The sequence below is a fragment of the Psittacula echo genome (genome assembly GCF_963264785.1).
Source record: "Psittacula echo genome assembly, chromosome: 1".
NCBI classification, from domain to species: Eukaryota; Metazoa; Chordata; class Aves; order Psittaciformes; family Psittacidae; genus Psittacula; species Psittacula echo.
Genome location: NC_137735.1, coordinates 15209061 through 15325149, shown reverse-complemented (window position 1 = coordinate 15325149; position 116089 = coordinate 15209061). Strand labels below are relative to the sequence as shown.

At 39.0% G+C, this 116089-nt stretch overlaps 1 protein-coding gene across 1 annotated transcript; it reads left to right on the top strand.

Annotated features, from left to right (window-relative positions):
* The first annotated feature begins 20870 nt into the window (after positions 1-20870).
* RAB28 (RAB28, member RAS oncogene family) lies at positions 20871-85384 on the top strand. Its single transcript, XM_080628009.1, has 7 exons — positions 20871-21070; positions 28312-28408; positions 34411-34499; positions 42210-42339; positions 74701-74804; positions 77581-77658; positions 84947-85384. The coding sequence occupies exons 1-7, from the start codon at positions 20993-20995 to the stop codon at positions 85037-85039; spliced, it is 669 nt and encodes a 222-aa protein (XP_080484135.1). The 5' UTR covers positions 20871-20992; the 3' UTR covers positions 85040-85384.
* Positions 85385-116089: the final 30705 nt, after the last annotated feature.

Sequence of the window (116089 nt, the reverse complement as noted above, 5' to 3'; positions counted from 1 at the left end):
CCGCTTGGGGCAGCCTCCCCCTTGAACCGAGCCGCCGCTGCGAGACCGGGCGCTCGGCACGGTGCTAGCGGCGCACCCCGCAGCCGTCCTCCGGCGGTCCCTGCCGGGGCCACCGCGGCCAGACGAGGCGGGCAGTCTGTGCTGTGAGTAGCAGCGCTCAGAGGGACGGGACCCGGTGATAGCTGCGGTAGTTTCTCCACGACGATGGAGCCCTTTCACAGGCGGCCGCGCTGCCCTGGGCCCCTGATCTTCCATCGCCGTCGGCTTCTCTCCCTCCGCAGGGGAAACCTCCCCAGGCTCGGGCTGCCTCTGCTCAGAGGTTGAGATGTCCCCGGCTGCGCTCGGTGGTGGGAAGACGGGTGACGGCGAGTCTAGCCCTCGGGGGTGGAGCGGCCCGGGGCGAGCACTCTGCTCCTAAAGCCTTCAGCCGTCTTGGCACCGTGGGGACGCTTCGGATTTGGTTTTGTTCCGCCGGCGGGTAGGCGAGAGGAGAGCTCCGAACGTAAAGGTCCTCTGCGCTAGAGCCAAGAACTTGGCGGATGCGCAGGACTGACCCTTTTCCTTTTTTTTCTTTTCCCTTTCTTTAACTATTTAATATCATAATTCCCCACCTCTTTCTCTCCTGGAAAAATTGGATGTTTGGATGTCAGGAGCACTTGTGAAGATGAAGAGGAGCCTCTGCTGCCCCGCAGACAGCTCAGTTTGCTCCTTTTTTTGTCCTGGGAGAAGTTTCTCTGCCTGCCACCCCGTGTCCCCCGGTGAGGTTTGTAACCCCACAGCAGACAACCGGCCGCCGAGACAACTTCGACGGGACAACTCATGCTAGGGGAGGTGTAGCCCCCGGTGGGGATGGGGAGGAAAGGCGGTGGGGTGGCTTTCGGCGAAGCTGGTTACGCTTCCTATCGGGCTCCCCGTTCGAGAGAGAGGATTGTTTTGAAGCCTTCTTTTCCCTGTAGGTAGCCGTGTTTTGGTATTTTGCTTCGTGCTCACTTTCGGATGCAGCGCTGTAGGGAACCGCCTGATATGAAAAGAAAGCGTCGGTCATGAGAGTTTCCCCGGGGTTCCCCGGGGAGTAACACAGGAGAACAGGCTCAGAATAAAGCCTCGGACTATTTTCCCTTGAACCCGGTAAAACCATGATGAGTTTTACTCGAGGTAGAAAATGCTGGAAAAGTTGATCCGAGTGAAGCTACTTGGAATTTTAGGATTGTGTTTAATATCGAATGTTTAAGCATCGAGGGTGTCTTCGTTTGCCGTTGGCGAAATCCAATATTTGAGAAACGGCAGTATTTTACATCGGGAAAATTTAATCGGTAATTTAATGGGATTCTATCGGAATTTGGAGGCATTTCTAGTCCTGTTTTTACTGATAATTTTAAGATTTCAAATATAAAGCAAACGCTCTGAGGCTTTTTGTCTTTTCTCAATGACGAAATTCCTCGCAACCCGCGCTGAACTGTACCAGGGCCAAAGGAATTAATCTGGATTTTCGAAGTTTAAATCATCAGCAAAACCTGGGCTCTAAAATCCCTTCTCCACTCATGCTCACTCACCCACCTCCCCGAACACGCATTCAGCTCATCAGCACATACGGATGCAACATGAAAATAATGCCCCTAACAATATGTTCCGATTTCAGTTTCTCCCCCAAGCCCCAGATCCATACAAAAGCCTTGAGAATAATTTTCCATCCGGACACGGGCAAGCTCAAATCTTTAAAAAGGGAAAACGGTTGCAAGAGAGAGAGAGAGAGGGAAACTGCCGCAGCTACGAGCAATTCGGTTGTTGAAATGTAATGTAAATTGTGTATATCTTTGCATATGTCTCCATAGGCGCTTGTGTTTGTGTATTAAACACTAGCACAGGCGCGGAGACGAGCTCTGCAACAGGGAGGCTGCCTATACTTAGATACCTCCCGCTCGCTCGCAGGGTAATAAAACAGGAAAACACTAGAGATGTGTGTGCGTCCCTACACACTTGTCAGGTAGGAATCAGCAACGCTTCCCCGGGGAGAAGAGGAGGAGAAGCGGCTGAAGATGCAGGAGCTCAGGCACCATACACACACACACACACACACCCTTCCCGGCACACAGCACCTGCCCGGCCTCCCAGGGGCTCCGGGGAGTAGGGGGCAAAGGTGGCCCGGAGGTTAAGGGCCTCTCTATGGCAGGCCTGGGGCTTTGGCAGCCAGTTTTCCGCTCCGCTTTTCCTGTCAGTGAGGGGGCGACGCGCCCCGAGGGCGGCCTTCGGGCCGGGGCACGGAGAACCCGGCGGCTCCCCTGGGTCTGCAGCACCCAACCGGAGCGGGATGACCTCGGGTCCAGCGGCTGGGATGGTCCTCCCCGCGCATAGGGGTACACTGGGAATCTGCCGGAGCTGGGCAGCCCCAGAGCTGGGGCCTGAAGGGAAGCCTGAAGGCAGTGGCAGTGGTGGCCCCAGCTAGCAGCCCGGGGCCATCTCTTTTCTCAGGTGATGGGGAAAATAAAGGGCAGGTCCTTCTGCTCCAGCCGCACCGCCGAGGATGCCACAGCTACCAGCCTGTTCGAAAGCCTCCCCAAAGCGGACCCTTCTTTCTGCCGCGGGGAACAACACGATTTCCCGGAGGGCAAGGTAAACCAGGGAGCAAATGAAACATGTCCCAGCCAAACCTCACACCATCAACACGGGCACCCCACGCAGCGCTGCGACGGGGCCGTGCTTCCAGCGCCAGAGGCGAGCGGAGGCGCCGGTAGGTGAAGAGGCCCATCCCTGAGATCCCCGGCCCGGCTCGTCCCCGCACACCGCTCTGCGGTGTTCCCCCGGGGCGAGACCGCTCCGGTGACTGACAGAAGGCCCGGGGAGCGGGCGGACTCTCATCCGCAGGTGGGACTTGTCCTTTTTGTAACTTATGGTTTGTATGTGTATTATTTCATTTCTTTCATTATTATTTTCTTTAAAGGAGGGAGAGAATCCAGGCAATCCCTACGCAAACCCCCTCTCTCTCCGGAGAGCGAGTTCACTCCTGGGACCGCCCGGGAGCCGGATGCCGCAGTGCCCGGGGCAAGCCAGGGCCGACGGGTGCCTCCACAACCCCGGCAGCGAGGCCATCGGCCTGCCCGAAGCCCGACCGGCTCCAGTGGGCCCGAGGGAACAGCCCCGGCCGCGGGCTGAGGGTTTTGACGCGGCTGCCTCGGGGCGGCTGAAGAGCAATCCACACCTCTTTCCTCGGCTGTTTCCTTAGCTCAGTACTGGCTAGTCCCCAGTAATGCTGGGGAGGAGCGCAATCGCTGGGGAGCTCCTTGGAAAACTAACAGCGGCGAGCTGTGGCTGCAGAGCTTTCATGTGCTACCGGGGCTTTTCCCCTAAAATCTGACTCGGTAGAAAAGAGGGTGGCGCTCGGGCTCCCCAAAGACGCTGCTGGCAGCCAGCACGGAGCTCCGCTGGGGCATAACTCCTAGTGAGCAGGGGAAGGCTTCTCCTTCCTCTCGGCTCGGGGAGCGCAGGCGAGGGGCGGCCGCGGGGCTGCTGGACACGGTGGAAGATGACCTGCAGGGACTACCTGCTGTCTGCAAGGGGGTGCCACCACGACTGGTGACTGATGTCCCTCCCAGCAGAGTAGGGACACAGCTGTTAATAAAAACACATACGTAGGTAATAGTGCTCAGAGGTATTTCAAACTTCTTTCTCTTTTTTTTTAATTTCTTTCTTATAAAAAGGGAAAAAAAAAAAAAAAAAAAAAAAGGACTGGAATCCAAAAAGGCCACACGCAGCCTTTTCATGCACGGCCGACTGACAACCGAAACAGTGCTTCCACACCGAGAGAGAATGGCCAGAAACCCATAAACCGGGCGTAAAGGCACAGGAGGGGCTAATTTTCAGCCTCCCGGGGCTGGACGGCACTGGCGAGAGCTCCGGGGAGCCGGCGGCAGGGGCGGAGGGACCGTGGGGGGAGAAACGGGGACATTGCTCGAAGGTCACTGGTTGCTGCTTTGTTTCCTAAATTGCTCTGTGGGGAAAGCAAGTCCTGCCGGCCGGCGGGGATGGATCTGAAAGACGTTGCCTACCCTGCCCGGGGCTCCAGAGCCCGTCACAGCCTTTCTGTGGCCACAGGCTCTGGCGTCTTGAGGACCCCGTTCGGCGCCGGTGACCGTGCTCGGCTCCCCGTCAAAGCCGCCCGAAGGCGAGACCCCCCCCCCCCGGCTTTTCTCCCGGGAAAGGGTAAAGCACTTTGCTCGTGGATCTGCGCTGCGTTGCGCTTAAACCGGCCGGGGAAAGCCTTTGTGTCGCAAAGGACTCGAGTGATAATTAGGGATGAAATGCGCGTGGAGAGGACTAATATTATTTTTGGCTTGTGCGGGAATAATACGGATTTGCAAACCGTACGCATAAAGGAGGGCTGGCTGGGAAGGGAGGAGAGAGGCAGTTCTGCCTGCTGCGGCAGCGCTCGGGCTTCTGCCGGCTCTTCTGCTCGGGATAGGGAAATGACGGACGGGTCGCGTCCGGGCTTTGCCTGTTTGGCACTGGGTGCCATGGCAGTGGGCGGGGGGCACAGCCCCAAACCCATCACCGGGGACCCGCGGGGCAGTTTTCCCCCGTGGGGGTGTCGCGAGGGGATTCACCGAGGTGGCGGAGTGGCCGCTGTGTCCTGCACAAGGGCACAGCACTGCAAAATGAACACAGCTAACAAGTGCTTTTTATTTGGCTAATTAAAAAATATAAAGTAAAATAACGATTCGTGTTTCCTTTATTCAGTTAAAAATAAAGAATAATCGCAAGCGGGAAACTTCTACGAAGGTACAACTTCTTTGCAGAGAGCGCAACAAGAAAAACACATCTGCACTCGCTCGCTGGTTGCAAACACCGCTCTGCAGGGGTGCTGACTGTTATTTTGTCGAGTGACTCTGAAGGTTCCTTTAGTTTTCTGAAATTTTACTAATTTATCGGATTAAAATAAACCAATAAAATCTCTGGAACAATCGGTTTTCCTCGCCTGAAGCGAAAAACTTTTACGTTTTGCTTTAAAACCTGCGGTCTGCGCCGCGGATTCGCGGACCCTGGGAAGTTGTGCTTAGATGTCCGTGTGAGGCTGTGGCCCGGGACATCACAATGGCATAGCTTTACTAAAAATACCTCCGCAAGATAGTGAAATATCCGCTTCGTTTTTGCGAACAATTTAGCTGAAGAAGGATCAGTAACGAAGGTGCAGGGAAAAGAAAAATGAAACCCTACCACAAGCCCTCACCGTTAAGAGGCGAACTTTGTGAGGAAAAACCGACATTTTATCTTAGAAAAAATATACGCAACCTTTCCAGCGTGGGAATTGCTGGAGAGCTGCTCTCGCCCCGGGAAGAGTATCATTTGCAGGGCGATGGCACAGTCCGTTCACCAGGCGGGCGCGGCGGGGCCGGGGCGTTCTGCATCCCCGCGATAGCAAAGGTGAATCAGGTCCCCGAACGGCCCCTTCTGCCAAAGCCTGGGACAATACGGGAAGGTCAGACTTGTTTGTCCCTTACAGGAGAATCACTCCCCACCACTTCTCTCCTCCGCGAGGTGCCTGCTGGCTTCTCGGGACAACCACATCCCGCCCAGCTCCCTGCCTCTCGCCTCCCTCTACCAGCAATACAGGCTGCTACCGCCCAAGCGCCTCTTCCCATCTCCCCACCTTGGGCAGGACACGAGGGCTCGGGGCAGAGCCTTCGCCCCGGGCCACCCCAGCCCAGCCCCGGCAGCGCGGTCGCCCCGGTGCCTCTCCCGGGCCGCTCCCGGCCTCCCGCGGCCCAGCGGGGAGGGTCTCCTCAATGCCAGGCCTGTGTATTTGTAGTTTGATTTCGCACGTCAAGGATAATTTCTTCATACAACTTAATGGACGCGGCTTGACATCCATAATGATCGCTAATCATTCAAATTATTTTTGCTAGTGCCCAGACATGTTCCAGTTGTTGTGATAGATCGCGTTTCACCCATAATGACGGACAATTACCATTTCTAATTCGCCGGCTTTTGACACCTAAATCCACCCACCATATGTGGCTGAAACGCGCCGGGCTCGGCGGCGAGGCCCTGATGACATTTGCAGCAAGCCCCTCTCCGGGGAGCGGGGCACCTGGGATGACACCCAGCCCACCACCCCCCGGGCCCCTGCTCTGCTCGAGGCCGCCGTTTGCCACCGCAAGTTGGCACTTCGTGGCCGCGGGCATACATGGGGCGATCCGGCAGGGACAGAAGCGAGGCCCGCGGTTTCGCTGTGCTCGGCCTTGGGGCGGTCACACTGGAAGAAAGCCCTGCTCCCGGTAAGGAGAGCAGCCTGAGCCGGTGGACAGAGGCGTCCTGCGGGCTGTACCCCTCCCGCTGCCTCATCGCCAGCTCTGCCAGGGAACCCCCGCCTTTACTCGTGCTTTCAGCGCAGGCAAGAAGTCCTGATCATCCTCGAGGTGGGGACACATGGCCTTGAAGTACTCCGTACGGGAGAAATAGAGAAGGGTGGCGGGGAGGTTCAGCTGTTGAAAGTGCCTTTCCATCGCATCCATCGTTTTTCCTGGGGCGTTTATCTCCGCGTTTCCCCTGGAAATTCGGTGCACACGATGGAAGGTCTCTGAATGATGGACGCAGGACCGGTCCTTCCGCACAGCCACCGTCCCAGCACCAACCCCACTTGCTCAGCCAGGCCCGGCCGTCGGGGCTTCCTCCCGCTGCACGGGCAGACGCGCCCCGGTGTCCCCGGCCCCTCCGCACAGGGACACGCTTTGCCAAAGCAACCGGGTGTGGATTTAACCTCAGTGATTCTTTTTAAATTTTGAGTGAATGAAGGAACGAAGCCGTAGCGTTTGGGTTTACCCCCCGCACGACGGAAGCGCCACCGAGACGTCCACGGCACAAAGTTCCTGCCAAGTGCTGCAAGGCGAGAAACCCCCCATTTCCACAGACCGGCAGGCATCGCTTGCTTTTTAGACCCCAAATATTTCTGCTGCAATAATGTTTAAAGAGCTACATGAAACATTTCCTTCGGCAGGAATGACTGACTGTGGCTATCCCAGTCAGAGCTGCGAGGAAGGGCCGACAGGGAGCAAACAAGGTCCTGCCGCCGTGCTGCTCTCGCTGCAGGGCGATGCTCATCTGCGCAGCCGAAAGCGTTGTGACAACGACTGACAAGCACAGGTTCAAGCGAAGACATGCAAGTTTCCGCTGGGAAAGGCAGATTGGGCTGGTGATCACCAGTAAGGGTGAGGGTCACACGTCCGAACGTGTCGCGGCATTACGCTGGGCTTCGCAGCGCGTTCATGCCGTTACTGCACTCCTCGAGAGCCTCTGCAAAACGCATTCATTATTCTCCTCACACAGACCTTCCCCGCTGCCTTGAATATTGTTTCCCTTCATCTCAAATGCTTAAACCCCACGCAAACTCGACAGCTACGGTTTAATTATTTTTTATTTTATTTTATTTTATTTTATTTTATTTTATTTTATTTTATTTTATTTTATTTTATTTTTCCCGTTGCTGTTTCTTCCCTGAGCACCTGCTAAAAAGCCGCCGCCGGCGGCAGAGAGAAAGCATACCGTGTCGCGGCCGAGAAGATGCTGCATGGATGCAGGCGGAGGATCGGCCGGGCCGGACCTAGCTCAAGGCGGCGACAGGGAACTATCATTAGCGGGCCAGTGGTGAATTTGGACCGACCGCCGGCCCGGCCCGGTCTTGCTGCGACCACAGTGAAACGGCCCTGCAAAGAGCAAAAAACACTGAACCCCGCTTTGGACAGTTGTGAGGGAGGACGTGTGTCTCTCCTAGCCTTTCTAACGGAGAAAGCAGAAGGATTTCTCCATCAATGTGATTTAAAATAAGGACTAGAGGGATTGCCTGCCTGAGGTTTCCCGGTTCCCGGCAGGTATTTTGATTAGGATGTTTATTTCTAGTTAAAGTTTCACGGTATGTCTGAGGTTTTGCAGTTTCCCCAAGAACTAAACAACTTACTTTCTCAGCCCTCTATTTCGAGGTAAAGACAATGTAAGAGAACACCAGCCCACCACGCGTTACAAAAGAGGGCACTACGAGTCACCTTATGCAGACTACCAGGGCAAGGGCTGGTCCGAAACGCGACTGTCCTCAGGCGGACCCAAGCACACCGCAGGGGAAGAGGGAAAGCGACGGCGTGGGCAGGGAGTTTGGGAGCCGAGTCTCTCCCCCGTACCCTCGCTCCCTTCCTGCATGCAGGACTCCAGCCCCTTGTCTTTGCCATCCCCCTCCCCGGGTGCTTTATCCCTCCGGCCCTTTCTTTCTACAGGACCACCAACACCGCTGAGCTCTTGGACCTATATACGCACCACCTGGATCCTCAAATTCCTTCTTATCCTCCGCCCTCTCGCCCCAGGGGATCTTCCCGGTCTGAGGTCAAAGGGAGAAGGGCTCGACTTGAGCGTCCAAGAACACCCAGTGAAGTTTTGCTTGGTTGCTCCTAGAAGGTTGGGGGTCCAGAGCTGCATTGTGCAGGGGAAGAAAGCCACGTCCCTCGGAAGGAGCAGGGCTGGGGCTCAGGGGCTCTGAAAGTCATCGAGGACACCCCAGTAAGAACCCCGCAAACTCAGCAGAACAATAATTGTTAATGACCTCCACTGGGTTTGGACATACTGGTGTGATTAAAGGGTCTTTAAAGAGTATTTCCCCACAGAAGCTCTGTCAGGTGTGTGGATAGTTCAATTTCTGCCAGGTTTGGTCTGCGGCTTTTGCAACGTTTTAGATCACGTTCACACCTTCTCCAGTCTGACCTTCACATGCTCACCCTCACGGATTATAGTGAGCTTCCTAAAACAAGCAACAGGACAAAGCCATTCTTAAATAGAACTAATAAATACATTTTCCTGTATGTCATTGATAAAAGTCAGGCTTTCACTATGTGTCACTCTAGCCACTACAGAGATTAGTGATACATGAATTTAGATAAAAACCTCCCAAATCACGATCAAACACAATTCCCCCCCTCCCCATGTTTCCATTCTCTGCTAGGATAACTCCAGGGGAAGAAAAACGATGTTCCAGAAGGTCCGTTTTCCTCTATAACTTTTCAAGACATACATTATTTTTTGTCTTAAAACACTATCTTAAACCTGGAGATGTGTATAGGAGCAATGCCTGCTCCGCAGAGAGTACTGTTTCTGTACTCCTTCTACAGGGCATTTTCTAGGTATTTTTGGAACAGAAAGGTCTCTTAGCTTTCTAGCAAGAGTTCCATGGGAGTATCAAGAAAAGCACGAAGCCCCCAGTGCTGTTAGCTTCTGTCCCCCTGCCAAGAGACCCAGAGGAACCAGCCTGCAGCCCCCCGCTGGCTTGGTACGTGGTGTCTGACACTGCCATCTTGTGTTCCAGAGTTTCAGCTATTATTTATAAACCGGTTTAATTTTCAAAGAAAAAGGTGTAGCTGAGCTTGCAGAGTTTAACACGTGCCTTCAAAGTGCCAGGTGCCCGTTTTATGTAACATGCTAAATTTCAACATTTTAGCTTCTAGCTAAAGAGCAAAGTTTAGGTTTAACTGAGCCTGTTGGATCTTCTTGAAGGATGAGCAGGGGTTTTTTGTGTCTATCAAGGTGCAACTCAGGTTTTGCCGATCTCTGAGTTCTCTCCAGTGGCACTTTTCTCCTAGTCATGGTTACCATTCTCTAGGAAGAAACTAGTAGAGTTCATTTATCCTTTGTAAACACAAACATGCAGGTCTTGTCAACAGTTTCCTGCATATTTTCTGCCTCTGCTGCCATCACTGCAACCTCAGACGAATCTCCGCAGACTCACCATGAAGTTTTGGTGAATGGCAAACTTCATTAGAGATGAAACCTCGTGAAAGACAAAAGCTAAGGAAAATAATTCAAATGAGGCAAGACAAGGAAGTTTTACCCTAGCTTAATGATTCGAACTGACTGGCGTGCACATCTAGACAGTGAGGACAGGTGGAGGTGAACTGAGGGTGCCATACCTCTTTTTTACCCACTAATAAACATAAAAACCTTCTGGGGAGCTGTAAAGGGAAGGGTAAAGTGGGGACAAAAGAAGCATCTCTGGAAATGCAGAAGAGCTGTCAAATCATGTCTTTATGATCTATCTTTTTTTCCTCAGAGAAGGCCTAGTGGCATATTAATGACCCAAAGTTTATTTAATGTTTCCTTTTTTTCCCCCCTGTGTTATGACCTAGATTACTTAAACACGGTTTTCTTTCTTAATTAAAATAAGTATAGATTGCAAATTACTGTATCCTTTTAAAAGTATTAAAGTCATGTAAGAATGGTGTAATTAGAGTAAGTGATGAAAACTTTCTGGTCAGGACTTCAAAACATGTCAAATTAATAACGAACAACTTGACTAAGGTGTTGCAAATAATGTTAATTAAAAATGTCCATGTGCAGTCCCTTTGAGGGCATGTGAATAAATATCTAGCAGTTTCTATTGGGGTCTCAGTTTATACTGGAAATGAGGAAGTCTTTATAATTCATAACTATTACAGAGTCTTTATGAATAGTCTTTCTTATATTTCCCACTGGAAACCATTAGATAATCTGTTTTTATTGTAAGAGCCAAACATTTGGCTTAATATTTTTGTTTCAGAACAGACCACAGAATCATGTGGCTATTAGCCATCTCATAATTTCTAGGGGTGCCTTAAAACCATGTACATTTATTCCTGTCTTGAGAATTTCTTAAAGTTACAATTTTGATCCTTGTTCTCCTAAAAATGTTACCCAAGATACATATAAAACAGGTATTAACGGAGTTTCCTACTCCACATTTCTTCATTAACCATCTCCCTTACCACCCACCAATGCTATGGATTTAAGAGTCTTCATAACTGAGTCTGTAAATTAACAAAAAAATCCAGACAGCTGAAGCAACCAAGCAGATGGTACATTGGCCTTAATGTTCTCATATTAGCACATTAAACAAGCAGAAATAGAGCTTTTAATTATGCCTATTTATTATTTTATTTTTAATGGTAACAAGATACATGTCTTTCCCTGACCTTCCTGCGAAGCAAATATATTTTTGGGGCCAAAGCTGAATTAAGAGAGACAACAAAAGTGTGTGGACTGAAGTATTATTCAAAGTATGTGAAAAAGACTGTAAGCAGGAAGCAGTGAACTTCAGGCACAATCAGGTTCGGTGTTCTAAACTATGAGTTATTCAGTGTTTCAAACTGACAGCTTGTAAATGTAAATTTTGTTAAATGCAGAGCAATAAAATTTTGTAAGTTTCTGTCATTTTGAATTTTAGTGGCTCAGACTGAAGCCTCCAGCCTTTTAAATCACAACTTGTATGAGCACAGCTCTAAAGCATTCACCATTCTTAAACGTGTGCTTTTCAAAGCCTCATTACTGCCTTTGCTCACAAAATGTTCCTGTCAGGATCCAGGTATGCATGTCTCTCGTCAGTGATAGGCTGACAGGCTCATGCCCTCTGTTGTGTTTACATTGTATATTGTATAAAATTGTATATAAAATTGTATATAAAGCTTTCTTCTCTTCATTCTCACTAGGCAGAAAATGAAACAGGGTTAGCAGTGATATCACGCTTCAGACCCGCCATATTTTCTCCTTTGATCTCCCAAAAGTTTCTTATGCCTGTGCATGGCAAGAGTCTGGCTCAAGGGTCCTTGTTTTGCATTTGAGACAGACACTGAATGATTCAGGACAAACAAAAACATCCTAACACCTATCAGTTAGAGCTGAAATCTAGCAGGGAATATTCTGGAAAAGTTTTTGCATGACAAAGTGAGATCAGTGGAGATCTCTGGTAACATTTTAATGGATAACAGAGCCTGAGGAGAAGGTAGTTTTGTGTAGGCAAAGGACGGCAGGAACTTGGCCAAACAGCTCAGACATTTATGAGACTGAATTTTCTTTTCCAGAAGATTACAGCTGTCACTGAAGCACCACAGTGAAGTGACAGAATTGCGTAGCATCCAACAGGTTTAGTTTTGCCAGTGGGGATCTAAAATTCAGGCACTTCACTTGATGTGCTTCAGCAGTCACAGATACACACATCAGTGTGTGTGGCTGCGGGTGTGAGTGTACATTTCTCCATTTAAAAGGAACACTACTCAAATACTGTGTTTTCTTCTAAAAATGTGTACTTTAGTTGCAAGTAACCATAGAAATTCACTCCAAACATTACAAATTGTGTTGCATGGTGAGAAAGATCACAGAGCTAGCACATCTAATTTTAAGTCTGAACCTCGATTCATGTGGTTCTATGTCTGACTCTCTATTCTCATAGTACTCTAGATATGTATTTTTTATATTATTTCATCAGGTCCATGCAATAAGCTGTGTAAGATCTTAATTTATTTAATGTATTGCCAAACTGAACGTGAATTTTAGTCTGTTATTAACCAGCAAAAATTTTGCCTGAGTGAAGCAAAACCAACAGGATCTGATCCACTATTACATGCTAAAAGGGTATGTGGTGGTATATCCTTAGTATTAGGTAATCTCTGATTAGTAATAGTTGAATATTCCTTATTCTCAAAACCTTAACTGCAGGATTTCATCTTGATCTACCTGAGTACAGAACTAGACATGTAAACTGCTACAGCTGTTATTTTTATTTTTGCCTGGTGTGCTTCTCCTAACTATTTCATCCTTACTGTTTTCTTTATTTAGTGGGTTGCTACTATCTCTATAGTTTAGCTAAACATAAACCTGCGATAATCATGCCACAAAACTACTTCAGATCCCTCAAGAACACCTATAGTTTTGGCAGTGGTAAATGAACTGCTCTCAAAGATGTAAAATTTCCTGGGAGGAAATTAGTTTGGGAGCACGTAGGCTAGTGCTGACTGAAAGTATTTTATGTGAGTCATAACTTTTGATACCACATCAAAAGAAAATCAATACAAAGCAGGGTGTTGAAAATCAGTTATCTGTAACTCTGCTGGTTATACTCACTTATGTATTATTGGCAGTTAGTTCTGATTTTAGTTTGTCATGTGCAGTAAGAAAGACAGGAAAAATATATGAAATTTTAGCCCTTTGTCATTCCAGCTGTGAGTGTTACTGTACTAAATAATATCAATAATATCCAAAAGAGTACGTTTTTTAGAGCTGCGACAGGCCAGCTGCTGAATCAGATTGTGATGCCCAACTGACCAGCCAGGACATCTGCTCCCCTGTTTAATGGATGTCACAGCAGCCGAAGTGGCAGCAGGGATTTGTGCCTGGTCTTGCTGCTTGTGTCATGGCTTAAGTCACTGATGAAGGTAAGTTCACATGAAGGCATGAGGCTGTCGTGTGGGCAAGGTGTGGGTGCACATTTGTGGCTGTCAAATCTCTTGTTATGGTGGTAACTGTGGGCAAAGGTGTGGTAGCAAATAACGGAGGGTGTGGGAATGATAACATCATGAACTGCTGCAGCTGTTTGCTCTCAGAACATGAGTCAGAGGCTCTGCCATACTGGGTAGTGACACAAATGCCTGTCGGGCACATTAGACATTTCGAAGCTGATTATGACATATTACATTCAGTTATCCAAATGGGGATCATTTTCTGGCAAATATACTGGGGTGGTTCGTGCTTCAGTCATCTTTGCCTGCATTTGCTGACATGCTGCACTGAAATAGCACTGCTGATGAATGGCTGGATGGTTTGTGGGGGTAACCAGGCTTCATCCTCTCGCCCTGTACCTTATATAGACTTTAACAGCGGTATATAGCTAAGTAGGAGGCTACTAAATGACAACTTTACAGCCATTTCAAATTCATTTTGGACTAGAATAGTTGCCTACTCAAGAAAATCATGCTTTGGTGTCTGCAGTCAGTGCAAACCTATCTCTCCTGTGAAACTTTCACAGGGAAGTGTGCATCCAGCTGAGTAATTCCAGACTGTACTGCCCGTATATCCACAGCATCTAAAAGCTGTAGTCAAGCATGAGGATCTCAGCTCACTAGGTGATGTACACAGGTATAGTCAATATATCATATCAATTCCTTAAAAATGGCAAATTGCAATCTAGGGATAAAGAAAGAAACAAAAACTTGTCGCAGTCACGGGGGAGAACCAAGAAACAATGAGACAATTTCATTCAGTACAACACACAACTGTAATGGACCATTAGTATTTTCCAGTACTGACAAGGAGGTTGAGCAGTGAAGGAGCAGAGGAGTAGTCTCTCGTCTCTTCACATCTGAGTCCTTGTGTAATCAGACTGGTAACATTTTTTCACATACAGTATGGGAGCTTCTTGAAGAGCTATGTAGATGCATAACTGAAATAATTCAAGGTCTAGAGAGATCTCTTTTTGGAAGAACATCCTGCAACAGGGATGCAGCTTTTGCCAAGTGGATCACAACCCAGAATATTTTTTTATGCTATTCAGAGATCACTAAAATAAAGCTTAGAGGTCTGAGGAACTAATTAGGTTTGAACATACTGAAAGCGTGGTTGGAATGTGTTGCAGTGAACACAGAATGACATGTTTAGGTATAGCAGTCATGAATATAACATCTGCAGTTTAGTGTTTAAGATAGATGCATTTTTTGAGAGGTTGAGGTAGGAAACCCTGAGCTCTAATCTTACCTTTGAGGCTGACATCGTAGATGGCAGGTGACATCTATGTCACCTGATGAGCAGGTCAGTTACACTTGGCAGAAAGGGGACTTTAGTGGGTTTCCCATGTCAAGATTCTTTCAACTCGTGTATGTGCTCTTCCTTGTTGGAGATCAGTAGCAAATGATTATTGTTGGAGAGTCTGATCATAAAAATGCTGAAAGGGATATATTCGCTATTATGGAAGTCTTAAAAATCATGTGCAATTACTAATTTATTCAGAAAATTCAGTTTGTCTTCTTGTGAATTGTTCACAAGTAAATCATATCTTCACAGACTGATACATTATATAAAGGTATTTACTGATGTTCTTCCAAGGGGCTTCTCTTGGCATAAAGTTCAGTGTGAAAAAGAATATTAATAAGTATCTCCAGGCAAGTTGAAAATAGGACACATTGCAACACAAGTTTACTTCATGTGTCATTAATGTGACGGTTTTCTTCACTGAAAGAATTTTTAGACAAGGGTGATATGGTAGCATATTGGATTTGTGTGTCATGGTTTTGGTAGTGGGGGATCTACAGGGTGGCTTCCATGAGAAGCTGCTAGAAGCTTCTCCTATGTTGGATGAAGCCAATGTCAGCCGGCTCCAAGAAGGACCTGCCACTGGCCAAGGCTGACCTTGGCAGCACCTCTGGGATAACATATTTTATGGAATCATAGAATAGTTTGAGTTAGAAGGGACCTTAAAGATCATCCAGTTCCATGTGCAGGGACACCTTCCACCAGGTTGCTCAAAGCCTCATCCAACCTGGCTTTGAATACTTCCAGGGATAGGGCATCCACAAGTTCTCTGGACATCCTGTTCTAGTGTCTCACCACCCTCTTAGTGAAGAATTTATCCTAATATGTAATCTGAATCTCTCTTCTTTCAATTTAAGGCTATTCCCCCTTGTCTGATCACTACTTGCTCTTATAAAAAGCCCCTCTCCACATTTCTTGTGAGTCTCGTTTAGGTACTGGAAGCTGCTCTAAGGTCTCCCCAGAGCCTTCTCCAGGTTGAACAACCCCAACTCTCTCAGCCTGTCCCCATAGTCCATATTGGACTGGTAACAGGTCAACACTGTGAGAAAGACAGCTTTCTTCATTCTTCTAGTAAGCGTGGTGGTTTGGAGACAAGGAACAGGAACTCCCAGTGGTCATCTGTGCTCGGGCAGGAAATCTCAAATTTGCTTGATGCTCTCAGTAGAAGTTAGATCTACTCTGTGTGAATTCCAGTTGCCCCTTCTTACAGATTAGTTCTTGTTCTGAAGGTCTCTTTGACCCCTTCTCTTTCTTTAACTGTTGTTATTTACCCTGACTGTTGTTGGGTTTTCTGCTCTGAGCTGGCTAGCACTTTCCTTCCACAGTGAGAAAAAGTGTTTACCACACTGAAGATGTGGTGTGGCTTTACTAGTAAATTCGGCTAGTGGAAAGACCAGAGAACTTGTTTGTGCATACACACAACTGGAGAGCAAGTTTCCAATGTGGGTTTTACATGTTAGCTGTGGCCAAAATTACTGTTCATGCCTTAAATACTAGCCAGGTGTCAACAGGGAAAATTTAGCACCTTACACAAGGGAAAAAGCTACTACTTACTTTACTCTTCTCTCCCCAGCACAGACAGGGTAGAAGGAGATACTTTGCTTGGGACCACCAGCCTTGGTCACTTTTGTGGGAGGGAGTATGCGGTTAGCCTTCTCTTAAACATTTAGCTTGGCCTCCACAGTCCCATGTTTGGTGAACCTCACTGGTCCTGTTTTACTAGGTAGTTTGTGGATAACAGCTGGCTAGCGGTTCTTCCCTGTTTTATTAGGCAATGTAGTTCATAAAAGTTGCGGCCTTTGGCTTAACCATATTCATGTGTGGAAAGTCTTGTTCACTGCAGTGTCTGGGCCAGAGACATTTACATCACTGTAATCAACGAGCATTTAAAGCAGTTATTCCTTAAATGACCTTAGATTAGAAGGAAGCAAGATGGAAGAATGCCCTTCAAAAGGCAAGGATTTCCAACATGAGTAGGAACTGGTTTTTTACATGTATAAAAACAAGTGATTATTTAACATTTCCACTCAGTTGTCAGTCTAGTCCACCGCATTAATCACCAAGTCTCACTCAAGCAGTGCAGAAGAAAAGACTATCTGGTAAAGACATTAGAGATGGTACTGATGAAGAAGAAACAGTCTGGGTTTTATTTGAAAATCTCTAGTGCAATTAAAAGTAACAGCTGCTTTCTACTCTGCTCCAGGGCTGAGTGGCAAAATCAACACAATAATGCAAGTAAATATCTTAAATTTTTTTTTTTAATGCACATTCCACTTTTTTTGGCAATAGTTCTGCTTTTCTTTTCCAAGGGCACTTTCCTTGTTCAAACAGATGTAATGGCAATTTTCACCCTGAAGAACAGGAGCATCTATGGATCCCAGCTACAGAGACTTGAAATAAAAAAACTGTTACGAATGAAACACAAAGAGAAATGCACGTGTTTGCATAAGTACAGGGGGAGAAAGAGCAGAGCAAAAGTTAAAAGAATATTTTTTATTGGTAAGAGAGGACACAGCTCTTGTCAGTCACTCTGAGAAATGTGTTGTTTCCATCAAGCGCTGAAGAGGACAGCAGAGATGCCTCCCTAGCTAACGACCCTGCATTCCTGAAGAGGAAGGCAGAAAGGTTGCAGGCTCTCAAACATACCATTCCTTCTCCTGTCAGCCCAGAATCCCACACCATTCAGCTTGAGTCACATCTTTTCTCAGAGCTTAGGAGAAGCATACAGCTACTTCCTATGTAGGTCATTATTTTTGGCTCTTTTGTGGATACTTGCATGTAGGAAATTCAACTTTATACTATATTCTAGAAAAATCACACACTCACAAAGATCCCACTATCCCTGAGAATATTATCAGCTACCAGTGGATTATTAGTGAAATGTCTTCACAAAAAAATATAATGAAAAACAACAGACCAAATAGTAACTAACTGAATGTCCACTAAATTATATGTTTGTTTCCTGTGCCATTGGGTGACACAGTAATTTTTCAGTGAAAGCTCTATTCAAAGACAGTGCTTGGGCATTTTTTTCTTAGTATTGTAAAAACGCAGAAGAGTTTAAAATTATTTGTGTACTGCCATCAATAGAAAAAAAAAAATTGACTGCAGTGTGTTCTGTTTGTTAATTCTAGTGCTTTTCAACATGCTTAATATATTTTCTTTACCTGTAAAGTATCAAGCAGTTCATTACTAGCTTCCTTTAATCTATAAAATTAATATTTAGTGTATGAACATATTATATTAGTATAACTATATTCATATATTTAGCGAATAACAAACTCATTAAGATTGTGCTGACTAAAACATTACAGTTTGAAAACCTCTCTAAAGGGGATGTGCTGGTACCAACAATCTGTACCACTACACATAAAATAACCACACCACACTGTTAATGTGCTTGCTGAACACTGACAAAGAAGATGTATACAGATTTGCAGTCTGATTGTTTGCTCCGTTGTGCTAGTATAAAGTGAAATAATGGTAGTTTTGATGGTTTTATTGCTAATTAAAGCATTAACTCCACCAGGCAGTTTTAATCTTGTACACTGATTTTTTACAATTAACAACTGCAAGGAGGCTCTTGGAGGGCTGAGCTGTCTGATTATGTTACTATGCTGTCTCCTGGGGTATTTTCCATTCAACCTTTTTGGTAGTCAACAGCAAATATGCATGTTTATCCACAGCAAGTAATCTTTGTATTTCCCAAATTAGGCCTTAATATGTAAGTGCTTATTTAAACAGATCAGATGCACAGCCTCAAGGCAATTTTAAGCCTGCAAGTGCCATATTCAAGATGAAACAGTTCTTTCTATACTGTTCACTCATTTAGATGATGACTTTCTAAACTTTTAATATGCTTGGGTGATTTGTGGAGAAAAAAAATATTATAATCTAAGGAGAAAAATAAGTTTGGGGATGTGTATTATAACTCACAATTTTTTTTGTTGTGTTTCAAATGAGAATACATGTAGCCCGGAGACCAATAGCCCCTCGCTCTCTGATCATCCTGGTTTTGTATGTGCAACCTGAACACTCCTAATTCTTGTTTTGGGGGTTGAATAGAATCCTGCTTCTCCCCAAAAGCATTGGGAAGATTTGAATCAATCTTTTATGTTCTTTCTTAATGTGATTGAAGCAGAATTGGCAGGAATAAACACCGTTCCCTCAACAGTGGTTTATCAATCATCAGTCTGCCTGGTGTGAGATGTGGAGCTTTTAAATGTCTAATGCCAATTGTACAACCCTTCAGTATGTCAGAAATCATAAAGGAAAATTCCATGTTTGCCCTGTTGTACTTCCTTCCAAGAAATCCTGTTCGGCTGAGCCCTGGTGATGATCTTGCTGAAGTTCCTAGTTAAGAGAACTTGCAGTATAATTAGGCTAGATGATCTTAAGTGGAAAACAGTTGATGAGTAACACATTTAGTTTGTTTTGAAGCATGAAGAAAGTCACAAAGATGTGTGTCTGGTTTTCCATTTGAAATTAAGGTATTTTCTGTTTTTTGTTTTTTCACCCCCCTTTTTTTCTGAATGTCATTGGGAAAGCATTTGACCTCAATTCTGCAAACACTTGAATACATGAGTAATAAGGAATCTTGATCCTGCTGAGGATTGAGTGAAACAGTGTACTTGTAATACTGGAAATTTCTGTCACACATTTCAAAAAAGAAAGCCTGAAAGAGACTGAAATAAGAACAATTTTTTTATTTAGGCATTACACAAAGTTGTTCTACACATTCCTAGCTTGATATTGAACCCATTAAAATAAGTCTATACTTTAAAGAGTTCTAGTTGTCTCTTTTGTTCAAATTGTTTAAACTATGCCCAAAGAATTGTTATCACTTATTGGAAAGATATGTCAAACAGGGGATTGCAGAGATCTGGTACTATTGGATATCTTTATGAATTACTTTGGGACAGAGAATATGGTTCTTAAGGTTGCAGATACAACTGAGTTGGAAGGGATAGCATGCATTTTGGAGGACAAGATTATAAATAAAAGTACATTGACAAATTGTGTGAGTAGCTTGAAATATAGTATTAAATTCAGTGCAGGCAAGCATAAAGGACTACAGTTAAGCAGGAATAAAACCTGGGAAAGTGTATGAAATTCTGATAACAGGAGGGGATTCAGAGGTTTTTTAGTAAATCAGAAACAGCATGAGTCAGCAATGTCATACCGTGAAGAAAGCAAACATCATACTGGGATATATAAACAGGAGTCTCATATGTAAGACACATGAAGTAATACTTCCACTCTACTCAGTACTCATAAGGCGTCAACCAAAGTACTGTATCCAGTTCTTGGCACACCACTTCAAGTAAGTGGAGAGATGCCAAAGGAAAGCAACAAGAATAATCAGAAGTCTAGAAAAGACAACCTAGGGAAAGACTGAACGAAGAGGAGTTGTTTAGTCTACAGAAAAGACAGACTGAAGCCATGCTAACAGTACTCAAATACGTGGAAGGCTGCTATGAAAGGGGAGGTTACAAGCTGTTCTCCATGGTCAATGTGCATAATAAAATAATGGTTTAAAATTCAGTTAGGGCTATGTAGACAAGTTTTCTTACTAACTGGATGGACAGAAAGGTTCCAAGTAGATCATGTAAGAAAGCAGGGGCATCCCTATCTGGTGGGGTAGGAGGGTTTAGGAGAAATTTAGGGGAGAATGACTGTACTGCAACATAGGGATATTAGGACTCGGTGCAGTGCTTGCAACCGTTATGAGCTTTCTGTGTTAGCTTACTTCTTTAAAAACACTAATATATTTTGCTGCTGTGCGGAAGCCCAGCGCTGAACCTGACCTGGTCACGGAGGCGGGTGCAGCTAGCACGGAAATGCAGCCCCAAGGTGAAGCACCGCAGACTGCCGGTTCTCTGCTCCCAAAGCACGTCCCTGAAGGACCGCCCCGCTCTCAGTTCCTCGCTCCGAGCCCTCAGCCGCCGGCGGACCGATGCCGACACAGCCAAGGAGTGAGCGCCCCTCAAACAGCCTACCCAGCGCCCTCTGACCTCCACGCTCCCTAGTTACCGCGCGAGGCGTCACTTCGGGGCCAAACCACCTCTGCGCGCAGCGGACAGCCGGGTTGAACCATTCGCCCAGCCGTTGGGGGGGGACAGAAGTGAGGGCTTCGCGGGTGCCCTCTGCTTGCGCCCGTGGAGGCTATTGCACTTGTTGCTGTAGCTCTCTCCTGCGAGCTACGCTCTCCCCCTTCTCTTTGGCCTCTTGTTGGTTTCGCCCAGTGCGGGCTATAGCGACGGTGGTGCGCTGAGGAAAGATGGCGGTTTTGGGCTTTGCACTGCTGCCGGGTCTGTGAGCGTAGCGGTCACTCCCTTCCCCTCCTAGCTGTCGCACCCCGTCCCTTCCGGCTGCCCTCCGCCTCTTCTCCTTCCCCGTCGGGGGCGTAGGGATCATGTCGGAGTCGGAGGAGGAGGAGAGTCCGGACCACCAGCTCAAGCTAGTGGTGCTGGGGGACGGCACCACTGGCAAGGTCAGTGCCAGCCCCGGCCGGCAGCGCCCCGCTCTTCTCCGTAGCCTCGGTGTCCCGAGCCCCTTTCCTGGTATTCCGCCTCAGCGTTCCCCCCGGCTCTCCTGCCGAGGAGGGAGCAGCGCGCGGCAGCTTCCACTCTGTCGGGCCGCGTTGTCGCGCTACCCGGCGCCCTGACGCCGTGCTGACTGCTGCACTTTCACTCCCGGCCCTGTACTCTCCTTCTCCGTGGTCTCCCCCTCGTGTGTGTAGCAGGGAGTAGCGGAGAGCCGGGACGAGTTCCTCGCCGGGGAGCTGCGCCCCGAGACCGCATGTGTTCGCTCCGTACTCGGCAGCAAAACCCTCTATCGGCGTTTCGGTACCCTTGCGACACCCGACGAGACTTGGTCAACAAGTAGATGTATACGGCTTTAATCCCTTTTTCTTGAGCCTTAATGGAAGGAGCGGCTAATAACGTAGAGACTATGGTGCTGCTTGGTCCTGGTTCCCCTCAGTGGTGCCCGTGCGCTGCTGGCCGCGTACTGGTGGCGGGTGGTCGCCTGGCTGAGGTACCTGAAGTTGTTCTCCGTATCTGTCAGTTCCCGAGAGGGAGCTGGGGCCAGGCCCTGGCATGTGAGTTCGAGGTTTCTGCCGAAAGGACGAGCAGGGAAGGTTGCCTAGCTGGATCTATAGGCTCTCTTCGTTTCCGCTTCAGAGCTGGTTACCTCCTGAGGTGGATAGTACAGTGTGCATCTATTTGAGTTCCTGTTCAGAGTTTGGAAAGGCACTTTTGAGTCAATTTAGTTTTTATTTGTGGCTTTTACAGGGTTTTTCTTCTGTCAACATAACAAAGTACTACTTATAAAACTTCATTTATAAACAAGTTGCTTTTTTAAAAGAGAAATTTTGGTAGACCAGAGAAGGCAAAAGAGATACTGCTTTCTTACCCATTAAAATACTTATTGATCTTTACTATGCACAGGTGAACATTAGTGCCATATGTAGCCTGAATCCTTTTGTGAGATACACCTGAAAATAGTAATTTTATTGAGTGTTTGAAGGATACAGTTTTTCATTTATCATTTACTTTTGAAAACACGGGGAGGTAGAGCGTCTGCCTGGCTCCAGTTCATATGAAAAAGTAGAAGTATTCTTAGTGGTGGCTTAAATGAACTGCCTGCTGTTGTAGAAATAAGGTTCTATTGAAAGTATGTGCATGGTTTTGCTCACTTACTTGTGCAGAGCTCTGTGAAGAAACTAAACTATATATTTTTTTTTTTTGTCTCCAGCGGTTATAAACTCAGTATGAAGTGGTACTGTACTCATCGGAGTCAGTAGATAGGCAGTTCCAAGTGACTGTGTAATGAGAGCATAATAAGTGCACAGGATTGACAGCTGAAGTTGTGTTTCACTGGTAGTGTTCCCCAGGAGTTTTCCATTCAAACCGAGGAATCCTTTCACTACTGCTATTCAGCACTTTGTGGCAAGACCTCTTGCCAAACATGGATTTTCAAGTGTTCTTCAGTTTTGATGTATATTCATGCTGGTTCCTACCTCTCATGTGGGAGCTGCCACTCACTGAATCTCCTGCTGGTTCTAGGAATCCTGTGCTTCAAGTGCAGTTTATTTTGCATGAGCAGCAGATATATTGTGGTGGGCTGCTTTTCCTCGTGTCCCCCCTAGATGATGCTGTAATAGAAGCTTCTTCCAGCCATCCTGAGGGCCTAGCAGCAAACACTTGCAATAATAGATTTATTGTAAGGTCTTGTGAAAATAAAGAAGTGATTGGGTCATGGAATGGAAGGATAAAATATACCTAGTGCTATTTCAAGCACCTCAGAAGACTAAATTGTTGAGGTTCCTGTCCTTTGTTGGCTACTCGTTCCGCTTACTTGTTGAAATATGCATGTCTATATGTTTTCAACTCTAAATAGCCTGCCTCTGACATCTGGTTCACAGCTGGTCTTTACACACATGCATACTTAGCCTCTCACTTACTGTGCAAGACGTTTTTTCCTCTTCCTCTGTTGCTGGGATCGTTGGACAGGAGGAGTGTAGGGAATAATGGAATATATCTTAGAAATATTGTGTCTGGTGTTTAGTGTGAGATGTTCACATCTGACTTCTTTCTATTGCTCGTCCTCCTGCCCAAAAAAAAAAAAAAAAAAAAAAAAAAAAAGGGAAATTTTTATTTCTTTCCACTTGGCCATCTGGGGCTCTCTGGTCCTCAGTTCTCCAGGGGGAAAAATTTATGTCTTTGTGAGTCAGCTGGCCAAAGGTCTAAACTTGCTTTCGTTTGCCTCATCCATTGTTTAGAAGCAATGCGATTCCTGTTTTATACAAGGGTTGGTAGCAGTTTTAAAACAAATCGGTGCCAGTTCAAGGTAAGGGTAATGTTTCCACTAGCTGGGAGTTGCTCTATTCATGAGGCAAGGGAGGGTTGTTGTGCTTCTACTAATTTGTTTTGTGGTGGTTGAATGAATAATGGGATACTTAAAATTTTAAGGGGAGAAGAGCAGAAATGGAAGAAGGAATAAATGAGAGGAGTGAGACAATATCTCTGAAAAAGTGAGAGCAATAGAGATGGTAAGGAAAGGGTAAATTGTTAAAAAGAAAAATTGAGGAAGGCAAGATTGGTTAGTAAGAGGATAATAACAAAGAATTATTTTAACGAGCTAGACAAATCAGGAGAACAATCCCAAAAGAAATTGTAGGTGGGAACAATGTGAGATGAAATGAACAGTAATTATTAATAGCAGTTGGCTCTTCGATTTTGGTTACAGGAAGGACCATATATATACAGAGTAGCCATATGCACCTAGGGTTTAAATCAAGCCACTCATCCTGAGCCAGAATGATTTTTCTGTTAAAATAAACCAGTAGTACTAGTATGCATTAAAAAAAAAGTTATTATTCAGATATTTCTACTCTTGCTATGCACAGATTGGCTTAACGTTGAAGTATATGATGATGCTGATTTAAGCTAGAACTACTCTGACTTGGTGAAAAATAGCTGTGCAGGAGGCACAAAGCAGCTGAAGTCCTGTCTTCCTGCCATCTGTTGCAGCTGGGACTGAAGTATGACAGCAGGAACATCCTATCTTTTTCTTCTCCTCTTAACACCTGATTATGAAGATGAAAGAGCTGATGCTTGACCTGATGTAGGAGCTAAAGCATAGGCTGGAATACAGAGTGGCATTGTGCTTGCTTTAGGATTTTTTAGGATGCCAGATTTCTAAGCATTGTGCCAATTCTGGATCTTGTTTTTAAACGTGGGGTCAAAAATTTCATCAGTGTTGACAAAACCACTGTTGTTATTAGTGAGTCTTGCATGTGGAAAATTGCATCAAGTGTCCTGTGCAAATTACTCTAGCTTCATAGATCCATGGCTAATGTTGAAAAAGTCTTGATAATTTTCTCTTTTAGAGTGAACAAAGTTTCATCAGTAATTAGGAGTGTGGTGGAAAGACACCAGCTTCAGGTGGCAGGACTTCTTTCTTTTATGAAATACTTCCCATCCAACTCTAATAAAGCTAGACTCATCTCAGTGAGAAATTCTCTGTGTTGCACAGTTATGTGTTTTTATGCTAGTTAAAGCATTTAATTATTTAGCCTAGTGTTTCTTTTCATTTGTTTGTTTTTAAAATTCTTGCCAGTTGGGGTAGGACGTGACTGAGGGGTGCATGTTGCTGTGCTTGGGGAATGACTTTGATGTTCTAGGAGTGAGGGAAGGAATAGATAAATGTTTTTGAAAAGTGGATTCTCAGTCGGCTGGTGAAATTGGTACATGAATGGAAATTCATGGCTTCAGAACTGTGTGCTTGCATCCCATTGAATTTTGATTTTAGTTTTTTTTTCTAACAAATATGATACTACACTTTGACTTTCTGAAAGCTTTCTTCTGTAGGATTTTACTCAAAGAATAATCATTGGTGGGGTTTTCTCGACAAGTTTCTGTGCTGTCCTGGTGAGTAGTCAGTGTCAGTTAGAGCTGGCTATCATTGCTTGTTCTGTTTGACATTCAGTTTATTTCCATTTATTTAATAAATAAGGTTTACCTTTTTTCTCTTCTGTTTATACAGTAGGTAGGTGTGTAGGAACAGCATGTCAGCAGTTTGTACTGTGGCTTCTTGACATTGACAGAAACAAGAAATTGTCTTGCCTTGCCTGTGAGAATTAATCTCATCTTTGTTTCCAAAATATTCCAAAATATTGCATTTTATTTTGCCCTTAGATTGCTGTAAATTTGTTGTATTATTTTTTTATTGCTGTATTTTAAACTCAGACTTTTTGTTGTCTGAAAGGAGGGAGTTAATCAGACCAACCTTCAATAGTGTATTGCTATTCAGAACAGCATATGAACATTCTAAACATTTGCTTTGAAGTATTTAAGCCAAATGTGTGAACCTGTCAGACTGGGTCTAATGGAAAGTCTGCTGTGAAAGTCGGTGGCCTGGTTGTCTTAGGAAATAGATAAAGGAATAAGGCCTTCTTGATATCATACAGATACCATACTCATTACTGATCCTACTCTGATCTATATATTGGTGGTTGAAATCTTATGGATGTAGCATAATCTTTTTCAAAGCCAGTCACTGATCACTACAGTTCTTCTGAATGCTTATTTAACTTTGGTCATTTTTTTACATAGGTTGCACTCAACATATCCTTACATTGACAGAAAAGATTTTTGTCATGCAGAATCTTTTATGGCAAGCATGGCAGGGAACAATTTTAGGATTGAAGGGAGTATCTGCATTGTAGAGGTACCTGAATATGCATTGACATAACTTTGTTGACTGTTGTGGAGAAATTGGAACTGTTGCTCTTAGTATTTTATGGATAAATGTTTGTTCTGTGAATAGAGGAGTCTAGTCTGGTAATCCAGTGCCTTGAGCTCTAATATTTATTAGAAAAAAAGTATTAGAAAGGAATTAGTGAATGTTTTTCTGCTATAAATTCCTTTGCATTCAAGAGCATGGTAGAGGAAAACTGTCTGAGAATTTTGCCATGCTGTTGGTTAGTTGCTGCTGTTACTGCTTGGCTGTTAATTGAATGCATGTTGTTTATTTTCACTAACACCCCTAGAGGCCCTCAGGGAATATCGAGTGTCACAGAGTGATAAAGCTAATACTGAGCCCTTAAAACAAGAAGGGAGTGGTTGCTTATTTAATGGGGATCTAAATTAGTGTGTTGGAGAATATAGAATACTATGATATAGTTAGATGGTATTTTAATCTGTACTGTGGGTACTGGTTACTTTTATGATAAGGAAAATTTGAAGGAGAAGGCTGTATGGTGTGTTCCTGCGATGTTTTTATTCTTATCTACATATTTAGGATCATGACAGATTAAAAATAATATCTTTGTAGTCTTGACAGACTAACTATTGTGATTAAAAGAATAAGTTCTACTGACTTTCTCAGTACAAGTCTAAATCTGTATTGAATTTCATTTTGTGTATGTTGTTAGTCCTGTCACATAGCTGTAGGCAGAAGAATCTTCTCACGATTCATCCTCTGTGGTCTTCACCCTTTCCACAGTGATATAAATATATAACCTTATTCATGCTATTTCTAGTTTACTTGCCTTTTCCCCCCCCAGTTTATTTATTTATTTTTAATCCTCTTGGGGCTTGAGCAGTGAAGTAAGTGAAAATGTTGCCATAGTTTCTAATTGACTTTTTGGATTACTTCCTGAATGTATCTTCTGATATCAAAATATCACTTATTACATATATAAGACAGTGGTAGGAATATAAATGTGATATAGAAACAAGAAAACAGTAAATCTGGTATTTACTTCACAGGTAATTTAATTGCAGAATAAATGTTTGCCTATTCATACTAGAGCTTTAATGCTGGAGCTCTGGTAACCATGTTTTCATGCAAAAAGAGTAATTTACCTTTTCTTCCTGTGTATGTTTGACATTTTTAGCATACTTTAGATCTTCATTATAACCATTCTATTAACAGAACTTGCCTATTCTCATTGTTTCAGAACTATTGGCATTATTTTGCTACTGCAATAATTCTGTGTGCTCTAACAGCTATTTCTAATAACAATGTGACTCAGTCTCTTTGTGTCTGGATGAACAGAAAGCTGGCAAAAAAAATTATTCTTGCCCATTTGAGTTTTCTCAGGCAGTGAAAGGGTTTTGTGGGGCCTTTAGACTTTTATTCCCCTGTATGTGGAAATGCATATTTAGAATTTTTTCTGCAATTACTCTGTCTTGATATTTTCAGATGTCACATCAAGAAGATATTTAAGTGCACACCACTAATGTGATGTAGGATGTATTTTATCAGTGTGACAGGTTTTTTTAATGTGTTTTATTTTTTCACAATAAAAATGTTTGTATTCTTTAAAATTGCACCTCTCCTTTTTTTTCTTTTTCTTTTTTTAATCTGTGGATTGTGGGACTTTCTTCCTTTTTTTTTTTTTCTTTCTTTCCATTTTTTTTCCTTTTTTTTGTCTCTTGCATGAAGAACTTAAATTACTAGTGAAAGAATATAAATGCCTTGCTTCGTTACTTTAAGTAGACTAGTTGTATATCCTTTTAGCAGTATATAGTAATAGCTGATTAATAGATAAACAGTCTATTGGTCTACTTTCATAAACCCACAAAATATAAATTGAAGAAATAAGTTTCCAAAGTTCTGCTTAAAGGACTAATTCTGTAAATGTGAATTCTTAAGGTGAGTTTAGTATTTTCTGTGCACAAGAAACTAATCTTCCTATTATGTAATGTCTGATCCTGGAACTTAGATATACAGTGGTGGGAATCTGCCACACTTTGAAGCCCCTGTGGGACTCTGCACTGTGCATATCTCTGTTCCTTCCCAGAAAGTTGGTCTTGGATCATGGTGTTCTGCACCACGGAAGGGCCCTTGTCTTGAAAATGAATACTTTTAAAAAATAATCTCTTCAGGTATGGATATTGTCACTTAGATTTGCTTCAGTTTGAGTGTACAAATGATGCCTTATTCAAATCTGTGTAATATTTTCTAATATGACTAAACAGTACCTTTGAAATACAAAGGAAATATGCACCTTGCTTCTTTTTGCATAAATTAGTAGCCTTTTTAAGAGAAGTAACCTTCTTTTATTATGTTGAAGCTGGCTGGGCTGCTTGTCAGTCCAAATCCATGGACACTGCATGCAATGATTTAAAAAGCGCTTAACTGTATTTCATACTTCTGGTTTCACATCAAGTTTTTTTGCTGGTTAAAACGACAACTTAATTTAATATTTTTTTGTTTTAGACGTCCTTAGCTACACGTTTTGCTCAAGAGACATTTGGAAAACAGTACAGACAAACCATAGGATTGGACTTCTTCTTGAAGAGGATAATATTGCCAGGTAAGAAAATAAAAAGTATCACTGAAAGACTGGGCAGGAGTAAGGCTTCCAGAAACAGATTCTTCAAAGTAATGTATACCAAATAAGCTTAGTACAGTGTTTTTTATGGCAAAGTAAATTAGGTTATTCAAGTAAAATTTTGTTAGTATGTTCTTCACAGGTGACAAAGGGTTATGCATTTGCAACTTGCATCTAAAACACTGAATTAATGTAAAAGGAATGCTGTCTATATTAATGATTTTTATTATCTCTACTTGATTGAACTCACTGTCCGTGTGGATAGTGTAAAATACAACAATGAAATGGAACTTTAAATATATTCATTCAAAAAGTATATGTGCTTTGAAAGAAATAATTTTTTTTTAAATGAAATAAACAACTTGTATTTGAGTTGTGTGAGAGAAGCATAATGCAGCTATGGAATCGCAGTGCTCTAATATGTGAATGCTGTTTTATGTAAGGCAGCATGAAATTGCTGGCATTTAATAGACCACTAAAATTTAGGGTCCCTCGGCACTCATAAAAATACAGTTTGAGCATTCAAGATGTTTCAGTTCACGACTGCAAAGAAACTATTTAGATGCCAGTTGCAGCACACTGTATGGAAAATGAAAAGAAATAATTAAAAAAGAATAGTTGCTGGTAGGAGTTTGTCTCTGAACAATTGGGGATTTGAAATAAGGCTTTATTGATTTGTGTTTGCTCAATTTCTAAGTATGCAAGTATTTCATTAAATGCATTTTCTTCTGGCTTCAAAAATCAGAAGAAGATAAAAAAGTATGTGTAATTATTAGAAGTTGTAGTGAGATTTGATAAAGCTGATGCAAGTTCTGTAGTTCCGTCTTTTTACCTTGTAGAGGACGAGGAGGGAAGCAAAGCCAGAAATGAAGCATTTTAGCTGTAACCTGAAGTTATAAGAAAATAGATACAGTTCTTGAACTTATTTTGTTTAAATTATATTGCCAATAACTTCTTGATTATGTTTATGTATTTTGGTAAGTGAAACAGAATAATCTTTTCAGACTATTCCTGCATTCACTATTTTGGTTTGGCAATTTTGCTGTACTTTTTTAGTATCTGATGAGTAATAAAGTACCAAATTTCAGTGCTTATTTCTCTATAAAATCAACGGAATCATTTTTTTATTGTCCTGCTCATGCCTCTAAAAATACCAGTTTGTATAATACTTAACAGCAGTACTTGCAAGTGGAATGTGTACACAAATCATACAGTGTGCATGCTGAGAACTTGTATTTTGCAAGTTTTTTTCCAGCTGTTAAGCATACAGAAGCTATTAATATGTTACTGGGATTCTAAGTATTCTTGTGGAGTAGAAAATTTGGAAAATTATCAACTATTGATTCATTCATGTTTTGCTTTCTTCTAGTTTATTTTGTAATAAAATCACAATGTTTTATAGCACCATATAGCACCAAAACGGCAACAAAGTCTGTACATCTATTTTCCTCATTTATCATTAACAAAATAGTAATGTTTGTGGAACATGTTCATATTCAGAAAGAAGTATTTTTCTGCAGATTGTCATTCTGGTTTCGCCTATGTCCATATATGTGTTTAGGTATCTATGGGTTTCTGTGTTTTATAGCTCAGCTGAACTGGTGGTGGGATGTGAGTGAAAGAAGAGGGAGGGAGGTAAAGTTTCTAAATACTGGAATGGGAAGCATTACCTAAGTAAGCGGATTTTTCTAATTTCTCGATTACTTCTAGGTTTGCAGAACTGCTGTGTTTACTTGAAAGGTTAATTCATACCACTGCACAGGAATTATAATATGTATATCAATAGGAAAACCCCCTCAATTTCTCTTATTTAGTAGGAGAATTGGTGTATAACTGTCGTTCAGTAGTTGTGTTTTTTCTTGTAAATAAGGTTTTCAGAAGTTAAAATTACGGATTTCTAGAATTGCAGAGACATTTACATTAGGCCACATTAGGAATGTATTTTAGCTTGTAAAATAAAGTACTGTTTTTCTGTTTTTGGAGCTTCTTAAACAATAATGTTATTTGTCTCCAGTTTTAGTAAATGATGCAGTTTTGCAATGAAAATAAGTATTTTATATGGTAAAACAATATGGTTTAATACAAATAGGAAAAAAATTGATTAATTTTGAACAAAGCGACTTTCAGTGTTCAACTGTTGACAAATTCTCTTCAAGCAGTTTGTTAAAATTTTTTTTTTTCCAAATGCAAATCACCTTCAGTATATTTATTGTTGCGGTGTCTTGTGTAGTCTGGATGCAACCACGGTGTAGATTTTACTGCTTATATAGTGTATCTTTTAGTCAGAGGGTCTGCTGGTAGAGATTCGTAAGAGCCTCAGTTGAATACGCTTAGGAGGGCTATCGGGTGCAGTCCAGTAAACAGAATTCTTCTGTTAAAAGGATTTTTTTTCTAAGTCATTGCAAAAAGTGAGCAGACTCGTGTTTTTAGTTTCATCTTGACTGTGAATCACTTCAAATAAGGTTAACCAATGCACCAGGTATACTTCTGCAGAATCACTACTGAGTCAGCCCAGTGGCTTCAATTCATACCAGAAACAATCTAGATGCTGGTGTTGCCTCAATTAATTTAACTTCTTACTTGTGTGTATTTTCTACAGAGTAAAGAAGTACTAATGTTTTATTGTTCCATGTCAGCATATTGCATATTATTTTTATGGGATTCTTCAGTTCTTTTTATTGGTATGTTAAACTTGTTTCTTAAGAACTGTCTTGTTATGCATGGTTTCTTTTTGTTGTAATTTTCCAGCTTGTATGTTCCTCCTAAATCTATGGAAAACCAGCAGATTTCAAACTCATTGCAGAAAACTTCATGTACTACTATCATAGTTGTTAATTAAATATTTGCTAGACACATTGTCTGGGGTTTTTCCTTCTGTCAGAATAATCTTAATATTTTTTCACCCACAAAATCAATTTCTAAACACAAAGTAAGTATTATGGCACCTAACTGAAAAAAAAAAAAAAAAGGGAAAGAAAAAGGAAATGCAGGATTTCTCACTGGAGATGATCAGCTTGAATTTTAATAGTTAGTGAGGTCTTAATGAAGAATCAGTTAACCTTAAATGAGCATTCCAATCTTTTTTTCCAGTTTCTTTTTTTTCTGTTGCAGTTGAAGGAAAGTAAATAATTCATAACAGTAGATTTTTAAGTTGAACAGTCACTGTTAGACCATTTAATTTAACTTCCTGCATTAAATTTTTGCAGATAACCATACAGTTACCGAGATACTAAGCCCATATGCTGTGCATGATTACTGCTTTTAGGAAGAAAAATGAAGTTAGAAACTTTTTAAAGCATTTGAACACAAAATTAGGCATTTGAAAATTGAGTTTGAAAGTGATAATATTTATAAAGCTTTTTTTCCTGAATAGCTGACATGAATGACATGGTAAATTTCCAGAAGAATACAACCAACCAAGTTAGGGGTAGAACACTGCAGCATGTTGAGCCTTTGAGCATGTTTAGTTTGTTTACCCACTGAGGATGCATAGTGATTTCTGACTGCAAGTTGGCCAGCTTATCCATGCCAGGTGCTATATGGAAGACTTTCCTGCATTGTTTGCAGTCACTTATGTTCTAAGCTTTAAAAATAATTAATACATAGTATATACACTGTCAAAATAAATAAGCTTTTTATTCTATGAAAGGTTGCCTTTGTTGAACTGGAATGTTATGATGTATTTATTGTACTACAAATCGAATTCTTTATCTTACTGTTAGATAAAACCCAGTGTACCTTAAAAATACTGAGTAGGTTGTCCCACGTTCATCTCTATATATTTGAGAGCAAAGCAGCAATTTAGGAAATCTGCACTTTTAATCAGATTAAAGCAAGATGAAGTTTAATCATGCCAAGTGCAAGGTCCTACACCTGGGTCGGAGCAATCCCAGGCACAGTTACAGGTTGGGCAGAGAAGAGATTCAGAGCAGCCCTGCCGAGAAGGACTTGGGGGTGTTGGTCGATGAGAAAATGAACATGAGCTGGCTTCAGTGTGCGCTCGCAGCCCAGAAAGCCAACCGTATCCTGGGCTGCATCAAAAGGAGCATGACCAGCAGGTCGAAGGAGGTGATCCTGCCCCTCTACTCTGCTCTCGTGAGACCTCACTTGGAGTATTGTGTGCAGTTCTGGTGTCCTCAACATTAAAAGGACATGGAACTGTTGGAACAAGTCCAGAGGAGGGCCATGAGAATGATCAGGGGAGTGGAGCACCTCCCATATGGAGACAGGCTGAGAAAGTTGGGGCTGTTCAGCCTGGAGAAGAGAAGGCTGCGTGGAGACCTCATAGCAGCCTTCCAGTATCTGAAGGGGGCCTACAAGGATGCTGGGGAGGGACCATTCATCAGGGACTGTAGTGAGAGGACAAGGGGTAATGGGTTCAAACTTAAACAGGGGAAGTTTAGATTGGATGTGAGGAAGAAATTCTTTACTGTGAGGGTGGTGAGGCACTGGAATGGGTTGCCCAGGGAGGTTGTGAGTGCTCCATCCCTGGGAGTGTTCAAGGCCAGGTTGGACAGAGCCTTGGGTGACATGGTTTAGTATGAGGTGTCCCTGCCCATGGCAGGGAGATTGAAACTAGATGATCTTAATGTCCTTTTGAACCCTAACTATTCTATGATTCTGTAAGATGCTTCATGAAAATACAATGTGGTATATTTAATACCATGAATAGCATAGATTCGGCTATATGGTTCTAATTTGGTGTTTGTATTCACTGAGTGCTGGGATATATTTCTATGGAGCACATTTCCTTACATAACTAATATGAGTGTGTTAGTTATAAATTGATCATGGAATAGATCATACTGTGTAAAATAAAGTTGTTAACAAGATGATTAAGACTGTACCTTTCTTAGTAGCTAAAAATGATGTGTTCTTTTTTGCTCGAGTCTCAATTGTTGTGATGTAGAATTTGTTGCATTTTTTTAAAATCTAGGGGTAAAATCAATAGGGAGTTATGATTATTTGTGAGTATATAGAATTGTTGTTAACTTGTAAGTCATGTGAGTTGTATGTAGGTTAGAAAAATTCTCATTGGACCTCACTGTATTAAAGTTTGGTGCTTCCAGGTAATAGTACAGTTTTGAAAAGTTTTCACCATGCAACATGAGCCAAATTATACTTTACTATGTTTGTATGCATGTGTGTGTTTAGTCTGTGTTTGAGTTGTTAGCTTGCAGAATATGTGTGACGGTATTGAATATTCCTTATTTTCACTGATCTTTTGTTTCTTTGTGTTTGAAAGCCTGTTAACACTTTCAGTATAGCTTAAAAACTGTTTAGAATAGAAAGGTGTATACTTGGGGTAGATTCTTCAGAGATGAAATTGGACATGTAAATCATGTCCAATTTAGTTCCCTGCTTTGGGGTAGTGGGTGGAGGAAGTAATCGTAGTTTTGCATCCTCAAGTTAGATGTGTGTCAGTATTTCCATTTTTTCAATCTGTCATCTATGTAATTCTTTAACTGTATATTACTAAGAGCATCCCTACTAAATGCAGCTACTGTGAAGATTTTCCCTGCTTTTAGATTTGTAAACTTGGAAGGTGGGGGGGAAGGGCCACAACGTATGAAATAATGTGGTGAAGTTGCCATTAATTATATATTACCTTTCAGTTCCAAGTACCGTGCTTTAGAACTCTCTCTGTAAAGTTGTACAGCTTTCTTCAGCAAAGTATGCTATGTTATTTATAGTCAGGAATATTATACTGTGCAATTCCACTTATTTTTCTGTTAATATTAAATATGTTAATCTCTAGCTGTAGTTCTACTGCGTCTTAACTTAGCTGGACACAAATGAGGTTTTTCAAATGATACATTCATTTTTGTGTTGAAATCTATTTAGTTACTATTTGTTGTGTACTTGTAAAAGCTACTGCTGTTGATATACTAGAGCTGTATTACCTGCTGTGATAATATACCTTTAATTTTATTTGTATTTAAATTTTCCAGGTTACCCGGTATCTGTATAATTTTCTTTTTCAGGAAATTTGAATGTTACTCTTCAAGTGTGGGACGTAGGAGGACAAACGATAGGAGGCAAAATGCTGGACAAATACATTTATGGAGCTCAGGTACAGTATAAATCATGATAATAGTATCTATAGTAATGATATAAAATTCCCTGAAACTTTCTTCTTAAAATTATACATATCTTATAGGTTATTATTTTGTAAATCTCAAAAATGTTGAATCACTGCTTAACCTAAACTTAATTGATATTAAATATGCACATCTAAGTTTGGTATGCAGATAATTTTTTAGAGCTGACTTAAAAAGCAAAGCACGAGTATGCATTTGTCGATCTGAGTAACTCTTAGGAGCAGATGTATGCATGTTTCCATGCTTTCTGTCTTGAGTTAAGAAAAGCAATCATAGTAAATAAAAGGCTATTTGGATATCCACATGGTAGATATAGAGTGGCTGCTTTTAGAACAGATGCCTCCTGCGGGGAAAAGTAGAAGGAGGAAATTAAGGGCAATCCTACACCATTAAACTCATACGTGCAACTGGGGTTATAAGAGGGCAAACAAAAGGAGGCAACCAGGTAGCTAAATATTTTTGCAGAACTCCTATCCAATGAAAATTAATTTTATCTTGAGGTTAACTAAGCAACATAAAGTGAATGGTGGGATTAAGTAAGAGCTAAATATTATAGAAGTATCTAGAGTTACGAGATGATTTTGGAGGATGTAATATATTTCAAAGTTCTTAATATGAGCGATCCCAAAATATGCTCTGATCTTTAATTTGGACTTTGTAATGAGAACAATAGACATAACATGTTTTATTATTTAATGTTAAATTTATCTGAGAAGAAAATGAATGCACATAATTTTTCCCCAGTACTTTAGGCAATAGGAATATGGAATCCTGACATTTTTACTGGACAGAAACTTTGTCCTAACAAGTATAGCACAGTAATGGCTAATTAAGGAGATCAGGATTTATTAGTTAGTGGGATAAAGACAAACTTGTCAATTTAACATTCTTTCACTTTCAAAAAATGTCTGAATTTTTTTGTTGCATCTGTTTTATAGGGGTTTCTTATTTTTAATAAAAAACATTTTGCTGCCCTGTTAAAGATCTACCAAGCCACAGAAGAAAGTGGCTGCCATGACAGAGAATTTGATTGATCACAAATTGTTGCCATATGCCCAAAGTGAACTTGATGAAGGAAATAAAAGGCTATTAACTTCTTCTGTATTGAATTTGGTGATAAACTTAGGAGTTTCTTATCAGCAATAGCAGGTCAAAAAGTTAATACCAGTGCCCTAAAGTAGTGAAAAAGTGGATATCAGTAAGGCTGAAGTTACAAAAGTTTGATTTTTCAGTCATTCTGAGCACATTAACAGAAAACCCCTACATCAAATCTGTTCTTCTTTAATCCTTCCCCAACCCTCATTGTAACCCTATTATTTTTTTTTTTTTTAATGAACTGATAGCTGCTCTCTCTCCCGTTGGTGTCATGTATTGCCATTGTTTGAAAGAAGCTTCTTACCATTGTAATGCACTTTTCCATTAGCTTTGTAACAGCATCATGTTAAAGACACATGAAACTATTTTCATCAATTCATGAAACACCATGAATAATTTGGAAAGGCACTGTGTGCATCGTACTTCTAGGCAGAAGCTTATTTCATGTTGAAATCTATAGCTTTTTAGAAGAAAAAGAAGTAGGAGTATTTAGAAAGAAAAATCATTATAAGGATGTACAAAAATTCCTGTAAATGGACAGCAAAACAACAAGAGAGTAACTGGGAAGAGCTATCATGTACTTAAGAATTTTTAGGTGTTGCTCAACCAACCTGAATGCCTTCTGCGGTTGGATGATTGGCCCTGTGGAGAGGAGAGCAGTCGATGTCCTTTACCTTGACTTCAGCAAGGCCTTTGATATAATCTCCCATAATATTATTACAGACAACATGTAAAGATATAGACTAGATGAATGGACCATAAGGTGACTGAAAAACTGAATGGACAGCTGGACTTAAAGAGGGATGGTCCACTGCTCAGTGTCCTACTGGTGTGTGGTTGTAAGGCGTATTCCTTAGGGCTAGGTACTGAGGTCATGTCTTATTAATTCTTTGAACAGTGGAACAAATTATTGTTTGCAAATGGCACCAAGTTGGGGATGAATGGTCATGTTCTGGAAGGCAGCTGCTGTTGAGAGACTATTTGCTGTCTTGGAGCAGTCTTTTCCCTACCTGTTTTTAATCTGGTGTTGCTGCATCCTGTCTTGGTAGCTGAATTTCCTGATGGGAGCTCTGCAAATTGTGGGGAGAAAAAGAGGTCTCTGATCTTTATGAATAAAAGGTGCTAATAAACAGCTTTCTGCCAGTGCTGATTAAAACTGACACATTTATCTCAGAATTGAGAGAGGCTAAGAGTAATTGTATAGTCAGTTACTACAGCTGAACAGATAGACAGTAGCTCAATTACAGCTACTTAACCATGTGCATTTGAGTGACCATGTCCTCTGTATCAGCAAAGACAACTGTGGTTAAGTATAAGTAGACTGTAAGCTGTTTTCACGTGTAAAATTATCATTTCTGCAGATGTGCAAGATATCATAATGAAGTTACTCTTTGCTAAAATGAATAATCTGTGACTAGAAAAATATTTTAGAAATTTGGTCTGACATATAAATATTAATGAAAATTTTAAAGTTAATTTCATTCCTTCATACTAAAGTCAGTCATAGGATGAGGGCAGCTGAGGATAAACCTGAAGAAGAAAACATATGGTTTTAATTAGTATTTTCTGTAGCTTTCTTTTATTGTGACAGATCTTGACATAAACTTGACACCTTTTAAATGTTGATTGTCTAGTGTGAATATGTTGCCTGATTACAACACTTCCATAATAGCAGTTCTGCTGCATAATAGTACCATTGCTGTTTGCGTGGCAAATATTTCAGAACCGCTTCCACCTCTTACCTGTAATTGCTGCCCCTACCCACATATCTCATTTAAAGTATCTTTAAGAGCTGGCATACTCTACCTCATAAATTGGCGTGTTAATAGAATAAGAGTACTGCAGCCCCTACCTTCTCCAGAGACCAGCAAATCATTTCTGCAATATTCTCACTTTCCAGTGACCTATTTTTGAAAATACTATATAATTTCAAAACAAAAAGCACTCACATATGCACTAATGCAGGCAGAATGTCTCTCTTACTAGAGAGCAATTATGCAAGCAGGGACTATTTACCGTGTTGCTGGAGACTAGAGAATTAACGTGCTGTTCTTGGCATGTTGTCCACCATGTGTTTCAAACCTTTTTCATGGCAGGGAAATGGGCTACTTCTGTGTCAAAAGGCCAGTGTTAATTGTCTACTTTAGTTGCTCACACATAAGAAGGAAACAACAGCTTTTATACTATTTACTTGTTCTATACTCCATATACTGTGGAAAATACCTGGGTTTTTTTTTGTGATGGGGTTTCTATGTTAAATAAAAAAAGGTGAAATAAATTTTAGCTATGAGTTATGACTAAGTCCTTCATTAGTTACATATATCATACTAAGTTACTTGTAGAGTGCTGTTGTGGCAAAAATCAAAGCAAGAAGTATTCCTTATGACCTGGATGCCATGCTGCCTTTTCTTGCATCTCTGAGATGTCATGAGATGTCATGCCTGCCATCTTTGTTTTTTAAGTATAGCAAATATCAACAAGATTAAAAAAGACAGAGATTAAGAAAAGAACATGCTTTAAAGGAAATGTTTTAGATCATGGAGAAGGGAGCCAAAAGGAAGTTAGGTGAGCTCTAATTGCAGACTGTGTTCAATTATTTCTTTCATGGTAAATCCACTGTGAATGCCCTTTCTTCCAAGCATGTAGGTAGGCTGCAGTTGTCTAGAGTATATGTAGCAGAGCACCATTTGGTGAAGAATTAGTTAGAAACAGAGCTGGCCAATCTTAAATGCTCAGATTCTAACTTTGTCTTGTATCTAATTCTGATACAGCTCTTCAGTGGTGAAGATGGTAGATAGAAGATAGATAGCCTGCTCAGTTTTTCTGCAAGCTGCTGAGAGAGCTTGACCGCTGTTGAAAGAAGCATGCCATGTGCACTTTGTTATTTACAACATTCAACCTTATGTTTGGGGTTTTTTTAACTTTTAAAATACCTGTCCTTCAGCTTGAGTTTCTTCTTTTCCACTGAGCATTTAACAACATCAGCATGCCCTTTCTAGAGCAAGTCTTACGTTATGGAAGACAAATGTATATACATGTCCAGGCACTTGGGTAGTTATAAAAACAGTCAGGAAAAGTTAACTGAGATGCAAGATAGTGAGGAATAAATTGTACAGAAGTTGGAAGAGGGAACTGGATGTTTAATGTTGGATTTGATTGATAAAGGAGAAAAGATAGCAAGGAAAAAGGTGTGTGTGAGTTCTTAATTTCTTTGAAGGAACTGGTAAAAGCTGTTCCACAGAAATTAGTGGCGGCCAAATTGTCCTGGTTTAGCAGTAGCAGTCATTTTTTCTACTGGTGCAGTGCTGTGTTTTGACTTTTGGCCTGGGAATAATACTGATAAAGCCAATGTTTTCAGTTGCGGGTCAGAATGTTTACCCTGACCAAGGACTTTGTGAGTCTCATGCTCTGCCAGGGAGGAGGAGGGGCCGGGAGGAAGCAGGGACAGGACGCTTGACCCAAACTAGCCAAAGAAGTATTCCATACCACAGCACGTCATGCCCGGGGATGTAACTGGGAGCTACCCGGAAGGGCACGTCCTCTTTTCGGTCGGGCTCTTTTCCGGCAAGCGGTATCATATTTTCTTCCCTTGTTATTTCTCTTATCATTATTATTATTGGTGGCAGCAGTAGTGATTTGTGTTATACCTGAGTTACTGGACTGTTTTTATCTCAACCCATGGGAGTTACATTCTTTCGATTCTCCTCCCCATCCCTCTGAGGAGTGTGGGGGGGAAGTAGACTGCGTGGTTCTAATTTACAGCCGGGGCTTAAACCACGACACAAATAAATATAACAAACAAGAACTAATTTTTCCAACAGTTGATGGTGTTGAAGGAAAAAACAGATTTGTATTGCTATCATAGGGAAGTAGGAATTGAAAGGGTCTAGGTAGGATCTGTTACTCTCTTCTGAAGCTATACGTGTACAATGTTTATTTCATTTTTATCAACCTTCAAAAATCCTCCAGTGTTGATGACTGTCTCTGAAGGTGGTATATTTCAGAGCTTCACTATTCTTATTGTCTACATGTTTGGGTTTTTTTTCCCCTTATATGTACTCTTGTTATAATCTTCTTGCTGCAGTTAAACTTGTTGCTGCATGCCATATTGATCATAGAGTTGTAAGAAATTTCAAGGTGAAAGGGATCTCCTTCTACCTACATCCAGTCAAACCTCCTGCTCAGTATATGGTCAGCTGCGAGATGGAACTAGGTTGCTCAAGGCTTTAGCCACTTGTTCCTTCTTGAAAACCTCTGAGGATGGAGATGGAGTAACCTTTTTGGGCAACGTATTTGGCTGCTTGAATCTCCTCCTGGTGAAAAAGCTCTTCCTTATATCTATTTTGAATTTCCATTGTTTCAGTTTATGCCTGTTGTTTCATCCTCCTGACATGCACTTCTGTGAAAAGCCTTGTTCCATCTCCTTTATAGCTTCCTCATGTGTATGGAAAGGCTGCTTTTGGGTTCTCCCGAGGCCACCTCTTCATGCTGAAGAATTCCGGTTCCCTCAGCTTTTCCTTATAAGTGTCCAGTCTTACAATTTTGGTGACCCTTCGCTGAATTTACTCCACTTCATTGATGTTATGAGGAGCCTAAGACTGGATGCATTACTTCAAGTAATACACTATTACACTAACAAGTGCTGAGTAGAATGGAATAGATCCCTTGATCTAGTGACTGTGCTCATGCTAATACAGCCTAGGATCATGTTGGCCATCCTTGCTGCCAGGGAACATTGTTGGCTAATACTTGGCTTGCTGTCTATCAAGACCTGCAGGTCATTTTCAGTTGCTTCCTAGCTAGTCAGTTGCCCCAGCTTATATCGTTTATTCATCCCCAGATGCAGGGCTTTGCGTTTGTCCTGCTTGAATGTTGAAAGGTTCCTGTTCGTCCATTCCTTAAGCATGTTCCTTAAGCACTTCTTAAGCCCTGGGCCTATTGGCTGGTCTTCCCAAATTAGTGTCATCTGCAGACTATATATAAGAGCATATAAAAAGATAATGGTTATCTTCTCTTGAAACTTTTACCAGTATCATCATACCTGCTATCAATGTGGCATTAAAATACAAGGTTTTATTCAAACTTCTGATGTCAGTCATGGTTTCTAAACCTCCAGCACTATTACTGATCTCTTCTAGTCTACCATTTTCCTGACATTTAGCATCCAAAGCTGGATGCATGGAATGTTTCATGCCACTGTGATATTTGCCTTTTTGCTATAAAATAAGCTTGACATATTCAACTGTGATCTGCTGTAATTCCTTGATCCTGTTGTATGGAACCTACTACAGTGCCAGATGTTTCCTATTGTGTAGGTGATTATTGCTTCCTTTGAACTTGTCATGGGACGTATTGAATCGCATCCTGTTATTTTTAGCTTGTTTCTCATCACATAATCTAAACTCTCTTCAAATAATCTTGTGCTCTCTACCAGTTTGTTGTCATCTGTGAAATTCATTTAAAAAGTGTGCATCCTATTTTGTGGTCTAAGACACAGTTCATGAAACTGAGAAGTAAAGCTTGTCCCAGACAAATGCCTGAAAACGCTTGACTTGAAAAAAATCTCTGCTGTTGACAGTGACTCATTGAAGCAGCTAATTTTGTATGTGTTATATTGGGGCCTTTTTTTGGAATATTTGTACAAATTTTATGTGAGGGACAGTGTGCAGTTGCAGGATTTTTTTTTTTTTTTTTCCCAGATGTGAACTCCATGAGGACAAGTGCAAAAGAAGCCAATTCTGATTTTATTCCTCATCAAGGTAGATACTTTGTTGAAGTGAGGTGGAGAGCAGAGGCAGAAGCCTCAGTAATTGAGAGGAGAGTGATTTGTGAGAGCTAGTATTACAGTTATGGAGGGGAGGAGGTGGGTGTTTGGGCTGTCAATAGGCATTATAATATTGGACATTAGCTCTGAGGAATCGTCAAAGTAATATCTGCTGTGAATATTTGTTAAGTGTAGCCTGGCACAAAACCTCCGAAATACATGGGATTGACTTCTGACCACATCTTTAGTTTCTTCTTTGAAAGTTTAAAGTTTGCTAGTGTTTCTTGCTTGTCTCCTACAACAGTGAATGAAAGGGTCTGGCCTTCCTCCTCAAAGGAGAGTAGAGAAACAAGTTGGGCAATGTGCAGAAGTGTATAATTGAACTGCCTTTTTTCCTTTTTTCCCTTCAAAAAGAGAACAGTGAAACTACAAATATCATCAGCAAAAATAAAAGTCCTTCTCCAGTGTGGTTTTTACCTTACCAGTAGTGTGAAGTGCTTTTGGGGTTTTCCTAAACCATATGCAGTTTGGAATATTTCTAATATAACTAATTGTGCTCTTTATTGAATTGTCTTTTTTTTTTTTTACTACCCTTGTAGTTCTGTTAACATCTGAGTTTGGAACACATGAAATGCTGGAGAAATACTGTAATAATGTGTTTATTACAGAGATTTATAATTCCTTTAATTATTCCTGAAAAGATACGATGCCATTATTTGTTAATGCTCTGTTTTATGATAATAGTAATTTAGACAGATATAAATTTTACCATGGTAAAATTTTTTTGTGTCGAGTAATATTTTTTATGTATCTTATTATTTAGGCTGTTCTCTTGGTTTATGATATTACCAATGGCCAGAGTTTTGAAAATTTAGAAGACTGGTATAATGCAGTAAAAAAAGTGAATGAAGAATCAGAAACACAGCCACTTGTGGCCTTGATTGGAAATAAAAGTAAGTTATTAATATTTAAATATTAATTTAAATGCTCCCGATGTTGCTTTCTATTGAAGAAATGGGACAGGGCATATATCTTAGTAAAATGAAACTAAATACCGTCTTGTGTGGTGTTGCTGTATACAGGTGACATATTTGGGTGTACCTCAGGATTCTGGTTCTGGGCAGTGTGGTTGAGAGACTTGCTGCATCATGCTTTACCTAGCCTGCAGCCTCTCTCCTTATGTTTTCTTTTTTTGGAGAGCAGCACACAGGAGTAGAGATCTCTCTCACCCATGTTTGAATTCAGTAAGGCTTCAGGATATAGCTGTGGCATGCATCTGGAATGGAGAACTGGGAAGCATTCCTGGGTGTAATATTGGATGGTTCTGTATGTCAAGAGACTGCTAAATTAAGTACTGGTATATATATAATTTAAAATAATTACATATATAGTTACAACTATATATAAGAATATATATAATATATATAAATAATATACTATATATTATCTAAACTACAATGTTATGCACTAGGCATAATATTCGAGTTGCTTATTAGGCTTTTGTTTTTTGTATGCTACCTGTAGTTTTGCACATGAGGTTACTTATTTCCTGTTGTTTTGGGATTTTTTCAACCTGTCCTCTTTTGATCATGTAAGTATAATACAATGGATTTCTTCTGACCACCAAAATGTGCTACTTTAAGTAGCCATCACCTAGGTAATTTCCTAATTAGATGCATTCCAGATTCCCCTGTTTCCAGCTAAGAAATTTTATATTAACATCCTTATTAGCATATCTCTGGACTTGATCCTGTCTCTCTTACCTTTTTTTTTTTTTTTAATTGAAGATGCTAAAAAGGAAGATAAAGCAATTTTAGAAGCAAAGTGGTGGAAGCAGATACAGATTTTAATTTTTTAACAATGTAAATGTATTTATTTGGACAACAAAAACCAGATTTGATTTATTTTTACTTTCCAAATAATTCATGACCATGTCACAATGTCCTTAACATGAACAAACCCCCTTGAAAAGCCCCTCGTCTAGCAAGTTAGTATTGTTTAAAAGCATTTGAAAACAATGTAGAAACAGCACTTGCATTCAGAACGGTTAATTGTAATGTTGCTAGTGTGAAGCTGTAACACGATATTAATTATGAAAGGCTACTTATTTTCTGGGAAGAAAACAGAGAAGCTCTTAGAGTTACAATATATAAATAGCACTTCTGAAAGTATAACATAGACTGTGTTGTACTGTAGCAGACCAGAGTCAATAATACAGATTCTGTTGAAATTCAGATGAAAAATATTTTTCACTGATTTATATTTTGCCCCAAAATTGGACTTCCTAGCTGGAGTTCTGCAAATCTTATGAAATATCTACAGTAAGATACACTGTAATATGGAATAAATAATGTTCTTTTGCTGGAATCACACCACAGGTAGAAAATCAGACACTGGTTTCCATTTGAAGGAGTTTCATTTCAGTTATATATCTAGAGTATATATTCTCATATATGTCTGCAATTCTTTAATATCCAAGTGTTTCCTTAGGAGCATCTGCTGATAGTATCTGGTTTCATAGGTGAGTTTCCAGATAAAGGCTGACACTTCCTACTGTAAGGGCTTTCATTTTGTGACAGTAGCAGCTGAAAGAACAGCATACTTGCTACCTTATTTTTCTTCATAAGCTGTGCCTACTATTGCTTCCATGTGATCCTAATGTTGTTGTTGTACATGTGGAGCATGCAGGGGATGCTGTTTACAGGGGTCACTTTTTAATTTATTTCAGCAGATAAAAATTAAGTTTTTAGAAGTGTATTGCTTTTCTGAATTCTATAATAGCAGAAGAAAAGCTAGAAGGGCTTCCACCCCAATACTTTAATGACCTGTGAGGAGTAACTAGTCAGACTCCTATTGTTTCACAAATAGCAAACAAGGTAAGTGTTTATATAGAAGCGTGGTGTTGACTTTTGCGTATTATGAAAGGATAAAGCTACCAGTACTAAGAAGTTCTTCGGGTGGAATCACTGTGTTCAGAATAGCTCAAGTTCTTTACTCAGTAACTGAGAAGACAGTTGCAAGAGCAGTAATAGGTTTAAAGCGATTTGTTCAACTGATGAATTTATTTAACCCCTTCAGATACTGGAAGGCTGCTATGAGGTCTCCACACAGCCTTCTCTTCTCTAGGCTGAACTTTCTCAGCCTGTCTTCATATGGGAGGTGCTCCAGTCCTCTGATCATCCTCGTGGCCCTCCTCTGGACTTGTTCCAACAGTTCTGTGTCCTTTTTATGTTGAGGACACCAGAACTGCACACAATACTCCAAGTGAGGTCTCATGAGAGCAGAGCAGAGGGGCAGGATCACCTCCTTCGACCTGCTGGTCACGCTCCTCTTGATGCAGCCCAGGATACGGTTGGCTTTCTGGGCTGCGAGCGCACACTGCTGGCTCGTGTTAAGTTTCTCATTGACCAACACCCCCAAGTCCTTCACTGCCCAACCTGTAACTGTGCCTGGGATTGCTCCGACCCAGGTGTAGGACCTTGCACTTGGCATGGTTAAACTTCATAAGGTTGGCATCAGCCCACCTCACAAGCGTGTCGAGGTCCCTCTGGATGGCATCCCTTCCCTCCAGCGTATCAACCGAACCACACAGCTTGGTGTCATCAGCAAACTTGCTGAGGGCGCACTCAATCCCACTGTCCATGTCACCGACAAAGATGTTGAACGAGACTAGTCCCAACACTGATCTCTGAGGGACACCACTTGTTACTGATCTCCAGCTGGACATTGCGCCATTGACCACAACTCTTTGTGTGTGGCCATCCAGTCAGTTCTTTATCCACCAAGTGGTCCACCTATAAAATTGATGTCTGTCCAATTTAGAGATAAGGATGTCATGTGGGACAGTGTCAAATGCTTTGCAGAAGTCCAGGTAGATGATGTCAACTGCTCTGTCCCTGTCCATCAGTTTCGTAGCCCCATCATAGAAGGCCACCAAATTGGTCAGGCAGGATTTCCCTTTAGTGAAGCCATGCTGGCTGTCGCCAAGCACCTTATTGTTTTTGATGTGCCTTAGTATGCCTTCCAGGAGAATCTGCTCCAAGATTTTGCTGAGCACAGAGGTGAGACTGACTGGTCTATAATTCCCTGGGTCATCCATTTTCCTCTTCTTGAAAATGGGGGTTATATTACCCTTTTTCTAGTTGTCAGGAACTTCACCTGACTGATCTTTCAGATATGATGGATAGTGGCTTAGCAACTTAATTTGCCAGCTCCTTCAGGACCCGCAGATGGATTTCATCAGATCCCATGGACTTGTGCACATTCAGGTTCTTAAGATGGTCTCTAACCAGATCCTCTCCTACAGTGGGCCTAAGGTCTTCATTCTCACAGTCCCTGCATCTGCCTTCCAAGACTTGGGTGGTGTGGTCAGAGCATTTGCTAGTGAAGACTGAGACAAAGAAGTCATTAAGAACCTCAGCCTTCTCCAAATCCAGGGTAGCCAGTTCTCCTGATGGCTTCTGGAGAGGGCCCACATTGTCTCTAGTCTGTGTTTTGTTTGCAGTGTACCTATAGAATCCCTTCCTGTTATCTTTCACATCACTAGCAAAGTTTAATTCTAACTGGGCCTTAGCTTTCCTTACCTGGTCCCTAGCTTCCCGGACTACATCCCTATACTCTTCCCAGACCTCCTGTCCTTGCTTCTACCTTTTATAAGCCTCTTTTTACCTTTGAATTTTCCTCAGCAGCTCCTTATCCATCCAGGAAGGTCTCCGGGCCCTCCTGCTGTACTTCCTTCTAGTTGGGATGCAACATTCCTGAGCTTGTAGTAGGTGATCCTTGAATATCAACCAACAGTCTTGGCCCCCTTGCCCTCTAGGGCTATATCCCATATATTGCTTTCTCATTTATCCATTTTCACTTACTAACACTGTCTGACAGAAATGCATATTTCTCCTAATTGCAGTCCTCCTATGTGAAAGTGGTACTTCATTTAAGGTGACTGTTTTCTTCCTGGGTGCTTAGTTTTATTTTTCTTTCTTCTTCCTTCCCATACATTTTTTCTTTTCCATAGCCTGGCCTACTCATTTGGTCAGAAAGATTAGAAAACTGATTTGAGTCAAGATCTTACCGAGACCTGCTTCCTGCACTTATGTCTGATTATCGGTTAACTCTGTCTTTACATAGATTTTTGTCTATGTGTTTTGTAAACAACAAAAGGAATTGTAACATTTAATGTAGATTTTTTTTTTCATATTAAGTCAGAAGATCTTAATAATCCTAAAATATACAGTTGGCATTGAATCTTAAATTTAACTTTCCTTGCAACTAACTTTGCAGTATTTTAATCTTATTTAATATAAAGTATATTTGAAATGTGCTTTTTGTGTATTGTGTGTTGCTAATACCACTTTATTTGCACAAGAAATGGGGGAATAAGTGTTAATGTTAAGATTAACAAATTCATTTGAGTTCCAGTGCAGTAACTTAAAACTTTTATAGATAGGTTGCTGTCAAATACTTTGACTTATATTGAATAATATAAATGAAACAATAGTTACCAAGTGAATTGTGTTTTGTGCACTTAGGTTCTTTGCTTAAATTTGGTATTGACAGAGTTCAGTAATCACAATAGATCTTCTAGTCATTAGTATGAATTAGAGAGGTTTTATTGTGTTTTGTATAGCTGATGTGTATCTTTCCTTTCTACCTTGACTCCTTTATATATTTTCCTCTGCACTAATCTGTAAGCAGTCTCCTCAAGTGTCGTACCAACATTTTCAGTGGATATATTGTAAACAAAAATTAACCCAGGTTGCATGGGAGCTACACTCATTTTGATTTATAGCTACCATGATGGTCTGAGGGCGGTGGTTATCTGTAGCTTATAAAGGAGGTAGGAATCATCAGGTACCAGTGTATTGTGGATGGATGAATGATTTGTATTCTTAGAGATATTAACCAGATCCACTTCTCAATAAAGACTAATAACTCAGATTTTTAAACAGTCTTCATGACAGATGAGGGCACAAAGGAAAATGCATCAACACTAATTAAGAATGTTGACCGTTTGTTCGTCTTAGCCATGATTAATTGATCTTGGAGTGCTATCTCTGAACAGGAAGTGGTATGCTGTTACATTGTGAAGTTTAAAGGTTACATTTTTGTGTACCCTTTAACTTGCCTTTACATACAACTTAAAATGTTTTTACCTATCTTATCTGAGCACAGAAAGAAACATTTTCCAGCCCAGATACCAATGAATGTTTGGTGTACTGTGTACTAATGTGAATCTGGCTGGAAGCAGCACATACCCAGTCTGCTTTAGGATATTGGCTGCCTTACATACTTAGTCTCCTCAGTTCTACTCAGAAAATTTCTTCATTAATACTCACTTTGAGATTTTTGATTTATTAAAATTCAGAAACATGCAATCATTCTCTTGTTCCTTCCAGCTTCCCCCAGTTTTCTCTTCTTGTTTCTTGTGGGCTTGCCCTTGTTAGGTCTTCACGTGTGATTAAGACAAGTGTTGAGAAGCAAATGCAAAGACCCCTGTTCTTTTGAGTCTTATGTCTGATTAAACTAAAGTTCCTGTATGCCTGACAGCAGGTCCAGTCACCTGAGCCTCACACATGCTCCTGGGATTGGAAGGTAAACTACTTACATGTAGAGACTCCTTTAAAAAGAAAACCTTGTCCTACGCTACGGTCAATTTACCAACTCATTTGAATAAATGTAGAATGCTACCCTGTTTTAAAATATGTATAGAATGTTTGTCTTGACAAACTTGTAAGATTAATAGAAAATGGCAGTCTTATGGATTTGTTTGTTTCAATGGTTGGTTAACTTTTTTAAAAGATGTTTTTAAGGAGAAACTTTAATGAAAAGGAAAATCACAGGTGAAAATAATCTTTTATTCACCATAATAATAAATTTCCAATCCGTTGTCTGGATATGCTCTGTATTACTTTAGAGATGGGAGCAACTTAGAAACACACATTTTTGAATCAGGAAATTATGTTGCTTGTCTGAGCGAAAATCTGTCCTGCAAGATTTTGATCCTAAATCATGCTTGGCTTAATAGTAATGGTGCTAGCTACCCTCACTGCTGAAGTGATCTATTTAATTATGTCTGTTAAATTGCTGTGTGGGTAAGTCTACTAAACTATGTTATATGCCGCACAGAAATACATAATCAGAGCCTGAGCTGCAAGTGTCTTTCTTTAGAAAGTGGCTGAGCTCACAGAAAATTATACAGAACAAAAGAAGAAGGTTTATTGCTATTGTGTAGTATTTACTTAGACATATTCCATTGGCTGAGAAGGGAAAGCACCTGACAGCATAGATCACAATGGTTCTGGCCCCAATCTTCATGCATTGTGCTATGATAAATGTATCTCTTGCATCTGGTTGCAAATCAGCCGATATTTTTACTTGGACCCTTCTTTCAGAATCCTTCATAAAATGATCACTTGGATGGGAAGTCACAGTGGACACAGCAGCTGCTAAATCACCTGATTAAAGGAAGATTTTCAAACTTCTTGACTTTTTTCCAGTGCTGTAGCATTTCTGGAGCATGTATACAGGATGGGTTTTGATGGTGGCTGTCAAAAGCCAACTGGTCTGTGCCAGAATACTAACAACAAAAGTAGAGTAAAAAGGGGAAATACTGTTGTGCTTCTCAAAAGATAATTAACAGTCATTATTATAGTTTTCTGCCCTACCTGTCTAAAGTCTGGTTTCTGATGTTCAACACAGATAGGATTAGTTATTAGTAGTGAGTTTGGTTTTTGTTGTGGTCTGCTGCAGTATGAGATTCAGTATAGGGGTGAAACTGAGTAATATATACATCTTGCACATAGAAGATATATAACTGTTATACCACTTGTCTGAGTTTGAGGTTTGTACAGCTGGACAGAGCTCTGATAGAAACAGGTGTAATTCTGTGAAAATCAATGAATTTGTATTCATTTGAACCAGGACAAAGTAGATACTATGCAAACTACTGATACTAATGTTTTCTCATTCGGATCGTATGGTGCTTTAAAAAGAGAGGATAGCCATGAAGAAGTCCAACTGTTAGACAGTTCTTATGTTATGCTTTTACATTTTAGTGACCATGAATTATCTGGTTTCTTCTTCATGCACTTAAGATCTTGAGGCTGCACTTTAGTTTTTTATTTGGGCACATAATTTTTGCCTGCTAAGATCAACCACGAATTAGGACCAAGTTCAAGGACCTGGTTGAATATTGTTAGTGTAGCTGGAACTCAAATGCCAGCGTGACAGAAGTGCCTATAAATAACGTATTCTCATTCACAAACAGTTATGCTTACATTCAGAGAAGAATTTAAAGATGTCATTGAAAAATGGAAATAGAAGTAAACCATTTAAATACAAAGGTTAGAACAATCTATGTATCCTATTTTTATAATAATACACAAATGAAATGTTGAGAGATCTCTTACTGTTTCCATGGATTTTGTCTGTAGTTTATTTAGCAATGTAGACATACATCTAATAAAAAAGATGCTGCATAAACCATAGTCCAGACTGAATGTGCTTCTGTTTTTGGTTTAGGTAGAAATGTTTTTTCTGGCTGCGTCCTTCATACTTAGGTCTTCTTACAACAAATGGAAAGCCCTTAATTGTACCTGAGGGAATAGTTAATCTATGGTGGACATATGGTGGACAAAAGCTGAGTCTAGTAAATGAAAAAAATTATAAACAAAAAATGTGTGAATGTTTGCACAGTCTGAGAGTCATGGGAGATATTGTAGTGTTGGATTGTAGCTTATTTAAAGATAATTTGCTATTCTTTTCTATTAGTATATTAATGGAAGTCAGTGCAGCATAAAATATGTAGTTTTAAAAACCAGTCCATTTCATGTCCATTTTATTGGATTGAAAAACATACCTACTTTTAAGACAGGACAGAATATCTTCTCTTTGCAAGTTGTTCTGCTCCTAACTTTGCCATATGACATAAATGGAATTTGATTTCATTAGTGGAATGGAGCGCTCCTAATTTTTTTAAATTTGTAGCATTTGATTGGAGGCAGTTAATCAGTATTAACCCTGAGCAGCTCTTGGACTTTATGGATTCAAGCATTATATGTGGTTGCACTGCTCCAGCAAAAGGTTAAGTATTAATGGAAAATGTTCACAGCTCTTTTACTCAAAGAAAACATGTTACTTGTAAGTTTTCTTTTGATTTGACTTTTACAGTTGCATTGAATGTCTTCATTCATTTAGCCATCCATAAAGCAAATATTGTTGCACATGCAGTGGATAATAAGTCTTTTTAGGACTACTTGTGTGGTATGTCACAGATCATTAACTGCAAGTAACCACCTGACTTGAGGGAAGTCTGGAAGCATCATTACAGTGAAATAAGCTTTTATTTCTGTATCACTGCAGCACATTGATTTGTAGGAATGTCTCCATTAGCTACTGTGGAAATATATTCTCATATATTATTATTGAAGGAAGTTGATGAGAGAGGATAACCAAATTTCAAGTGCAAATAGAGCATTAGTTTTTAGGACTTTGGACAAAGTGGGAAAAGGACAAGTGCTACTGTAGCATTATTTTCTATTTAAAAGCTAGATAAGTCAGTAAAATAATTTTGTAATGCTCCACAGCTTCAGAGTTAGTCTGATAAATACAGTAACAGTTGTACAGTATTTGTGTACACTGCAACTTCAACGGAAATGCATATAGTAATTGAATGTGTTTAATATTCTGTACAGGCAGAAAGTGTGGAAGAGAAGTTTCTTCCTAATCACCAGGAAGAATGAGCTTTTTCTGTTTATTTAAATGAACCATAAACGTTTAAGATTTTTATTGGAAGTAAACAGTAATTATTTCAACTCAATTTAGAGGATGAAGGACAGCTTGTATCAATATGGGGAATAATAATAATGAATAACCGCCATTAATATGATCAAGTTTGTAGTGTGAAAAATGCAATTCTGAAACATTGTTCTGAAAATATGTTAGAAAATTTGAAGTTCTTACAGAGCTTAAAGTTAGGATTAGTACTGTAGGATTATCTTGCTATGTTTCTGTTTTTCAAAATAATTTGCTGTCAGGTCCTTTAGGAACACAATACAATAGAAGATGAATAAATGAGTAAAGTGTTCATATCAGCCTCTCAGTGGCATAGTATGAACTATGTGCATGCAGATGTAAGAATGTATTATATGTATATTTTAAAACTGTGTATTTATCAGGACATTATCATGTTTATTGGGGATTTGCAAGAGAAGCAGAAATTAATGGTACTATTTCAAGTTTAGTCCACAAGCTCCAAAAAGTTGATATAATGAGACATTCTGAGTTTATGATGCCCACTTCAGTGTAGGAGCATGTATATGCTGCTAAATGTGTGGCTTTCTTGATAGAGCTTTAAGCATATTAATGCCTTCATGACATTAACACCTCTTGTTATGAATTCTTCGTTGTTCCAGTATTTGAGATGTTATGTCCTGATGAGGTTCTGAATGAGCTGCAGTTTTTTCCTGCTGTCTACTTTTTTAGTTTAGTTTATAGGTCAGTTTTTTCTGAGGGGGGGATGAAAAGTTTTGGCTAGAAAGGTTCTGGGTTTTCCTAGAAGTTATTTACTACATTCATTACTTCTAGTCATGCTACAATAACTTCTTGCTACAATAACTTCTTGCTACAGTGACTGTAACTTGCTACAACACTACTGATGTCTATCAGGAACTATTACTGAAAATGTCTAGACTTAATAATGTTTGAACTTACATGTTTGTTTTGGGTGTTTTTCTGTGAATATGAAAGGTTTTTATTTTTGAAGTTGTCTCAAGCTACACAGTAGAAGTAAAAGAAAATGTAATGAAAGAATAAAGAATAATTATTGTAGAGATCTCTGTTGGCAGCTAATACCTCTCCTGTTTAATAATTAACAGTTTTCTTGGGCTGGATTTTTGTAGGATGTATGTTAAGATGACCTCCTCTTACAATGTAAGTTTTGCAGTTTTATTTTGGGAATAGTGTATCTAAAAGGTTTCTAGAGAATAGTTACTGGTGTAGTTGCATGTTTAAGTGGTTGATCACTAGGGCAATAATGCTGGTGTCTGAGCACAGCCAGTACTTTTTCCAGCTGCTTTATAGTGATATCTTGAAGCTTAAAATGTAATCTATATGGGTAGGCCACAAAAGCCACTATATATTAAAGCAGACTCTGACAGTAAATCAAAATTGAACAGCTGGCAACACTACTACAGTCATAAACTTATTTATTAAAAAAACTAAACAGAAGAATTATATTAAAAAGAGAGGAATATGTTCTACAGGCCAGTGGATATAGCTTAAAACCTGGAAAGTGCTGCAGATTAAGGGCCCAATTTATGAACATCTGTTCTGGCAGTTTCTTTGAGATTCTCATGTTCTTTACAATAAAAGTGTGAAACATGTTCCCCCCCCCCCCAGTCATGCTTTTCTGCAGTTCATAAAACTTACATTGAGCCTTATGCAACTGGGCCTGTCTGCTTTACACACTTGCTAGAGTAATTACTATTCATGGAAGAGTAAGTACTATAGCATCGTCACAGTCCCACACTCTACTCTTTTCCTGACTTGTTGCAAGTGGACTCATTGGCTTTCAAAAGCAATGAAAGAGCACTAAAGTTTCCTTCATATGTTTAAACTTAGAACATGCCAATGAACTAATAATAATGGAAATAGGTCACTAGAGAGCAAAATAGGCAGAAAAATGTCTTGTGTGTGGTTTCTTTAAAATTGAAGCATGCTTACCTATCTGATGTTTTGCTCTTTAACAGTCACTAAAACAACTGTTAACTCCCCTAATCTCTTAATTTTGAAATAAAAGATGATAGAACGATTAATTGCGATGTTTACACTTAGTACCTTATGTTTTTATCATATTGGCAGATATGTGAGGATAAGCTTTAGGGTATTCTTGATCTGTTTTGAGAGGGAACTGAAAAATCATAAATTTAAAACAGAGTGTCTAGTTCCACTGTACTGTTTTGCCTTTGATGTCAGTGCAATCAAGATTTGTTTTGGAAATTTTAGCCACAAGCCCTGCTTTATAATCAGGCTTGATATGAACTGGACAGGGTCGTAATATTTTGCTCTCTAACTCTTGCTTCTTGTCTAGTAATTCAGACTGAACTGGAAGAGGCCATTGTGAAAGGCTATGTTTTTCAAGCAGTGCAGACCCTACTAACATCCCAAGCCCTACTTTCCGTTAGGAGACAAAGTCAATGTCTCAACAAAGTCAGAGGTCAGGAAACCAAGATGCAAAGGGAACACAGAAGAAATATGGAGTAAAACCACTTTCCTTATCCTGAGCAGATAATGTTGCTTTATTGATGAAAATGGTTACATTTGGTTTCCATTTGATTAGTTTCACTGTGTTGTGCCTTTATTTATTAGGTTGCAGAACCACATGCTTTTGTAGGAAAAGAAAAAAGGATTCTGGTATCCTTTGGACAGAGAAATATCTTATGGGAACAAGGCATTTTATGTTTCCATGCCATCCATTTTTGAGCATTTTATAGCATGGGTGCATCTCTGTAGTCTTTGTAGTGTGTATCCATTTCTGAGATTGCTTGGCCTTTCCTCCCTTCAGCACCCTCAGCCAGCTTCTGGAAAATTAAGGAACTGTATTTCTGCCAAGTGTGTATTGGTCATTGATAGTTCCTTTTATATTTTCGTTGGGTGATACTTTTCTAATTGATCTATATGTATTTGTATTGCTGAGAGAGGCATTATTAGGCAACTAAACAAAAAGTGACTTATAACCACTTCATAGTTATGGAAGTTGAATTTTCTATCTGCTCTAATACAAAACAGGTTTTATTATTTAGTGTGCTGTGAATTATTTTATCTGTCAGTGACATACAGTATATTAATCTCAGTTGTTAAAGCATGGTTTTGTTTGTAGAAGGTTCAGAAATGTTAATGCTGCATTTGCTTTATCGGTGTGTTTACTTGTGGTAAACTTTTATTTGTTTGATGTATTAAAGTGCACAAATGTATTTTATATGCACCTGCATAAAGTGTTTTACTTGTGACCTGGGTTTTCATTTGTTAAACTGTGCCTTGGATTCAGCAAGAATCAGAAATCAAGGCTTTATTTCATCAAAGACAATATCAAGTTATGTCCCAGAGGAACCCTAGGCAGGGATCCAGGTTGTAGTGTTTTTTATTGGACCTGACTAGAACATTCTGGATTCCTGGTTTTGATTAGCTCAGATTTTCATACTTGTTACGAATGCTTTATTTCTCATCCTTGAGTCTCTCATATATGGGTGGACAAGGGAGGCAAGCAAATGACTGCATCAGTAAAATTTTCCACCTGCCTCCCTCTATAGGCTCTGCTGTCCAGACTGGATTACATGTGTCTCTTCTTGCAGTTTTTATCCTTTACATTCTCTTTACACCTTGTTTCTTGTGCTTGGTGCAGAGGGAATGCTCTTAATGTTGTTGGTTTTCTGTTTTGTTTTGAGAAATGTGGGTTAGTTTGCGTGTTTTTTTGGTCTATTAGACATCTGCTAAAAATTCTAGCAGGTTCTTTGACAGAATAAACTTGATGGATGAACTACTAAGGTCTTTTGGTTTAAATAGTAGACTGTACTAGTGCACTGGAAAAGATTTCTTTTGGAGCTGTTACAGACTACAGGGTATATAATCCATGTGGATTAATGTGGCATTTCCTTCATAATCCTCTGAATTTTCTGCCTTAAAAATACTTTCATGTTTTTCCTAAGAGTTTTAGTAGAAAAGACCCTTTAAATATATGGTGATATCTAGAATTATTACATTGTCATTGTGTGCTTTTATACTTAAGGTGTACAAGTAGAAATAAAATGTGGCATTTTAATTCTCTTCTCTTTCTGTGGGTTTTTTGTTTGTTTGTTTGAATTTAGTATCTAGTGCTATGCATTAAGTCTTTAGGCCAAGAGGACAGAACTTTTGTGAGTATGCCGGTGCTTAAAAACGTAGACTGCTGTCTGGTGGGATTTTCAGATGTGGTTAAAGCATTGCCTGGTTGCCCAGTAGTTGATTTGGTACTTTGAGAAGTCTCCCTAGGAATGCCTGCCTGCCTCTTGAAGTATCTCAGTACTGTTGCAAATCTGATTCCAAATGTTTAATTATTCCAAGAAGACATCTAAATGCAGAGGAAGTTAAATTCTTTTGGGTTCCAAACCAGTAAATATATGACAATACTAGTGAGCTAGTTCTGAGTTGTCTGTCTTGAGTATTATGAGTTCCTAAATATATTTAGGAATAATATTGGAACCTAGGAAGCCACTTCATTCTGGAATTAATTTTAGGATTACCGTGAGGGAAGATCATAATAGCCAAATTCTATTATATTTGCAAAATATGAGTTTTAGAAAACAGTTCTGAAGAAGCATAGAGTTAACATCCCATTAGCTAATAAAATCACTTAAGTGTGGTGTGCACTTAGTTTTGTGAAACTTACTGTGTGTGTTTACTCTGCCTCACTTCTTGTTCTGGAATTCTTTTCCCTAGCATCAGCACAGCTGCATCATCCATTTCCATGGTCCTTTTAACCTCCGCTTTTAATTAAAAAAAAAAAAATTAAATCAGATGCTCTTTAAAGCTTCCCCTTTAGTTTTGGGAAAATAAAAGTTCACATCTAGCTTAGGCGTGTGTGAACAGCTGTTAAAAGCCACAAGCAAAATGATACTTATAAAAGTGGTGGGGGGAATTTTAAGAGCAAGCTGCCAGTTTGACTGTACTTTTCAATAGCTCTTTGCTTTCAGCCAAATGGTTTTAACAATAATTTTCTTTGAAAAAACCCCTGTATTTTATAGAAGCAGCAGCCCTAGCAGTTAGGCCAGTGGTAATAGAAGGCAACTTGCCATGTCTCTTTAACTTTTTATGATTTTTTTCTTTGAATCTGGGGAAATTGCTCATTAGAGAGGTTGGAGGGGCTGATGTCTCTCTCTGCCCACCCACCATGTAGGTACATCTGTCCCCATCTGATTCTAATGAGGGATCTTGTTCATTGAAATTCCCGAATTCCAAGGTTAAATGTAAAAGGATAATACTTCCCTTGCACCCTGTTTTGCAGGCATTATAGTCCTACTCATGACTTAAGCATTTTGAGGTAATCATAGGATTTTATTTTTGAGTCTGAGTTTCCTAATCTGACTAATCAGATGGACAGAAACATGCAGGGAATTTATCAGGTGTAAAGATTCAAAAGAAAGCGGAAATATTTGGACTGTTTCTTATTTATTCTACCTTCTGTAAACAGGCGTGACCTGTCTCATCGTGTTACCTGGTTGCAGGGGACAGTAGGTTCGCTTAGCTTAAAGCTTACTGTGTCAGTCAGTGTACACAGGTATTCAGATCACATATCTGGATGTGGGATTGTCTTCATACAGTTTGGAAGCCTGGCAGATATATGGCTGTATCACAGACCTAGGCTACATGTAGCATATAGATATAACCTTGTGTGTGAGAATATGACAGAATGAGCTTTGAATGCTAACTTGTGTTGATCCACTGAAATGAGATGTCCCCTGAGCCACACTTTCTAATTAAGTCTCTTAACTTTATGTGGGGCAGCAGAATGATAATGATCATAAATGCTTTTGAAGTTCCTTCAAAGCTATATTCTCTCTTTTAAATATATGTTGTTGAGGTATCTGTAATATTTTAATCTTAGCAAATTGCAGCCTGTGTTAACTGGTGCCACCACTAAAAATGATCTGTCTTGGTATTTGTTGCTTTGTTACACTTCTGACTGCTGTGCTGGGGTTTCTGCACTTGTATTGCACTTTCTGTATCACTTTTGCCCCCGGAAATGTAGTCTGCGGTGTGCAGACTAATTTTGGGGAGTCTGAAAGTTTGGTGTGGCTTCCATTTGACACATCTGTCTTTGCAAAATGGCCATGTTTTTTTTTGCATGCGCAGCTAGTGAAGAAGAGTAGGGTGGCAATTCTTTTATTTTGTAATTGTTTTCTGCTTACATGTCTAAATATATTTAACTTCATATTATTAGCAAGCAAGAACCAAAAAGCTTGTTAATCACTTCCAGTTTTGTGTGTGTCTCATTTTTGCATTGATTAGTTAAAATTCCCTAAAAATTTCCTGCTACCATTTCTGACAGGAAAAGAAGAAACAATTGAGACAAACAAAATGCCAAATGAGTTATTTCTTTCTGTCACAGTGAGTGTCCCTGGGCGAAACTATAAAGCTCTCGCAGGACTGTATGTGTTGGGATTAGAATTTTGGGTGTAATTCATAGAATTATCCTCAAGAATTGGGAAAAATTTAGGTGGTCCCAGTCTAGACAGTGTATGCGGGAGACCAGTAATGACCAGAGGAATGAAGAAGCTTTTGTATGAAGAGGGGTGAAATAGATTGAGTTCCTTAGCAGTAGGAGAAAGATATATAAAACCATGAGAAGATACTAGAGAACAGTTATATAGCATCTTTTCAATACAAGCCCAAGGAAATTGCATGCCTTTTTATTAAACAGTATGCTTAAAATAGATGAAATAATTTTTTCATGTTGTGGAAAATGAAATTGTGGAAATTATTTATTGACTGTTGTAGAAGCCAAAAGTGCACATGGGTTCCGAAAGGAACTGCAGCCCCTTATGAAGGGCTGGTCCACCAATGGCTGTAAAATGTGTAAAATGTGTATTCCTAGCAACTTGGAGTGTTAGGCTGAGGAACACAGATTGCTTGAGAGTGAGGTGTATATTGAGTTGGACCGCTGTAGTTGTGCAGTTTATTTTCTTGCCTCGATACCTGCTGTTGGCTGATCCTTGTGGCAGGTTACTGGCATGGGTTATAGAATCATAGAGTCATAGAATAGTTAGAGTTGGAAAGGACCTTAAGATCATATAGTTCCAACCTGTCTGCCATGGGCAGGGACACCTCATACTAAACCATGTCACCCAAGGCTCTGTCCAACCTGGCCTTGAACACCCCCAGGGATGGAGCACTCACAACCTCCCTGGGCAACCCATTCCAGTGCCTCACCACCCTCACAGTAAAGAATTTCTTCCTCACATCCAATCTAAACTTCCCCTGTTTACGTTTGAACCCATTACCCCTTGTCCTCTCACTACAGTCCCTGATGAATGGTCCCTCCCCAGCATCCTTGTAGGCCCCCTTCAGATACTGGAAGGCTGCTATGAGGTCTCCACGCAGCCTTCTCTTCTCCAGGCTGAACAGCCCCAACTTTCTCAGCCTATCTTCATACGGGAGGTGCTCCACTCCCCTGATCATCCTCGTGGCCCTCCTCTGGACTTGTTCCAACAGTTCCATGTCCTTTTAATGTTGAGGACACCAGAACTGTACACAATACTCCAAGTGAGGTCTCACGAGAGCAGAGTAGAGGGGCAGGATCACCTCCTTCGACCTGCTGGTCATGCTCCTTTTGATGCAGCCCAGGATACGGTTGGCTTTCTGAGCTGCGAGCGCACACTGAAGCCGGCTCATGTTCATTTTCTCATCAGCCAACACCTCCAAGTCCTTCTCTGCAGGGCTGCTCTGAATCTCTTCTCTGCCCAACCTGTAGCTGTGCCTGGGATTGCTCCGACCCAGGTATAGGACCTTGCACTTGGCATGGTTAAACTTCATAAGGCTGGCTTCAGCCCACCTCACAAGTGTGTCGAGGTCCCTCTGGATGGCATCCCTTCCCTCCGGCGTATCAACCGAACCACACAGCTTGGTGTCATCAGCAAACTTGCTGAGGACGCACTCAATGCCACTGTCCATATCACCGACAAAGATGTTGAACAGACCAGACCTTCAAATATCAGATTAAAAATACCCCCAAATTCCTGATTTTTGAGCTGCTGCAATTCCTGCTCTCCCATTCCACCCTCCAAAAAAAAACAACCCCTGAACAGTGAACAAAATGCCCCTCTTTACCATTTTTTCCCCTCAGTGCCTTAGGTTGTGTAGCTGTATTTGTGTGTATTACTTTGTAGCTGATTGGTTGGAACATTGCAGGTATAGAAAATGTTACCTGGATTCTGGTGGTTGCTTCACAGTCTCATTTATTTTTCAGTACAGCAGTCTTTGGATAAAGTAATTAAGATGTCTGCAGGATAGAGAAAGGCACTGGGTAGCTAAGTAATCCCTTCTGATTAATTTTAGCCCCTTGATCTTTACAGTATTGACAAATTCAGCTGCATACTCACCATATTTCTTGCCTGGACTGTGTTAAGGAAGTTTGTTTTGCAGAAAAGTTCTAAGAATCTAACATGTTGTTTAGGATATTTTTATAAGCATGTTTTGAATGGAAGCATGAGGGTGACACAGTTTTTCAGAATGAACATGATGGCCTAAACAAATGTTTAACGATTAACTGAAGTCTCTTTGCTATACTAAACCTGAAAACTTCACCTACAGAAATTACGCCTGTGAAATCTCCACTCCTTCTTAACATATATTAGAAGACAAGGAGTGTTCGAAGTCACAAAGAAACTAGGTCATCATCAGGGCCATGCTAGAATTTTGGTATATGATATCTTGTGGCTATTTACGAGGGACTTGTTAACATCTAGGCTCATATTCTCCCCTTCCTTTTCAAACCTAGCAAAGGAAGTGCTGCTTATCCTTGAGGACTCCTAACTATAAAAAGTAGAGTGGGTTTGTTTAACTGTGTGAGCTCATTACTGACCAAATGATTTGGGAAAATACACTTTCAGCATCTAAATTCTGCTGTAAGACAGATGTAGCTGGTTTCTTGAACTTCAGTAAAAATTGAAGGAAGCAGGAACTATTAAAATCATCTTTGGTTTTAGGAAGCTTTAGAAAAACAGTGTTAAAAAGTTTACAAAAAGAAGTCCCAGCTGAATCTTAACTTGCTTAATATTTTCAAACTAAATTGAATCCTGAAATAAATTATTAGAAGTGCATACATGTGTCCAAAATCACCTGTTCTGTGTTGTATTCCCTGCAACACTCAACCCAATCTGAGGAGGTGGTTTTGCTCTTGACGACCCAGTTTCACTTTTGTCAGCCGGTAGCAGTTTAGTCCTGGTAGCAATGCACAGAGAGTTGTTTCAGTTCACTGATCCAGCCTGAAGTGAACAGAACAATGGGAGGAGTTCTGTGAAAGAGCTTGTGGATTCCTTTTATTCTGCAGTGGTGCTATCACATGCGAAGGTTTGGAAGCATAGGGAAAGCCAGGACCATCCATTAGAATTGCAGTTATGGTAGCTTAAGCTGCTAACAAAACTACCATTTTTCTAACTTGAATTTCAGGGCAGCCCCTTCCACTGAACCATCAACTTTCCTGATAAAAGTTTCTTTTTATGTGAGTTTTTTTGTTGTTCTGTTTTGTTTTATTTCTTTTTATTTTTTTCGGTTTTTTGTGGTGTGTGTGTGTGAGAGAGATATGACAGGAGGGAATTGGAGTCCTTTGCACAGCCAGCTGGCCACCTTAGCTTTGAGAGAAGTATGGACCCTGCTTTGTTTGATCTGTAACAAGCAAATCGTGTACAAAGTACTTTTCTTATTCCTTTGGGTCCTTTATGCACTATGTACCTTTTTAAGTCTTGGATAAAATGTTAATGATTTTTATTCAGTCCCTTGTAGCTAGCCTGATGAGTTGGTTCCCCTTCCTCACCTGAGACTGTTTAATACTGTAAAGTTGCAATATTAGTATATTCTGTCTTAGTATGTCCACTATTTGATGTCTTCAACTTGTTTGGAAAAACAGTAGATATAAATATTGTAGGAGAGCTTTTGTAGCTTTTCCTCAGAATCTGAATCAACTACAGCCTTTTATTAAGTAAATGAAGTTTGGACTGAAGTGTTCACATCATGATATAAATTTATGTCAGGAAGAAGCAAACTGTATGCCAATTCTACTTGAAGACAAGAACAGTTCTTCAGTACAATAATGAACCAGTCAGTGATGTATTCGTTAAAATTCAGGGTTTTTTTTTGCTTGTGTGACTACTTAGTGGTAATGAAATATGTGAATTGAGAAATGTGAAAGAGGTTTGTGCAGCCCCACTGCTACTGTCTGGTTTGAAATAATCATATCGTTGAAATATAAATAGTTTGAATTCAGTTCTTTGTGGTCTTTGAAATGCTGTGGCTCAATTAAAGAAATAGCTGACAAATTTGCTATCAGCAATCTGAGTGTGTTTGGGTTTTATTTCTCTTTTTATAGCTAATCAAAGTATATGTCTTTAATAAGCAATCTTGCTTTTTTGTTATAAAAAGTAATTTAATATAAGGTTGAGTTGTGATTTTTTTAACTGCCAGTTGAAAACAGTTTGGCTTGGTAATAATTAGTTACAAAAGCTTCCAAATGGAAGAAAAACTGGGCTGCTGTCAAGCAGGATTTGATACACATGGAACAGTTAAGCAGTAATAAATTGCCTAGTAACTGAGTAATTTCACTCAGATATGTGCCAATCTTGCCTCCACACTGAAAAAAAAAAAAAATTGGAAGAAGAACTGATGTTTAAAATTGCTTAATGCTGGAGGTTTATTGTAATAACAATAATACTGACTTGGCCTGATCTTCGAACATTTAAAGCTTCTTTTTATATCCTAGTGAATGAGTTCATGTTCATTTACAATTTTTGTTGTGGGAGAGCTCCCAGAGGGGTATGTAGGAGAAGCACAAAGTGTCTCCAACTCTTTATTGCATCTGCTGGAAGCAACAGTGGAATCTGGCATGGAAGGGCCCTGCAACTGACCTGGGCTGGCTCTGTCAGAAGTGAGTAATTCAGAGTATTGGATAAAGGCATTGCACTTGAGAAGACACCCAGTTTTTAACATAGCTGTTTGGCGTGAAGTCAACAAAAGTATACCTGTGGAAATGGTCTGTGTAGATAGATGCAGCAGCAGCCATCAAGAATGCTGGAGTGGGTCTTGTGAGGAATTGTTATTTATTAGGTAAATGCTTTTTATAGGAAGAAGTTCTGTATTAATAATTAATAACTTCATGACATATATTACTTTGAGATATGTTTCTGTGCTACACTAAAACAGTATTCTTTTTAGAACACTGTTTTAGGAACTGCTATGTAAAGATAATTCTTTTTGTTTGATGTTATAGTATGTCCGGATTTACTATTTTTGGAAGAAATTACTTGTACAGCTGTACCTAGCTTGCAAGGCACTGTAGAATGTTTGAATTATAGGCAGAACTCAAATGTGTCTAACATTTTGTAGGTGTTTGGTGGGGGCAAGGTAGGTGGGTTTTGCTTCATATTCTGCCTCTAATGACTGACTGCGTCTAATCTATTTATAAGGAGATATCTGCTTTTAATAACATGAAAATTTCACAAGCAATAGTGAGTCAGACTATTAATTTGCCTGCCCTTTTGATTGCTGACAGGGAATTCAGCCCTTCTGAGCTGACGAAGGCTGCGGTTCCATCGTCGGTTGGTTTTGCGTTGAAGCCAGTTTACAGCTTGAAGTTAGCCCTGCTGCCCCATGGGAAATCGGATCTGTGACTTGGGTTAAACAGAACATTGCAAAAAGGAATATCTATTTTTAGCATGGATCAGCTCACTGAGCTTCGTAAGCTTGTATGAGTTGCATGGCCTCCTAAGTAGGTGAGGAGAGAACAGTGTGCTGTGGCATGAGGGCGGGCATGAATAACCGGGAGTGGGACAGGATGGTGAGATTTTCCAAGTTTTGGTGCTGGTATCGGTAGGTCTTGAGACTGTGGCTGAAAGCTCTTGCTGTTGACTGCAGGAAAGAGATGTGAGTGGCTGGAGGTAGGATCTAAGACATGTTGTATGAGTTTACATTAAGATCCCAAGACCTTGAGTTTATGAAATTATAGTGAGCTTTGTATTTTATGGCTGTCAATCCAGTAAATCTTTGTGGATTTTAGAATGATAAATAATTTAGTAGTGTTCTTATTATTTAACTGAAGAAAACTGTACTTAGTTCTGGAATTGTTAAAATCAGTGATGATGTAGCAAATACAGCAAATTAGAGAAAAAATCTGAGAGAGAGCTAAAAAAGCTGGTCTGTCCATGGCTTGCAGATATATTGGACTAGCACCATCTTCTGAATGTTTAGTACATTACAGTTTTATGTCTTCACTAAGGTATTAAAGAACATTTAAAAAAGTACTTGCTCAACTTTGAATTTCAGTAGTCACAGTACTGTAGTATTGTGTATACACTCTATTCAGTTTATGAAATTGTTAAACCAAACCAAAGGACAGCTAGTCAGATTAGAGGGAAATTAAGATTTTTATTTTATACTTTTTTAACCTCTGTCCTAAAAAGTAGATTTAATATTGCAAGGAAGGAAATTACTTTGTGAGAAAGCTATTGAGAGTCCAGCACTTTGTCAGTGGTAGCTCAGCTAAATCAGTTTAAGCATTTTGAAAAAAGTTTCAGTAATCCTGATAAAAATTGTTTCATGTTGAATGAAAGAAGGGTCTGTTGCTGTTTTTCTGTCAGCAAGTCATGTTTCAGAGCACTTGGGCAGTCAGTAAGGTTCAGTGTAGGGAAGCTTGGAAACTCCTATCAAAAATGGTAATCTGTAATTTAAAGGGAAATATATTTTTTGAAATTAGGCTCAGAAGATAATTTGTCCAAAGGAGTTCATACGAATGCTTTAAATGATGTATTATAGTCACAGTGCTGTTAAAAATTTCTTACAAAAATTATGAATCAAGTAGTTCTGTGTTTCTCATGTGTTGCTCTGTAAAGGATAATATTAGTGAGAGAAAATATAGGTTCTAAATGGTGTAACTTTTGTCTTGTTACTGTTGCAAATGATGACATATCACTTGAATCTTGCTTTTTTATCAATGTATATGTTTAATTATTGTTTTTGTGAAGGATGCTGGGTCCAAAAAGTGAAATATTATTACTCGTAGAAACTTTTTTTGTTTGTTTTTGTTTTGCTTTCTCAATGTCATTCGTTGAAAACCTTCACCTGTGTTCACTGTGACAGCACAGTGATTTTTATAATTGAATGAATATAGCAAGAAAAATCCAGCTTGGGGGTTTTCTTATGTCTCAGCCATTTTCTCATTTCTCCTTGTCTCCAGGAGACAGCTATTTATAAAGATGTTTGAGTCCGAATTAACAGCTTTAACTTAATAAGGAAGTAAAACTAATTGCTGTCGAGTTTCTCATTGGCACAAAGGTTAGGAAGCCTGAACACAAGTGTTAAAGAAGATGAAAGAGGATTTAATGCACAAAGTAATAAATAGATGGTTCAGTGAAACTTCATGTGATCTGAGATTAGGCTTAATTTATCTTTTCATTAATGTTTCATTTTTCCCTTTGTAAAAATAATAGTATTTGCCTAATTTACTGGGAAGAGAATCAGTCAGCAAATGATCTGTGAGTAATTGCAAAGTGGTTATAAACTGGCAGTAAGGGCCATGTAAGGATCTGACTGGATAAAAAGCAACAGTGAACAAGCTGTCTTACTTCCAGGGGGAGCTGGTAATCTTACGATACAGCTCTCTGGAAAGTAAGAACTAATTAACCAAAGGTGTGAAATCGGAGAACATTAAAGTCCTGTGAGATGATTATTTTTTTGAGAGAGTGGTGTTTGTTTCCTGAAGCTGGGCTGTTCGTTCTCCATACCCGTATGCACAAAAGTGTTCCATGTTCTTTCATTCACATCACCCCTTAATTTGTTAAGCTTACCCTAAGGGCTTGTTTATTTAGGTCTGTACACTGCAGACAGTAAACAGAGATATGTGGTAAAATCTTCTGCACAGGGATCTGTGTCGCTACGTCTAAACTCCATGTGCCAGATTAATACTTTTCAAGTTAACTTGGTCATCTCTGCTATGCCACTGTCTGTCACCTAGGTGTATCTTCAGTGTACTTAGTCACTTGAGTTGCAGAGTGGGGAGGTGACAGTCAACACGTCTTTCATCCTCCTCTCTTAGTTTCTGTGTCCTTATGATACCCTTCTAAAAAGAAGAAAAAATAACATAAATAGTTGTTCCAATTATGTTTTAATCCTAAAATAACACGATGAAGTGACTCAGTTGTGTGCAATACCATCTTTTTTGAATACTCATTTCCAAACACGTCTGTATTAGTGGCAGGGGTAAGGAGTATATGTACCTAACACAAGGGATCAGACTGTAACAATCAGTGTAATCTTAGTCCGTTCAGTCAAATAGTAACTGGTTGCAAGAATTTCTGCCAAGAATTTAATAAAAAATGAAAATGGGAACTGTCTAACTGAGAAAAAAATATAGTCTTATTTTCACTTCAACTGTCTCTTCATGCTGTGTAAGCCAGTCATCTGTCATCTTAGTTTTGAAAAGAAACTTGTGTGTATTATTTTTTTCTTCATAAGAAACTTCATCCTGGTATGAAAAGATGCCTGCTGTTTGTATTTGCAAAGGTTAACATATCTTCTTAAAAATGACCTGTCATCTGCCAAAACATTATACATGCTTGTTAATAGGTAAGAATCTTGTCACATCATGTCCTCTATAGTTAGCTGCGCTTGGTGTGCTGAGACTGGGATGTTTGCTTCTGGCTGCTCTTTTTGGTTTTTGTTGAAACCTATTTTAAATCTTGGAAATGTTAACCTCATTAACCTAAGATGCACACGAAATACTGGTTTTATAGCTTTAGAAAAAGTGCTGTAAGTCTTCATTCATTAACAGTATTTGAAAGTCTCATTTAATATAGGATGTTTTTATGCAGGAAACTTAATATAAAAACTATAGCTACGTCCATAAATACAAATCAAAGAGAACTTTTCATGCTAAACCACATTCTTTCTTATTGTTTCCTATGTTAGAAAAAATATTATCAACCTGATTTTTATTTTGTGAAGTACCCTTATTCTAAGAAGCTCATCACCGATTTTGTGTCTTCAAATGTTATTCTTTGAGAGGAAAGAGAATTCCACGTAGGCTTTGTACAAATAAGTGGAGACCCATAAGAGTCATGAATAAAACCAGCAAACCTCACTTCACAGGCAAGATGCCTGTTTCTAACTGGAGACCTAGGAAATCGCTCATCTTTCCATATTAGGCATACATTTTCTTGTTTTATGTCTGTAGGAATTTGTATGTTGGTTTAGAAGGAGCTCAGATAATAGATTTGACGTTTACAGAGTTGTACTTTTAATAATTGAGAAACATATTTGCAGTTCTATTTTTTTTTTTAGAGGAGAAAGTGTTACTATATTTTGTGTAAATTATAAGAGTTTTTAAGCTATCATTTTTTTTTATTTTCTGAAACCAGTAATTTTCTATTGTAGCTGGAAATGTTAAGTGTAGCTTTTTAAGTAATAAAGTACAACACCAACTATTATTATTGTGCCTTAGCAGCTTTTCTAATACAATGTTTGATTTGTTGCTATGTCCTCATAGGGAAGCGTCAGCAGTAGAGTGTACATGACAGTGAGAAAGTAAACACATGCTTGCAATCAAATTAATGTATTTCATCTGTCTTCAATTAATAACAATCTGTCATGCTATCTATCTGAGAAGCGGCATAAACAGTTTATTTTGTGTTTGGAATAACTTCCTGGAGGTAGTTAATGTGACATGTAGTTTGTCTGACATGAGTATAACCAGATCAACACTCTAGATGTTTTCTTGATAACCTAAAAAAATTACTGAGAAAGTCTGTACTGGAACTATATTTATATTTTGGTTTGAGCTTCCTTAAATCAGAGTAGTGGCATAGTTTTCAGGACTTCCATGGAAGAGTTTTCTTTTCTTGGCAGTTACACGATTTTAGTGTGAGAAAAAAGATTGAAAGTATTAAGAAAAATTTAACTATAAAAAGCTGCAGTTAGCACTCAGACATTCTGGTTCCAATATTTGAGAAGTATGTGCTGTAGTAATTTAAAAGTACCAAATCAAAGATGATTTTTAAAAAGCAAGATAATACACAAGATCTGATAGTACTGCAGATTTGGTGCAGTTGCTGTCAATTTATTATTACTTCTGCATAATTCTGTTTACTGTTATGTTGTTACATTATATGATTATTAATAGCATCAGATATTTGTTCTATCAGATGACTTTATTTATGCAGAAAGACCTTTTCTGTCTAATTAGAAAAGGGAAGTGCACATGCTTGAAGTTCTAAGCAATCTGGACAAATATTCTATTCAAAATGAAATAGTTTCATCTTTTTAGTGGGAAAGCAGTAGGTTACTGCTAAGCTGAGAAATAAAAAGTGAGGGAGATTTTTTCATTGCCTGGTTTTTTTTTTTTTTCTCCTATTTTTTTTTTGAGTGATGGCAGAATTAGAATTAAGAGTGGTTAATTATGGCAGAAGAGGCCTGAGAGGGCTTCCTTCTGGCCAGAGCTGTGGGACCTGCTAAACTATGCTCTGCTGAGGTGCTATGGGGCAGAGGTCTGATAAACTGGGCAGTAAATTGTTTTGCCCACAATGGTGCTCCCAATGGTCGTCGTGATTTCTGTTTTATTCATTAGAGTAGTGGATATTTAGCACATCTTGGAGAAATCTCTTTTTGATTCCCTTTTTTGTGCGCTTTGCTCATGCATACGAAAAGCAGAACCTTCACACTCTGAAATTAAGATGATTTGTTGAGCAGTGTCTGCTGCATGAGCATAATCCTGTGTAACAACATCGTCGTCTTCAGTCTGTTAGATTTTCAGGTACTCAAGCTAGGTTTGTTCTTAAGAAATCAGTCTGAAATTATACCAAAAAACAGAGTGAAAGAGAGATCGTAATATACAGCCCCCTTTTTTATGACCCTGGAGTATTTTCAGAGGAGAAAATATGTACATAATTTTAAGCACATGTAAATCAAATTAATAAATTATTAAAGCATTTTAGTTGTCATGTCTGTGTGGGCTAATCGTGATAGCTCATTATTTAAACATTATGTAATTGTATACCTTGTGTGAACAGCTGCAAATACTTTGCAGAAAGATTTATATTTCATTTTTCACTGCATACTATAAAAGAATATATTTTTGTGTGGTACTATAGATTAACACAGATGTTTACTTGTAAATTTAAAACTACCCTCAATTATATTAAGATATGAAATAGTTATAATATGCATGATAAAAACAAAACTAGATAGTTGCAAATTTATGTGTTAATAAAATTTTTAATGGAAAGTGCTGGTATTATCAATAAAAAGAAAAAGTTGAGCTTAAACAGCAGAACTGCCCCTTTGTAGCAGAGTCTTTTGCAGTTACTGCAATTGCAAGGCTTGAAAGTGAAAGATGATCAGATTTGGGTGGAGAGGCGTCCCTTTACTGAGATTCTCTGAACTCTGTCATGTTTCTTTTCATACATGCAGTTTAGAAAGTGGTTGGGTTAGTTATCACTGGTATGTGATAATCTAGAATGACTGTATAGTGCCTTACAGTTTGCAAGTGTAATCTCATGATCCAGGAGAAATGCCAACAAACTATTAAACAGTCAGTCTTGCTCAACACACATTATGCATACTACTCAGCTGTTTATGCCATTCTGAACAAGTACTGTCACTATTTTTTCAGCTGCTTGGAAGCACCTGTACAAGTTATATATTTGTGTTTCTTTCAGAATTACCTGAAAGGAAGATTCATGGAAAATGGATGTTCCCAGATTTAAAAAAACCCCTGTACTTTTACATGGAGTTCTTCTCCAGTGATCTTATGAAAGAGACTAGCAGCCCTGTGGGAAAGGGAGATAAATAGCATGAGTAGCAGCTTTTACATTCTACATAAATTATGTTCTGTTGTCTTTTTAGAGTATGTGCAGTTATTTGCTTGTGTGAAAATATTTAAATCAAAATATCCTATTACATTTTTGGCATTTTGAAAGATTATAAACCCAGAACATTAATCATTGTTCTAACTGGTGAAATATATTTTAAAATACTGGCTTTGTTTCCATGAGTTCTGTTACTCTGATAAATTGTTACATGTATTTTCTTATTGCCCTAATTTAAAGACAGTACAGCTGTAGGATTTGATATCACACTTTATTCCTTGAAGCAAACTCTGGTGAGCAAATTGTATTTATTCTAGTTAATTTCAGTGAAACAGGTGAGCTGAAGTAGTATTAAAGAAACTTAACTATTGGTTTTCCACATATATACGGTGTGACGGAACAGAAATGATCGTTTGTCCCTGCACGGTGATGCTATGTGGCTTGTTTCAGGCTTTTTTTTTTTTTTTCTCTTATGGCATGGTACATATATCTAAATGGTGTAAAAGAAACAATTATGGCATTCATTTATTTACCATTAGTGGCTCCAGAGTCTAAAGTCAAAAGTAGCATTATTATTCAATCAAGACTGAGTTGCTGTTGAATGGCTGTGTATGAGTAGATTGTAAGGCACCCATTTGTGTTTCACATAATGCTTTTTTTTGTGTTCCTTGCTACTACCCAATAAAATTCCAGTGACTCAAGTAAAGTTATAAAGAGTTTTGACTTTGAATAACTATACTCTCAATTGTTTGCTCAGAGTTTTTCTATCATTTGATATCTAGCCTTGCAGACAGTCATTTAAAGTAAGGTTTCCTTTTCCGCTTAGAGTTAGTACTGTTGGCTTTTCACTGCAAATAAGTGATGTATAGCAGCAATTCAAAGGGTAATGAAAATGTCATTTGTATAAATCACCTGAAGATGTGACCTAATCAGTTCTCTCTGGTCCTAACTTAAAACTACTGTTTTGTCCTTGCCTTCTTTGGAATGTCTTTTGCTCTCCAGAGGTGACCAAGATGGTTTTTAAATATTTTTTTCAACCTAAATTCTGCAGTGTTCTTCTTACCTGTTTTTCTTCTCATGTCATTAGCAATGCCTTAAAGGGAGTATCCTTGGGATTTGGGATGTGGGAGTTCCATACTTCTCTCCTTGATTCTGTTTGATTTTTTTTACGTTAGTAGATCTCTGTTTAGTCTCACCTACAAATCAAAACTGAACTCTCCAGAGTTCATGAGAAGCAAGTATTTTAGTAATCCTTACTTTTGCTGCAGCAGACACTGATCTTTTCTGGTGCAGCAGACACTGATCTTTTCTGGTTTCATCTCCGGCGGAAGATTTTCACTTGGATCCATTGGGCTTGGTGGAAGTCATGTCTGAATTCCTGAAGTTTCTGATATATATTTGTTGTGCCAGTATTTTTCTGGGGTATGTCTACATACAAATGCATACAGATGTGTTACGGAGCAATAATTTATCTTGCTAGCTTTAATTGAAGTGACTCTACACTGGACAGGCTTAAAGGTGAATGTTTAGTTTTATTTCAGAGAAACAAAAAGTTGGGCTGTTGACTAGCTAGTTAGAGTTGCATGAGAGGAAAAGTAAAGCAATGGAGATATTTTTTTGGAGAGTAACTGGCAACCATGGGTTTTTTTTGTACTCGTACGAACTTTTTTTAGTGTGCATTTTGAGCATAGAAATGAGCAAACTTCAGCAGCCCATATTTTGGATGCCTTTTCTTACAAAGAGACTTCCAAGTGACTGGGGATTGATAAGCCCCTTTTTTTGTCCTCAAGTCAATCAGAAAAACACTATGATTTCTCCTTCTCTCCCCCATTGCTTGTGATGTCCTTCCGCTCTCCTCCATTGCCCCTGATGTCCCCTTGCTTCCCCTGATTACAATTTTCATGTGATTTATTTAAGCATTCCGTTTAATGCAAGTATACTAAGTGGTTCCTGTATAGTCAAGGAATTTGCAATGTACTACTTTGACACTATAACTACTTGCACTGCCATTCCTGCCAATTGGTCCCATTTTTAAGATCTTTAGAATTTTACAAATGATAGATCAAAGAAATGCTGTCATGGCGTTCTGTAGAACTTGCACATCTTGGGGTTGCTTTAGCTTTTTGTGGTCAGAAAACATAATTTATTAATGTAGATAGCAGAGTTTATATCCAAGCACTTAAGCAAAGTACTGGTTTGTAACATTTGTGTGCTTTAGAGATTCACTGTTTGCAAATAAATCTCTTCTCACTTTAAAAGCTAAAATCCTCCTGTCTCCTTTAGACATCCTATTGTGAATTTCTAGCCATCAGTTTATATTCTACTTGGTAAAAATGGAGCTATTAATTTTCCCCTGTCACTCTTGTCTTTCTCATTCACTTCAGATGAGAAGGATGACTGTACCATCTGGCACATAAACTTCACTTTGGGACTTTCTTTAAATGTTTGTGTTTGATGTGTGTCCAAATCTTGCAGATTCTTTCTTCGAGACCTTTGTTAGATATGGCCTATCATAACCATTACTGCAGTTAAAATGTTCTTATTTTGCATCTTCATTTCAGTAATTGCTTTTTCTTGGCCAATGCAATGTTATCTAGCCATTTAGAATATTGTGCAAGATCATTTTCCTGGTTTGTAAAATCAAGCCTTATTTATGTATCTGATTCTATCCAAAACTTATTTGTCTCTGCCTTTCAACTTTTCATGGTTTAAGTGCATTCTAGTATCATCGTTCATCCTAAGATATCTATTCCTGCTGTTAATTGGCTCATCATACGAGCCCACATTGGCCAGCTGTTTGTTTTCTTTCTATGAAGTCCCTGCATTCCTTTTAAGCATCATTTTAGAAAATCGTTTTTCCTCCTCCAAATCCCTCCTTAAAGTCTTTTTGCTGTGATGTCTAAATAAAAGCTGGACAAGACTTATCTCCTGGTGTGCTAAGAATTCTGCCTGTCAAGCTGGCCAATATCAGATGTTCAAAAAAAAAAAAAAAAAAAGAGACTGGAGGGTATCTATTCACTGTATTTTAGCTGATCTTCAGTAACTATGTCTTTGCCCTTAGCCTGGGGAAATGAAAAGTAATATGAGTTAGGATAGTCGTCTTTCATTGACTGCAAACTGCAATTTTGTGTAGGTTAATATTTATTAACACTTGAAACCCGTTTCTTGTACTAACACTGTGCCCTCTTTCATTGAGAGCTAATGTAACATGAATTGCCTTGCATTTACTGTGGGCTTAGAGTATGCATGTGGACAGTTACCTGGCAGTTATCTAGCATAACAGTAACTGTACAGTTCACAGCAGACTGCCCATAATTCAGAAGGGACAAGGTACAATACTTTTAAGTGGGGAGGTGAACTGAGAATTACAGAAAATTTGGAAACATAATTTCACCTTGATTTTCACTTCCAAGTCTGTTAGATTCTAGGATTGTTTGTGCTTTTAGTTTTTCTACTGTAATAAAGTATATGCTCCACTAACCATATAATATTCTTGATGTTTCTTCAAATAAAAACTAGGCATTTGAGGATATGATTTCTGATATGACAATGGCATTTTATTCCTGAAAATTTATCAGTTGTTGTGTTCTTCTGCTCCCTAATTCTTTCCATCTTGGGAAAGAGAGTTTGAGACAGATTGTAAATTGTGAGCTAGTTTTTACATAACATATATATATATTTACTGAGAGGGTGGTGAGGCACTGGAATGGGTTGCCCAGGGAGGTTGTGAATGCTCCATCCCTGGTGGTGTTCAAGGCCAGGTTGGATGAGGCCTTGGGTGGCATGGTTTAGTGTGAGGTGTCCCTGCCCATGGCAGGGGGGTTGGAACTAGATGATCTTAAGGTCCTTTCCAACCCTAACTATTATATGATTCTCTGATTCTATATATTACTTACATAAGCATGACTGGTATTTTAGAGGGATGGACTGTAAATGCTATCTACCTATCTATTTTTATTGTAATCTTGTGTAGGTTTTTGGAGTTGAGGTATAGTCAAAGAAATACAGCGAGTGAAATTTGAAGGTAGGGTTAAGTTTCCTTTAAGAGCTCATCAAATAAAAATAATGAAAATATATTTTTATTTTTCCCAAAAGAGTAATCTCACTGTTGTGTTTTCCAAGCTGCACTTAAAGCTAGTATGCGAAGAGTAAAAATAATAGTTAATAATTATATGGTTTAGGCAGCATACTGTATTTTATCCTTAAAAGCTTTTCAACACAGGTTCTCTTCTGGTAGTTATATTTCAGAGAAAAAAATTGAGTAGCTGTTTCATAGACTGCAAAGTCAATAGCAATTTTTAAACAAAATTAGCATTGACTTTGGGCTTTATCTTAGTAAATGTATTTGTTCTGCCTTTTGAAACTATATCTTCTACCTTTAGTATTATGAAAAACTGTGCTACAAGCATTAGTGTTAATAGCCTAGTATTTTAGTCCTTCACAAATTAATGCTTGTGGTAACTGGATGGTTTTAGGCCTGTTCTTATAAACAAGGCCTTACTGATGTGCTAGAAACAGTAATATGTGGCAAAAACTCCACATTAACCAAGGTAAGCAGTATAAATGGGGTGTAGGAATCCCCTGCTAGACTAAAAATCTCCAAGAGAAAATCTCCAGAGCCTACAAATTAAAGACCTCCAATGTCATTTTAAAATAAAGCCTTTTATGTAGTAGGAGAGCATTTTTTCAGCTGATAATCAAATGACACTATTATGCAGGCTTACTAGATTTGCAAATTTACAAGTTTTTACAAGTCAGTTGGGTCCCTTCCTCAGGAAATCAGTTTAAGTTTTTTTTCCTGTATTGACTCAAAGAGCCTGGTTGTCCTTAAATCCTTCTGAATATATTTGACGGCATTGAGTCAACACCCTTATAGGAACTGCAATGCAATAAAAAAGAGAAACTGTTCAATATAGTTTCCAGTTACCTTAGGATCAGATTTGGAGAAACTGAAACGTGTACAATAAAACCTGTGCAAGGCTTCCATTTTGCTTTGGAAGCAACCAGTGCTTTTTCAACATAAAATAGTATTTGAATGCTTTGCTCTGCTTCCAATGGTTGTAAAATGATTAAAATGAAAATGTGTGTGACTCTTGAAATACGCATTTTACTGGTTTTAATCTTCTGAACTGTACATTTATGGAATTGAAAGCTTCATATATGAGTAATGAAGAATCAGTGCTTTTACTCAGTTCATTTTTTATTATAGTGAATGTTTTTGTTCTACCATATTCTGCAACTAAGTTCTTTATAACTTACTTACATTTTTTGATTAGAAAAAATATGTAGATTCAGATGTGCTTCGTCAACTTTATTTTGTAAAAGTCTTTAGATGACACTGGAACCTCCAATATGCATCATGCTTGCAAGCAGAATGTGCAAAATTTGGTTGTCTCAAGTTTCTGTCTGTGGTTAACAGTAAATTTGTTACAAATTGTATGTATCCAGCAGTAAGTTTCTCCTTTATTTTAGGTAAGAATTAGTCACATTTGACCATGCAGTTTTATTTGTGGTTTCATTTCGGTTTTGCAAATAATATTAATCTGATGTAATTTATTTTTATTATGACAGATGATTATAGGAAGAAAGAAATCTGCATTTGCATACACCTGTAAAGGAAAAGATTACATCTGATGTGTTTCCAATGAATAATTTCTAAGACAGGTAACTGACTGGGCTCCATTTTAGTAATTTGTCCTTTCTTTAACTTTTTAGTTGACTTGGAGCATATGCGCGCAGTGAAAGTTGACAAGCACCAGCGATTTTGTCAGGAAAACAATTTCAGTAGCCATTTCGTGTCGGCCAAGACAGGAGATTCTGTAAGTAAAATAAAACTCTTGTAGATGTCTTTTTTTTTTATTTTATTTTTAAAGATGCAGAAGTTTTATTATGCTTCACATATCAAACCATGGAGAACAATGACTGTCGCAGGTCATTTTAGCCTGCCTAGTTAAATGAAAAATAGATCTTTGTGTATATTCTTTATTAATTACAGTGATTTCTCATCTCATTTGCAGTTTAATGTATAGTTTTTAATATGATAATGGTCTAGTTTATACATCAGCATGAGAACAGCTATATCCGTTTGCTGACAGCCTGTAGTTAAATTTATTCCTTCATTCCAGGTGGAGTCCTATCTATAGGCCATCAGTATAGAAACTTTCATAAGTTTCACAAGATCCTGTTGCAATCAAAGTTTTTAATAGGGGTCCTGAGCCATTGGAGACACTCCTTCTGCAGGTCCATTGAAATTTGAACATTTGGTGTTTTTAATGCTTTGCAGAGTATATTTTTGAACAACCTTTTGATTCTGACCTAACTGGGTTATTTGTTTTAGTTGTAAGTGTATGGAAGAAAAGGTTCTTTCTTAGTTGATTGTGTCAGTCAAACTAAATCACATTGTATTGTTTTGCTTGATTTGTCACATGCCTAATGACTGTGATTCTCATAAAACAGTCCTGATTCTCTCTCCTATGTTACTTACGACAGCATACGTCATTTTTTTATTGAACAGTAAGACCAGGTTCAGTTATATGAAAGTATAACTCTGTAACACAAATGGAGTCAGTTTTTAAGATCTTTGATGAAACATCTGCAATGTACTGACTGATTTTGTAAGATAATAGCTTTTCTTTGAAGTCTAACAATTTTGCTGTTACAGATGCAGTGAGTCCTCATTCTCCTTACAGTTTGTGTTGAATCTTTGGCATAATTTTTAGTTTAAATTAAGGTTTCTTAAGGTAGAAACAGAAGAAAAAAAAAAAGTATAATACTTCACTCAATGAAGTATGCATCTGATAAAATGTATTCCTTTCTCAGGGAAACAGTCTTTTTTTTTTGAGATTTGGTAACAGGAAGAAAAAGCTGTTCTTTTTATAAAGTTGATATATTTAACATAGCAAAATATGAAGGAATCTTTATTATGTCTTTTAATTGATTCATGAATTACAGCAGCATCCTGCTATATGTACTGATTGCTCTTTTTTTCACTTACTGTATAAAGACGAATTTAAACGTACCTAGAAAGCATTATCCAGAAATCTGTTTAAGTATCTACTAAGAAAAGAAAGTATGAGATATGGTTTACAGTAGTTCATTTTTTTTGTTTCAGTATAGATTTGAATTACTTCTTCATGTTTTTTAGTAGTTGTGCAGGAAAGACAGGGTGCTTTCTCTAGACAGTGATTTAAGAAGAGACCGTCAATTGCTGCTTTGGTTATAGGCTTAGTTTTTTTTGTTTACCTCAGATCTTTCCAACTGACTCATTTGCAAAAGACAATTTTGTGTTTATATTTAAGTCTTGTAATTTTAAAAAAGTCCAGAATTCTCCTCAGAGGAGAAATAAATTTCATGAAAGATTTAGTATAGCTGTCTTACTGTCTATCAAATTGTATACATAAAGCACTGAACTTGTGCCTGATGTTTTGTGCACAAAGCATCCTCATGGTAGGTGATCTGGTTCAGTACACCGAGAACCTGGTGTGGGTTAAAGCAGGCATCTGGAGAAGAGACCTTGTTCAGGATTTCCGTTCTTGCTGGGTGGATTCTAATAGAATAGACCAATACTAGACCAAGTAGTTTAGAGAAAGAGAAATTATTTTGGAAGCTACTGTGGTTTTGGTTGTTCCACTAATTTGTTGCTGTTTTCCGTCTTGGGTGTAAGAAGAGATTGTATAAATTGTCTGTTTTTGAATTTTCACTGAAAATTACTAAAATCACTTACACAGGCTTTTTGAGGTGGCAGCTGCCTGATGAAAAGCAATGTTTGTTAGTAGTTTAGATTGTGAGCTCAGTCGAATAACCATGTAGATAAAATATAATAGGGGGTTCAGCAGCAGTGAAAACTTAAGCTGCTCCTCTTTAACATCTGTTGTGTTCTTTAATCTGATTTAAAATGCAGCTGCCTAAACCTGATTAGGTAACCTAGGGTTCACCTGATTGGTGAACTGGATTGAGATGAAGTAAAGCATTGCCACCCAGTGTTGTCTGTCCAGCCATGTCCAAATTCTAACTCTGCAGGCTGCTGCATCATCTTGCTTGTTTTCTAGATACTTGCTTTCATTGTAATATCCATAATGTTTTGTAAGACTTCAGAACTAATAGAGCATTGCATGACTTTCATATTGACAATGTTTTTTAAACGTGCAGTATAGCTTTTGGTGATGTTGATGCACAGTTCTGTTGTTTTCAATTTCAGAAACCTGTAGAAACCTCTATTGCAGAATACACTGGTAATATATTTTTTGTGCTAAACGTTAGTGAATACCCTTATTCATATTTATAGCACTGAGAGTAGTATTTTAGAGGTGAGTTGTGTAAAGGCTTGTTTAAACTTAAGTCTCTGGAGGCAGAGTAGAAGTGTTGCTTAACAATCCAGGATACTGTTCATTCCTTGTACCATTGTTGAGTTATTTTCTCCTGATTTTTTGAAAAATTGAATGTACCAGATAAGGTTGTTTTCAGATCTCTCTTGCACAGATCATAATTTAATATATCTAATTGTTTAACAGTTCAAGAATCATTTGATATATTTGAAAGAACCTCGAGAATGTCTGTTTTTAATCTTTTTAAGTGCAATTTAATTTTTTTCCATAGGTCTTCTTGTGTTTTCAGAGAATTGCTGCTGACATACTTGGCATCAAACTAAACAAAGCAGAATTGGAGCAATCACAGGTGATTTTTCCACATATACATGTTTTTTTATTTCCTAGTATTTTATTTAGTGTTAAAAAAAAATTGGAAATTAGTAAGTGTCCTTTAAAGCACATAAATATAGGCAGAAAGTTCAATTTGAGAGCTATTTGTTTAAAAATAGTGCATAAAATTGGTTTAGAAATTAAATCCTCTCTATATGTATTCATGTGCAGGTAGCATGGAAGATTTTTTTTTATATCCATTAAATACTGTACATTGGTGTCAGATATGGTTTTTATGACAATTGTTCTTTTTTAATTCTTTACATATTAAAAAACAATTTCATTGTAAAACACTACAAATTTAAGTGATAAAAGGCATAAGCTTCTGTGAGTAGAAGTGTTCTAGATCAACCTTCATTGTAGTAATACAGGAAAAAGTAGTATTTTTTCAGTCTGAGAGTTGGGAATTAACCATGTTAAATCCCATATTTGGTTAATCTCAGATTTTCATCATCTTTGTGTGCCTGTATAATACAGGATCTCAGAAGCGACTCTGTGCCTCGGGGAGGGAATATTGGCTTTGCAAGATCACTATTTCCTATTTTATTCTGATTTGCAAATGAGAAATGAATCCTGCTCTGGTTCATTATGCCCATTCTCAATGGCAGGCAGAGCTGTGGAATTGTGTGTTTGGGTAGCTATTACGGTTACCTGGCATCTGCAGTTATTTTTCTCACTGTACCAGTCCCAGATAATCTCCCCCTAAAGGAGCTGCATGGTTTCTTTCCTTGCATTTTGTGTTTTGTTCTTTGAGTTATGAGTATTGGGGATTTTCTGTCATTCCCTCTGCAGTGAGAAAGGGCTGAGAGGGGAGAATGTTTCCCAGCAATAGGTGGGAAAGTCATCAAGAAGGTTGTCCAACATTCTCTTACATTGGTTAGCCGTGAGTTAGGGATGTGAATTTAGTGATTTCACAGTGAACACGTGGCAGAACCCTGCTGCATGTCATGCTCTGAACTGTAGTAGAGCTCTGTTGCAAGTTCATCCTATGCATTAATTGCTATATGCAGAATGGCTCTAATGAGAGTGTTGTTTTAGGACCTTATGAATTTATTGGGAAAAGATATATTTTGCTATTTAAAAAAATTAGAACTGTAACTATATTAATTAAAATGTGAGTGCTTGCTTAACTATCTGCTAGAGTTGGAAGTCAGTTTTTATCAGTGAAAGTTAGATCAAAAATGTGTTAATTGTTCAAATAAGCAACCAAGCAAGAGGTTTTATAGTATAACCCCTTTTCCCTTATCCTTCCCTTTCCCTCCTTCTTCCTAGCTCCTGCTTCTAAAAATAATTTTCCTGCCAGTAAAACTGTGTGCATAGGTTTAAACCAAAAAGATTTTATACAAACCTTGTTTCAGAAACCTCAAAAACAAAGATTATAACACTGAATATAATCTTACATGTACATATACGTATTATAACCTTACTATACAATGATGTTTGAGATTACAATGCACTTATTTTAACTTTACTTATTGACCTAAAAGTAGTTGTTTTGGTGGTGTAATATCCTGGAAATGCTAATTACTGCCAACATTAAGCAAGGACCACAAGGTAAGTCAGCAAGTTTATTAAGAAAAAAAAGAAAAAGGCAAAACATTTTTTACCTACAGCTTGGCCTCCTGCTTTTTGAAATATACAATAAATATGTAATTTCTGAAAGTGTTTTGCCACAGTGGTGTTTACAATCTGCGTTGAAGTGGTTAACTAGAAAACTGTATTGCAAACAGTAAAATGGTAAAATATACTTACAGTGCATACCTAATGAGCAAGGCTAAGAGGTTCTGAAAACCTGTAATTTATGGCTAAAGAAATACTGAGTGTGTTCGTTCAATGGTTTTTACTACTAAGGTATCATCCACCTGTTGTTCTGAGCTCTATGATTATTTGCATGTAAATAATTCAGCACATTAAGAGCTTTTCAGTTTTTCTTTGGTTGTTTAGCTAGAACTGGAACTTTAATCTTAGACCTCTCTGTGCTTAGTGGTTTTGTGTTCCAATAAGTAAGCTTGTAGGTAGTTATGGAAATACCTTAGGTTAAAAAAAGAATGTAATAAATGGAGTTATACAGAAAATTGTAGCTTTCTAGATAAGGTGTCTATTTTTAGGTTGAAGTAAGAACCTTTATATAGCTCTGACTCAAGAGTGCATAACTTTCTGTGTCAAATTGGTATTAGCTTTAAATAGGCTTCCTCCTGCCTTAGTATTGTAATTACAGTTTTTAATTTTGTTGAGCAGATCAATGGAACATGCAGTCGTGGATCAGAATTGATATTATGCAAATTGCATTAGCAATAGCTTGTAGGTAGTTAATAATGCATAAACTAAATACTCACTGTGTCTCACACATTACTGTTCATATGAATCCATGCTATAGTGATTAAAAAAAAAAAAAAAAGATAGAGACCCCTGAAAAAACAAGAACAAGAAAAAACATAAGAAGAAACTGAGAAATAAAACCAGTAAATGGAGTTGGACAGAAACTTCAGTGTTGCCATTCAGGTACAGCACAAGTCACGGTGGTGCTACGCTGTGCATGTAGAGTAAGAGCAACTGCTTGACTTTGCAAAGTTCTACTGATTGAGCATAGTTTCAGTCTACTCTAAAGAATCACACAAAGTGAATCACAAATTCTTTGTTACAAGTAGAACATTTACTTCCTTTGTGTGGGCTGTAGGTACTACTGTTAAGTCAGTGAGAAACCAGTGGGAATTGCATGGGAGTGTATGTTAGCTGTATCTTAAGGTTCATTATTGTGTAAAACTGACTACCCTGGTCACTTCTAAAGATAGAAAAGGAGAATTCTCTACATAAAACTGGAGAAGGAGAACTTTAACCTCAGGGAGATGAATAGAATGACATGTTTGGAGAGAAATTTACAAGTCTGTGGTGGAAAAGCCTAAGTAATGTGTAGATGCTGTTTCCCAAGAGCATGGATCTGGTCTCTTAGCTGGAAGGAGGTGGTGTTACATGGTGTCGCCATCACTAGGTTTCTGGTTTACCACAGACTTTATAGCAGGTACAGGTTCCTAAGTGTGGTGGTGATGTTTGGATTTTGGTTTTGTTTTTTTTTTCCCTCCTTGTTTTGTTTTTTTCTTTTCACCTGTAAAGTGGACACAGGGCTTCTTTAAATTAAGAAACAGCTATATGAATGCGTTCCCTTAAACTTTTAGCCATTTAATACTCTAGCTGTTGAACTATAAAAGTTCATAAAAGAAAAATAGATAGATGTACGCTACATAAATGTTACAAAGAAACAAAAAACTAATAGTAGATGTGACTCATCCTTGAATCAGTAAGTATGCAAGTGTTGAGTTGGATTTAATCTTTAAACAAAGAGTAAAATACATTGTAGTTTTTACAAATGTGCACTACTCAGATAATGAATCATATCTTTGAATTCCCTGTATTTTGTGTAATGTGAGTTTTCCTCATTTTGTAAAACAAAAAGGTTGCTGCTTGAAAGTATTTGTCAGAGAACATCAGATATCTTCATTCAGTCTAGGTGGTAACGAAGGGGAAGATGAAATACTGAGTTTGTGTAAAATGCCCACAGTGATATGATCTGTGTATGTTTTATTATGTATTTCTTCATTATTACTGATTGTCTAATGTAGAGAATGCTCTTTAAAGCATATTTCTAGTTATTTTGATTTTATGCCTGAAGATCATATTTCTTGTGTTTAAGATCAATTATAATTGCCACACTCACTAGGAGGATCTTAGAAGTGGCTCACAGTTGGTTAGAAATAAATAATAGGAATCTCAAACATGTTACTTACATGAATTTGTGGTGCTTGACTCTTGACTTTAGAGCTTTGACTGGCAGAACTGCAGAAGCGTGAAAAGTGAATGAGTGTTCTTGGTCCACTTCAAGTTAACACAACTTTTGTTAATGAACTGCAAGAACAAGCCTTAAAAATTCAGTCATTTACCATGTGTTTTTAGAAAACAGCTGCACCAGTTTAAGATACTAATGCAACCCAAGCTATTTGTTACTGCCCTTTTGCTGGAATTTATCACTCCCACAGCAGAATCAGAAAATGGAAGGTGATCATGTGCCTTGGCCACATCAGGGTGAAGTTGAGCAGTTTAGCTTAAACTACTGCTGAAAGTTGTTTTTAAGTGAAGCTGCCAGACTTTGTGCTTTGTGCTGAAGCGGATGAGGTGCAAGTACATGTTATATTCCACCAGCTCTCCTTTGGCGGCACTGATCTCCAGCAAAGGAATAGGACAGACATTTGGGGGTGGTAAGTTTTTAAACTATCTCAGCTAGAGCTACTAAACCTTGTCTGTTAACATGCTGAGATGACTGTTAATCAAACCTTTATTTGGACAAAACTGTGGTGAAACAAAGAACTAGATTACTTCTTATGTGTGACTGGAAAGTAGAGCATGTTTTTGAAACGGAACAGTTCCAAAGTAAGAAAATTGCAGATTCTAACTTATTTTCAGTCCTCAAAATACTACTCCTTTTAAATCACAAAGGTCTGATGAAATTTGAGGAAATAGCTCCTTTACTAATCAAATGTTTTTCTTTCTGTATTTTTGACTTTCAACTGTAGTATAAAAACTGCATGGGGTACAGCTTTGTTCCTTGGCATTGGCAAGAGCTAGCATTTTTGTAATTGATGTGTAGTTTTCTATTTAACTAAATGCCAGTTCAGCAAATCAGGGTGTGTGTACCAGCTTTGTGCAACAAAATGTTTGGCAGATAAGTTGGATCTAGAATTCAGAGCACCTGCACCAGGAAAGGTTCTCCTTATTGAGGGTGGTTTGAACCATGGCAATGATATGCCTGACATAGAAACTGATACAAAGAAACCTAATTAATTTTAATTACCATGAAGCTAATAGAAGAAATGTTGCAGTGGGTTTTTTCACTCGTATTCAGATGAAATTCCTTTAGAAAATCCAAGTCATTTATGATAGTCAGTTTCTTGCTACATTGTGCCTAAGCATGGGTCACTAACCTGCCTGTGTTTACAGGATGGGATTTAGACCAGTGTTTTGAGGAACAATTAATTGCCTACTGATTACGAGACCTTTTTTTTTTTTTTTTTTGCTTTTTCTTTCGTCCCAGCTGCAGTCAAAAGTTGGTATGAAGAAACTAGGTCCTGTGAGGTCAGATAACACTGTTTAGTGCTAAACCTCCTACTACCACCTTACATGGGATTTGGCAACCTTTCCCTTGATAACATCAGGCCAGGAGCTGAGTAAATCATGAGTGGTGTCCACTAGATAAGATAATATGAATGTGATCAATTAAACTCTAGGCGAGTACATCAGCAGCTAATAAATCCAGACCCTTTACCAGCCAATTCAACTGTTGCTGCTTGTTTGACATTCAGGTTTTATTTACAGAGGTAATCTTTAACATATATACTGTTTATATAGTCACATAATCCAGTTAATAGTTTCCTTTAAAATAATAGTATTTATTCATTTAGCCATACATTTTAACCTTGAAAATCTGTTGTGTAAAGTTGAAGTATTTCAGAAAAAAGTTATTAAACTGTTTTAGGGTATTTTTCATAACTGACCGACTTCCTCTGTTACTTTTTTGTCTATGAATTATTCTCCCCTTTGCATGAACACTGTACTAGTAGTAAGAAAACTTCCAACAATTTTGTTTGACTTTATGAAAAATGAAAAATGAGAGCCTTTTATTTTTGCATTATGTAGAGAAAAGTCAAAGGTTGCAGCACTTGGATGTGAGGTTGTTAATTTATGTCACTTTTAAAGTTATATATTTAGCTATAACGCAATAGTTATGTAATGGAAAAGATGCATGTGTACGTCTAATGCACTTGCTACGGCTGCTGATAGGAAGTTGAATAATGTAATATTTAAGTACCTTAAAGGAATAGGCCATTGCCACCTTTTCTTTCACTGATTCGCTTTCCTTTTTATTCTGTCCCTTCTCTTGCTTTAATACACTTTTGTTGATTGCATGTATAAATGTTTCATTTTGGTGCTTTGATAGGGCATGTCCTTGAAGGAGCTTGAGAAGCAGCCCTAATGCTGATGATGCTTTCAGCTAGACATGTTGCTCCTGCATTGTCATAAAGCCTGTAAAGAAATGCACTTTTGTTTTGCTTCTGCATAGTCTTCTTATTTCATTCATTCATTCTTTTCAACTACTGATCAATCTCTCCATTTCTCTTTCCTTCTCTTTTTACATTCTTCCCCTTGCCCTCTCTCCATTATGCCGATAACGTGCTGATTAACAGCATGTTGTCAGGGCAGAACTAGTGAAATATCCTGAAGAAGATAACCAGCATCACAACACTTCCAACTGCCAGAGCAAAGTCTGCTCAATGCAGTAGTTCAGGTATTGATGGAAAACTTGGTTTGTTTGGTTTTTTTTCCCAAGCTGCATTGCTTTTACATGAAGTAACAACTGTTACAGTAAGTTCTATTGGAAAAGTGTTTTGTATTGTAGGTGCTTGTAATACTTAACGTATTAATTTAGAACTCTGTACAATTGCATGTTGTTTCTAATAACAAGATATTTCATAGAAATTAAGTACTTCATGCTGCTGTGTTAAGGAGATCCTTCAGTGCTGTGTATTCAAAATGTTGCATAGCTGCCTCAGGTAGAAATAGACTTATTTGGAAATTGGCATCTCATTTCCTCTTCCTCATATGGGAGAGACCAACAGTCTGATCAAATGCTTTTAAATAGAATGAGTAATACCTGTTGGATCTGTATTAATAAATAAATACGGTATGCAGAGGTTCTTTTTATCTTAATTTAATCTTTAGTCAGTCTGCCTATCAAAGATTTTGAAATATGATTTTATTTAGAATTTACTTTGAGTTTTGTCTGTGCGTTCCTGTGCAGTACTTGGAGTGAAGACCGAAAGACAAACTTATGTACAATTTCAAATTACAGTTTAGGCAGTTATTCTTAAAGAATGCATACCATAGTCTTTGTAAGCAAGTATTGTTTTATTATTTCCATTCAAAACAATTTTCATGGAAGTAAAACTGTATTAATTGCTTTTGCAAAAAAGTCATGATCCATTTGTAGTGGTGTGAAAATCTACCAAGGCACTTCCTTCTGCTTAGGACGGATAAACTGGTATTTAGAATGAGAATTAGCACCTGGTAAGAATTCCTGTAAGGTAGTGGAAAAAACCCTAAATGGTACCTGTTTTGCCTAGTATTTCATATACTTTTATAGCAAAATATCTGTTGAATTTTTTGCCAGCATGAAGATTACATTTCCTAATTGTTAACTGTGTTTTCTTTTATGACAGAGAGTGGTGAAAGCAGATATTGTCAACTACAGTCAGGAGCCTGTGACAAGAACCGTTAATCCTCCTAGAAGCTCAATGTGTGCAGTGCAATGACTGTGCTATTCTCTGTTTTGATACCTTCTGCGGCTGTCCTACCTTGACACAGGCTCTGGGATTACCAGGAACTTTAACAGTAACTGTCACAGCAGTGCAGTTAGAGGCTTCACAAATGTGTTACACCACTGTACGCTGAGAAGCAGCAGGCAGGTACTGACTGAAATTCAAATATGAGACCACACACTTTGTAAAATTAAGGTCTATATTCTTTTAAATTATATTTAAATAAAACAGTATAACTGTGTTTATATATTTCTTCTGATCTATTTGACTGATACTGGAATAAAAATGGATGAAGAAGTCCAGCATTCACAATACTTTTACAGACATCACCATGGAAGGGTATTTTGCCAAAGCATTTTTTAAATTTTTCCTTTTCTTTCTCCTGTGATCTGAACTAACACTCGGTGAAATGTAACTTGGAAAAGCTATTGCTGGAATAATTTCCAGCACATAATGTATTTTATCTAGGGGTAATTTGGAAGGTATTCCATTAATATATGTACATAGTGCAAAATGTATAAATTGTATCCACTAAGACACAGTGCTTGAAATAAAGCTGTAATTACAAAAGCAGTTACTGAAGTCTCCAGTTGTTTCCATGGATGCTCTGAAAAATGCTAGTGCTTTTGTGTATTTTTATTACCACACCAGCATTAGTTCTTGCAGTAGTAGATGTGCTCATATGTCTTCATGAATATGGATGAACATCAGTCAACAGTTTGGGCTGTAAATGTTGAATGATATATTCAGCATGCATTAGAAACTGTTGATAGATCAATTAGGATCAGTCATTTTTAATAACTAAATGAATTACCTTTGGCCTAATACTCTATTCTTTCTAGTTCAGAGTAAACGACAAATAAAAAGCTGTCTGCTCCGTGATCAGCGCATTTCTCCTCTGTTCCTTTGCTAGCAGTCTCTTTTAGACGTGCAGTTCTCTGCTGGCATATCTGAATAGAAAGCTAAGAAGAAAAAAATATTATGCCAGCTTGATTCCAAACTAGAAATCCTTCTCATGTTTTAACTCGAGAATGTGTTTTCTTATAAAGTACAACAAAGCATTTCAAGGTTTAGAGAATTAATGAGGCTGAGTGAAGGAAGCTTGTATATCACAAGTGAAAATGGTGAGTTTCTTCATGTACTATTAAGCTGTTCAAGGAAGTGCTTAATAGTGGGAACTACTAGACTGTTAGTTTAATAAAATGGTTGACCTATCAAGTTAAAAAAAAAAAGAAGATTGCAGGTGGCAAGAATGTGCTTTGTGTTATTATTTTGGTATGTTTCAAGTTCATTGAAAAGCTAAGTTCATTTTTAAACCATGCAAATGCAGCTTGTCACAGTTTTATAGCTGCGTGAGAATGACTTAATATTTTATCATTCAAATGTGAAATATTACAAGAAACAAGCTGAGATACAGAGAAATTATTCTACACTAAGGTAGGTGTGAATTTGCAGGAAAATATTCATTCTAGGGTTACAGTCTGTGTTCTTGTTCCTGTTCTGTGGAGTCTGTATCCCGTTGCATAGTATTACCTTATGGTTAAACACAACTGAATGGTGAACTGTCTTCCACTACCACCAGATGAGAACTTCTGTTCAAACAGTTTCTCTGAAGTAGCTGGGAAGTTTACAAGGTTATGCCCTCCAAAGCATGTGGTGTAAGGTTCTTTGAACCATCAGATTTCTCAGTGTGTTTGTGTCCTGAACTCTGCCCAATATGCTCAAATATTTATGAGAACTTCCCTTTCCCTGAGGAGCTGAGCACAACCTGGCTCAGCTGCATGGCTAGAGCCATCTTTTGCTCATGCCTGTGAACCAGCTTCATAGTTCTGCTTCCCAAGTAATATGTAGCATGGTCTTAAAAACCGAACAGTGCTTTACCCTTAAAAACTTCTGTAATCTTACATTTCAGAAGAAAATGCTTTTTCATAACTTGTAACACAAAGCCCATTATTACCCTGAATAATAAAAAAGTTTTGCTTTTATACTTGGAGTAATCTTGCAGTATGAAGGCTGTGATATACGTCCCAGTCCAAGGTATTTTACAAATGGATTTTACGTCTCTGTCTCATCATGATCTTTTGTTCTCGTGCCTGTTTCTCTAGCTGTCTGTGACTTGTACATACTTTTGTGGTTTATTCCCATTGATCTTTGCACCATTTTCTATGTTAAAACCATACCTGCTCTGGAGATATTATTGTTTACATTTCCAAGCTGCTCTCATTCTTCCTCCCTAGCATACATGTATATTATTTACGCTAACCAGGAATCTCTTGTCTTCCGTGCCCCCAGCCCCTCCTTTTGCTGCCCCTCTTAACCTCCTCAGCTTTTCTGTATTGTATACTGACTTCCACTCTTCCTGCCTTTCCCTACCCTTCCTGCACCATTTAGATCCATTACCTGTCCATGTTTTAATCCTTACAAATGAGCTTTGCTCTTTTTCCTCAGCCCCAGGAACCCCACCTTGAGCCTTTGGATTCCAGCTGCAGCCTAAATCCGTAGCTGTGGTAGCTGCCTTTGAAGTGCTGCAGCAGCTGTGGCTGAAGGTTCAGGGGTACCTTTGCCATTGCTATGGCCCAAGTTCCACCAAGCAGAGCAGAAAGGTCAGAGATAATTCTGGAGGATTAAGCAACGTGGAGAGAGGGAGTAGATAGACATGTTGTGCAGGGATGGCAAGGGATTTCTGGGGACTGGAGGGATGGAAACAAATCTAGTGAGAGAGATGTGTAGGGGGAGGCAGGCGAGCCACTAACCTGAGTCCAGTTTTCTTGCCACTGCTGATCACATCTGTGCAGTTCACATCTGGTGGAGTTAAAGCATGTGCCATATTAATGCACTTCAAAGTTTTTTGCAAGGTGAGAACTGGTTGAAAGTAATTCAACGAACAATGATGAAGTTAAATAATGCAAGGCTTTCCAAAAGTGAGGTGACATATGCTTAATGTCCATTGACATGGGGAGCAGGCTAGGGCAGGGGGGAAGCATGTTTTTTCCTGAAGCTGAGGCCAGATGAATGGAAGAAACGTTCAGGCCCTGAGCTTACACAGATCCACACTGGTGAAGTGATCTCCCTGCTCAGAGCTGTTGTAACTAATCATTTCAGTAACAGCTCCACAGCTAAAAATTGTTTCTAAGTTCAGCTCTTCGCTAGGGTCAGCCTTGTGTGATGTGATGGATACCAATAGGCACATTGTGTCTGGCTGTGTGTTAGATCACCAGTGCTTTTAAAACATGTATTTGAAGCGTTACTAAACTCATGCAACTTCTTATATTTTGTGGCTCTAAACTTTGGTGGGGTCAAATGGAGTCTCTCTCACGAATAGTGGTGTGAAGATATTTTCCCTTGCGACCAAATGCTTTGAGTGCCAGAGCCGGCCATGAGTTCATGATCTTTCTGAATGCACAGTTCTTTTGACAGTTTGTAAGAAACCTGTTCCATAAAGTACTATTTGGGTTTCACTGGAACTAAAGGGATTTTGAATCAGGTGGCTTCAAATGCAGAGATAATTTGCTAGTCAGAGTAGATGCTGGCAAATGCACCTGGTAATGAACCCAGTAGCCCAAATTTTATAATAATTTTTTAATGAAAAATTATAGCAATACTTAAAATTGTCTATTCTTTTGCCTTTTTTTTTTTTTTTTTGCTGATGATGGCTATTTAAATAAGTCAGAATCTTATTTTTTCTTTTTACATTAATTTTATGTAAGGAATATAATTGTTTCTTCACAAAAGAACGTTTTTAATCTTTGTTTCGTGGTGATCATGACCTTTTCATACAATTTGTAGTAGAGACTACTGTTTAGAAGGTGTCCCTATTCCATGTGTTGTTCTGAAACCAAGGATTTGAGAGTCACTGGGAAGAGCAAGTGGGGCTGAAGCCTTGTTGCTATGTACCTGTGCCGTACTGGGATCACTGCTCTGGGTTGGCCCAACAGCTCTGACTGAAAGCAAAATAAAATCCCCCATAACTTGATGTCTTTAACCTTTTCAAAGTAAAACTTGATATATCTAACTAGGACTGTACTGTCCTGTGTGAATTTTGGCATTGACAGAAGACTAAATTATTGTTCCTTAATTAACAATTTTATAATAATGGGAAATTTTCTGCAGGAGGATTTTTCCTGTTTTGTATACTTGTATTCATTTATGATGTAGCTTAAGGGTTTGTATGAAGGGCCTGATAGATACATTTAAAGCTGCACTGGCTTTTATAGAAGTTATAGTTACAAAGCTGACATGATTAACTACTTTTCCTTCTGGAATTTGAGTATTATTTCCCAAGCAAAGAGGTTATTCCACAATGTTGTGTTCTTTTCTTTCTTAGTTAAGTACTACTGCTTAACATATCATCTGATTTCTTTAGGCTGTCTTCATTTAAAACAAACTCATAACCACTTAAAATGTCAAAATAGCTGAATGCTACTGAAAAGAAAAAGCCCAAATTTATCCATGTTTGCATAGGGTAATGGCATACATATGAGATTAAAACTCCAGTCCAGATAATTATCCATAGGAAGCAAATATATACTCTGATTTCAGATGCTATGAATAGAATGCGATTAGAATTTAATGTGCTACAGTTTTATTTTCAAAATACACAGGTCTTATATAAAACCTCTTTTTATAAGGTTCTCTCCAGAAGCCTTGGGGATCCCTGTTTAACTTGCAAATGCCGAAGTTTGATCTTCCCCAAATAGAAGATAGTGAAGCTCCTGAGTTCCATGAACTGATTTCTATTTTCAGCTTCCCATAGAGACCTGACTGTTCAGCCAATGCAAACTCTTTTTTTTTCTACTCCACTTCATCTTCGTTCATTTTGGCACCATTTTGAACTGGAAAACTTCCAGTTAGCTAATTGGCTATTTGCCTTGTTTTATGTGGGGGTGATGTCAAGTGCTGAAATAACCAATTGACTGAAAACAACCTTTCAAAGGTTGGTCAGAACCAAACCTCAGAAGGTACCAATTTCAGGTTTGTTTTGTATTTAACCGCTACACAGCATTCCTTATCCTAGTGGACGAACCTCAGAGAAGAATATAGATTTGAGGTCAAGAGCTTGTGTTTGCTTATATACCACATTTAGAGCACTGAGTTCTGGAGGAAATAGGAATCCAGGTATTTTGGTTTTAAGTTCACTCTCAAGACTTTCTCTGCTTCTATTCTAATGTCCTGTTGGCAATCAGTGTTTTTAAAATATATTAATGTCCTCATTTATAAAAAAGATGTGGTAATTATACCATAGGAAAGTTTTGCTCTTAAGGATGAATGGAAAAAGCTGCTTATGTTGTATGAGATATCACTGGCATAGGTGAACATGTTCATTTATAATCAACTTTACTTGCTATGATCTGCTAAATATCCTATATTTTGCTTTCTACTTTTCTAGTTTAAAATACACTTCAGAATTGTAATAATTATAAATACAAAATGCAAAATACCAAACTGTTTTTAACTAATTTGTGCCTCAGAAAACTGGTCCTGCAGACTGCTGCAGGCAAACATTTTTTCTTTGCTAGCTAAACTCCATTTCTGTCCTTTCCTGGGCTGATCCATACCAGGTAGCTTGCAGGATCATGACCTACTAATCCTTTTTGATTTCTGGTGAGCTTTTAAAAACAAAGTAGACCAAGAAACATCAAAGGAGGATTTAAAAGACACACACCGTGCTCTGAGAAGTAAATGTTGCTTTGGAAAGCATTCTCTCCTTTGCAAAGTAGTGAATGCTGTGGTTCAATACTATTCACCAAAAGTGCTTAAGCATATGCTCAAAATTAAGTGCGTATTTAAGTTCCCTTGAAGTCTATGCGATTTAAGTGCACACTTGAAGCTAAATACATTCTGGCATACTTTGCTGACACAGAAATTCTGGTTCCATTGAAATAAATGCCTTTGAGGCTAAAGTTCTTTGAGGAATTTCGATGGTGTTTCTTAAATTTCCTACCCATTGTGAAGGGTGTAGACTACAGCCACTCCCAAGTTAAAATGGAAAAAAAGGTGTTTCTCATTTATTTAGTTGCTTTTCTGATACTTTTGCCTAGCAAGAACAATACAGAAGTTGCAAAAAAACCCAAACAACCAAGAAACCATAAGTTAAAATTGGGTTTAATTCTGTGATCAGAGCATTCACTTGACATGAGACAAGTTGCTGGTTTTGGAACAAATGCTCCTCAAATCCGTAATGAAACGCAAAGAGAAAGGAATCTTGGAGGTGTGTGGCAACTCTTATTGCAACCTGGATACTGACCGATGGTGCAGGAAAACATATCAAGCTTCTATTTCTAGTGTCTGAATTGCAGATCTGACATGGTGGCTAAGCAAGAATCGGTACTTCTTGCTCAGATTTGGGAATGTATTTGATCCTGTCTTGGAAAAAATGAAGTGTGATCTCTGGATATGTTCCAGTATATGTCAAAGAATGGTGAGGCAATGTTTAACTGCATAATGGAAACTGGAAAGAAATTTTGACATCCCACTCATCAATCCAAATGCTTTTTTATCTCCCCACTGTCTTGGAAAGAAAGTAAAGTGTAAACCAACATTTGGCACAAATGGGCTGTCTGTGCCATTTAGCAGCAATTTGCATGTAATTGGTAACAATTATACAGACAACTCATTTATAACAGTGAGTGAGCTCACAACCTAGCGTAAACTACATGAAAACTAATCATATCCCCCAGGAATCACACACTGATGTAAGAAAAGCAATGGAAGTTTTCCAGTTGAACCTCTTTCCTGATTTTATCACCCAGAAATTCAAACAGGTTGCACATTCTCAAAATCACAATTTGTGTTTGTGCCAGTTAAGCTTGAATATAATCGAGTCTGAGAGAGTGCTCCCTATCTTTCATTATGGTTCTGCTAATCTTTTTGACTAAATGGCCAGTTGTTGAAATCAGAATTTAACTCTGTCTCCATGCAGCCATCAGGTGAGTTGACTAGGTGGCTTTCCAGTCACCTCTGTCCGGGGCACGTGGTGGCCAGCCAGGTCCAGGGCAGCAGAGATGATGGCCAGTGGTGATGCTGAAGCACAGCTGAGCATGTTTGAAGAAGATGCAGCCAGATTTTGCAACCACAGAAGTGTAATTGATTGAGATACAATTGTTTGGATTAGTACACATTGGCAGCAGTTGAATTCTTCCATTGTCTTTTGGATAAGACACAAACTTACTTTATTTTTATTTTTAGAGAAGTGTAAATTTATAGTAGCTATTTAGTTGCGACAACAGGTTGTGGATGTTTCTGCATCCTCCTGGATATGGACATAGACTTTTCCTCTTTGGCTGAGAAGCTTGTTTCAGTGCAGACTGAAACTAACCATACTGACCATACTAACCATTTCACTAACCATATTGATTCAGGTTGGATGCTGTCCAGGTTGTGAAATTCTAGAAATAATAAGTGCATGTTCCCATTCCATGTGCAGAGCAAATCCAGTTTCTTGCAGCTGTTATACAGATACTTCCATGACATCTTGGCTGTTGTATTATGCCTAATACTGTTGCTATTGTTGCTCTCTGTGTAAAAAAGATGTATTTGAGTTCATATAATTTAGCCTTGTTAATAGAGTTTCATTAAAATAAATATAGAGAAAAATCTCAGATTGACTTATACTGGGGAGTGTGAAATCCGTGCCCTCCAGAGACAAAATTGGCTTAGAGAAAATGCAGCAATTTCAAGATAAAGGTGGGTTTGTGCACATACGTTCATCTCCGTCGTAGCATAAATCATGCACATGAAGGCTGCGATCAGGGTTCATGCAGGAAAGTTTCTGTATCATAGAAGTCCTACACTGATCTGTGGAGTGGCCATGTGGAAAGGTAGAGAAAAGCTAGGTGGGATCAGCGTAAGAACTGGGCTGTTGACTCTGTGTTTTGTTATACGATAAAGTCCTATAACCCCTTTTGTACCCAGAAACTTCAAAGTGACTTCTCATAAATTACTACTACCCTCTGTGCAGATGAACCTCCATTATTTGGTAGATGTTTCTCTCTCAGGGCACATTTTGTGGCTTTTGTTCAGGTTTTCTAAATTCTCAGTGTTTTCCAGTTTCCTAGGCTGGAATGGCAAGGATGAGGCCAAACTTCACCCCAAAAGTGTGTCGATTCCCAGTATCTGTTGTTCATCTGAGAAGGAAAGTGTTTGTTTGGAGATATTTGTCTGAACAAGTAAATACAACAACTTTCAGTCTTTTCTGACAACTAACTTGACACCAGTGTAAGAGTCACAAACTTGCTAAATCATGGCACAGATGTCTGCAACCATGGATTTGCCTATTCTGGCAAAATGTTTATTTGCCAACGGAAATATGGTAGATTATGGCAACTGTAGGGGCTGTGAAGATTACCAAATCATTAACAATGATCTACTGCTGATAAAAATCCTTTGTCATTCAGCATATGAAAAATAACTTTCCTCTTGGGTTGCAGAGGGCTACATGCAATCTAAGTTCTTAGAAGCATCATTTTTTGTTTCTGAGTATGAAATTAATCAAAGCTGTGTGCTGTACCTGGTTTGAATCATCAGCAGGGAACTTAACTGGAAAGAAAGAAAGAAGGAGGGTAAAGGTGCTTGTCAGAGATCAGTTTATGTTTGGGAACTGCTTGCAGTTTACCCGTGTATTTCTTTGGAATTCTACAGAGCCAGAGATCTGTTACCAGGTTTGTCAGACATTAAAGATTTCATGCAGAGGAATGGGAAGATGGCTGGAGAGTAGGTATGCAAATCAGCTCTTGTCCTTTCACCAAAGCACTTGGATGTTCCCAGCAGTATCAGCCTGCAGTGTTTCAAATCCACCCTCCACTCCACTGTCACTAAGGCAGTACAATGACTTTTATGGCCATGTTGTATTCTGGAATGGGGAAATGATCCAGTTTATAAAATGTCAAAGAGGAGCATAAAAGAATCAGTTTTAATTAGAAGACAGGATCCACGTGGCCTGGCACATGCTCTAGGCACAGCTGAGGTGGCAGTAAGCTAGGGCACAAACACACCACTAGCGAGTGTTTAGGTGAAAATAGATTCTCATGGAATCACGTATCTGGGAAAATTTATAGCTCTTTATGACCTGCATTCCTCAGGCCATGCAAAAGATCTAAAGAAAAGTGATCTTTTTGTCATCCTTCTTACCACTGTCTGACCTCCTCTTGACATCAGTTCCACCTGCAGAAAGTGAGTCTGCAAACTTGTCCTTTCCTGTGCTCCCAGGTACTCAATTCACTTTGTTTTCCTCACATGTTGCTATTAATGGCAGAAACACAGCAGGTAATTTTTTTCAAGAATTTCCCTTTTTTCACCCAGCCAGCTGCTTCATCAAAGGACATCTGGCACCAAAAGACATCCCCTCCCTTTCAGACACAGAAACAAATGATGGTATTGCCCTAAAAAGCTGTGTAGGAGCCAGTAGGAGTCAGGAGTCAAACATGGGTGCAGGAAGATGAGGGTAAAGTGAGGCACAGGTGCACCTTTAAAGGTGGAACCGAGAAGCTGTCTAGGTTGGCTTTTGACAAAGGCAACAGCCTACTCTTTGCAATGTCTGTGATGTCTGGTGACACTAATTTTGCTCACCGAAATTACTTATCTTACTGGTAAAGGCTAAGTAGCCTTTCTCTTTCCACCTCTCTAGACAGAGGCCAAATGAGGCCTCTTGGATTCCCAGGAGACCAAAGGAAGTCTGTCCTCAAATTCCTGCTATTCACAATGGTATTTTCATATGTAGTGTGAATGGCAATATCCACCATATATATATTCAGTGTGAAGAAGCTGCATGGTGGTGTTACAACACCTTCCAAGTAGGAGGCAAGAGCTGGGAACACAACTTGCGTGTTTGGCATCTCCTGAGCCATCACTGCTAGGATCAGAGAATGTGTTAATTACCCAGAACTTGTGTTATTGACTGAAAAATTTCCACTTCAGTGCTAAATGGTGACATCTAAGCAGATACCTAATTGGAAAGCAATTTTGGTTAAATGCTGTCAACCAAACATTTAAAAAGAGAGTGGCTTCTATGGATGGAGCCCTCAGATCGGGGCCAGGAGACCTGTAATTCTCTCCCTCTGCTACAGACATGCCGTGGCAACTCAGGGAATCCATACCTGTTGAGTGGTGAGATTACAAGGTTGCTTTTCCTTCAGATCATAAAATCATAGAATCAACGAGGTTGGAAAAGACCTTTAAGATCATCAAGTCCAACCATTACCCCAGCACTGCCAAGTCCACCACTAAGCCACATCATCTACATGTTTTTTGAACACTTCCAGGGACGGTGATTCCACCACTGCCCTGGGAAGCCTGTTCCAATGCCTGAGCACCTCACAACCCAAGGAGATGGCTGCCACCATATTGAGTTTTCACGTCCCTCACCTGAAGAATGCCAAGTTTAGAAAGTGTTAAAGCTACAAGCTGTGAAGTAATTATGACAAAAAAGCAGAGGCTCCTTGATTCAAGACTGGTTCTACACGAAGCTGGTGTGGTCTTCAAAACATTTGCTAAATTTTAATAAATAATAGAATGCGTAAAGGACAAAGGGTTTATCCATGCAGCTACACAGTACTTAATCTCCTATTTAATAGAGTCAGGAGATGGATTTCATAATAGTTGGATTCCTGCGCTTGATTACTTCTTGGTTACCAATTACTCAAAGAGTCATTGACCTTTCAATTTGTAATTTATGAGAGAGTCTTACGTCTGGTGATGCTTCGAAATATTTTTTGTCTTACTTTTTATCCAGACCAGCTGAATAAATGTTCTGAAAAGTCATTGGGATTTGATAAAGCTGAAATAAACCCAAGCCCTTGGTGGTTTTTTTGTGTTTTGATTTGTTTTGGGGTTTTTTGTTGTTTTTGATTTCAATGTGCTCTTATTTTATTTATTTATTTATGTATGTTTTAAACTTGAGACATTTTACTTGGTCTTATAGTTGCAATTAGGAAAATATTATCTGCCTTGTTCTCTAGTGTTAGGAGGGGAGGAGGGTTCCTGTGAAGACTGAGTGCTCCTGGTTGCTGTGAGGTCTTTAGAAGCTGACATTGCAGGGGCAATTCTTGTCTGAATTATTTGATAGAAGAAAAAGTTAATTTTGTCTCACAACTCTAAAGCTCTGGTTTGCTACCAGAGCTGGCACTGCACAGTGGAAGGCTGGTGCTTCTATACTGTCATGGTGGTGTTTGGTCTATGGAACTGAAACTGCTTTGCTGTTGGTTGTGTGAGTGCTTACAAGAAGCTTGGCTGCACTGCTGTTGTGAGAAGGGGGGCTTTGAAGGGACAACAGTGGCTGAAAGAGTGCAGACAGGCCTCTAGTCTAAGCACTGGATCAAATACCACCAGTCTTGGCCCCGAGCACCTACACTCACACTGTGAGCTCTCAGCTACAGAGGGAGTGCTGGGATTTTCTTCAGACTCCAAGGTTTAAAGTAGTTGCTGGGGACTCAGTGTTTGAGAAGCACCTGTTCAGAGGCCAGCAGAGAGCAGTGCGCTAGGTTTTAGGACAGAAAAGTTTAAGTTAACACAGTATTCCCCACATGACTTCATTGTTTACCCTTAGGAGCTGGTATAATTTGTGCTCAGAGATACCACAGAAGAGATGTATTTGACCCAAGGCATGCACCCGCAGCTCATTTGTCTGGGTTATCCAGATTGTGCCCTGTAATGTTGGGTTTAGAAGAAACTGCAGACAGGGATGCAGAGGAGCACAGTCTTTATAAAGGGTGTCTGGTTTTGTGTTTGTGAGTGACCAGCTCATCAACACAGGATGTTCCTTGACAGGCAGGAGTGTGTTGATTTGACCACCAAAGTGTGTGTTAATGGGAGAAAATTACCAAGAATACTTTAACCAGTGACTGTAAAGACAAGATGTTTTAACATTTTGTTTAAGCTTAACCTCCCCAAAACCCTCAGTCTTGAGGTGTGATTTCATATTACTGTTATTTAAAAAGAAATAAAAATTCAGATCTGCAAAGAGATTGAGTTAATTCAGAATATGTAATATATTTTGTTTTTTGAGTTAGAAAATACATATAAACGCTTTTCACTACAACTGTTAACATTGCCTGCTTTCCATACTGTTACCTTTCTTGCCTTGGCACATTTTGCTGGGAACTGGCTCTTAAAGTGATGGAAAATGAAGCACCCCCAACCTACAAAGTGACCTTTGCAAGCGACTGCTTCTCTCTGTTCCAGGGGTTGCTTTTAGCCCCATGTGCCTTTTGTGTTCTCACTTCAAATTCCTTTTCCCCAGAAGCTGGCATCCTCTTTTATAAAAGCTATTGGCAGAGCTGCTGCAACTTCTGCAAAGATTTACCATGTTACATTATCCCTTCCAGTTCCCTGCCTTCAGTTTGTGAAAACTCTGCTAAACTCTGGGTGTTTGGGCTGGTGTTTCTTCTCTTGAGTGGGTCTGCAGGAGGTGGAGAGGAGTTTCATCACACAGGCTTCAAAGAAGTCAGGTTGGGGCTTCGAACTAGATGATCTTAAGGTCCTTTCCAACCCTAACTATTCTATGATTCTATGATTAAACCCCACTTTAGAACCTTTTTTTTTTGCTGGAGCTATGACTTGGATGTAAACCTCATTCTGTAGGTGTGGCTGAGACCACGATTACATGAGGAATTGGGTGACTGGAGTGTGAAACTCTGGAAGGCAACAGCCTGCCAAAGGGATTGGGACCAAGCGGAATGATGAAGGATGGAGACAGGGGTGTTTTGAGTATACATGCATGACTGAAGCACTCGGTTACTATGGGGCTGTGCAACACCACATTCACCACTGAGGAAATGAATCCTGCCCTCGTGGCAAGGCTTGCATGCCGTAAATAACAGAATGTGCTGCACCTTTCTGGGTGAGGAAGGGAGAAAATATGCAGTATCTGGGGGAGAGTCTCTTTAGGGAAAAGAGTAAGCGGTCATGTAATGGAAGATGGTGTCAAAATGCATGTGCGTAAGCAGGCAATGCTAGAGTGGGACAGGCAACTTGAACTCTGCTTTTTGCAGGCTTTTCAGTGTTTGGCTTTGGATTCTTAATGTTCTTCTGTCTGTGGGTTTTTTTTTTTGCATATAATATAATATAATATAATATAATATAATATATGTATAAATAAATATCCTATGGTGGAGCGAAGCTGCTGTGTTAAGTTTAGTAGACTTTAAAGCAAATTATCTTACATTTTAATTGGGTTTTCAGTTAGATTGAATGAACAACATTGTAAAAAGGGACCTTTGTGGATTCTTAATGTATGTTCCTGAAGATTATTGCAAGTTACCACAAACGGATTTTGTTGAGAATGCGTTCATTTTCCTAAAGTTCAATCAGTAATCTGTGAAAAATAATTTTAGACTTTTTTTTCTATACTGGTTGCTGCAAGTTATTGATGCCATAAGACCATTCATTGGTTTTGCACATTATTCTTTCTGTTTCCTTATGGAAAGCTTGAAGACTGAAACATGTGTTATCTTGTTCTCTGTTTCTAAGTTGCTTAAGGATGCGTAACAGTTATTTCTATGCTGTGAAATAAGAGCTACTTTTATCCTGTAAATGCAAAGCTTGACTGCCTGTATCCATGGTATGAAGTAGCTTTCAATCCTTCCATAGTCCCATTGGCTTGGCTCCGTGTGAGTAGTAAGTTCTGAACATAAGCACTAAGCAGGATCCAAGGCCTAAGTAAACAAGCAGGGTGCAAAGACCAGTGCAATGAATCAGCAGGAGAAATAATCAACAAGGGAATAGTATTTGCAAATAAATGTTGATGTATTTGCCTAGCACTATTAAATGAAAGATCTGGAAAAATTAACTGCTATGATTATCTGACAAGTAGCAAAATTGCCAATAGTCACTACCAGTTAGGCTTGGAATTAGTCATAGCAGACTGAGGGGTGAAAAAATTAAGTACTAATATGAAATGCCAAAAATAACTGCAGATAAAACAGAATGTTAATATTTTTTTGCTTTCTCTGGCCTCATTGCCCCTCCCCATCTGGTATTAATTTTGATTTGATTTGATTTGAAGTAATCTTTAAGACATCAAGGGCATTAGGGCTTTGTAGCTTTAGAGCACTAGGTCTGCTTTTCACATTGAAGTGAAAAGTGTGGACCTTTGAAGTACTCTCATGGTTGAGAAAAGAATACTCCCACCCCCTCTTTTAGAGCAGAGTGAACCTCAGATGTGTTTAAATGTTGGCTCGATATGTTCAGTCTGAAAATGTTCTGGAGCATTCTGTTTCCTCTTGAGCTTTGTATCAGCTTTGAGGGGGATGCTGCTGACTCAGAGACACATGGAAAGATGTATTTAACAAGTGGAAGGTTTAAATTCATTTCTTACTCCCACCCAATTCTACACCACATAGTCTGGATTGCTCTGCGTGTTGTCGGCTCCTTAATCATTGTCAAAACTCCTATTACTTCTCAGAGTGCAGAATGATGAAGGTCACAAACAACAGACTGCGTTTTTATGCCAGACAAACTTTTTTCCTATTGTTTGTCACTCGTGGTGCTTTAGAGAGTAAGAAGTACTCCTTGTCACTCAAAGGTACGTAATCTTAAAGCATACTGTGACAGCAGCATGGTAGCATGATAGCTGCTAGTGAATAGGATTTTATTTTAAAGGGTGCCTAAATAGTGAATAGATTAGGTATTCCACTTAGATATAGTGCTCATTCTCATAGCAGGGCAGAGGTGCAAGTTTTATTCTTTCCTTTTGCTGAAGCTGTTTGTAGGAAGCTGGTCTATATGCTGGTCTATAGGAAGATGCCATTGCTCAGCTCATCAGCAACATCTGTGTACCAGGTAGCAGCAATGGCCATCTCTGTAAGACTTGCAGGAACTCAGCGAGTCTTCCTTTGTGAGACCAGAAGTTTGTCAGGCATCTCACACCTCCCGGGGAGGATGGCAGGGAGTTCTTGTGGGTGTTCTGAATGTCTTTGCTTGGCCAAGTGGCCATTCTCAGCACTGCTGAGAGTAAGACAGCGGTAAAACAGCAACCTGCTGTAGAACGTTGCACTTCAGCTGCCATGTATTTTGATTACTGGGGGCAGTAAAGCAGTAAGTTGACTTTTCCTTCTGAGGGCAGCCTGGGAGGTCCAGACTGGTCTAAACTGGGAGGCTTTCAGCCTATACACCCAGAGCTGTTCTTAGATAGCCAACTAGGTGTGCTGAGCCAGTATCGTGGTATCAATGCTCAAGAGACTGTGGAGCAATACAGACTTGCTGGCTGGGGCTGCCAGGTGCTGCCTCCATGGGCAGGCAGTAGTGCAGTGCCATCTGTAACAGGGGGGGTCAGCAGTGCCATACTCCTCTCTCCTGTACAGCAAAAATCATCTATTAGAGACTTTCCTAGAATAATACCACCTCCCTGGGGCAGATTTTGTTTTCATATCACAATGTTTTTGCACTTCTTTTTTTGTCAATGTTTATGGAAAACATGAAATCAGGGATGTGTCTCTGCTTTGATAATGTGCTATGATATTAGATGGTAACTGTGGTGTCTGCCTGTGGGGGAATTTCACTATTTGCTCATCAGTGTTAATGTGAATTAATTTGCAGGGCTGTGAAGTTCTTCACATGGAATTACTTAACAAGAATAATATACATTTTAACCTCTCCTTTCTTTGTCATATTAGGACATATTAGGATTAGGAATGCTACATCATTAATATTCTCCATGTAGTAGACAGTTTTATGAGGAAAGGAGCTATTGTAAGTGCAAGGTTTACAATTCCTTTGTCTAACTTTGTGAAACAATATTAATTTCTCAAGCTACTGCCTGAAAGAAAATGTCACTGCTGATTTATAGCCTTTGGTCAAATACTTGCATAGAGTTTGATCCATTCGCTACACTGCACAAATTTTTAGAACGAGGAATTGAAGCATGTAAATTACATCTTGTTGAGGTTTCTCCTTGTCTCACATGTGTCTGTCAAATAGATAATTATACTGATTAAATTTGTCAAAGAAAAGGAATTCTAACCAGATGTATGAATAAATGTTTTGTGCTGTTATAACAATTAAAATCTTCAGTTAAGGCAACAACTTAAGGAAGCATTGAATTTATTAGACTTAATAGAAAGGGGGTGTTTCCATAAAACCACTTATGAGATTTTGCAGCAATGAAAATATTGAAGGTATTTGTTACATTTCATTATAATATTTTTATTTTTTCCTCTATGTTTCTCTCAGCACATATAGAAATACAGTGCTTTGAACAAAAATTGTTCACCTGTTTTCGGTAATCACATGGGCAGATGGGCAATGTCAGACTTGTGGTCCTACATATGTAATACAGTGGTGAGTTTATAGATTGAATTGCTGTATTTATTTAGGAAGCAATAAAGTCCTTAACTAATAACAGAGTATAAAACTATAGGAATCTCTTAGGCTCTCATACCCCATGGAAAGCAGATGGGCCTCACAGTCTTTCCATAGTGATCTAAGCTTCTCAGCAAATGTTTAATATGTCCTGTATTTTTTACCATGACATAATTTGCTTATCAGACAAATATCAGCACGTATTGGTTATGAGTGAGGACAGAGTAAATGCTCTTAAGTAGAGTTCAGAAAGACTAAAAACTTATGTGTATAATTTTTCCGTTTACAGAGTTGTATTGGGGAACAGATGACTGGGGAAAAGTGTGGGAATGTAAATGGTGTGTGGAGACCAAGAAACTTAAATGTTTGAGATGCTTTTGTCTGAAGTAAGAGAAAATACCCTGGATCTGCTATCACAATCATATGTAGTACAACTGATAGGAGTTAGGATTGCTTTTATTGAACTTTGTTTCCTTGTGGTAATCAGAAGTACATCTTTACGTTTACTTACTGTGGTCAAGAATATCTTGCCAAAAGGAGTTTTATTTTATATATGAATGTAATAAAAAAAGAGCTAAATGTGATTTGATTGAATAGCGAGAAGGTGAGAGAATAAAATGTACAATGATAATTGTTCTGACTTCATGCGTGGATGTGAATAGTTCCAGTAATTGCAGTGAGACTGCTTATGGTAGTAGAGTGTTTGCCTGCATATTGCGGCCGTGTTCATTCATTCTGTTGCCATGCTTTTACAGCTATATGAGACACAGGAAATACATATTAGACACAGGAAATGTAAACCTATCCACTGTATATTCTCAGTCTTCTGAAGTTGGTTGTGTTGGCTTCCCCTCTGCCTCCCAACAAACTTGCATTGAAAAAATGCCCTTAAGGTTTTTAGCTGTAAAATTCTAGATTCACCATGAACACAGTTTGGCTAATTCAAAACCTGTGTGTTTCTGTTGGATGTCTCCAGAAAGTGAGAACAAAACTGTAGTCTTGAGCAGACATGAAAAGCTTGTCAGAATCTAGCAATTTCTAAGGATCTAGAAGTAATTAATCTCCAAATTTTAGTGGGAATTGGCATAGAAATTTGTATATGAGCAGATATAAACACTTGTGGAACCATTCCTGACTTAATTTCAGAGAAACAACTGAAACAGCATGTGCAAACACAACAGATTGTTAGGTATCCTCAGCTGACTACATGCATAGCATAAGAGTTCAAAAAGAAAAATAGGCTTAGAAATAGATTATTCAGTTTATTATTGTGATTTAAAAATAGCGTACTTATGTTTTTGACCATGTACACTAGGTGAGTTTTCAATAATTGATCCAAACACTATAACTCCCGAATCGTTCTAGAAGAATACACGATCCTGCTGTTTGAGTGCTCAGAAAGCTGAGGAAAATATTTATTGCTTTTACTGTAATTCAGCACTGGGAATGGAATACTGTGTTTAGTCTTACAACTGGTTTTCATCAAAACGACTTTAAATCATGTAGCTATATCCTTTTAAGGGAAGTGCTCTTCTGGGGGCTAGTTTTGCCAGAGTTTATTTCAGCACTGGGTTAACTCCACCTTTAATACTCTAATGATTTGTTGTAATCTATCTTCATCTTTTGAGAAAAATGAAACTTTATTGAAAGTCCGTATCAGGGGTTTGTATCATCCAGTGTTTATCTTATGTTTGTGTGTGCAGGATAATAGTAGTTTGTAGCTGTTATTTTATTATATAGGATTCAGGGGTTTGAAGTCCATTTGCTTGTAATTCATGGCATGGTGCAATTTAGTCTTGCTGAAGTGCTCAACGCTATTTCTGAATAGAACAGAAGAATTAGAGTCAATTGGATTTTTATGGTAAACTGGAGAAACACTCAGCTTCTAATAGTACAGTAACTATAACTAGGTTATTTTGATGTGCCTAACAGTACATTTAAGACAAATTGGTTGTTTTTAGTCCTGTCTATCATAAGAAATTTTACATGACAGCTGGCTGATGAGGCATAAATTGGCATTCTTCAGTGTAACTGAGATGACCCTTTCTTGCTTCCAGTCTTTGCAGTCCCTCTGCTAATCTGACAGCTCACAAAGGTGACTGGTGTCTTTGGCTTTTAAAAGAGTTCAGGTGATCTAAGCCCAACAGCTGTGTGTTTTCTCCCATGAACATCTGGCACTCATCGTGGTATGTATTGTATGCTTTGTTTCACATGTGCCAATAATGCCTTAAAGCTACTAGAAGGCCAAAGTTTATTTTGGCTGAGTAGTCAAGTATTTGGAATACACAATAATATAAAACTGCTCATTTCCCTCCAAACTCCTACAGCTGTTTTGATAAGCTATAAAGCGTAGAGGAAAAACTAGACATGACTGTAACTATAAGATGGATTCTCTGGTGCATCTGCAGTGGGCTCACAGCTTGGGTGGTTGTAGGTCAGATATATAAAGGAAAAGGGATCGTTTCACACTGGTATCCATCATTAGGAGTAACTTAGGACAAATATTAATATTAGTGAAATCAAAGCTCCTTGATTTTTAAATGGGCTAGTTACATGTAATAAACTACTTAAAACATGATGAATAGCTTTAAAATTGTAGCCTCTTCAGCAATTCAATATCCATTAAAAAATTTCTGTATCTTTTTAATCACCAGGATGAACTATTTGAAATTCAATATATTAAGATGAAACCACTGATGGCAGTAAAGGTAAACCTGCCACTGGTGAAAATGTAGGAGGTTTTCCTAAGCAATGTGTGTCAGAAAGATGATTCTGAGGTATCCTTTTATTATAATGATTTCTAAATAATTTGTGACCGTAATAGCTTCTCTAATAGGGGAAGAAAAGATAAATTTTTAAAACAAGTAAGAATCTCCACCAAGATCATAAATTTATGGAACTTTAATCAGTGAGGTAAATCTTCAGTCTAAATATGAAAGAAAAAAGATTAAGTCACAAAAGGTCTGTTAGTGGGGTCATGAAGGAGAAACTATTCTGGGCTGTCATGCAGAAATTCATACTTAATGTCTGAGTACAGATTTACTCAGTTGTCTGCAATGGAAACTTCAGATGGTACATTCCCTTGTTCACTTTCACATATTCATCATAAATTGCAGAACTGCTCAATTCTGTGTGAGGCAGAAAATGGAAAGAGTCCCTTGCTCATTGAGTTTAGTGCTTAAAGGTGGAAAGTGAATATGCACTGGGAAACCCACTGGAAGGATTAATTTTCAAGTTATATTTTTAGGCAGAAGAAAACGGAATTAATTCAGAACTGAAGGTGGCATCGTATTTATCATGAGCCCCAGTTTTATTTCTCTTTTATGTCAAGCTCTCTGTTGGACCAGCCATTTCAGAGTTACAGCTGTTATAAGACCTGCCATCTTTGGCTATACTCTAAGACAAAAAAGGCAATTTAGCGTAGTACAGCAACTTGTTAGCAATTATATGTCACAAGGAGAAATTAGTTTGGGACAGAAGTATTTTTAAGGGGATTCTGCCCTGTCTAGTTGGAAGTTCCATTAGCTTTAAGGTGGTGTGGAAAAAAGCCACAGTCAGAAATGGGGCAGCTAAAATATACTGCTGTCTGGGCAAAGGAATGGGATGACTGTTAAGTGATGACCTGAAGGTAAAGACAAGCTCTGTTTTTTGTTGGAAATGCTTGACATAAAGGTGTTAGGAGGTAGTGGGCATTTGTGTTAAATCGATTGCGAGGGAGAGGCATGGGAAAGTTGGGAGTGTTTTAAGTGTTTCTATGTTCTACTTATACTTTCAAAGCTGTTATCCTGCCTCTTGGGTAAATAATATTTAGAAAATATTTATAACATATACAGCCAACTTGATGCTTAGGTCTTTTAGAGCCTAGGAAAAAAAAAAAGAGTAGCAGTAGTGTTAACATGGTTCAACCCTTGTGTACTTAAATTGTAAACTCATGGAGGAAGAATTACACAGGGATATGTTTGCACAGTGCTTGATACAGTGGGTTCTTGGCTTCTGTATCTTATTATGCTACAAATAGCAGACAAGAAGCATAACTACATTACAGGCACTGTATTTTAGAATTATAGCTCAGACAGTAGTGATCAAACCAGTGGTAAAATGGGATTTCAGTCTGGTTTTGCACATGTATAATTTGAAATTAAATCTTCAAGTAAGCCAGGAGAACTATAGCTGTAGGGGGAGCAGATGATCAGAGTTCAGAGGCCAGATAGTTACTGGAAGGAAAAACGGGCTCTAGGGTTTCCTTTGTTTCACCCATATATATCTGTAACCCATACAGCTGCAAAATTGTCTAAGTTGGCCAACCACTGCCTCCCTCTTCTCTCTCTCAACACATGGCTTCTTTCTACTCACACAAGCTACAGCCGTAGAACAAGTAGCATGCAACACTAAGGCTAGTATTACACTAGGCTTGTCATTCCTATCCTTATTCTCTTCAGCACCTGCATGTAGCCCTCATCCCTGGAAGTAAAGGCGTTATCCATTTTTAAGTGGTTTTGGGTGCTGTTAACGAACATATCTCAGATACTATTTTGAAAGACACAGGATAGTATCTTTCGTTATGCAGCAAAAATGTTGTGTGTTGTTTGTTTTTTAATGATAACATGAGCAGATAAAATCCTGGTGGGGTACTGCAGTCCAGCTATGAAATTTGTTCACAAGCTTTTCTTGTTCTTCTATGTATACAACCAGAACAGGGGTACCTGCATTTTTGGTGCTGTAGAGAGGTGAATATTTCAATGATACTATCCATTCTGGTCTTCCTTGCAGCCTTGTTAAAATACAACTTCTTCCCAGCAGGAGTCACACATTAGATCTCAGCTCTGCTATTCTGCCTCTTCTGCTCAGGTAGTAATCCCACTGCTCTGCCCACAGGAGGAGAGCAAACAGCAGCAGAGATGAAAACCAGTGTGGATGTGAAAGAGGAGAATTTTGCTTAAGGCATCTGAAGTATCATGGGGGGCTTAAGATAAAAGTTGTTTTTGTGTTTGGAGTGCAGCTGTGGAATATCTGACCTGAGGCTCAATAGCTACCAGGACTTTTAGTTTCATCATTTGATGGTATAAAGTTTCAGGAACCTTGATTCTGCACTTCGAACATTTTAGATGCAGTGGATGCTGCGTCTGGTTCTTTAGATGAATTTGCTGGAGGGCATGAACTAAGAATTTTTCTCCGTGTTTCATTGGGTAGGAAGGACTGACACTAGCTTTACGTGCAGCTGAATTCTAAGTATCACTTCTTAAAATTCTGTTTACCACAAAGCCTACAAAAAGAGTAGCAGGCACCTGGCAAGCTGAGACTGCTGCCCTTCAGCGTGACTTGTTCAGTTCTCTTCATACTTTCCCATCTGCTTTTGTCTGTACCTTCTTGTCTGGTACTGGAACTGCAATGTTTCTGTTGCAGGGGTCATTCTGCTCAGGGTTAGACTACACTTAACACACTGATGTCCATACCCAGCACTTGTTTTCCCTGCAGCTAATTCAAATACAAACAAAAATGGGTTTCATAACACTTCAGGAACTGCAGTCAGCACCTCTCGCCCTGCAGATGCCTGTTCTTGCTGTCGCTTACATTGGCAGGTTAAATCCTCAGGGTATAATTTCTCTTGTATGTATATTTATGCTCAGATTATTTGACCACAATGCTTTATGTTACCTGAGAATTGGGACTATATTCTTCTCAGAGGAGAGAAAAATATATTCCCTGTTTCAGTGGGATGCACAGTCTGAAGAGACACATTATGCCAAACGAGGCCAAACTGAAAAAAAATGGTACTTGTGTTATTTTGTCTGAGGCTTCACTTCTTTATAGCCACCATGCAGGGGTGATATCAACTGGTAGATTGATTGCTTAAAGAAATGGCTATATTCTCTAAAAGTCACAGATGAAGTATGAGCTCTGTATGAGGTCTCTCAACACTGGACACTTTCTTTGCAGTAGGGTACAATATCCTTCTGCAATGACTCAGAATCCCAAGTGCTGCACACATTGCTTGTAAAAACGTTCTGTACTCTTTGAAAATGTGAGTCAGTCTCCATATCTTTGTAAACAGGTTGATGTCTTTTCTCAAGCAGTTGAGTGATGGAAGGGAGAACTCATTTTGTCTAATTTAAAACCCACTCAGATATCATCGCTTTCAAGGTTCAGCTCAAGCTTGAACATTAGTAGCATAATGTGATATATGGCAATTCCAGTGCTACTTGTTACATTTCTTTCATTAAAAAAAATAGTTTGCAGTATGTTTTGCTTGCTTGTTTGCAGTATGTGTGTTGCTCTTATTATTTACTTGCAGAAATTAGTCATGACCTGTTGCTTACACTATGGAAGCTCTTGGAAAAGACTGGGAAATCCAGGGATTGATACCTAAATGAATGCACCATTTCTTCTCTAAAGAAAAATATAATTTCTGGACCTTAATGAGTTCTCCATTTTGTAGACCAAACCAGTTGGGTATGGTTGTCATTTTGTGTCCACATGTACTGATTCTGCATAAGTGTCAGCCTGGCAAGACAGTTGACAAGAACCATGCTTTTTGACTTCCACTGTTAAAACCTCATAAGGCTTATTAATCTTTTCATCCCACACCCCTAGATTTTACTTTCATGTTATATTTTAACCAACTTGTAATATAACTACACCCGTCTCTCTGAATGGGCCCTGATACTATAATCCCGTAACAGCATTTAGGGGCAACGATGTTCTGATTAGCTTCCAGTGGTGATTAATCCTTCTTTTCCCCCAAATGGCAGTTGTTTATATCATTGGTAGCACTCTCAATTCTTAGCAGCTTTTTCTTATCAGTCGAGGCCTTTTTCAACACCTGGACTGGCAATGAATTTCATGCATCAATGCCTAAGAGCTATTTTAGAGCCATTAACCACACCAGTGCTTACAAATATAAATGTTACACTTGCCAAGCAGCATCCTGCTTCCCAGTCCCCATATGCCTCTTCCTTCCCCTTCTCACCCTGTCCTTATCCCTTCAAATTATTTTGGAGTAACTCTGATTCAGGCTAGCCATGGACCTTTGGCAGCCTGTCCTCACTTTCCAGTTTCCAACCATACATTGACTTTCAATAGAGAAAAAAAGAGGTATTTTTTACTTTACTGAAGCTGGTTTAAATATCTGCCTCCTCTTGGCATTGTCTCAACCTGGATATTTAACAATGCTGTACTCTGAGTTGGCCAGTAGGTGTCAAAATAACCTGTCATTTGAACAACTGTGATGTGTTACTGATAGGAAACTGATAATCTTTTGTCTTGTCTAGAGTTTATGAAGAGCTGGGCTCTGTGAGTATCTTGTGTCCTCACCCAAGAATACAGCTGATGTTGCAGCAACTTACTGAGAGTTTGATACTGCTGTAAATAATAGTATTACAGATGTCTTGAACCTAGTGAAACCAGTAGATACTGGAAGTTTACCCAGGTTGGTAATGCTGTAGAAAGGAATACGCTTCTCTGCCTTTCCCTCTCCAGTTAACAAACTGAACATATGCTTTGTAATAGTCTGTGTGTAGTGCTGCCATACATTGACACGAGCACTTCATTTTACTGGTTGTCTCGCCTTTGTTCTCAGTCCTTTTGTCCTACCAAGTTTGGCCTTAAACCTGATTTTTCTGAGAGTCTTCTACCTGAGAGCAGGCACAATAAGATGAGTTTTGCCCTCGGGGGTGCGAGGTGGCTCCTGCTGATGTGACTCTGTGAAGTGAAACAGTTTAGCCATTGCATTCAGTGTCTCACTGAAAAGTTAGGGAGCCCCTGTATGTAATCGGGGCATTTGGATAATGAACAATTCTCATGTTCTTTGAGCACTTTAGGTTAGAAAACAAAATAATTGATGTTTTCATGCTGTTTTCAAAACCAGCAGTTTACGTAACAGTCACATATGTGTTTACTGAACCAAACAGGCTATTAAGAATAGAATCAAACTTGTTAATGTGTATGGGTGCATTCTGCGGTCTCAGTTTACCAGGATGAATGACAGGTTTGCTGCACTAAAACTTCATATGCTTGTACAATTCTAGTTTAGTACTGTGAAGGAAAAAGTTTACGTGGGTCTGTAATTGCGTATTTTATAAACAATTTTTTTGTGTTTCAGTTTACTGATGAACAGACTAAAAACATAAGCAATGAACAGAGATTTAGCCCATCATCTCTTTTGAGAATGCAGTTTTATCTGATTTGTATGTGTATGTGTGTCTGTATATGGATAACCTGATCTGTGTGAAGGGTGCTATTACTAATTAGTTTCAGTTTATTCCAACTTTGGTCACCGGCATGTGGCAAAACACACAGCCCTTTGGCTTCAATGGGATTTCCAGGCACAGGTCTGGCTGGAATACTGCTCTCCTGAAAATCAGTGCCTTGCCTCTGTTTATGATGGTGATGCACTGAGGTAGCTACAGTAAGTCAGAGAACTATGAATTAGTAAAGGCTTCACAGAGCAAAAAATCTGCTTGTATTTAGATTTTCAGTGAAAGAGAAGTTAAAAGCTGAGAACTGCAGTGACATGAGCAACAGACAGATATGGATTGGTCATAAAAATGCAGCCAGTCAGGCTGCAACTGAGAAGGTTTCCACCCCTCAGAGCAGTGAATTTCTGAAACAGTCTTCTACCAAAATGATTAGGAGAAAATCCCCATAAAAACAAAACAAGCCATAGAGTATTTGAGGCGAATTATATAAAATCAATTACCTGAACTGGTGTTTGTGAGAGCCAGGGCTGGGTCTGATGACGTGAAGGGTCCTTCCAAGCCTGTTTCCCTTGAAAATAATGCCTGATGCCACATGTTCCCTCTCTGATACTACAGAAGAGCCTGCATTCATGTCACAGGATTCCTGTGCTGGGTACCATGTGGGCTTAGATGAACAATTGTTTGAAGTCTTTTGTTTTCTCTGTCAGTGTGTGCAATGCTGAAACATCTCACCCAGCAGTGGACAACTTATCAAAACCAGGGCTTGTTATTGTTGGTTTTACCTGTGCCACCTCTTCATATGCTTTCATGGCTCCTCACACTGTGGGTTCCTCCTTACTGCTTTATGTCCATGAGTGATTGTGGTGGAAAATTTGTTGAGTATGAGACCAAAGCCAGTAGAAAATATTAAAGTATGGGGGAGGAAAGTCAACCCTAAATGAGTCTAGAATGTGCCTTGAGTAGGAGGTGTACCAAAGCCCAAGGAACAGTCAAAGTGAGTCTCTTCAACTGAGCAGAGTGATCAGGCAGCATTTGATTTGAACTGGAGAGCTCTAACTGATGAGATCTTAGAAGGCATCACACACCTGGGGGCCTGTTGGTTCCTTGAGCCAGTGAGTAAATATAATTAATTTTTGTAATATTTTAAATTGAAATGCAATGTAAATTGGCTGCTGTCCTTTCAGCTTTCATTTAGATGATTTTCTGATCCTGAATGCCACACTACAGTAACAATAAAAATGTCTTTTTAATACCTTCTTGTATCTGCCAGTAATAACACTGGTTTATAATGAAGCCAACAAATACTGAAATTTGAACAATTTGTGAAGTCAGTAGAAAACTGTAACCACATACTCAGGCAAATAGGCTTTTCTTGTATAATAATCACCCTACTCTTATAAAAAACAGATGCAATTTCAAAGCAACAGAAAATATGTGTGCTGCATTTTGGAATATGCTTGTTTAAGAAATCATCTCTTAAAAAGTCCATGGCTTTGAGTTTACTGTCTGTGTCTCTTTTTTCTCATTGAGATTGTTTTCTGGTCCTCTTTGGCCCCCTATGGAAGGTGCACACCACCCATCACGGTCATGCTCCATTAAGCTCTTACGCTAAACAAAAATGTTCTACGGAGCTTTCATTTATCAACCTTCCCCTGAAGTGCTTTATGCATTTCATCAGGGATTTGCAAAACTATTCACAGCTTCAGAAGCACAGCACTGGAGCGCCATGATCGATGGGAGAGGAATTCAATAACTGCTCAATGCTACTGAGCAATCCTGGGTAGTGGTTTGGGACAGGAAGTGAATGAGCAGGAGATAATGTGCTGAGGTAGTTGATTAGGTCCTTGTTTAAAATGGACTGGGATTTTTAAGTGTTCTTGGCAGTTAGAACCTCACTTTTAAGGCTCATTCAAAGAATGTTATTTCCGAGAGAAAACATTGTTTAACACAGCTACAGATTGGTTCAGGCCTGTCCCAAGTAGGTATTTTACCTTTCAGGGAGGTGAAGTGAAAAAATATTTCATTATCACAAAATATCTCCTTTATATGCACTGATTTTATAAAGATGATGTTCCACTGCTGAGCAGCAATAAATACACATTGCACAAGATGCATAGTATTGCTGCAAGACAGAATGGTGCCCTGTAAGCACAGAGCCTTGTTATCTGGATTTACCTTAGTGCTCTCCATCTAAATACAGTTGCAGCTTAGCACTGCTTATCTTAGCTACCCTATTAATTAGAATAGAAATACCTTTGTAATCAACATTTCCCCTTCTCTCCTTCAGAGCCAGGACTGGTGCAGTGTGATGTGATCTTGTGAATACAAGGGTTTGCTTTTGCAAACAGCTTCAGAGTGTTTCAGTCTGAGCTCCTTTATTCTGCACTGTAGATGTCTGGAAAATTGCCGCATCTCCTCAGCTGGGTATTCTCATTGCTTAGCACATTCCCTGCAGCCCCTGACAAGAACGTTACTGTGGGAACAGGGGAATGTCCAAAGCACACGATGTTCTGGCAAATCCCAGCTGGCAGGCAGCCCTCTGGGGTCACAGCTAGCCAGATGTGATGTGGGCTGCTCTAAATCAGACCACTGGCAAGCTTGAAGGGCCAAGAAATTTTTTGCTGCATCCACTTACCCCCAGCAGATACTGGGGCAGCTGAGGTTAGAGGCTAACATAGTGCTTCTCAGCAATTTTGAGGTGGAACATCGATCACTGGTTTCCATGAAGAATTAAATGGTACATTCGGTTTATTGACATGAGGAGATATATAAAAATACATTCTTTTGTACTTGAGAGAGAAAATTACGATGCTTAAAACATTCATTTAATCAACAGGTTCTATCACAAAAACAAGGGGCTGACAGCAGTGTTGTTTAGTTTTATTTAACCTGGAGTTAAATGGGACTGTGCTTTTGGCCAGATAGAAATAACTATGAAGTCACTATAAATAGAAGTTGATTTATTTCTGGATCTCATAAGCAGGACTGTGGTTCTGTCATGCTAGGTTATTTATAAACATGGATAGAAAATTCTTTCTGAGCATTTAATGGCAAAAAAGGACAAGACATGACTTGGACAAATAATCAAACGAAAGTGGAATCACTATGTAAAAGTAGTCATATGAATGAAGGATATGATCCTCACAGCCCTTTACTAATGCTTTTTTTCACAGTCATAGATGAAATTGTAATTACTACGAACAATTCATAGCTGGGTTTTAAAATGACTATACGTTGTATTTAAATGAAATATTGTTGGATTGAAGACTTCAGAATTTTGTAAGATTTCTTTCATTACAGTGAGTTCTTATGCAGGCAATATTTGTCTTATGTTATAAATAGTTATTTGCTATGTATTCTCTCATTTCATTAAAGCAGCCATGATTTTTAATGTCTTTTAGTTTTCTTTGAGTTGTCTAGTTTAGTTGTGTTTTAATCACAACCCTAGTCAAGTGGTGAAGAATAAATAGTAGATAACAATGATGAATGAGGTTGAGTATCACAGAAAAAAGGTGTCTGACCCAGCTTCTGCTGAAATACAGGAATAGGTTCCCATTGACTGTAGTGAAAACGAAAGGAGAAATGGTCTTTTGATTCAAGTTGCAAGCTTTATGAAAAATTAGTCTGCATAGTTAAACCTACATAAACCCAGCCACGAGGCCCAATAGTGCTATAATTTTTTAGACCTGAGAGGGGTTATTATTTGAAAAGCAGTTTTATTTGTCTGAGAACAGAAGAGGTGTCCTTTCATATTATTGATTATGGGTAATGTAGAAAGACCTGGGTGGTCTTATGAAGAGTAAAATAAATTATGACAGAGTATAAGTATGTTGTAGATGAGGTATAACTAGGGCATACCATATAACAGTGGCATATGTCAGTGAATTATATATTACTTTTTTTACTATTGCCTAAAAATACTAGAACAGTTTTCAGACAATAATTTTATATAAGAGAACAAGAACAGAAACAAAGGGAAAAGAAAGAATGGTTCTGTGTCTTTCTGTGCAGTCCAGGGATGTTGCTTATTTACAGAATGTAATGCTACTTATTTTGAATGTTGGTGACTTCACCTCTTTCATGCACAGCTGATAAAATCATTCTCAAGAACTCAAGAACTTTGTCTGGATTGCAAACATAACTGAAGTTGCATTCTTCTGTTTCTTCAAAAAGTTGTAATTTAATACTATTTTTTTTCCTGACCAATCTCTCTGAAACATGTTTGTTTCTGGCTGTGTATATTTATTGGCTATATGAAATTCTTGAAGTTCAGTTTGACAGGAATCAGAATTTATATATAACTGGCCTGTTTTCATGCTGAAGACTGCATCAACTCTTGGAGAGAAATTGAGGTAAGTGTTGACCAAAGGCTCTTTGATAAATGGCAGAAAATCAGTGGAAACAGCAAAGACATGAAATGATGGACACTCGAAGAAATCTCTTGATGAATCAAAACCCAAATGATGGAAGAAGAAAGCAAGAGGAATACTTTAGACACGTACATTAGATATATAACTTGACCAGAGTCAAAGTTAGTCCTGTGAACAAGTGGAGGACATGGAAACTTCATAGAGATACCGGATTATTGCTACATTTATGATTCCACACAGAGGAAGGCCACCTAATACGTGGTTTTGGACAGCTTAAGGTAATTCTGCAATGGGACTGTAGACAGGAGAGAAACTGGAGATAAAAAATGACAGATATAAATAGGTATGTGAACAGAAGGAAAAATGGCACGGGCAGAAGATGAAGTCTTGGGATCCTTTGTTGAAAGTGGGAAAGAAAAGGGAGGAGAGATGAGTAGCATCTATAAATGTTAGCTGTTTAAAAGACAGTGTTACGTCAGTGTGGGCAGAAACCACATGTAGCACAAAGCCTCCTTTGCTGAATTTGTTCCAGTCCACTCACATTGTCCAGTGAGATGCTGTGCTTATTTTATGCACAAGCAGTTGATATAATTCTTTTGTTTTAACATAGCAAGCATGTTTAGCACTGTTAGGTATATGGTTGGACTTGATGATCTTAAAGGTCTTTTCCAACCTAAACGATTCTGTGTTTCTGTGAGAGACATTGGACAACATGTCGAATGCCTAATCAGAATGCAAAAAACAAAGGAAGGCTGTATGTAAAGAGGAGAAGCATGACAAAGAGTTTGCAAAAGCAGACAGAAAATTGAGGGACAGTGAAGTTTGAGCAAGAACACCTGGTTTCAAGTAGGAAGTGTGCTTCACTGTTTCTAGGACATAATTTCAAGGGAGAAGTCAGGCTGGACTGAATGAAGAATGAGGTCAGTGGGGAGGAATTCAGTATGACTGTTCATGGCAACTGTTGAAAAGGCAGCATAAAAGGATGGAAGCCAGAGAGGGTTTTGTGTCTTCCTTCTTCATATGGTGTAGAAGAGTAAGGCACATTTCTGTCAAAAGTGTGAGGAAACTAATGGGAGTGAGAGGCTGAGGAAAGGCAGGGAGAGTAACAAGAGAGCCGGGAGGATGGACTGGATTGCTGTCTGGTGGTGGGAGTTAGAGGGTTAGTAACAAGCCCTGCAGTTACTGCAGCACAGTGAAGAAGGAATAACTTTAATATTAATAGCTTTTCCTTTGAATGTGCTCCATTTATTAAATGGGTTTGCTTTATATCACTGCTGATAGCCTCATGACTCCCCCTGATGTCCAGACAAATCTATGCACAGGCCGCGGGACCTTCTTCTGTTATGCATATGGTGCAGCTTGTGTTCCAGTGTTGTGTCCAATGCTAATGTTAAAAGAAGGCTCTGCTTTTTATTTTCAAGGACTCAGGCTTTCAAGGCTTTGGACTTAGTGCCAAAAACAATTCATCAGGAACTCTTTGCAACTCGGTGATACAAAACCTGTTAGGATACAGATCACCCACAAGACAGACTTTGGGGAGGAAATATGTGAAGCACTGGTTGACCTCAGTATGATTAATGTATTTTAACACATTGAACTCTGTTTCTTATGTTGTGAGTTTTATGCTGGCTCACCCATGGGCGTTTATTTTTACTTATTGAAAGAGGGGGAACCTCCATTTGTGAAACTTTCATTCATTTAGAAGTTAATGACAGTCCATGTATAACAGCAAAATATTTATATTGAGACACAACTGTCCCAGCTGATTCTACTTCTCCTCAGCAGTTTGTTTCCTTCAAAAACAACCTTTAAAAATTACAAACTCTGCAGAGTTTGTGTCACTCATCTCTGTCGTGAAAGGGTCATTTACGGGATGTGAAACTCTTTTACTGGTCTAGAGCAATGGACAAGATCTCTTCTATAACTACAAAGCCACCCAGTCCCAGCTTGTTGGGTTAAGAATATCCTGAGTTGGAAGGGATGCCTGATGATCATCAAGCCCAAATCCTGTCTCCACACATGGCAACCTAAAAATTAAACCATATTTCTAAGAGCATTGTCCAAACGCTTCATGAACACTGACAAGCTTGGGGCCTTGATTACTTCCCTGGGGAGTTTTTTCCTGTGCTTCACCACTCACCCAGTGAAGAACTTTTTCTTAAAGAAGACAAAGTAATTTTGTTTTCCTG

Excerpts from the sequence above, each read along its gene's own strand:
- RAB28 (XM_080628009.1), top strand. The coding sequence starts at position 20,993 with ATGTCGGAGTCGGAGGAGGAGGAGAGTCCGGACCACCAGCTCAAGCTA. Across the intron at positions 28,409-34,410 it reads GAAGAGGATAATATTGCCAG|GAAATTTGAATGTTACTCTT; the intron begins GTAAGAAAATAA and ends TTTCTTTTTCAG. Across the intron at positions 34,500-42,209 it reads AATACATTTATGGAGCTCAG|GCTGTTCTCTTGGTTTATGA; the intron begins GTACAGTATAAA and ends CTTATTATTTAG.